The sequence below is a fragment of the Salmo trutta genome, chromosome 7 (genome assembly GCF_901001165.1).
Source record: "Salmo trutta chromosome 7, fSalTru1.1, whole genome shotgun sequence".
Classification (NCBI taxonomy): domain Eukaryota; kingdom Metazoa; phylum Chordata; class Actinopteri; order Salmoniformes; family Salmonidae; genus Salmo; species Salmo trutta.
In genome coordinates, this window is record NC_042963.1 from 19,033,358 (window position 1) to 19,177,536 (window position 144,179).

Below are 144,179 nucleotides of genomic sequence, written 5' to 3' on the forward strand. Positions count from 1 at the left end.
TCCTCTCTCTCTCCTCTCTCTCTTCCTCTCTCTCTCTTCCTCTCTCTCTTCCTCTCTCTCTCTTCCTCTCTCTCTTCCTCTCTCTCTTCCTCTCTCTCTTCCTCTCTCTCTCTTCCTCTCTCTCTTCCTCTCTCTCTCTTCCTCTCTCTCTCTTCTCTCTCTCTCTCTTCCTCTCTCTCTTCTCTCTCTCTTCCTCTCTCTCTCTTCCTCTCTCTCTCGTCCTCTCCTCTCTTCCTCTCTCTCTTCCTCTCTCTTCTCTCTCTCTTCCTCTCTCTTCTTCCTCTCTCTCTTCCTCTCTCTCTTCCCTCTCTCTCTCTTCCTCTTCCTCTCTCCTATCTGTACTCTATATTCCTCTCTCTCCTCTCTCTCTCTTCCTCTCTCTTCTCTTCTGTTCTATCTTCTCCTCCTCTCTCTCTTCCTCTCTGCTCGCTCCTCTTCTCTCTTCCTCTCCTCTCTTCCTCTCTCTCTCTTTCCTCTCTCTCTCTTCCTCTCTCTCCCCTCTCTCTCTTCCTCTTCCCTCTCTCTCTTCCTCTCTCTCTCTTCCTCTTTGCTCTCTCTCTTCCTCTCTCTCTCTTCCTCTTCCTCTTCCTCTCTCTATCTCCCTCTCTCTCTTCCCTTCTCTCTCTTCCTCTCTCTCTATTCCTCTCTCTCTCTGCCCCTCTCTCTCTCTTCTCTCTTCCTCTCTCTCTCTTCTCTCTCTTCTTCCTCTCTCTCTCTCTTCCTCTCGCTCTTTCCTTCTCTCTGCCTTCCTCTCTCTCCTCTATCTTCTCTCCTCCCCCCTCCTCTCTCCTCTCTCTTCCTCTCTCTCTTCCCTCTCTCTCTTCCTCTCTCTCTTCTCTCTCTCTCTTTCCTCTATTCTCTCTCCCTCTCTCTATCGTCACTCTCTCCTCTCTCTTCCCTCTCTCGTCTCCTCATCCCTCCTTTCCTCTCTCGCTATTTTCCTCTCTTCGACTCTCTCTCCTCTCCCTCACACTCTTCCTCTCTCCTCCTCTTCTCTCTCTCTTCATCTCTCTCTCTTACTCTCTCCTCTCTATCCTTCCGCTTCCTCTCTTCCTCTCTCTCTCTTCCTCTCTCTCTTTCCTCTCTCTTCTTCCTCTCTTCTCCCTCTCCCATCCTCTCTTACTCATCTCTCTCCTTCCTCTCTCTCCTTCCTCTCTCCTCTCTTTCCTACTCTCCTCTCTTCTTCCTCTCGTCTCTTTCTCTCTCTCTCATTCCTCTCCTCTCTCTCTCTCTCCGCCTCTACTCGACTCCTCTCTCTCTTCCTCTCTCTCTCATCTATCCTCTCTCTCTTCCTCTCTCTCCTTCCTCTCCTCTCCTCTTCCTCTCTCTCTCCCTCTCTCTCTCCCCTCCCTTCCTCTCTCTCTTCCTTCTCCTCTCTTCCTCTCTCTCTTCCTCCTCTCTTTCCTCTCTCTCTTCCTCTCTCTCTTCCCTCTCTCTTCCCCTCTCTTCTCCCTCTCTCTTCTCCCTCTCTCTTCCCTCTCTCTTCCTTCTCTCTTCCTTCTCTCTCTTCCATCTCTCTCTTCCCTCTCTCTCTCTTCCCTCTATCCCCCTCTCTCTTCCTCTCTCTCTCTTCCTCCTCTCTCTCTTCCTCTCTCTCTCTTCCTCTCTCTCTTCCTCTCTTCTCTTCCTCTCTCTCTTCCTCTCTCTCTTTCCTCTCTCTCTTCCTTCTCTCTTCTTCCCCTCTCTATCTCTTCCTCTCTCTCTCTTCCTCTCCTCTTTCCTCTCTCTCTCTATCCTCTCTTCCTCTCTCTCCTCTCTTCTCTTCTCTCTTCCTCTCTGCTTCCTCTATCTCTCTTCCTCTCTATCCTTCCTCTCTTTCTTTCCTCTTCCTTCCTATCTCTCTTCCTCTCTCTCTCCTCCTCTCTCTCTCTTTCCTCCTCTCTCTCTTCCTCATCTCTCTCTTCCTCTCTCTCTCTTCCTCTCTCTCTTCCTCCTCTCTCTTCCTCTCTCTCTTCTTCCCTCTCTCTCTTCCTCTCTCTCTCTTCCTCTCTCTCTTCCTCTCTCTCTCTTCCTCTCTCTCTTCCCTTTCAGAGGTTGATCCTTCTTAACGCGATGACATCAGAACATATCTGGGGGAAAACAACAAAACAAACAAAGAGAAAAAACACACTGGCCACTTCATCCACATCTACAGAAATAAACCCCTTCAGATATTAGGACTCCTCCTCTCAATACCATAATGTTATGAAACTTTAATTTAGCTTTTGGCAAACCAGAGAAAAAAGGGGGAGAATGACAGCAACCTCCATTATGTACATTGACAGCAGAATCCCCAAATCCCAAAGAAAATGTCCAGATTCCTTTTTTTTTATACATGAAATTCATTTAAAATGAATTGGAAAAAAGCACCAGTGCTTATTTATTATTATTTATTCTGTCTATAGAGCACATTTGTACCATGTGAACCATTCTGCCCGTCACTCATCCCTCCCTGTCCCCACCGGCACCTGTTTGCTGTGCTGTGCCCTGCAGGGATCGACATTAAAGATCAGCCTTCCCTAGGCTCCTTCACAACGGCTGTGTCTTGTGCCTTGATGTAAAACACTTTACATCACATGACTGTATAGTATGTATCAAGATTATAAGAAGACCACGAAGAGAATGTCACCGAAAAAAATATTCAAGAGATTAATATTGTAACAATTGTGAATTTCAGCAAGATTAAAATGTATTTTAGATACATTCGGGTTTGGGGTACTTGTGTTGTTCTTCAAGGTTTAATTAAGTATTTAGGTGAAGAGAGAACTGTTGTGTTGTTGATTTTCTTTCACCTTTACTGTACATGCGATGAGTAGCTTTCAGACCATGCCGATTTTCTCCTGAACTCTCCTGAACTCGTGAATGCATTGGTCTCACTGTGTGACACACGTTGGTAATTCTACAGCACAGAAATCTGTCCAAACTAGTTCAGTCCAAACCGTTCACACTGTTTTAAACATACTGTACACAACTTGTGCCAATGGTCCTGTGACACAGAAAGGTCCTGTGACACAGAAAGGTCCTGTGACACAGAAAGGTCCTGTGACACATCCATTTCCATACAAAAGACAAACCTTTCATAGTAAATCCCCAAAAATGGAAACCAATATTGTCAAAGAAACATTTTCCTATTGTAAAACTAGACTATTCCACCTCAATTGGAGAATTCAAGCATGCTTTGTCCCAGTCACTAACCTGCATTAATACTAGGTTGAAGATAACATGAACACATTCATATGAGTTTGAATAAGAAAATAAAACTATAAAATAAGAGACAATAGAAATGAATCGCACAATAAAATCAGCGAAACCTTAAGCCAGTGTTCACTTGGTCTTGCTCAGTCTTTGAAAGCGTTGTGTTGCATTGTCTACGTCAGACAATTCAAGTGTAAATGGTATGATAAATTGTTTTAGCTTAAGAGGCACAACCCTCCTCCAACCAGATGTTCCTCTGAGTCAATGAAGGTTTATAAGGATTCTATTACATTTCCATATTTCCATGATATCTATTTTTACATATACCGCTTACTGGGAACACCACTTCATTTCAACATGGATCATTTTTACATTTTTTTAACATTTTAGTCATTTAGCAGACGCTCTTATCCAGAGCGACTAACAGTAGTGAATGCATACATTTCATACATTTTTAATGTATAATAATTGGGTCATATTTGGTTGAGATGTTGATCAAAAGTTAGTTGAATTTCCAATGTGTTATCACTATGTTTTCAACAATCTAAAAGCACAACCAAATTCCAATGGAAAAACAATGTCTGATTTTTTGATTTAGTTGTCAAACATGTCTTGGGCTGTGCTTGGTTAAAACCCTGGATGGGAGACAAGGGTAGCTATAGATCAATTCTCCAGTAGGAGGTGCTGCCCAACGTATTTTTAAAAAAACTAGATATAAAATTGAAGATCTGGTGTTGTTTTAAAGGTACAAATTCAATATACACTACCGGTCAAAAGGTTTAGAACACCTTCAAGGGGTTTTCTTTATTTTTACTATTTTCAACATTGTAGAAAAATAGTGAAGACATCAAAACTATGAAATAACACATATGGAGTCATGTAGTAACCAAAAAAGTGTTAAACAAATCAAAATATATTTTACATTTGAGATTCTTCAAATAGCCACCCTTTGCCTTGATGGCAGATTTGCACAGTCTTGGCATTCTCTCAACCAGCTTCATAAGGTAGTCACCTGGAATGCATTTCGGTTAACAGGTGTGCCTTGTTAATTAACAGTTAATTTGTGGAATTTCTTTCCTTCATGCATTTGAGCCCATCAGTTGTGTTGTGACAAGGTAGGGGTGGTATACAGAAGATAGCCCTATTTGGTAAAAGACCAAGTCCATATTATGGCAAGAACAGCTCAAATAAGAAAAGAGAAACAACAGTCCATCATTACTTTAAGACATGAAGGTCTGTCAATATGGAACATTTCAAGAACTTTGAAAGTTTCTTGAAGTGCAGTTCAGAAACCATCAAGCGCTATGATGAAACTGGCTCTCATGAGGACCGCCACAGGTATGGAAGACCCAGAGTTACCTCTGCTGCAGAGGACAGGTTCATTAGAGTTACCAGCCTCAGAAATTGCAGCCCAAATATATGCTTCAGTGTTCAGAGTAACAGACACATCTCAACATCAACTGTTCAGGGGAGACTGCGTGAATCAGGCCTTTATGGTCTAATTGCTGCAAAGAAACCACTACTAAAGGACACCAATAAGAAGAAGAGACTTGCTTGGGCCAAGAAACATGAGCAATGGACATTAGACCGATGAAAATCTGTCCAAATTTGAGATCTCTGGTCCCAGTCGCAGTGTATTTGTGAGACACGGTGTGGGTGAACGGATGATCTCTGCATGTGTATTTCCCACCATTAAGCATGGAGGAGAAGGTGTTATGGTGTGGGGGTGCTTTGCTGGTGACAATGTCAGTGATTTATTTAGAATTCAAGGTACACTTAACCAGCATGGCTACCACAGCATTCTGGTATTTTATAGAAGGTTTGTCTATGTTGATATTTGGTTACCATGATAACAATCCTGTGGTGGATTTCATCCTGTATTTTTTAAATTCACGTGGAATTGTCAAGTACAACTATTCATTTAAAGCAGGGATGGGCAACTGGTGGCCAATGGGCCGCATGCCCCCTTTTGTAGGCCCGCGGATCAATTTCCTTTTTTTACGAACTTTGTCGTGGACTCAACTTACTGTTTAGAGTTAAAATAGTAGAATGCACAAGGTGCAATTTCAAAATGTGGTTGTGCATCTACAGTTCTTCCTTTGTATTGTCAGTCACTGACAGTCACTCAATTAGCCCATGTCAGCTACCATTTTTGAAATTGGTAAGTTAAAGACCGGGGGGCCCTTATGGATTTTGGTAGTCACTCTCACTCAGATATAAGTCAGGTTAAAATGTGTAGAATTTAAAGAAATTTGCTTAGAAACTGCAAACATTTCTCTGCACACTATTGAAAATGTGTAGAATTGCAGGGAATTAGCTGTAAATCTTCTCATTTTTCTCTCCGCCCCATGGCAAAATGAGCAGAATTGCATGAAATTAGTTATACAGTTGCAAAATGTTCTCTTCGTACATGGCAAAATGTGTAGAATTGCAGCAACTTAACTCTAAAACAGATTTTTGTATTTTAGAGCCCCCCAAAAGGTTAGGGCTGGCTCTGATTGCATGTGTGGGTATGGATGTGGGTAAGCAGACCTGTGAGCCACAGCGGACCCGATGATAAGTTCAGATTTTTTGTGTTCCTCACCCCATCAAAGTTGTCCATCCCTGGTTTAAAGTGATCATTCTGTATTCTGGTTCCTAATTTAGCATCGAATTGCATTGTATTTATTTTCCAGGACATGCTTCAAACCTACATCACTACAGGTGTTAGTTTATAGGGCGCTGCTAAACTACTGTAGCCTGTCACCCATGGATGTAGGGTTTTCTTCTTTTTACAACAATGTTCCAACAGGTGGCGATAAAACAGCCTTTGCATAAATGGACTACATGTCACAAATCAAATTTTATTGGTCACACACATATTATGCAGATGTTATTGTGGGGGTAGCGAAATGCTTGTGTTTCTAGATCCGACAGTGTAGTAGTATCTAACAAATCACAACAATACACACAAATCTAAAAGTAAAAGAATGGAATTAAGAAATATATAAATATTAGATTGAGCAATGTCAGAGTGGCATTGACTAAACTACAGTACAATTAAATACAGTATATACATATGAGATGAGTAAAGCAGTATGTAAACATTATTTAAACATTATTGTAGTGACCAGTGTTTCATTATTAACGTGCCCAGTGATTCCAAGTCTATGTATATAGGGCAGCAGCCTATAAGGTGCAGGGTTGTGTAACCGTGTGGAAGCGGCTAGTGATAGCTGTAATTCTACAATATCTACCAATATGAATTAAGTACTATTTACAGTAGTTTAGAAAATGCTCTTATCCAGAGCGTCTTACAGTATTGAGTGCATACTTTGTTTTCTCCGTACTGGTCCCCGGTGGGAACAATCACACAACATTACATGGTATCATCAGTATGGTGAAGCACAAATTAAGTAAGCGTGTGGCCTCTATTGTGAGTTGCTACCAGAATACCTATAGGTCAGTGCATAAGGCTTGCGTCCCAATTCTCCACTCTTTTCCAGAAGTGTGCACTTGCACACTCCCCATCATGGAGTTAAAAACATAGGATTGGTGTAAGCATTGCCTAGAGGGGACACTAAAGTCCATGGAGAATAAGAGCACCTCCTCCCAGCTGCCCACTGCACTGAGGCTAGGTAACACTGTCACCACCGATAAATCCACGATAATCGAGAATTTCAATAAGCATTTCTCTACGGCTGGCCATGCTTTCCTCCTGGCTACCCCAACACCGGCCAACAGCTCCGCGCCCCCCGCAGCTACTTGCCCAAGCCTCCTCAGCTTCTCCTTCACCCAAATCCAGATAGCAGACGTTCTGAAAGAGCTGCAAAACCTGGACCCATACAAATCAGCTGGGCTAGACAATCTGGACCCTCTCTTTCTAAAACTATCCACCGCCATTGTTGCAACCCCTATTACCAGTCTGTTCAACCTCTATTTTGTATCGTCCGAGATCCCTAAAGATTGGAATCCTGCCGCGTTCATCTCCCTCTTCAAAGGGGGTGACACTCTAGACCCAAACTGTTATAGACCTATATCCATCCTGTCCTGCCTTTCTAAAGTCTTCAAAAGCCAAGTTAATTAACAGATCACTGACCATTTCGAATCCCACCGTACCTTCTCTGCTGTGCAATCCGGTTTCCAAGCTGGTCACGGGTGCACCTCAGCCACGTTCAAGGTACTAAACGATATCATAACCGCCGTCGATAAAAGACAGTACTGTGCAGCCGGCTTCATCGACCTGGCCAAGGCTTTCGACTCTATCAATCACCGTATTCTTATCGGCAGACTCAACAGCCTTGGTTTCTCAAATGACTGCCTCGCCTGGTTCACCAACTATTTCTCAGACAGAGTTCCGTGTGTCAAATCGGAGGGCCTGTTGTCCCGACCTCTGGCAGTGTCTATGGGGTTACCACAGGGTTCAATTCTCGGGCCGACTCTTTTCTCTGTATATATCAACGATGTTGCTCTTGCTGCGGGTGATTCCCTAATCCACCTCTACGCAGACTACACCATTCTGTATACATCTGGCCATTCTTTGGACACTGTGTTAACTAACCTCCAAACGAGCTTCAATGCCATACAACATTCCTTCGGTTGCCTCCAACTGCTCTTAAATGCTAGTAAAACCAAATACATGCTTTTCAACCGTTCGCTGCCCGCACCTGCCCGCCCGACGAGCATCACTACCATGGATGGTTCTGATTTACAATATGTGGACTACAAATACCTAGGTGTCTGGCTAGACTGTAAACTCTCCTTCCTGACACATATTAAACATCTCCAATCCAAAATTAAATCTAGAATCGGCTTCCTATTTCGCAAGAAAGCCTGCTTCACTCACGCTGCCAAACATACCCTCGTAAAACTGATATTCCTACCGATCCTCGACTTCGGCGATGTCATTTACAAAATAGCTTCCAATTCTCTACTCAGCAAACTGGATGCAGTCTATCACAGTGCCATCCGTTTTGTCACCAAAGCCCCTTATACCACCCAACACTGCGACCTGTATGCTCTAGACGGCTGGCCCTCACTACATATTCGTCGCCAGACCCACTGGCTCCAGGTCATCTATAAGTCTATGCTAGGTAAAGCTCTGCCTTATCTCAGCTCACTGGTCACGATAACAACACCCACCCACAGCACGTGCTCCAGCAGGTATATCTCACTGGTCATCCCCAAAGCCAACACCTCCTTTGTCCGCCTTTCCTTCCAGTTCTCTGCTGCCAATGACTGGAACGAATTGCAAAAATCGCTGAAGCTGGAGACTTATATTTCCCTCACTAACTTTAAACATCAGCTATCTGAGCAGCTAACCAATCGCTGCAGCTGTACATAGCCCATCTGTAAATAGCCCACCCAATCTACCTACCTCATCCCCATATTGTTTTTATTTACTTTTCTGCTCTTTTGCACACCAGTATTTCTACTTGCACATCATCATCTGCTCATCTATCACTCCAGTGTTAATTTGCTAAATTGTAATTACTTCACTACTATGGCCTATTTATTGCCTTGCCTCATGCCATTCACACACTATATATAGACTTTCTTTTTTTCAGTTGTGTTATTGACTGTATGCTTGTTTATTCTATGTGTTACTCTGTGTTGTTGTTTGTGTCGCACTGCTTTGCTTTATCTTGGCCAGGTCGCAGTTGTAAATGAGAACTTGTTCTCAACTAGCTTACCTGGTTACATAAAGGTGAAATAGGAAAAATTAAAAAAGGGAGTTTCCACTATTGTCAAATCCATCTTAGTGTGCAAGTGTAGACTTCGGAGAAGAGTGGAGAATCAGGATGCAGCTTAATACTCGTACTGGATTAGTGAGTTCCAGACAGCTCCAGTTAAGATGCTGCATCAGGATCAGTGAGTTCCAGACAGCTCCAGTTAAGATGCTGCATCAGGATCAGTGAGTTCCAAACAGCTCCAGTTAAGATGCTGCATCAGGATCAGTGAGTTCCAGACAGCTCCAGTTAAGATGCTGCATCAGGATCAGTGAGTTCCAAACAGCTCCAGTTAAGATGCTGCATCAGGATCAGTAAGTTCCAGACCGTTCCAGTTAAGATGCTGCATCAGGATCAGTGAGTTCCAAACAGCTCCAGTTAAGATTCTGCATCATGATCAGTGAGTTCCAGACAGCTCCAGTTAAGATGCTGCATCAGGATCAGTGAGTTCCAGACCGTTCCAGTTAAGATGCTGCATCAGGATCAGTGAGTTCCAGACAGCTCCAGTTAAGATGCTGCATCAGGATCAGTGAGTTCCAGACAGCTCCAGTTAAGATGCTGCATCAGGATCAGTGAGTTCCAAACAGCTCCAGTTAAGATGCTGCATCAGGATCCGTGAGTTCCAGACAGCTCCAGTTAAGATGCTGCATCAGGATCAGTGAGTTCCAGACAGCTCCAGTTAAGATGCTGCATCAGGATCAGTGAGTTCCAAACAGCTCCAGTTAAGATGCTGCATCAGGATCAGTGAGTTCCAGACAGCTCCAGTTAAGATGCTGCATCAGGATCAGTGAGTTCCAGACAGCTCCAGTTAAGATGCTGCATCAGGATCAGTGAGTTCCAGACAGCTCCAGTTAAGATGTTGCATCAGGATCCGTGAGTTCCAAACAGCTCCAGTTAAGATGCTGCATCAGGATCAGTGAGTTCCAGACCGTTCCAGTTAAGATGCTGCATCAGGATCAGTGAGTTCCAAACAGCTCCAGTTAAGATGTTGCATCAGGATCCGTGAGTTCCAAACAGCTCCAGTTAAGATGCTGCATCAGGATCAGTGAGTTCCAGACCGTTCCAGTTAAGATGCTGCATCAGGATCAGTGAGTTCCAAACAGCTCCAGTTAAGATGCTGCATCAGGATCAGTGAGTTCCAGACAGCTCCAGTTAAGATGCTGCATCAGGATCAGTGAGTTCCAGACAGCTCCAGTTAAGATGCTGCATCAGGATCAGTGAGTTCCAAACAGCTCCAGTTAAGATGCTGCATCAGGATCAGTCAGTTCCAAACAGCTCCAGTTAAGATGCTGCATCAGGATCCGTGAGTTCCAGACAGCTCCAGTTAAGATGCTGCATCAGGATCCGTGAGTTCCAGACAGCTCCAGTTAAGATGATGCATCAAGAACTTAGGCCTCTTTGTGAACCTGATCTGAGATAAGTGGAAACAATGAATAACACAATCACAAGTATGTATACAAAATCTCCCAGTTGGAACAGTTTGGAGCGGACCGCTATCACACAAATCCACTGATTATACATTCCAGGGAGAGGCTTTGGCAGTGAAGACTACATTAAACTCATCCATATGTTTTAGAAGTCTAATGGCACTGAAACAATGCTACATACAATATGTGCCCCTGGAACGCTTTATTATGAATACGGCCCCTGGTGTTTGTATGTTCCTCTATGCTATTTGTCTACACAGAGACTAGACAGAACTGTGGAGCTGTACTCCATTCCCCACCAGCAGTATAGAGGCCTCATCTGTCATTTGGTTATTTTTACAGCCTTACCGCTGTCTCTCTCTGTCTGGGCTGGAATCAGCTACGGAGTAATCGGGGCCATGCTGGAATCCACATGGAAAGTTTTCTTGGATGACGGGGGAAAAAAACTCCATATTTTGATAATTGAGGGAGACTGAAGGTTGAGAGCCTGATTGGGGAGAGTTGTGCGTCTTTCTCTGCAAACCATTCCCTTTTGCCAATGAGATAAACAGACATATTGTAATAGTGAACATCTGCATTTCATTGGGTCATTTCAGTTGGAAATTAGATGGTTCGTAAGAGCTAGCAGAAAACAGCAATTTCAAGAGAGAAGGATTTACCATTGATCCAGTTCCTAGAAATATACAGTACCAGTCAAAAGTTTCGGCACACCTACTCATTCAAGGGGTTTTCTTTATTTTTACTATTTTCTACATTGTAGAATAATAGTGAAGACATCAAAACTATGAAATAACACATGGAATCATGTAGTAACCAAAAAAGTGTTAAACAAATCAAAATATATTTTACATTTGATATTCTTCAAAGTAGCCACCCTTTGCCTTGATGACAGCTTTGCACACTTTGCATTCTCTCAACCAGCTTCACCTGGAATGCTTTTCCAACAATCTTGAAGGAGTTCCCACATATGCTGAACACTTTTTGGCTGCTTTTCCTTCACTCTGAGGTCGAATTCATCCCAAACCATCTCAATTGGGTTGATGTCGGGTGATTGTGGAGGCCAGGTCATCTGATGCAGCACTCCATCACTCTCCTTCTTGGTAAAATAGCCCTTACACAGCCTGGAGGTGTGTTGGGTCATTGTACTGTTGAAAAACAAATGATAGTCCCACTAAGCCTAGACCAGATGGGATGGCGTATCGTTGCAGAATGCTTTGGTAGCCATGCTGGTTAAGTGTGCCTTAAATTCTAAATAAATCACTGACAGTGTCACCCACAAAGCACCCCCACACCATCACACCTCCTCCTCCATGCTTCATGGTGGGAACCACACATGCGGAGATCATCCGTTCACCTACTCTGTGTCTCACAAAGACATGGCGGTTGGAACCAAAAATCTGAAATATGGACTCATCAGACCAAAGGACAGATTTCCACCGGTCTAATGTCCATTGCTCGTGTTTCTTGGCCTAAGCAAGTCTCTTCTTATTATTGGTGTCCTTTAGTAGTGGTTTCTTTGCAGCATTAGACCATGAAGGCCTGATTCATGTAGGCTCCTCTGAACAATTCAAGTTGAGATGGGTCTGTTACTTGAACTCTATGAAGCATTTATTTGGGCTGCAATTTCTGAGGCTGGTAACTCTAATGATCTTATCCCCTGCAGCAGAAGTAACTCTGGGTCTTCCTTTCCTGTGGTGGTCCTCATGAGAGCTAGTTTCATCATAGCGCTTGATGGTTTTTGCGACTGCACTTGAAGTAACATTCAAAGTTCTTGAAATTTTCTGGATTGACTAACCCACATGTCTTAATAACGTAATGATGGACTCTATTTTTTCTTTGGTTATTTGAGCTGTTCTTGCCATAATATGGACTTGGTCTTTTACCAAATAGGGCTATCTTCTGTATACCACCCCTACCTCATCACAACACAACTGATGGGCTCAAACACATGAAGAAGGAAAGAAATTCCACAAACTAACCTTTAACAAGGCACGCCTGTTAATTGAAATGCATTCTAGGTGACTACCTAATGAAACTGGTTGAGAGAATGCCAAGAGTTTGCAAAGCTGTCATGAAGGAAAACGGTGGCTACTTTGAAGGATCTCAAATATAAAATATATTTTGATTTGAGCAGGTGTCCAAACTTTTGACTGGTACTGTATACAACAACCCAACTCTTGTTTCAAAACCTAGGACTTTGACGCTGTTTCAGTCAATTGAACAGTCAGGATAAGTGAGGATTACCTTCACACCTTCCAATGTGACTCTCTCTGCCACATACAGTGACTTCAAACACTTACCTGTTGCTAATGTCAGGAAATGAGCTAAAATTTATGAGGAAATTAGCACGTTTGGCACCAGATTATCTGACACGCAATACTTGTATGTGTGTTTGTGTGTGAGTGTGTGTGCGTGCGTGCACGCTCTTGCATACATACAAACATGTATGAATGCATTAGTGCACATAACAGAACCTTAGGGCTCCCGAGTGGCGCAGCTGTCTAAGGCATTGCATCTCAGTGCTAGGGGCGTCACTACAGACACCCTGGTTCAAATCCAGGCTGTATCACAACCAGCCGTGATTGGGCGGCGCACAATTGGCCCGGGTTTGGCTGGTGTAGACCGTCATTGTAAATAAGAATTTGTTCTTAATTGACTTGCCTAGTTAAATAAAGGTTAAATAAAAAATAAATAAAAAATAAAAAAATAATTCAATCAAACGTGTAATAACTATGGTTAGGAGTTTCTGCGGACCTTGAGACCAGACCGGGAAAAACTCTGGGCCCTAGCAAGAAGCAATGCAGACCCGCCAAAGACTCCATGTGTTTCCTCGTAACGCAAACCACCCGACTCTTATTTAAAGCTACCAATTTTTCCAGGAGGTAGTCATTTCCAACCCTGACGTGCAACCAGACACCCTGAAAAGCTCATGATAAAAGTCCAGAAACAACATACTCACAGCCACAACCTCTTACCTTCCCAAAACCCCTTTTTCTCCTGTGACTTCTTAGAGGAAGGTAAACACCCTTTCGCCGTGTTAGAAATGTGATTTCATTCTGCTGCGATGGCAAGTTCTGCCGTCTGGCTCTTTTTTTCACCCCTTTTCTTCTTCTTCTCCCCCTCCCTCTGTTCCCACATCTGGATCCCAGTTCCTCATTTATTTATGTGGTCTCCCTTGTTTTTGTGGGACTTTAAAAGTCCTTTACCTTGTTCACTTGGCAGTTTCTCCACAAATCTGATGAGGTCTACAATTACATTTTGCCATAACTGGTCAACTCAGCAATTACATGCTTGACCACAAATTCTCTCCAAAATACAGTGCTGCGGCTCATATGGCAGACAGAAATAGAATAGTTTTCATGTCTGTTTGGACGGCCGCCCAGCTGAAACTATGCTCCGCTGCTTGACTGACAGAGGGATGTGGGCTTTTTCTCCCCAAGAAAAACCTTAAGGTCACAAATCCTTACGAAAGACTGAGGGAGCTCCTTCCAGTTGAGCTACCAGTTCCTCAGTTAAACTGCGAGGAGAGAGGAGCTCGCAGGGCACTGGTAGAGGCTTGCTCCTCGACAATGAAAACTCCAGGGGACACTTAACCTTTACGACGCTGACCTGAGGCTGGGGTAAGTCTGGCAAACACTCCCCTTGTGTTTACTCCCTGGGAAATCACGTAAGACGGGTCTTGCGAGGTTGTCTGTACTTCTTTAAGAGATAAGTAACGTCACAATGGGATCAACTTGAGAGTTGTCTATTACAACCTGGTTTCTGACTAAGTCCTGGGTAGCATCATTTGCCTCTTGCTCACTCACCTCTAAGCTCATAGAAAGCTCAGGGCATCTTTGAGACCGTTTCTCACGGTTACCGCTGTTACTGTGTTAGTTGATTCATAGACTCTGTAAGCCACATTACAATAGCATCTCCCATGGCAGTGCTATCTTCATCTGCGGGGCGGGATATTTAACTGGAGATGGAGTTAGTGCCCGTCAGGGGCACGGTGGTAGCGCCAATACTGACATATTAATGGAGTAACTTTTTGCCTTAATCACAGACAGGTATCACAGCTGTAAATGCTACATAACAACACTGTAACATAGTGTACCGACATTTATTACTTTGTTCTTGCAACCTAATCACTTTGGTATTACAACGGTAAAAGGTCTATGCATTACAAAGCAGAACAGATTATTGTTGAAAGTGGGACTATCACTTAAATGTTGTTCTGCCATTATTACCAGGCAACCCAATAGTGAAGAAATCCCAACTATGAAATAACACATATGGAATCATGAAGTAACCAAAAAAGTGTTTTTCAAAGTAGCCACCCTTTGCCTTGATGACAGCTTTGCAAACTCTTGGCGTTCTCTCAACCAGCTTCACGAGGTATTCACCTGGAATGCATTTCAGTTAACAGGTGTGCCTTGTTAACCTCTATGGGTAGGTGGCACCAAATCGTCCCACCTACGTAACAGCCAGTGGAATCCTGTGGCGCGTTATTCAAATACCTTAGAAATGCTATTACTTCAATTTCTCAAACATATGACTATTTTACAGCATTTTAAAGACAAGACTCTCGTTAATCTAACCACACTGTCCGATTTCAAAAAGGCTTTACAACGAAAGCAAAACATTAGATTATGTCAGCAGAGTACCCAGCCAGAAATAATCAGACACCCATTTTTCAAGCTAGCATATAATGTCACAAAAACCCAGAAGACAGCTAAATGCAGCACTAACCTTTGATGATCTTCATCAGATGACACACCTAGGACATTATGTTATACAATACATGCATGTTTTGTTCAATCAAGTTCATATTTATATCAAAAACCAGCTTTTTACATTAGCATGTGACGTTCAGAACTAGCATACCCCCCGCAAACTTCCGGCGAATTTACTAACAATTTACTAAATTACTCACGATAAATGTTCACAAAAAGCATAACAATTATTTTAAGAATTATATATACAGAACTCCTCTATGCACTCGATATGTCCGATTTTAAAATAGCTTTTTGGTGAAAGCACATTTTGCAATATTCTAAGTAGATAGCCCGGCATCACAGGGCTAGCTATTTAGACACCCAGCAAGTTTAGCCTTCACCAAACTCCGATTTACTATTAGAAAAGTTTGATTACCTTTGGTGTTCTTTGTCAGAATGCACTCCCAGGACTTCTACTTCAATAACAAATGTTGGTTTGGTCCCAAATAATCCATTGTTATATCCAAACAGCGGCGTTTTGTTTGTGCGTTCAAGACACTATCCGAAAGGGTAAATAAGGGTTACGAGCACGGCACATTTCGTGACAAAAAAATTCTAAATATTCCATTACCGTACTTCGAAGCATGTCAACCGCTGTTTAAAATCAATTTTTATGCCATTTTTCTCGTAAAAAAGCGATAATATTCTGACCGGGAGTGGTGGTTTTCGTTCAAAGAGAGAGAAAGTAAACATGGAGTCGACTCGGGCACGCGCGCCCCGTCCCATTGTCCTCAGATCGACCACTATCAAAATGCGCTAATGTTTTTCAGCCATGGGCTGCAAAGCCACGATTCAGCTTTCTGGTGCCTTCTGAGAGCCTATGGGAGCGTTAGAAAATGTCACGTCATGCCAGAGATCCCCTGTTTTTGTTAGAGATGATCAATAAGGCCATGAAATGGTCAAAGAGAGTGCTTCCTGTTTGGAATCTTCTCAGGTTTTGGCCTGCCAAATGAGTTATGTTATACTCACAGACACCATTCAAACAGTTTTAGAAACTTTAGGGTGTTTTCTGTCCAAATCAAACAATTATATGCATATTCTAGTTACTGGGCAGGAGTAGTAACCGGATTAAATCGGGTACGTTTTTTATCTGGCCGTGCAAATACTGGCCCCTAGCCCCAACAGGTTAATGCATTTGAGCCAATCAATTGTGTTTTGACAAGGTAGGGGTGGTATACAGAAGATAGCCCTATTTGGTAAAAGACCAAGTCCATATTATGGCACGAACAGCTCAAATAAGCAAAGAGAAAAGACAGTCTATTATTACTTTAAGACATGAAGGTCAGTCAATCCGGAAAATGTCAAGAACTTTGAATGTTTCTTCAAATGCAGTCACAAAAACCATCAAGCGCTATGATGAAACTGGCTCTCATGAGGAACGCCACAGGAAAGGAATACCCAAAGTTACTTCTGCGGCAAAGGATAAGTTCAATAGAGTTTACCAGCCTAACAGACACATCTCAACATGAACTGTTCAGAGGAGACTGTGTGAATCAGGCCTTCATGGTTGAATTGCTGCAAAGAAACCACTACTAAAGGACACCAATTGCTTGGGCCAAGAAACACGAGCAATGGACATTAGACCAGTGGAAATCTGTCCTTTGGTCTGATGAGTCCAAATTTGACATTTTTGGTTCCAAACGCCGTGTCTTTGTGAGACGCAGAGTGGGTGAACGGATGATCTCCGCATGTGTGGTTCCCACCATGAAGCATGAAGGAGGAAGTGTGATGGTGTGGGGGTGCTTTGCTGGTGACACTGTCAGTAATTTATTTAGAATTCAAGGCACACTTAACCAACATGTCTATCACAGCATTCTGCAGAGATACGCCATTCCATCTGGTTTGTGCTTAGTGGGACTATCATTTGTTTTTCAACAAGACAATGACCCAACACATCTCCAGGCTGTGTAAGGGCTATTTGACCAAGAAGGAGAGTGATGGAGTGCTGCATCAGATTATCTGGCTTCCACAATCACCTAACCTGAACCCAATTGAGATGGTTTGGGATGAGTTGGACCGCAGATTGAAGGAAAAGCAGCCAACAAGTGCTCAGCATATGTGGAAACTACTTCAAGACTGTAGGAAAAGCCTTCCAGGTGAAGCTGGTTGAGAGAATGCCTAGAGTGTGCAAAGCTGTCGTCAAGGCAAAGGGTGGCTACTTTGAAGAATCTAAAATCTAAATTATATTTTGATTTGTTTAAGACTTTTTTGGTTACTACTTGATTCTATGTGTTATTTCTTAGTTTTGGTGTCGTCACTATTACTCTACAAAAGAATTAGTAGGTGTGTCCAAACTTTTGACTGTTACTGTATTTGAGAAGTGTTTGTGTATAGTAAGTGCTATTCTCTGCACAGTCAAACTGAGAGACAAACATTCACACCACTCTTAACAGTACAGGGAATCATGTGCCCTAACAGAGAAACTGCCAACTCACTGCGCCCCCACCTCGCCCATACATCCCCCAACTTGCCAATTGCTGCCATCAAGACAACATCATGGCCTACCCTGCCTCTCATAGAGCAATATGTGCCAGAGCAATAAACCACTGAGAGGCCACGGCTGGCTGGAGTCTGTAAATCTGTGGAGTGGGTGTGGGTGGATGTGGACGCCAGCTTTGTTTGCTGTGGAAGATGACAGTGATTATAGTGATGCTAATGATAATGATGAGTAGGCAACAATGATAGGTCTGTGTGCGTGTGCGTGTGCGTGTGTGTGTGTGTGGGTGTGTGTATGCCACGTGCATGCATACTTTCATGGTTGTGTGTTATTTGGATCTACTGACTGCTTGCCTGCCACATTAGAAGAGAGTCTCTCTCATTCTTCTCAGGCCTGTTGAACAGCTGGGAAGGGGAGTGGCCTGCCTGACTAACTAACGTGAACCAACCGTGTAGGTGTGGCCCCTAGCTCTGGCTCCTGACTCTACTACCATACTGTTTAATTAGATTCTCTCCATGGGTGGGGTAATTGGTGGCTTCAACTTTTTGAAAAAACCTCCTCTCTCTCCTCCATCATGACCCTCCACCCGTATTAACTACTCATCATAAGAGAGCTATGATGGGATAATGTGTTGTCGTCGCCTTTGTCAGATCATGGGTATAGCATGATTGTTGTGGGTGTGGCTGAGTCCAGGGACGACTACTATAGTTGGAACCCATTATGTTTCAGCTTACTTAAATGTGTTTTATTACAGCGGTGGAAAAAGTACCCAATTGTCATACTTGAGTAAAAGTAAAGATACCTTAATAGAAAATGACTCAAGTGAAAGTGAAAGTCACCCAGTAAAATACTTCTTGAGTAAAAGTCTAGAAGTATTTTGTTTGAAAATATACTTGAGTATCAAAAGTAAATGTAGTTGCTAAAATATACTTATGTATTGAAAGTAAAAGTTAAAGTATAAATCATTTCAAATTTTCTGTATTAAACAAACTAGACTGCATCATTTTATTTTTATTTTTTTATTTACGGATAGCCAGGGACACACCAACACTCAGACATCATTTACAAACAAAGCATTTGTGTTTAGTGAGTCCGCCAGATCAGAGGCAATAGGGATGACCAGGGATGTTCTCTTGATAAGTGCGTGAATTGGAGTACTTTTGGGTGTCAGGGAAAACGTATGGAGTAAAAATAACATTATTTTCTTTAGGAATGTAGTGAAGTAAAAGTAAAAGTAGTCAAAAATGTTAATAGTGAAGTAAAGATACCCCAAAACACTACTTAAGTAAAAATACTTTAAAGTACTACTTGAGTACTTTATCCCACTGTTTTATTGTAATGTCTAGCTTAGCTGGAAACATTGTGCTTCTTGTAGCTAAGCTACCAGAGTAGGTTCCTCCAGGTAATAAATGGAGAATGAAGCTCTACAGAGACATTTAAAATAATAAGAACTTTAAAATATCCTTGTAAATAAAAATATACTAAATATACCAATAAAGGACGGGTTTCTAGACACAGATTAAACCTAATACAGGACAAAAAATATTTCTCAATGGAGAATTACTATTTTTTGACCAGGAAAAGACTTAATCTGTGACTGGGTAACCGGCCAATAGAGTTAATGTTTTATGGTTATCTTCTTAGATTGGCGAGCTGTTGTTTTCTATCACCATGAATTCTGACCTTCAATGATAAGAGTTTAGCCTCCAGTTAGCATTTTGCCATGCACATGACGTTTTAGCTGTGTCTGGACGTGGCAAGTATCTTTTTCCACAAGTGGCTACTTTCCATCCTTCTCGGTTGTTATTCTCTGTCTCTCCTCTTCTGTCTGCATCTGTGTGGCCGAAGCGTGAGTCAAGGCGAGGTCAGTTCGGGTTTCGCTCCCTACTGTCTGGAGTCCCTTGGCTTAATCCATCGCTCACATGGTGTCGGCCTGCTCTCGTCTTCACATTTCCAACCCAAGCTAATATTGTGTTTTTCTCAGGGCCCGTATTCATAAAGCATCTCAGTCTTCGAGTGCAGGATCTAGGATCAGTTTTTCCTTTTAGGTCATTATAAATAAGATTATATGGACAGGAAGGGACCTGATCCTCGATCAGCACTCCTACTCTGAGGTTTCACAGATTTCACCTTCAAACCGGACTCAAAGTCAGAATACGCTCTAAAACTTTGTCAGACCTCTTTTCTCTTCTCTTGAGATGTTTTTTTATGGAAACGTCCACTGCCAAAAGAGTAAGTTAGTGCAATCCCTGATGAATTGCAAATGTTTCAAAAGTTGGCAACAACTGAAGTGGTTAGCTGTGTTTAAAGACACAGTCATGCTGCTATTAGTCATGACAATACTTTGCCAGGTTAGCAGAACGTCCCTACGTGAAAGTCCATATGCAAAAACAAACTTTGTCTTCTGTTCAGTTTCATCAAGCTTCTCGACGGACCAATTGAGAGCAGAGATGAGAGCCGGGCCCATTCCAGAACCATTCCCAATTTTAGAAACATTCCAGGCAGGCATTGCCATGACAGCAAGCCGGTTGACTCCCAGCTGTTGACTTTTAACCCCGGGAAGGAGTTCAATGTATCTCCCTCCACATGGAGCCAGATGCTTGTCTCTGTCACTAATAATAGAGTAGGCTAGCATTACACGAGCTAGCCACCGCTTACATGCTAACTGCTAACAAGCTAAAGACAAGACACCTAGTCAATTGCAGACAAACGTTACCTAATGGGCCTGCCAAGGTTAAGCACGAGCTTCTGCTGTCATTTTTATTTGCAGCACAAATATGGATGACAGGCATTAACCGTTGGACATCTCTGGGTTCTTTATTGTGGACAGTGATGCATCGGCGAGAGAAAGGGGGCTTGTGACTCAGTGGAGGCTCTACCCATTGTGGTACTCCTATTAAGAGGGTGCACGTATACTTTTTCGCGTCGTGGTGCACACACTGGTTGAATCAACATTGTTTCAATGTAATTTGTCAACGTATTGTGATGTGGAATCAACGTGGAAAATACATTGTATTTGAAAAAAATTAAAAATAAATAAATTCTACCAGCGTAGTAAACATTGAAATTCATTGGGTGGTTGAAATGATGTTAGAATGTTATACTTAATTAGACATATTTTATTTGACCTTGTTTCAATGTTGATAGTTAAATGGTATGTTTGAATCAACGTCATGCTGTCTACTTAAATAAAGAGGTATATTGAAATACAGTATATTGTGAAGCTACAGTTAAACAATTTATGCCTGAATAGGGATTCCTACTGGTATGTGAGGGGTAGTGCACTTCAGTGAGAACAAGTCTAGCATCCAGATGACTACCTCTGTCCCCTGCTTAGCTTTGGAAGCAAACTGTGTTACTTTCAGCTGAGCTGTCACGTCGACCAGTGGAGAGTGCTGAGAGGAGGACGTCTCATAATAATGTCTGGAACGGACTCAACGGAACGGGATCAAACACATCGAACACGTGGGTTTTCATGTGGTTGATACCATTCCATTGACTCCATTCCAGCCATTATTATGAGACGTCCTCCCCTCAGCAGCCCCCGCTGCTGTCAACACATTTAGACAGTGATCATCTTCCACACTCATTTGAGTAGACTACTTAAATAACAATGAATATATAGTTGAAAGTAACTCCTAACTTATCTCACACAAGCTGTATGTGAAAGTAAATTCAGAGTGAGGTTGAGTTTATTGACATCTGATTTGTCCAACAAAGGACACCGTCATTTCAACATGTAGCTTGATATACTATCATTCATCCACGGTTGATTCGTTGTTTAGAAGTTTAGAAGTAGTTACCATTAGCCCTATAAATAGGATGCCAAATGCGTAATATTAATAATACACTTTTACCTTTGCATATTGTGTATATGAAGGATGGTTGGTTGAATTTAAATGTAATCTACACGTTATTAATATGTTGGTTTCATGTCTCCATCTCAACCAAAAATCTAAGTTGAAAAATAGGACTAAATCAAATCAAACATTATTTGAAGTGCATTTAAACTTTGATAGATTTTTGGTTGAGATGGAGATGTGAATCCAACATATCAATAACTAATTTATAGACAAACAGGATATTGTGAACGCAACCAAATATCAACATTTGTTGATGTATCTTCTGCTTGGATAGTACAGTGCCTTCAGAAAGTATTCATACCCCTTGACTTATTCCATAATTTGTTGTGTTACAGCCTAAATTCATAATGGATTAAATATGTTTTATTTTCTCAACCATCTACACACAATACCCCATAATGACAAAGTGATAACATGTTTTTAGAAATGTTTGCAAATTTATTGAAATGAAATACAGAAATATCTAATTTACATAAGTATTCACACCACTTTGCTATGACACTCCAAATTGAGCTCAGGTGCATCTAATTTCCTTTGATCATCCTTCAGATGATTAGAGTCCACCTGTGGTCAATTCATGATTTAGAAAGAAACACACCTGTCTACATAAGGTCCCACAGTTGACAGTATTTGTCAGTGCAGAAACTAAACCATGAAGTCCAAAGAGCTGGTAGATCTCGGAGGTAGAAATGTGATTAGGCATATATCTGGGGAAGGATATAAAATAATTTCTAGAGTGTTGAAAGTTTCCAAGAGCACAGTGGTCTCCAAAAATATGGAACAACCCAGACTCTGCCTAGAGCTGGAGTTTGCAGAAAGACAGAGCATTAGGCAAAAGATCCTGTGGTCTGATGAGACAAAAATGTAACTATTTCACCTGAATGCGAAGGGCTATTTCTGTAGAAAACCAGGCACAGCTCATCACCCGTCTAACACCATCCCTACCATGAAGCATGGTGGTGGCAGCATCATGCTATGGGGATGCTTTTCAGCGGCAGGGAGTGGGAGACAGGTAAGAATAGAGGGAACAATAAATGGAGCCAAACGCAGGCAAATGCTTGATGAGAACCTGCTTCAGAGTACCACCGACTGTGGCAAAGATTTACGTTCCAACAGGACAACGAGCCCATGCATACAGTCCTTGAGTAGCCCAGCCAAAGCCCAGACTTGAATCCCATTGAAATTCCACATCTGACAGAGTTTGAGAAAATCTGCAAGAAAGCTTCCAATTGCCTCATTCATCCCCCCCTCCTCTCCTCTTTAACTATTTCCCGGGTTGTTGCTGTAAATGATAGTGTTCTCAGTCAACTTACCTGGTAAAATAAAGGTAAAATAAAATAAACAATGGTATAAAATCCCCAAATCCAGATGTGCAACGCTGATACAGAAATACCCAAGACAACCGAAAGCTGTAATGTGCTTCTACAAACTATTGACTCAGGGGTGTGAATACTTATGTAAATTAGATATTTATATATTTCATTTTCAATAAATGTTCCCAAAAATATAAAACCATGTTTTCACATGACCATTATGGGGTATTGTGTGTACAGTAGATGGGTGAATTGAACATTCTTTTTTTTTAATCCATTTTTAAATCAGGCTAAAACACAACTAAATGTGGAATAAGTCAAGGGTATAAATACATGAATAACATATATAAAAACAATTTCCAAATGTAAAAGTGTATTATTAATATAATGAATTTGACATTCGATTTATAGGACTAATGTTAACTACTTCCAAAGATCCAGTCAACCATGGACGAATGATAGCATAGTTAGCTTAACGTTGAAATGTTGTCCTTTGAGCAAATCAGATGTCTATTTAGCCTACAAAACCTCACTCCGAATTGACTTTCACATACAGCTTGTGTTAGAAAAGTTAGTTACTTTCAACTATTCAATGTTATTTAGGTAGTCTACCAAATGAGTATGGAAGCTGAACAACGTCTCAATGTGTTGACCTGATAGGTCAGCTGAATCGAGCACCTCTTGTTTCCAAAGCTAAGCGGCGTACGTCGAGGTTGGTATTTGAATGGTAGACTTGCTCTCACTGAAGTGCATTACCCTTCATATACCAGTAGGAGTCAATGTTCAGGCAGTAACTGTTGGACTGTGCCTTACCATTTTATTTCAATATACCTCCTTATTTAGTTTGATAGCATGACGTTGAAACAATGACATAGATTAAAACGTAACATTTTCCTATCAACATTGAAACAAGGACAAATAAAATATGTCGAATCAAATATGAAATTCAACATAATTTCAACCAATTACCCAATGAATTGTCATGACTCTCCTGTGAGGACCCAACAGATCAGGTTACAGTGGATCAGCTCTACAGAGCTCTCTCTCTCCCACAGAGGGGGAGAGGGATGGATGTGGAGAATTAATGACACCTCACATCGATAGTAAACCATAGGCAGCAGATGATTCCTTTTGGTGCCTAATTTGGGCGAATGGAATGTCTTTTTGTGTTACAGAAGAGTTTGCCGCATAAGGACTTCAACAACAAACAATGGACACCGGGACAATATATTTCAACATCCGAATATTGGGAATGATGAGAAATAGAGTATGGAAAATGAATGTCTATTTTGTGATGTCATTAAAATGATCAGAAAGACTGTATAACGTAACGGAAATACTGTAACTTAGGAAGGAAACACATTTTAGCTGTAAAGTTTCCACCCTATAGGATGTTAATACAATATGAAGAATTATTAAACCATGTTTGAAAAGATAGAAATGTGAGTTCAGACTTCTAACTAAGCCACGCCCATAATGAGGTCAGAGTTCGTGTCAACATGATGGAACTGCCTTTCAGGCCAGAGTGCTTAAAAAGGCTCACTGAGAATTTAAATACAGACCAGAGAATGTGAGGATGTGGTCCACAAGTAGAAATGGTTAAAACTACAAGATCAGAAAATGGTAAGACCCTCTGAAACTCTTGACGAGCGAAGAAGGTAAAGACTAGACCAAACATTCACAGTCTGGAGCTGGGTATGTAAAGTAGTCTAGGACAATTGACCAACGACAGGAGGGAAGACAGATCCCTCTCACCACCGTGTGGTACACCTGAAGGAACCGTTCTTAGAACACTCCAAGACAAAGAGGCCTACAACTAAGAAGGACATTGTGACCTCTGGTGGACAACCAGAGACTTACATCGAACGACTTCCCATAGAACCATCTATGCGTAAATAAACTCAGCTAAAAAATAAATGTTCTCTCCACTGTCAACTGCGTTTATTTTCAGCAAACTTAACATGTGTACATTTTTGTATGAACATAACAAGATTCAACAACTGAGACATAAACTGAACAAGTTCCACAGACATGTGACTAACATAAATGGAATAATTTGTCCCTGAACAAAGGGGGGGATCAAAATCAAAAGTAACAGTCAGTATCTGGTGTGGCCACCAGCTGCATTAAGTACTGCAGTGCATCTCCTCCTCATGGACTGCACCAGATTTGCCAGTTCTTGCTGTGAGATGTTACCCCACTCTTCCACCAAGGTACCTGTAACTTCACGGACATTTCTGGGGGGAATGGCCCTAGCTCTCACCCTCTGATCCAACAGGTTCCAGACCTGCTCAATGGGATTGAGATCTGGGCTCTTCGCTGGGCATGGTAGAACACTGACATTCCTGTCTTGCAGGAAATCACGCACAGAACGAGCAATACGGCTGGAGGCATTGTCATGCTGGAGGGTCATGTCAGGATGAGCCTGCAGGAAGGGTACCACATGAGAGGGACAATGTCTTCCCTGTAATGCACAGCATTGAGATTGCCTACAATGACAACAAGCTCAGTCCGATGATGCTGTGACACTCCGCCCCAGACCATGACGGACCCTCCACTTCCAAATTGATTCCGCCACAGAGTACAGGCCTCGGTGTAACGCTCATTCCTTCAACGATAAACTCGAATCCGATCATCACCGCTGGAGACAAAACCGCGACTCGTCAGTGAAGAGCACTTTTAGCCAGTCCTGTTTGGTCCAGCGACGGTGGGTTTGTGCCCATAGGCAAGGTTGTTGCCGGTGATGTCTGGTGAGGACCTGCCTTACAACAGGCCTACGATCCCTCAGTCCAGCCTCTCTCAGCCTATTGCGGACAGTCTGAGCACTGATGGAGGGATTGTGCGTTCCTGGGGTAACTCGGGCAGTTGTTGTTGCCATCCTGTACCTGTCCTACAGGTGTGATGTTCGGATGTACCGATCCTGTGCAGGTTTATTACAAGTGGTCTGCCACTGCGAGGATGACCAGCTGTCCGTCCTGTCTCCCTGTAGCGCTATCTTAGGCGTCTCACAATTTATTGCCCTGGCCACATCTGCAGTCCTCATGCCTCCTTGCAGCATGCCTAAGGCACATTCACGCAGATGAGCAGGAACCCTGGGAATCCTTTTTTTGTGTTTTTCAGAGTCATGAGAAAGGCCTCTTTAGTGTCATAAGTTTTCATAACTGTGACCTTAATTTCCTACCGTCTGTAAGCTGTTAGTGTCTTAACGACCGTTCCACAGGTGCAGGTTCATTAATTGTTTATGGTTCATTGAACAAGCATGGGAAACAGTGTTTAAACCCTTTACAATGAAGTTATTTGGATTTTTACAAATTATCTTTGAAAGACAGGGTCCTGAAAAAGGGATGTTTCTTTTTTTGTTGAGTTTATATATATATGCTACCATTCAAAAGTTTGGGGTCACTTAGAAATGTCCTTGTTTTTGAAAGAAAAACACCTTTTTTGTCCATTAAAATAACATCAAATTGATCAGAAATACAGTCTAGACATTGTTAATGTTGTAAATGACTATTGTTCGATTACAGGCTCAAAATGGCCAGAAACAAATACCTTTCTTCTGAAACTCGTCAGTCTATTCTTGTTCTGAGAAATGAAGGCTATTCCATGCGAGAAATTGCCAATAAACAAAAGATCTTGTACAACGCTGTATACTACTCCCTTCACAGAACAGCGCAAACTGGCTCTAACCAGAATAGAAAGAGTGGGAGGCCCCGGTGCACAACTGAGCAAGAGGAAAAGTATACTAGAGTGTCTAGTTTGAGAAACAGACGCCTCACAAGTCCTCAACTGGCAGCTTCATTAAATAGCACCCGCAAAACACCGGTCTCAATGTCAACAGTGAAGCGGCGACTCCAGGATGCTGGCCTTCTAGGCAGAGTTGCAAAGAAAAAGCCATATCTCAGACTGGCCAATAAAAAAAAAAAGTTTAAGATGGGCAAATGAATACAGGCACTGGACAGAGGAACTCGGAGTCGCCTCTTCACTGTTGACGTTGAGACTGGTGTTTTGCGGGTACTATTTAATGAAGCTGCCAGTTGAAGACTTGTGAGGCGTCTGTTTCTCAAACTAGACACTCTAATGTATTTGTCATCTTGCTCAGTTGTGCAGTTGTGTATTCATATTACGGTGAGCATAGTTTCCAAATGTATGTACGATAAGTCCACTCTGTCTTTCCCCACCTCCTTTTCATTGTGTAACAAACTGTCATACCGTGTAAGTCCACTAGGGACTTTTATCTCATGTAAGTGTGTATGGTACTCTGTGTTACAGTTTTTGACAATTGCTTATACATGATTTCTGAAACTATGGCTCCTTTTCTTTAGACTACACACAAAACGCACACACACACAACATGCAAACGTCACATCTCTTGCAACACCAAACACTTAATTAAAAACTAGTTTAACTCTTCTCAAAATGTTTTTTCATCAACTCTACACACAAACCATCAAATGATTAGCTCTTATACACGCCAACTACACAGATGTGACAAATGTAATACACTACTATCTTGTGTCTTTTGCATGTTCAGTGTACACTGGACTCCACGGCAGTTTGTCATATCTCTCACACGTACATGTGCACAAATATGTTCAGTATATATTTACACTATAAACAGAAATGTAAGGGGGGGAAATAAAATGTTTTCTATCTCAAAACATTGTATTTTCATCCAGATTTCAGGATGAACAGCTAACAAATACAGTAGAAGATAAACAAATAGGCTTGTTACTATAAAGAAGAAAACAATTAGGGTGCATTCTGTCTCCTATTTGGGTCTGGCCACAGCACCTCATCAACATCACCGGTGATGTTCTCTCTGGCTAAACAGCGGGGGAAGTAGCGTCTGGAGTGGCGTATCCAGCCCTGGCATGCCACCTCGTCTATGTCACCACAGGCCTCCTCCATCGCCTGGAGAAGGGGTATGGTGAGGTTGGCGATCGTATACCTTCCAACGCCATGCCGAAAATAACTCTTCTATTGGGTTTAGAAATGGAGAATATGGTGGCAAGTTGAGCATCAAAATTTGCGGATGGTCAATGAACCAATTGCGGACCAGAGCAGCCCAGTGGAAACTTACATTTTCCCAGATGACAACATACCAGGACTGCTCTGGCCCATTCCTCTGGTCATTGGGAATGAGGATATTATGCAGGGTGTCAAGGAAGGTAATAATGTGGGCAGTATTGTAAGGACCAAGACTGGCATGATGATGGACACCGTTCTGACTAATGGCTGCACACATTGTGATGTTGCCACCACGGTGTCAAGGGACATTGACGATGGCGCGGTGTCCTATGAGGTTTCTTCCCCTGCGTCTTGTTTTGGCTAGGTTAAAACCGACCTCATCAATGTAGACATAATCATGATGCACTGCAGCAGCATCTAGTTCCATAGCTCTCTGAAACAGACCAGACATTATTGTATGACAGTATGAATAGACAGAGCAGTCAATATGTAGCACAATACACTGGAATACAATACCAATGACAGGATAGTATAGCTTACTTGTACATATTCATAGCGCAGTTGTTTCACTCTGTCAGAATTTAGCTCAAATGGTACTTTGTAGAGCTGTTTCATACGAATCTGATGGCGTTTCAGGAGACTCACCCTATTTATGCTACTGAATGTTGTGTTGTCAGTGTTGTGGTGTTGCAGTTGTCGTAAACGTATGCCGTTGTTTGAAATGGTCATATTCACTATGTGTTGTTCCTGCTGTGAACAGCCAGTTTCTTCCTTCATTGAAGGATCGTCTAGCAATTATGCAAAAACATGATGTGAATGGTTATGGTGCAAGACTTCTTTCAGTATGAAATGAAATGAAATGTTACTGTAGTGCTGTAAGTGCTTCAGTGCTGTAAGTACAGTAGCATGGTATAGAGGGTGGGTTTACTTACCTGTTCTCATTTCGAAATGTCCGGATGACACTTGCTGCAGTGTAACGGCTCAAGTTAGGCTGGACCCTCTGCCCAGCCTCCCTAAAACTCAAACCACGGTTGAACACATGGTCAATCAAAGTGGCCCGGATCTCATCTGTGATTGTTCTCCTTCCTCTTCTTCCTCCTTGTCCTCATCCCCCTCTTACTCTCACTCCTCTTCCTTTAACCCTGTCTCCAAAATTGGCCTCCATTGTTGTCCAAACCAAGAAAGCCAACCTGAAGCCTATTTATAGTGTTCAAGCTCTGATTTCTAAGTGAAGAAATTAGCTTTAAGTGTTTTCACACGTGAGCACTGGGTGTAGGTAATCGGTAAATGAGTGTGGCATTTTGAATGGAAGTGTTTCTCAAATGAAACACAAGACCTGTTAGTTTTGAATGATGTGTCTAATGAACTGTGTTTAGTGTTTTGCAAAAAGTGTGTTTTACAATTACAAACTGAGTGTAAAGCAGATAATGTGCTTGCAGTTTTGCAGACTTGGTCTGAGGATTATGTACATGAGTTAATGGTTTCACTGAGTGTGCCTCAAGTACCACTTTTAGTGTGTAAGCGATTGTACAAATTATATTATTTAGTTAGTTAATAAATAAATACATTTGTGTAGTACTGAATATTCAAAAGGGCTAGGGTTCTTGTGGATCCAGGGATATTGCGACGTTCAGAATGAGACTGATGAGGTAATAATTAATAATTGACTGTCATTGATGTAAGAGATATTTATGAATCTTTAGAGTTTAAGTCGGGAGATGGTAACTCGGGAAATATCTTTTCCCGTGGTGCCCCAAATTCCTAATGAGTTAATTGTTACATGATCAATTGAATCGAGTAATAATTAAACGTAGTAGTTAATTATTCGATAAATAGCAGTCATCACATTAATGATAGTCACGACAGAATATCGGATGAAAAATATGAAAACGTTTTTCACATTTGTATGTGGAATTTTCAACGCACTTTCAACATATACATAGTTCTGATGATTATTTTGAAATTAAATTGATGTAACAACATATTAGTCATGTTAATTCAATATATTTAAGTTGAAGTTTTACCCTTATTTCAATGTTTACAACGCTGGTTGAAATGAGAAAAAAAACAGTAGTACTGTAGTTGGTGACTTTTTTCAAATACAATGTATTTTCCACATTGATTCCACGTCGCAATACGTTGTCAAATTAAGTTGAAACAACATTGATTCAACCAGTGTTTGCCCAGTGGGGAGTTTCCTCCTACAGTATGTTACTCCTCTTCCCACCCCCCTCACTAGCTACCTCGCCTGCCTCTCTTTGTACCTCTTGTCTTTCCCCCTCTGTCTCTACCTCATTTGTTTCCCCCTCTCTTCATTTCTACCTCCACTGCCTGTCTCTAAACCCCCCTCTCTCTCTAAGCTCTGTTTGGAAAGGTGGAAGAGGTCTATGAGCTGGAAGGTCTTTTGTATTGGACTATTGGGAGATGGACTAGGGGAACTTTTGAGTTGAGTGAGTGGGTGAACATAGAAATCCATTGTGTATGTGCAGTACATATAAGGGTCATGTCTATCCATCTCCTCCTTACAGCGAGTGTTGATGCAGTGGAGGGTTCCTCAGGGAGTCTTGAGAGGAGACTTCTCAGCTGCATCGCAAATGGAACACTATTCCCTATATAGTGCACTACTTTAGAACAGGAACCACAGGGCTCTATTCAAATGTAGTTCACTATAAAGGGAATAGGGTGACATATGGGACGCAACCCTCCTCACTCTCTCCTCTAGTTTCTGTGGCCTCTCACTTGTACTACCTCGCTACTTCCTTTACAAGCTGGTCTGTCCTTTCGCAATGCTAGCGAGTGAAGAAGTGTGTTTCCCATGATCTCCATCCATGCCTTACCTCCTGGGAATGTGCCTGTTCATATTAAATGAGACAAGACTGAGTGTGTGACCTCTACACACACACGTTTAATTTGAAACACCAGAGGTGTTTTTGAAGTGGCGTGTGTGCTTAGCGGTTATGTGCCAAGGTTTTTGTACATGCCCAGCGAATTCTCAGACTAAATTTACTTATCTCATTGACCCCATGCGCGCCCCATTTACCGTGGGCTTTTGATTGTGTGGTGGAATAACACCCCACCCCCCCAAAAAAAACAGAATTCTACCTTGGCTCTGAAGCGATGCCTGTGTTTATTGGCATGCGTGGGGACTGGGTATAGGACTTGCCCCCCTCTCCACCTACACACACAATTCGTCCCCCTCTTCTAATGTCAACCAGCTGGGCCCCGCAGAATCATTTCCGAGTTGCAAAGGATCGTACTGCCCCGCCCTTCCCCTCCCTCTCCTCCTCCCCTTCTTTCACTTTCATGCCCTCAAGCTTTCTGTGTGTCCCTTTAATGTAGGATTGATTCCCCACCCAATGAGGAACCCAACACAGTATCCACACAGTGCAAATGTATGGTTTGGGCATGGGATATGAAGGCCATTATTTACATGGCAGGTGTCAGTGGATGGGGATGGATGGATGGACAGCGGGTTGTACAGTAAATCTGGCCTATGGATTGATTGCACTTGACTCCTGTGTTTTGTAGGTCTGTCGTTCTCACAGGCAGCAAACTGTGGCAAAGCCATTGCAAAGGCACTACATCTAGCTGGGGAGCAGTATCACGGCAACTCCAAAGGCATTGGGAAGAGATTTACAGTAGAAGATTTAACCAAAATGGTGTCGTCTGCGATGGCTGAGAATTTACTTCAAAGGACCTTTTGGTTTGATCTCTTTCTTGCCATGGGAGACGAACACACCAATCTCATAAAACCTTACCAGAAATATTACGCTGTGGCGTATTAGTGCCAGATTTTCTTTGTGATGTGGTCGTTGTTTCATCAATGTCTGTCGATTCAGTCTGTCTCAAATGTTATCAGTACCATTACCTGGCTAAATGTTCAGTACAAAGCAATCTTATCTTATTCATCAGGTGATGCCTTCATGCCTAAAGGCCTTAATACCAGCATGTGTCAAGTATACTATTCACTCTTAGAAAAAAAGGGGTCATCTAGAACCTAAAAGGCTGTCCCGATAGGAGAACCTTTTGGAGAACCATTTTTGGTCCCAGGTAGAATTTGTTTGTGTTCCATGTAGAATCCTTTCAACAGAGGGTTTTACACAAAACCCAAAAAGGGTTCTCCTATGGGGACAACCGAAGAACCCTTTTGGAACCAGTGGAGGCTGCTGAGGGGAGGACGGCTGATAATAACGGCTGGAATGGAGTGAATGGAATGGTATCAAACACATGAAAACAATAACATGTTTCATACCATTCCATTTACTCCATTCCGGCCGTTATTATGAGCCGTCGTCCCCTCAGCAGCCTCCACTGTTTGGAACCCTTTTTTCTAAGAGTGCACTACCACACTACCTGGCCATGTGATAACTGGTCTCCAATAATGACCGTATTACAGGACTCTGTCACCTGTTGTGTTGTGTGGTCTCGTTCGCTCTCTCTACCCCATTCATTATTAATAAGAAGCTCCTGGTGTTTTTCCTCCCCTCCGCTACTCGGTGTCAGGTATAGCAACAATCTCCTCCATTGGCCCAAGGCTCAGGATCCATTTGCAGCTTAAGAGTGTGTCTCAAATGGCACACTATTGCCAACATAGTGCTCTACTTTTGGACAGAGCCCAATGGGCCCTGGTCAAAAGTAGTGCACTATATAGGGAATAGAGTGCCATTTGGGAAGCAGGCTTAGACTTTCGTAGTGTCCCTGCTGCTTAGAACCATTCAGGGCCTCTATGAGCTGTGTGTTAGCTGTGGCGCGGCTTCTCTCTCGCGTTATATGTATTTAGCTCACTATTTTTGATGGACGGGGATCTTAGAATGCACTTGGATATTTCTCTTGGCTTGCTGGTCATCTTTCAAAAGGTATGGCAATTACATCATCCACTATTTTTAAAGTCAATGATTTTTTATTTATTATTGACCGTTAAGGATTAAAATGACGGTGTGTTTGTTTTAGCAGGCTTGTGGTAAAGCTATTGGGATGTTTACGGGCCCGAGTTTTATTTGGAAAAAAGGGTGAATCGTTGGCTCTTGGTGTCTAAGCAGATGAGATGGTTGGGAAACACTTTGAGATTACACTCACTTTGAAGCAGAGGTTCCATAATTTGTAGCGTATCTGTCTATGCTTGTTAGCGTGATGTTTAACAGAGCAGCTGACCTCAGAGCACACTTGTGTTTATGTGCCTTTGTATGGTTGTCTGTGTGTGTGTGTGTGTGTGTGTGTGTGTGTGTGTGTGTGTGTGTGTGTGTGTGTATATGCATTTGTGTCTGTGTCTGTGTCTTTGTGTGTGCACAAGCGTGTCTATGTAACCTGACCCAGGCTGATCTCATTCTCCGAGTTACATAAAGAGAGCAGGTTGCTATGAGATCTTAGGGAGAGAGCAGACCGCTATAGGCAGCAGACCACTGGTCCTCTGATACAATGACTTCAGAAAATATTTTCCGGGGCCCAAATACTTCACACGGTTTTTGGTAGACCACTGTCGGCCTGACTTGGCCATACAAGGATGTCCTCTTATTTAGTCAAATCAATCTCTGACTGGAGTGTTGAGTCGTCCTCTCCCAAACTGGTGACTAACAAGGCTCCAGAGGGCAATTAGGAATTATTGTGGCATACAAGAGAAAACCAAATCTGCGGGACTCTCTCCAAAGCCTCATTACAGTGTGTTTTTACAGACCTTTTGTGTGTAGCCAGAAGTGGAACTAGAACTTTTATGCAGTGTGCGAAGATTGTGTTTTCTATGTGTGTGTGTGAGAGTTACAAAATTGTCACAATCGAAAGGCCAGAAAACCCTGATTTCCCTTTATTGCAAAAGAGAAAGCTATTTAGGGCAGTGAAGGAAAGTGACCTAGCTGGTCTAGCAGCATGCTGCAGCCTCCGTCACGTCTACAGTGTCGGCATAGGTTCAAATCCGGCCTACTGCCGTTTGACACAACTTCTCGCTATCTGTCAACCTCTCTACCTGTTCAATACAATCTGAAAATTCCTTAAAATACATATATTTAAAAATAAATAAATGGAAAGACAGGATTATGCAGGTAAAGAGAGACTGTTACAGAGTGAGACAAATATGAGACATCAGATGCATCCATGTAAAGTCAGACAAGGAATGCATGTATTCACTAGGAAACAATAAATGTAGCTAACTCGGATACCTCCTGCGCCTCGACCTGTTGCTCCGGCCTGTTTTTTCCTAACTTTTATTTTGTTTTATTTTGTTCATACCAACTATCCAGCTAGCTAGGTTGCAATGGAGCCCGCTTCACCTGGAATAGCTAACAAACGTTTTCAGCGCTGTAGAAGCTGTGTTTATTACGCTCTTGTCTGGGACAATATTGACAATCCGGAGTTCCAATGCAGCAAATGTTTGCTAGTGGAGAATTACAGGAATGAGGTGGATATCCTAAGCAAGCAAATCTCAATTTTGTGCGAATTTATGGGGAAAACACAAATTGGAACTCTCCCGTTCTCAACTCCCGTGGCTGGAAGCCACTCGGGCATGATGGATGTTTCCCCGCCTTGTCATCTGTCCCTATTCGAATGGCCTGTGCTACCTGGAACTTGCCTGCCAAGGAAGTCATCTCCATCTGCTTCTCCTCCTCCATCTTGTAGAGGAGTAGATTGAGAACAGCAAGAAGATTGTTCCAATCAGCACTGGTCCCATATCACAAGTCGTGGAAACCGAAGGCAGCGGCATGCTGCTAAGCGGACTGGATTGGCTGCAAGAGGTTCGGATCAGATTGACATAAGGAATAGCTTCGCTGCACTGGTGCCTGATCTACCTGTGCCTTCATCACTGAGATTGCCTGTGTCTGCGACAGCTGTGATGACTCCAGCTACACTGACTCCAGCAGTGGCTTCGTCATCGAGTTCGGCTCCTTTTCCTCTTTCTGGATCTGGTGGGGCACTGCTTGCTGTGGGAGGTCTGGACCTATCACCAGGAGCAGCTGTTGTACGCTATCCTACTTCTCGTGGGCCCGCGAAAGGTTCAGCGAATTGTGTGAGGGGTAGGAATGGGCGGATTTCTCCATCCCCTTCTTGTTGTATTGGACAGTTCTATGGTGAGAAATGTCTCAGTCCCAGGAGCAAAAAACTTTGTGCTATCCAGGAGCACAAGTACAGAACATCAATAAGCTGCACCCAAACAATTTAAACCAGCATCAGGAAATTGATATCATATTTCATGTGGGATTCAATGACATTATAAAGGGCAGCTCAGAACAGCTGAAGATGGATTTTAAAGAACTGATTGGGTCTCTGCTTGACACCTACAAATGTCGCATAATATCTGGCCCTGTGCCATCCCTAAATCGTGGCATTGAACGTTTCAGCAGACTTTTATCCCTCCATAACTGGCTACAAGACTGTTGCAGCTCTGTGGGTATAACATTTATTGACAATTTTGATACCTTCTGGAAACAAAGCGATCCACCCAAATCATTTGGGTTCCTGGATCCTTCCACAGCATTTATAAGGCTGCGTAGAGACAATTACTTATCAATGACCCAAGCCCAGCTCAGTTAATCCCTACCATTGTGTCGCTGAGTTGTCATAATGCTTCAGCAAATGTACATTATCCCAGGGGCGTTGGAAGACACAATGTAAGTAACCTAATTTATGTCCTCTGCTGATCCTACAGCTATTGTATGCAGTGGATTGATGAGGAATTGAAAAATGGTATGGTTGAGACGGATGAGGCAAAATAATGGCAAATAAGTCTGGCTGCACAACCGATTGGCAAACATACTGCAAATTGAGAAATCATTTGACTAAACTGAATAAAAACTACACTATGAAACAAAGATAAATTATATAAAGAACGATAGAGCACCCTAAATGAAATTTGGGGCAAAAAGGCAAACTCAGCTCCATCAAAAACCACTGATATTGCCAATTACTTTAATCATTTTTCCATTGGCAAGATTAGCACATTTAGGCATGACATGCCAGTAACAAACGCTGACACTGCACATCCAAGTATAAGTGAAAAAATTAAGAAAGAGAAGCTTTGTCATTTTGAATTACGTAAAGTGAGTGTGGAAGAAGTGAAACAAAATATTGTTGTCTATCAACAATGACAAGCCACCGGGGTTTGACAACTTGGATGGCAAATTACTGAGGATAATAGCGGAGGATATTGCCACTCCTATTTCTCCTATATTTCAATCTAAGCCTACTATAAAGTGTGTGACCTCAGGCCTGGAGGGAAGCAAAAGTAATGCCGCTAACCAAGAATAGTAAAGCCTCCTTTAAAGGCTCAAATAGCCGCCCAATCAGCCTGTTACCAACCTTTAGTAAACTTTTGGAAAAAATTGTGTTTGACCAGATACAATGCTATTTACTGTAAACAAATTGCCAAGAGACTTTCAGAACAGTTATAGGGAAGGACATTCAACAAGCACAGAACTTAAACAAATTACTGATGATTGGCTGAGAGAAAGTGATGATGTAAAGAAACGTCCCTTTTTCAGGACCCTGTCTTTCAAAGATAATTCGTAAAAATCCAAATAACTTCACAGATCTTCATTGTAAAGGGTTTAACCACTGTTTCCCAAACTTGTTCAATGAACCATAAACAATTAATGAACATGCACCTGTGGAACGGTTGTTAAGACACTAACAGCTTACAGACGGTAGGCAATTAAGGTCACAGTCATCGGACTGAGCTTGTTGTCATTGCAGGCAATCTCAACGCTGTGCGTTACAGGGAAGACATCCTCCTCCCTCATGTGGTACCCTTCCTTCAGGCTCATCCTGACATGACCCTCCAGCATGACAATGCCATGAGCCATGCTGCTCATTCCATGCGTGATTTCCTGCAAGACAGGAATGTTAGCATTCTGCCATGGCCAGCAAAGAGCCCGGATCTCATTGAGCACGTCTGGGACCTGTTGGATCTGAGGGTGAGGGCTAGGGCCATTCGCCCCAGAAATGTCCGGGAACTTGCAGGTGCCTTGGTGGAAGAGTGGGGTAACATCTCACAGAAAGACTTGGCAAATCTAGTGCTGTCCATGAGGAGGAGATGCACTGCAGTACTTAATGCAGCTGGTGGCCACACCAGATACTGACTGTTACTTTTGATTTTCACCGCCCTTTTGTTCAGGGACACATTATTCAATTTCTGTTAGTCACAGAACTTGCTCAGTTTATTTCTCAGTTGTTGAATCTTGTTATGTTCATACAAATATTAAGTTTGCTGAAAATAAACGCAGTTGACAGTGAGAGGAGAATTATTTTTATAGTTTATATTCTTAGACTTCAGTGGGGCTATTGACATTATTGATCATAGTCTGCTGATGGAAAAAGGTATATGTTATGGGCTTACACCCTCTGCTATATTGTGGATAAAGTTACCTGTCCAACAGAACATAAAGGGTGTTATTTAACTTTTTAAGGTATGGGGGGCAGTATTTTCATTTTTGGATGAAAAGCGTGCCCAGAGTAAACTGCCTAATACTCGGGCCTAGAGTCAAATATTTGCATATTATTAGTAGATTTGGATAGAAAACACTCTGAAGTTTCTAAAACTGTTTGAATGATGTCTGTGAGTATAACAGAACTCATATGGCAGGCAAAAACCTGAGACAAATCCAACCAGGAAGTGGGAAATCTGAGAATTGTAGTTCTTTTGAATCCCTATCGAAACTACAGTGTCTGTGGGTTCACGTTGCACTTCCTAAGGCTTCCATTGGCTGTCAACAGCCTTTAGAAATGTGTTTCATCCTTCTCCTGTTACTGGGCAGAAAATAGGAGCTCAGTCAATGAGTGGACTGCCTGGGACCAGTGAGTTGTTTACTGCGCATGCACGTTTGGCGCGCCGCTCCTTCTTTTTCCTCTATAATGAATACGCTATTGTCCGGTTGGAATATTATCGACGTTTTATGTTAAAAAGACCCTAAGGATTGATTGTAAACAACGTTTGACATGTTTCTACGAACAGTAATGGAACTATTTGACTTTTTGTGTCTGGATTTACGCTCGCGCGTTATGCCTTTGGATAGTGATCTGAACGCATGAACAAAACGGAGGTATTTGGACATAAATATGGAGTATTTCGAACAAAAAGAACATTTCTTGTGGAAGTAGGAGTCCTGGGAGTGCATTCTGACAAAGATCAGCAAAGGTAAGAGAATATTTATAATACTAATTCTGAGTTTAGTTGACCCCAGAACTTGGCGGGTATCTGTATAGCTTGCTTTGATGGCTGAGCTATGTACTCAGAATATTGAAAAATGTGCTTTCTCAGTAAAGCTATTTTAAAATCTGACACAGCGGTTGCATTAAGGAGAAGTATATCTATAATTCTTTCAATAACTGTTGTAAATTTTATGTTTATGATGAGTATTTTTGTAAATTGATGTGCTCATTCACCGGCAGTTTTGGTGGGAATACATTTTCTGAACATCACGCGCCAATGTAAAATGGGTTTTTTGGATATAAATATGAACTTTATTGAGCAAAACATACATGTATTGTGTAACATGAAGTTCTATGAGTGCCATCTGATGAAGATCATCAAAGGTTAGTGAATATTTTAGCTGTATTTTTTTAGCTGTATTTTTGTTTTTTGTGATGCATGTCCTTGCTTGGAAAATGGCTGTGTGGTTTTTCTTGTGAAGTTTATGTCCTAACATAATCAAATTTTATGCTTTCGCCACAAAGCATTTTTGAAATCAATGTGGTTAGATTAATGTGGACAATGTGGTTAGATTAATGAGAAGTTTATCTTTAAAATGGTGTAAAATAGTTGATTGTTTGAGAAAATGAAATTATGAGATTTTTGCTATTTTGTATTTCACGCCATGCTATTTCACTGGCTGTTGAATAGTGTGTCCCACGTAGCCCATAGAAGTTAATGGAAGCCACTCCAACATAATCCAGGTAGAATCAGGAATTCCCCAGGGAAGCTGTCTAGGCCCCTTACATTTTTCAATCTTTACTAACGACATGCCACTGGCCTTGAGTAAAGCCAGTGTGGCTACGTATGCGGATGACTCAACACTATAGGCGTCAGCTACTACAGCGAGTGAAATCACTGCACACTTAACAAAGAGCTACAGTTAGTTTCAGAATGGGTGGCAAGGAAAATGTTAGTCCTAAATATTTCAAAATCTCAAAGCATTGTATTTGGACAAATCATTCACTGAACCCTAAACCTCAACTACATCTTATAATACATAATATGGAAATTTAGCAAGTTGAGGTGACTAAACTGCTTGGAGTAACCCTGGATTGTAAACTGTCATGGTCAGAACATGTTGATACAACAGTAGCAAAGATGGGGAGAAGTCTGTCCATAATAAAGTGCTGATATGCCTTTTTAACAACACTATCAACAAGACAGGTCCTACAGGCTTTATTTTCTGTTCACTCGTGTGGTCAGGTGCCACAAAGAGGGACCTCGGAAAATTACAATTGGCTCAGAACAAGTCAGCACGGCTGTCCCTTAAATGTACACGGAGAGCTAACAAGAATAATATGTGTGTAAATCTCTCATGGCACAAAGTGGAGGAGAGATTGACTTCATTACTTGTTTTTGTAAGAAGTGTTGACATGCTGAATGCACCGAGCTGTCGGTTTAAACTACTAGCACACAGCTCGGACACCCATGCATTCCCCACGAGACATGCCACCAAAGGTCTCTTCACAATCCCCAAGTCAAGAACAGACTGTGGGAGGCACACAGTACTACATAGAGCTACATGGAACTCTATTCCACATCAGGTAACTGATGCAAGCAGTAGAACTGGATTTTAAAAAACAGATAAAAATACACCTTATGGAACAGCGGGTACTGTGATGAGACACACAGGCACAGACACACATGATAAGATGTAATATTTTAAACTCTACATACTGTAACTGTCTTAATGTTTGTTGCTGGACCCGAGGAAGAATGGGGATCCTTAATAAATACAAATACAAATGAGACCAAGTTGATGAAACAATCGTGATATGTACAATACATGTGAGGTGAGCGATGCATGAGAGAGGAGAGGGAAATGAAAAGAGTGATAGGAGGAAAGTTCATACTTTGTGCCACCTGTCAGCTGGGGATAACACGCACACTTAATATGTCAGACATCCATCTTTGTCTTCTCTGATAGCAGGCTCTTTTTCTCTCTTTCATTCCGTAATCGGCCACTTAAGTCAGGCAGAAAGGAGCTCATATACCTTACTTTATAATATACCTCCCAATATGCTTCATCTCTCTCTCTCCTCTGTTTCCCTCTCTTGCGCCCCTTATTCCCCTATTCACACACTTGTTTTCTTGTAGTCTCTCCAATGAAACTTGGTTTCCCTATATGGATGATTCTATAGAAGTGATGCAAATTGCTGTCCCCAATAAAAAAAAACGATATAAAAAAAGCATAAGTCTCCAAACGTAGGAAATCTATTTACATCATGATATGTTTTAATTCATTAGTCAAGTTTGATCAAACACACATCATTTAGTGCGGTGCAGGGATGAAAAAAGTAGTTCAAAAAGAAATGGAGCCTAATGAGCTCCACCACGTACCTTTATTAATAAACAAACAGAGTTTCGATCCTACAAGGATCTTTGCCAGGTTATTTCACCGGAAGTGTACCACACCCATGTTTATAGACCTAAAACAAGCACCAATTCGGCCGAGAGGCCAGTGTTTGGAGAATATATTGGCACAGGTGTTAGGCCCGAGACGAAGTCGTTGGCCGGCAAACCCTGCCAATGTGTCCTCCAAACGTCAGCTTTGATGGCATTATCACTTTTATACAACGGGTTACCAACATATTCAAATAATGATTGACATATTTTCATTAAAAACGTTACTTTGATGAATTTATTCATACTAGTTCATCTTTCCACAAGATATAGTCCTGACACAAATCTAGGGTTGCTACCCAAGCCGGCTGGTTGTTCGTCCTATCGGTTCGGTTGCCAGAGACCCGACCCAGTCGTTCAGTCTTTTTGTTCTGTATCTATGGATGCGACTCAGTCGTTTGTTCTAAATGTTCCATTGCCATACTGGTTGGCAATGTTCTTATCCCTTGCTTGATAGCTAGCCAACTACGGCTAACTTACAGTCAGACAGAATAACAGTAAAGTAGCTGCATTTGCATTTGTTTAAGCTGTTTTCTAGTGACATTTATTTAGATGCATCAATAACAATGAGCTAATGAGGCGCGATTTGTGCTCACTCGTCAGGACACTGTTGTTCAGAGGAGGTAGCCAACAAGACAGCTAACACAATCACTTCAAACAGAAGATGGAAAGACTGCAAACTAGCTGCACTTCGTTTTGTTTGACCTTTTTTCAAATGACATTTCTTTGTATATATCCATAAAAATTGCCAGCTGATTTATGATTTCGACTGGCTGAGAAATGCTGCCTGCCTGTCAGTCTCATCCCGACTCGTTCATTACTATGGGACAGTTGGAGATCGGGTTTGAATATTGAAACAATGCTGCAAATGTCTGTGAGAAAGACAACAAGGTTTATGCAAATCTCCATTGTTGAAAACTGAATGTTAGTCTAAAAGAAATGTGAAATAATGTCTAGATGCTTTTTATAGTGGAGATCAAGTTTATAAATTGCTTGGCTGGGCTGATGAAACAGTGGATTGCATAGTGAGATGGAACAGAGTAAATAGTCATTTTAACATCATAGATATAGCCTGTGGTAACTTGTGGAAAATACATGAGCTGGAATGCAGTTTTAACCAATCAGCATTTAGGATTAGACCCACCCATTGTATAAACATATTTAAGTTGAAAGGGGCAGCACAAAAACAATAATTTATACAGTGCCTTCGGAAAGTATTCAGACAACCTTGACTTTTTCCACATTTTGTTACGTTACAGCCTTATTCTAAAATGGATTAAAAAAAATATCCTCAGCAATCTACACACAATACCCCATAATGACAAAGCGAAAAACAGTATATATTTTTTTTTGAGCAAATGTATAAAAAATAAACAAAAATACCTTATTTAGATAAGTATTCAGACCCTTTTTTATTAGACTCAAAATTGAGCTCAGGTGCATCCTGTTTCCATTGATCATCCTTGAGATGTTTCTACAACTTGATTGGAGTCCACCTGTGGTAAATTCAATTGATTGAACCCGATGGAACATCAAAAATAGCTGTGCAGCAACACTCCCCATCCAACCTGACAGCGCTTGAGAGGATCTGCAGAGAAGAATGGGAGAAACTCCCCAAATACAGGAGTGCCAAGCTTGTAGCATCCTACCCAAGAAGACTCGATGCTGTAATCGCTGCCAAAGGTGCTTCAACAAAGTACTGAGTAAAGGGTCTGAATACTTATGTAAATGTGATATTTCAGTTTTTATTTGTAATACATTTGCAAAAATGTGCTTTGTCATTATGGGTTATTATGTGTAGATTGCTGGGGAGAAAAATCTATTAAGCAATTTTAGAATAAGGCTGTAACTTAACAAAATGTGGAAAAAGTCAAGGGGTCTGAATACTTTCCGTAGGCACTGTTTACCCTTCTTGAATATTATGACTGTATAACCATTCATATCAGGTAAACAAACATTTGTTACAATACCCAACAGTGGTTGTCATAATTATAAATGAATCAGATGGCGTTCACAGACAATGTCTAATGGAAAAGTCCTCCTTTAGTCCTTTTGGCAACATGGTTTCCAATTGGAATATCCAGTAGGATTGTCTTTGTAATAGAGGTCTATTGATGTCCCCCCTTTGCCTTGGGACTTTGATATGCTTGATACCCATGTACTTTAATGAGGCAACATTGTGTCTGGCAGTCAGTTAAAAAAAAAAAATATATATATATATATATATATATATATATATATATATATATATATATCAAGTCAGTTAAGAACAAATTCTTATTTTCAATGATGTCCTAGGAACAGTGGGTTAACTGCCTTGTTCAGGGGCAGAACAACAGATTTTTACCTTGTCAGCTCGGGGATTCAATCTAGCAACCTTTCGGTTACAACGCTCTAACCACTAGGCTACCTGCATAGTGACTAGACTTTTGGGATCTTGGTTTCTGATACTGCTCCTATGTTCGGATATGCGTGTCTTGAGTGCCAGGCGCATTTTGCCCACATAGGCCAGGTCTCAAGGGTGTTTAAATAGACTGCATTCTTTGTAGCACATGTTATGATAACCTTTTAAAATGTATCAAAGGTTTCCTGTCATAGGATGGTTGAATGTGTGAATGGTTGAATGTGCGGAGAAGCAGAGTGACATGGGAGAACTCATGAAGGTTGAACATCAGGCGGGCTGCAGCATTCTGGATAAATTGCAGGGGTTTGATGGCATAAGCTGGGAGCCCAGCCAACAGAGAGTTGCAGTAGTCTAGATGGGAGATGACAAGGGCCTGGATTAGGACCTGTGCTGCTTCCTGTTTATTATAGTAGACTCCAGACACCCAAGTCATGGACTGTTCTCTCTGCTACTGCACGGTAAGCGGTACCGAAGCACCAATTCTGGAACCAACAGGACCCTGCCAATGGATTGCTAAATATACTGCTCAAAAAAATAAAGGGAACACTAAAATAAGACATCCTAGATATTAATGAATTAAATAATCTTATTAAATACATTTTTCTTGACATAGTTGAATGTGCTGACAACAAAATCACACAAAAATAATCAATGGAAATCCAATTTATCAACCCATGGAGGTCTGGATTTGGAGTCACACTCAACATTAAAGTGGAAAACCACACTACAGGCTGATCCAACTTTGATGTAATGTCCTTAAAACAAGTCAAAATGAGGCTCAGTAGTGTGTGCGGCCTCCACGTGCCTGTATGACCTCCCTACAACGCCTGGGCATGCTCCTGATGAGGTGGCGGATGGTCTCCTGAGGGATCTCCTCCCAGACCTGGACTAAAGCATCCGCCAACTCCTGGACAGTCTGTGGTGCAACGTGGCGTTGGTGGATGGAGCGAGACATGATGTCCCAGATGTGCTCAATTGGATTCAGGTCTGGGGAACGGGCGGGCCAGTCCATAGCATCAATGCCTTCCTCTTGCAGGAACTGCTGACACACTCCAGCCACATAAGGTCTAGCATTGTCTTGCATTAGGAGGAACCCAGGGCCAACCGCACCAGCATATGGTCTCACAAGGGGTCTGAGGATCTCATCTCGGTACCTAATGGCAGTCAGGCTAACTCTGGCGAGCACATGGAGGGCTGTGAGGCCCCCCAAAGAAATGCCACTCCACACCATGACTGACCCACCGCCAAACCGGTCATGCTGGAGGATGTTGCAGGCAGCAGAACGTTCTCCACGGCGTCTCCAGACTCTGTCACGTCTGTCACGTGCTCAGTGTGAACCTGCTTTCATTTGTGAAGAGCACAGGGCGCCAGTGGCGAATTTGCCAATCTTGGTGTTCTCTGGCAAATGCCAAACGTCCTGCTCGGTGTTGGGCTGTAAGCACAACCCCCACCTGTGGACGTCGGGCCCTCATACCACCCTCATGGAGTCTGTTTCTGACCGTTTGAGCAGACACATGCACATTTGTGGCCTGCTGGAGGTCATTTTGCAGGGCTCTGGCAGTGCTCCTCCTTGCACAAAGGCGGAGGTAGCGGTCCTGCTGCTGGGTTGTTGCCCTCCTACGGCCTCCTCCACGTCTCCTGATGTACTGGCCTGTCTCCTGGTAGCACCTCCATGCTCTGGACACTACGCTGACAGACACAGCAAACCTTCTTGCCACAGCTCGCATTGATGTGCCATCCTGGATGAGCTGCACTACCTGAGCCACTTGTGTGGGTTGTAGACTCCGTCTCATGCTACCACTAGAGTGAAAGCACCGCCAGCATTCAAAAGTGACGAAAACATCAGCCAGGAAGCATAGGAACTGAGAAGTGGTCTGTGGTCCACCTGCAGAACCACTCCTTTATTGGGGGTGTCTTGCTAATTGCCTATAAATTCCACCTGTTGTCTATTCCATTTGCACAACAGCATGTGAAATGTATTGTCAATCAGTGTTGCTTCCTAAGTGGACAGTTTGATTTCACAGAAGTGTGATTGACTTGGAGTTACATTGTGTTGTTTAAGTGTTCCCTTTATTTTTTTGAGCAGTGTAGTTAGTTAAATAGTTAACAAATAGCTACCCGGACTATCTGCATTGACTGTTTTTGCAACAACAACAAAAATGTCTCATCACATACGCTGCTACTACCGTTTATTATCTATCCTGTTGCCTAGTCACTTTATCCCTACCTATATATACAGTGCATTCGGAAAGTATTCAGACCCCTTGACCACCTACATTTTGTTACATTACAGCTTTATTCTAAAATTGATTAAATGACCTACTGGATATTCCGATTACCATACCCAAGAAGACTCAAGGCTGTAATCGCTGCCAAAGGTGCTTCAACAAAGTACTGAGTAAAGGGTCTGAATACTTATGTAAATGTGATATTTTATTTAGTTATTTATTTTTGCAAACATTTCTAGAAACCTGTTTTTGCTTTGTAATTGTGGGGTATTGTGTGTAGATCGATGACGAAAAATAACTATTTAATCAATTTAATAATAAGGCTGTATCGTAACAAATTGTAGATAAATTCAAATGGACTGAATACTTTCCGAATGCACTGCAGGTCTAAGAGGTAGCTTAAAGGGCAACAGGGATTTTTGTGTTGTTGCTCTGCACTATTCTACTCATATAAACGTAACTTTGAGGGTGGTTCTCAAACACACCAAACAACAAATATTTAAACATCACTCGTTCCAAATAACAGGAAGTACTTTTATCTTCCTGTTCAAAGACTACCGTTAAAATTAGACAGCTGGCTAACTTTGGAACATTTACGCAAATGTTGATTAATGAGCATTGTCCCTGTCAAATAAACCTGTTAAAGAAGAGTAAAGTAAATAAAGTTGTATTTTGAAAAGTTCTGACACTTTATTTCTCAGTTTTCTATTAAAATGGTGTGCAATGTGAAATCCAGGAAGTGAACAATCCACTGTGTGCATTCTACATGTCTCCCTATTTATATTACAGTTTGTCTAAACTTGGCTTTTATTGAAATAGCAACACTGCCATGTTTTATTGATTCTCCCATCGCCCACATGAGGCCTTTAAGTTGGCCTGTCAAAATAATATAGCCTTCAAAGTGCCACTCAATCATTTCAGACAGAGCAGTCAAACAGAGTAAGGGACCTTCCACGGAAAGCACTGACAGCTCCCGCAGTCAGCCTAGCTTCACGTAATCAGAGCTTCTCCGGTGCACGAGGAGATACACTCCATTCAATTGAAAACTTTACCTGACAACTTAAGGGTTTATGATATATTTGACAATATTCAAATATGGTCTACTTGAAAAGAATTTAGAACTAGAGAAGTACATTTCCTGAAGATAAAAAGATGTGGTGTGCTTGCTAGCTTTTTAAAAAATATTTACAGTTTTGAAATAAGAAATAGCAGTGATAAGTGACTGCCATAGTAATGGTGGTGACTGATTATAGTTGAAGAAGTAGGTAGAGGGAAAGGTTGATTGATTGATTCGACAGGAACGGATAGCTTGAACATGTGAATGTTGGTTTGGTGTATCTAGCTTGAACAGTTCAAGAGTTGTTATAGTGGGCTAGTAGTGGAAGTAGTGGGGACTGTGACAGTAGTGGTGGTGGTAGTAGTGGTAGTTAATGTAATAGAAGTGGTATTAGTAGTGACTGCGGCACAGCCGCGAGGCTGCTGAGGGTGAATTTTGTTCTTCTTCTTCTAGATAAGTCAAATAATAATTATAAATATGATTTGCCTTCAGCAAGCACACCTAATTCATGTAAAGGGTTGGCGCAGCGTTCCTGGGGACCCCAAAGGGTGCACATTATGTTTTTTACCCTAGCATTAAACAGCTGACTCAAATAATTAAAGCTTAATGATGAGTTGATCATTTGAATCAGCTGTGTAGTGCTTGGGGTCCCCATGGCCAATTGGAGAAACGCTGGGTTAGAACCTTATAATCTCATGCGCACTGTATTTTTACCAAGTGCCTATTATATGGTCTTGCAAGTGCACTTTAAAAAATTCCCTTATCGCTATCAAAGAATAACTTGATACAATACCTATTATAGTTTAGGACCTATAGCACTAACCATTTCCACAGGCGGTCTTACTGTGCAGCTAATGACACAAAAAGGTGTAGAACGTTTTGACGTCTTCCTGAGAGATGCCTCTGCCTGCCTGGGGATGCTGACGGATAGAGTTCAGGAGCGTCGTAGATGTAAGAGGCTGAGACGCACGGAGCGATGCTGGGAAGGAGTGGGCGGGAGAATGCATTGGGGGAGGTGATTGGGAGGGGGGGTCCAGGTTTTTTGTTGAAGTTGCTGTTATCGAAAGTCGCTGCTTCCTGTTTTGTAGGTTGAAAGAGCTGTGGAGCTAAGGGGACAGGCGAGGGAGGAGGGGAGGGGAGTGAGGGAGGGAGGATACATCCTGTGCAAAGTGAGTCACTATACAGGAGTGTCAGGGCTAATTAGGCTCTCTGACTCTGAGAGTTCCATCTCCATGGCAGAGAAGGGAGGGGAGGAGAAGGTCGGTGAGGGGGGTCATCCAGAGCCAGGTAGAGGCCAACTCTCACTGTGCTCTCTCTCTTGTGGATAGTGGGATATGGCAAAGAGCGAAAGAGAGGGGGTGGACGATTTGAGGGAGAAGAGATAGAAGTAGGGAGGAAATAAACAGAGCAGAAGAGAAAGGGAGGACACAGAAGAGGGAAAATCAAGAGGGGGATAGAGAGAAAGAGGGGCAGGAGAGGACATGAGGAGGACGAGAATGAATGTCAGGACAGGGCACAGAATGGTAGTATATGGGTGATTCTACCGAAATGGTGCAAATTGGGGTTGAACATATTTGAAATATTTTTCATCATGCTCCATTCATCTTTCCCTCGATCCTGACTAGTCTCCCGGACCCTACCGCTGAAAAACATCCCCACATTATGATGCTGCCACCATCATGCTTCACCGTAGTCGATGGTGCCAGGTTTCCTCCAGACATGACACTTGGCATTCAGGCCAAAGAGTTCAATCTTGGTTTCATCAGACAAGAGAATCTTGTTTCTCATGGTCTGAGAGTCCTTTAGGTGCCTTTTGGCAAACTCCAAGCGGGCTGTCATGTGCCTTTTGCTGAGGAGTGGCTTCTGTCTGGCCACTCTACCATAAAGGCTTGATTGGTGGAGTGCTGCAGAGATGGTTGTCCTTCTAGAAGGTTCTCCCATCTCCACAGAGGAACTCTGGAGAGAGACCATCGGGTTCTTGGTCACCTCCCTGACCAATGCCCTTCTCCCTCGATTGCTCAGTTTTGAGAGTCTTGGTGGTTCCAAACTTCTTCCATTTCAAGAATGATGGAGACCACTGTGCTCTTGTGGACCTGCAGAAATGTTTTGGTACCCTTACCCAGATCTGTGCCTCGGCACAATCCTGTCTCGGAGTTCTACGGACAACTCCTTCGACCTCATGGCTTGGTTTTTGCTCTGACATGCACTGTCAACTGTGGGAACTTAAATAGACAGGTGTGTGCCTTTCCAAATCATGTTCAATCAACTGAATTTACCAAAGGTGGACTCCAAAAAAGTTGTAGAAACATCAAGGATGATCAATGAAAACAGGAAGCACTTGAGCTCAATTTCAAGTCTCATAGCAAAGGGTTTGAATACTTATGTAAATAAGGTATCTGAAAACCTGTTTTTGCTTTGTCATTATGGGGTATTGTGTGTAGATGAAAAATTATTTAATCCATTTTAGAATAAGGCTGTAACGTAACCAAATGTGGAAAAGGAAAGGGGTCTGAATACTTTCCGAATGCACTGTATGTTCTCTGCTTGTGTCAATGGGCTGCCACCCCAGCTCTACCTGAGTATAGCTCCAACAACATCAAAGCTTTTCTTAATATGAAGCTTCACAGTTCTCCCTTGCTCGACGAATGGAGAAGTATTTCAACAAAACAAGTGAAACTTGTCCTCAGTGAATCAGACTTCTGATATATTGTGGCACTTTCTCTTTAAAGTTAAGATGGCGGACAGGAAAAAAAGGAGAAATGTGGAACATTTTATAAGTAAATATGGAATGGGGGAATCCACAAGCCTTCCGGAAGATCTGATGAAGAAAAAGATGGTGGACAGAAAAAAAGGAGAAAAGTGGAACATGTTTTGAGTGAATATGGAGTGGTGGATGACACAGAACTTTTGGAAGAGCAACAGAAGTAAATTGAATGTAAACGAGAGTGAGGATGAATTAACTGCGGTGGCAGGTGCGGTGAAGACCGCTGAGTTTGAGCCTCTTCCTGATGATGACAAAGATGATTCTGGCCCAGTAGAAGTTAGATTTATTTGGAGAGAATGGATCCTTGTCTTCTGGTAGATCCATATGTGGTGTCAGGTTGGGTGGAAAGCAGGTTGGGGAAAGTGACTCGAAGTGGAATCGTGTAGATTCTTGGTGTTTCTGCTGTCCAGAGGGAGCGTGCGCACCACACCACGTGACTGGGGACAAGAACTGTAACTTGCTTTCCTCTCCGGAGTAGGGCGCCGTTAAAAGGAGTGATAACTAGGGTGGCGTTAAGTGTTGAGGAGGATCAACTGAAGCTGAAGAGTCCCGGTGTCTGTGACGCCCGCCAACCCAGTGGAGAGCGTGGTGAAACAGAGAAGACACTGTCTGTACTACTGAGTTTCGATGCAGAGTCTTTAACAGATAAAGTCAGTTATCCCTTGTGTGTTTGTCCTGAATCCATTACAGTGTTTTAGGTGTCAAGCTTATGGTCATGTGGCAGCAGTGTGTAGGATGGAGATCCCTAGATGTGAGAAATGTGCAGGAGACCATGAGACAAAAGAATGTGTAGTATTGGTGGAAAAAGTTGTGTGTGTTAACTGTATGGGTGGTCTCCCATGGTGCTGGAGATCAGAGGTGTCCGGTGTGAGAAAGGCAGGTTGAGGTTGCCAGGATCAGAGAAGCGCAGAAGATGGGTCCAGGGTGAGGGATTCTAAGAGGATCCCTGTGAGTAGGCCGAGGTCAATAAAGAGTGATAGGAATAACATGTGCTTCAGTAAGGTTCGTTTTTTGGCGTTCATGGTCATGGTTGTCAATTGTACTGCAGGAATGGAATGTAAATCACAGAGGATAGATGTTGTGGCGGCAGCTGCAGAGAAGTACTTGGGTGTACAAGATTTTACTGCAGAAGAGTTACAAGATGTTTTGAACGATAATGCCCCATCCTCCCAGGCTGCTGGCCTGGAATTGGATCAGATAGGGCCAAAGTAGTGGTATTGTGGTGAGGTTTTAATAGGTGCCGGGTTAGTTGGTAGGGCAATTTCTTGACAAAGTTTAATGAATTCATACTACAGTAGGTGGCGGCATGCACCTATAACATCTGTTTGCAGACCGTCATAATACGAAAGAAGAAGAAGAAGAAGAAGAAGAAGAAGAAGAAGAAGAAGAAGAAGAAGAAGAAGAAGAAGAAGAAGAAGAAGAAGAAGAAGAAGAAGAAGAAGAAGAAGAAGAAGAAGAAGAAGAAGAAGAAGAAGAAGAAGAAGAAGAAGAAGAAGAAGAAGAAGAAGAAGAAGAAGAAGAAGAAGAAGAAGAAGAAGAAGAAGAAGAAGAAGAAGAAGAAGAAGAAGAAGAAGAAGAAGAAGAAGAAGAAGAAGAAGAAGAAGAAGAAGAAGAAGAAGAAGAAGAAGAAGAAGAAGAAGAAGAAGAAGAAGAAGAAGAAGAAGAAGAAGAAGAAGAAGAAGAAGAAGAAGAAGAAGAAGAAGAAGAAGAAGAAGAAGAAGAAGAAGAAGAAGAAGAAGAAGAAGAAGAAGAAGAAGAAGAAGAAGAAGAAGAAGAAGAAGAAGAAGAAGAAGAAGAAGAAGAAGAAGAAGAAGAAGAAGAAGAAGAAGAAGCAGTAGCAGCATAGGGGAGAGCTCTTATACCCGAGTTTTGTAGAGACTTTGTGGTGTCTTGCTGTGTCTGAGAACCATTTTGAGAATTCAAAAATGGGGGGGGGGGGTCAATTGTACTAAGTACTGGATGTGTTTACTTTGATTATCAGTATTTGTTTATTCAGATTTTACAGAAATATTTGTTTAAACGTGCCTAGAACCTGTAGTTTGAATAGATGTTAGATAGCTTAATAGTTATGCTCAGTGATTTCATACACATTTGTTTAAAACTTTCTAGAAGTTACCGCAGTCCATGGGCCTAAAATAAGTAACTAGCTATTTCCCTCCTCTGTTAGCATTGGCAAGCCATAAGCTTGGGGCCCGTGACAACAATTTGATAAATAATTCTTCATGACCCCACCATGTAAAAAAAAGGTGATGTAATCAATGGCCAATGGACTATGACAGTCTATTACAAATCAGTCTGACAGTACTTTTGACAGTATTTCATTCTGAAGGAAGTATGGTTTGACGTGACTGAAATCAATCAGAAAGGTATTGGGAAGTTCAGAAGATCATCAGGCAATAATTATGTATGATCGTCTGTGAAGAAAATAAAGTTATCATTGATGATGTTCTTTTCCCCCCAGTCTGATTTAGTGCCTGGTTTTGTCCACTCTGACTCCTATGCGGCTTGTGGGCATTGTAGAGCAAAACAGTTTTATCTTTCAGTGATGGGGTTATAATATTTTGTAGCTTAAACTGTTCAAAAGGTAGAGCCACATTTGTAGGAAGAAAACAGAACTTTTCTGTTTATTACTGACATAACCCTGGTTCTATGAACCAAGCGCAATTTCTTTACATTTTATTTCAGTTTCTCTCGTGACCCCATTTTCAAATAAGGCGACCGCTAGTTCGGGAAAAAGCTAACTCAAACCAAAAATACCACTGTTATCTGGGGAATGCTCTACTTTTAGACTCACTTGAGATATCAGCTGGAGGGGATTTTTGATTCTGGAAAGAACCTGTTGATCTTTGCAATATTCTTAAACCTAGGGCAGATTTTTGATATACTGGTTTGTTTCTTTTAACACCATCTCCACCCGTGCCCACCATGCTGGTGTTTATAACACTATGTGTTTCATAGTGCTACCGTAGTCTGTTCCAGCATAGCGAGCTTTTGTTGCTAGCATGCCTATAGCTTTTGTTAGCTGCCTCAGTCGCTGTGAACAGGCACTGTTAGTGCTGCCCTGTGGGTCTGAGAGGACAGGGCCCACATTGAGACAGCCCACTGTGTGTGGGACTGGAATGCCAGAGCAGGGCAAAGTTCCGTCATGTTCCCACCACCCACCCAGCCATCCTACCCATCCTTCCCAGGCCTTCCCCTCCCGATGACAGCCCCGTAGCTGAGGTTGTGACCACAGTCTCCTCCTGTGAACCTCCTCTCATAGCTCAATTAGAGGACTGGTAGGACACTATGCCGTCTAGTCGCCCGTACTGGGCATATCAGGTCTATTTAAAGGCCAGGGAGGTCAGATGGCTGCGTTAGTTAGATACTTCCTGGGAACCCACTCTCCCAAGGGAAAACAGAGCTGTGGGATTGGTTTGAGGAATTTGTCTAGCACCACTCTGAACATAAAGCTTTTTATTAGATGGTAAGTGGGTTTCCTTATTCCTTCTTAAACTGCATAGTATCCCGTTTCTTCTTTTGTTATATGCTATTTTATTTCCTCTGGCAAACTAATGAGGAGCTCTATAGGGCTGTATTTTGCTTTGTGTTTTTGGCTTGTGGACCCAATTGCTGAATCCAGGCAGTGGTTTCATGTAGAGACTGAAAAGGGCTTCATGTTCCCCCACAAAGCATTAAAAAGTCCTGAAAATGTATTTCTAACTGTGACTCTGCAATTATTAAGACCGCAGACATTGAGGCCTGCAGACAATGACATGTTTGTCTGGAACTGTTTACAGTACCTTACACCAAATAAAGGAAAATAGCAACGACGGTGTGGTGTCTCAGTGACTCTGTCAATTGTACGGTAGCTCAGTTTTTAAATGGCCGACATTCAGGACTTTCATAGTAATCAGTATAAACCTTTTTGTGCAGTGTATGTCACATGGTTTGCTACCCCATACTGTTAAGGAATTGAATATTTTGTGGTGAATTAGCGAGATGGATCTCATGTACAATGCAGGAGCTGATAATACACACTGGAGATGGAAACTACATAAGACATCACACACGCGCACACACACACACCCACACACACAAACTGCAAACGCCAATAAATTAAAGTGCACACCTGAGTGATTTCCCTCAGCAGTCCTTAGACACACACGCCACTAGGCGGTTGTTATTCTACCCCATATGTGACACGGCTAAAACAGAAGTGTCCTTTGTTCCTGCACCTGAGCCGACCACATTCTCCATGGCACGGGCAGGAAGCCATTTGGACACAGATTTCCGTTTAGACTCGAAAATAACACTGAAACATGGTTTCCGAGGAACGTTAGGAAAACACCTCAGCAGCACTATCATTTCAAGTCAGTAAAAGACCTATATGTCAGAGCTTTGACGTGTTCTAATAGTACAATGATGTGCAAGTCACAAATCAAATCACAGTTTATTGGTCGTGTACAGTACACAGTTTTTCAGATGTTATCGCAGGTGTAGCGAAAGGCTTATGTTTCTAGCTCCGACATTGCAGCAATATCTAGCAATACAATAACAATACACACGTAATCCACAATAAAATGTCAACAACAAAAAAAAGAACAAGAAAGTAAGACATATCAGAACGAGCAATGTCAGTCCGGATCATAAATATATATTTATGTGAATGGTGTGTATAGACAGTATGGACAGTGTACGAATAGAAAAGGTGTGTACAGCAGTAGTTATGTAGGATGAGTCATGACTAAAATACAGTATGTACAGTATATAGGCCAGCAATCTCTAAGGTTCAGGGCAGGATACTGTACTACGGTGCCTTCAGAAAGTACTCACACCCCTTGTTTTACTTTTTCCTCATTTTGTTGTGTTACAGCCTGAATTTAAAATGGATTACATTGAGATTTCGTGTCACTGGTCTACACACAATACCCCATAATGTCAAAGTGGAATTATGTTTTAGAAATTTGCACAAATGAATTAGAAATGAAAAGATGAAATGTCTCGAGTCAAGTATTCAACCCCTTTGTTATGGCAAGCCTAAATAGGTTCAGGAGTAAGAATGTGCTTAAGTTACCCAAGAAGCCTGAACTGTCAGCGCCTCATGAGGCCTGAATTGTCAGAGCCCATATAGGGAATCAGAACCTGCTGCAACTCTGCTATGCGCACTGACAGTCCATAGACCTCATGGTTCCAAGAACAATACTTAACTTGCGAGCCTGACATGTCAGAACACGTACCGCAAGGAATCGCAAGTCCAAAACAGAACCCCTGTCGTGACTTGGTGAAGAACACACGCGCTGCTGCATATTATTGACCAATCGATGAACAAGGCAGGCCGAGGCTCAAACCCACAGGAACCTGCAGTAACCTGGACACTGTGTACTCAGGCACTCCCAGGCAGCCCAAGGCTCAAACCCACAGGACACTGTGGTAACCCAGATAATGCGCACTCCATGCGCTGCCGCACCACACGACAGCCCAAGGCTCAAATCCACAGGGAACTCTGGTAACCCAAATAAATGCTCAACCTGCACACTGCCTAACACCCACTTCTGGAACCAGCCATAAGAACACTAGGAGCCACACTTGGAGCAGTTACATCCAAGCAATAAAACCTCACAAAGGTATGTGAGGAACCCCAACTCGCTGCATCACAGATATCCCCAATCATCATGCCCCTGAACTATGTCGAAGAAGCAGCCACACCCCTAGTGGATTAAGGGTTACCACACACCGCTAGGCAACCCTTGTCATTTGCTGTCATATGCCAGGGAGATATACTCCACAATCCAATAAGAAAGACGCTGCTTAGAAAGCACCCTACCCCATGTGAGAACTCCAAACAGGAAGGGTGTACTGATAGCTCGTGGAGATCCCCAACGCGCTTGGCCGACGCCAAGGCCATTAGCATGGTAGTCTTGTAGGAAAGGACCTTCAGGTCCACAGACTTCAATGGTTCAAACGGAGGCTCACACAGTGTCCAGGACCAAAGCCAGGTCCCTGACGTCAGTACCATAGGCTTAGACACTGGTCTGAGCCAACGCATGCCTGTCAGGAACCGCCCCACCAGAGGATGAGACCCCAGGGTAGAGCCGTCAATCTCTTCATGACACGCCAAGGTGGCTGCCATATAAACCTTTAATGTGGAAAAAGAAAGGCCCTGCTCAAAAAGTTATTGCAAGAACATCAAAATGTCCACCAAAGAACCTTAAACATGCACCACTTATGTATATAACCTTCTCGTGGAGGGCGCACAAGCCGACTGTATTGTCGTAATCACTATCCGCCAAATTCAACCTTTTCAGGGCCCAACCCCACAGATCTGTGGTTGTGGGTGCCAAACTCTCCCGTGCGCCGATGACACGGAACCCTTCAAGGGTCCCCGCCCAACAGGTGGATAATCTCCGGGAACCAGGGTTGTCTGGGCCAACGAGGAGCCACAAGATTCCATAACAGACTCTCCTGACGGACTTTCGCCCCGGTGGCTTGAATCAGGTCCACCGGAGGAAAATCATAGCGCAGGGTCCGAGGCCACTGATACGCCAAACCACTGGTTCCCAACAGAGAGCCCAGCCAGATTGCTCATTGAGAAAAACAGACGACAATGCAAGTTTTCTCATGATACTTAAAGATCTACGTCGGCTCTGCTGAAACGGTCCTATATCTGGGCAACCACCGAGGGGTGCAGTTTCCACTCCGTAGAGATAGGATCCCCCTGGAAGGTAGATCCGCACCCACGTTGAGAGATCCGGGAAGATACGTTAGAAATAAGCACTGCTCCATATGAGCCACCACTATCCTATTGTCGTACCTTACCAACATATGCTGGCCCTCCAACATCAGAAGGAAAAGCACCAGCCCCGGGCTGGGCACCTGCAAGCTGCCTCAGTCGCCAGATCGACGGTGTTTCCTCCGACATATTGGTGCGGCTGGTTAAGCAAGCCGTGTGTCAAGAAGCAGTGTGGCTTGGCAGGGTCGTATTTTGGAGGATGCATGGCTCTCGGCCTTCACCTCTCCCGAGTCTGTAGGGGAGTTGCAGCAATGGGACAAGACTGTAACTACCATTTGAGGAGAAAAAAGGGTAAAATTGCAACCCCCGCAAAAAAAGGGAAATTGCAAGTTTGTAAAATGTTGTTGATCTCTATAACATAATTTAAGAACGATATAATTCCTAATATGTTGTTGTTTAGCAATGTTTGTAATTCTTGTAAAAATATGCTCTACCAGGCGGTTGAAGGAATTCAAGGAATGCTATTAAGTCAATGCTAGTGATAATAGACAATGGAGAAATATTGTTATGGGATTTATTTGTCTGTGCAAATACAAAAATCCTTTAAAATCCATATGATTTCCTGTCTATCTGTTATCTTTAATACAGCATGTTTCACAATATCATTCAGTACGTGTAATTGTACTGGTATTCTAAGCATATAAACACATTAACTTACATGCATTTGAATAATCATATTTTGACACAAATTTTATGAATATTATTATATCAGTCCTCATTTAACTAGGCCTATCTTCATTAAGTAAATGAAGTAGACAATGTAAATTCTTATATAATTTATGAGATCTATTAAGTCTATGCAAATTCCAATACAAAATTTGTTTACTCTAATTGCACAACTCAACCAGCTGGTTGAGAAGTTTGCGATGCATTATCCATCAAACTTTATGTAATGCAAACCCAAAATTCTTAATTTATGAAATATACTGAGTCTAAATACATGTTTTGCAGACAAACATTTTTTAAGATATTTTTTTCTTGGTGTGCCAGTTAAAGGGTAAAGGCAGGACCAGAAACTCATATGCCACACCCTCAAAATTAAACCTCAAACTTTCTGTGGGGAGGATGAATAGACACATAAAAATGCATTCTTCAGATCTATGGGTGTGAACTAATTGCTGGGATGCACCGACTGCAATAGCCGGCGAAGTGTGAGCATTTTGAAGTCCAGGATGGGACGCAACATTCCTTCGCTCTTGGGAATTAAGAAGCACTGGCTGTACCAACCGCTCTCTACTTTTGACACAGGGACCACCTGAATCTCCTCTCTCAAGACAGGCGCTATGACCTCGGGGATCATTGACGTAATGACGCCACAAAAAAGAGGAGCACAGCGATCTGCAAACTCTACCCCCTCGTCACTGTCCTCATCAGCCATGGTGAAACGCCACTGGACGGAGCACGCTGCCAGTCTCTCATACATTATCTCCTGAAGGGGCAGAATGCTGCTCTGAGGACTGGGATCGTTTGTTTTTTTCTGTCATGCTTTTTTTAATATCCACTACTATTGACAACTGTGTGTCTGAATGTGGGGAAGAAACTGTTTATTATGCCCACATCTGGACGATATCGCACTCTTGATACCCCTGAACAGAGAGGAACCTTGGGTAGAAACAATGTGTTTTGTGGTACAGCCGGTCTGATACCCGGCCCACACCGGGTTCGGCAAATCTGTAACTTGCCCCCATTGACGAGCACTGCTGTCACCCTAAATGCTTGGGGAGGAGGGCCCCAAGAACAAACCCCCAGCCTCCAGCTATGGTCGCGAGGTCTGCTTCTTCCCCTGCGCTGTGGAGGAATCTGCTTTCACCCCACTCTCCTTCGACCCAGAACGGTGTCTGTGCCAAGACGTCCGCCGCTGCCAAGACGGTAAAAAACCAACCTCTAATTCCTGGAGGAATTCCACTGCGGGGGAGAAGACAACCAATCCACCCCCAGGTGATCTGCCGTCCTACGACACAGCTCCGTCAAAGGCGTATTAACCACCCCTTATAAATACAAAGCCGGGGCTTTAGGCTGCCACGGACTGATGTCATCTGACTCACACTCTGAAAACCCTCCAGAGCCAACCAGGGATAGTATACAGTGTATCATCCCCGTAATCCGGACTCTGAACACTGCCAAAGAAAACCGGAATGAGTCTCACTTGGCTCTCCCGGCCTCAGACAACCCCATTCTCGAGGTCGCTTCACAGGAAGACTCTTTGCCAGCAGCTGCAATCTTTCGCACAATGTCCTAAATGGCAATTTTTTTATAAGGAATAAGCTCAGGAAATATTTATATATTTAACATATTTAACCCCTTATTTTTGTTGCCACAAAACTGCTTCCATGCTCCCATTCATTTGTCTGGGTTACCTTCAGGCGAGTTAGTAGGCCAAACCGTTTGGACGCTACAGACAATTTTGTGAGGAGACAAATCTCCAGGTTTGACAAACAGTGCCATAGCTATGCCACTTTCCATCACAGATGCGGAATGGCGACAAGCAGATGCGGTGGATTCGCAACCCATGCAGAAATTAACTGATGTCTAGCTTAAACTGACGGATTTTGATGGGGATTTTTTCATCATGTTCATTAGATTGACTCTTAAGGATTTGAATCTAGTAATTTTGAACCTCGATGTCGAAACCGGATAAGAAAGGTGACTTTTTCCTATCAACAAAGTCTAGCTAGCCAGCTGATTTGTTTTCTTTTGAATTCCTTCATTGAATACCTGCATTGAAGTTATTCACCTTATCTCCTGGAGGACTACAAAGGACCACGAAGTACAGGAATGGGAGACACTAACATATTTTACTAAAGTGGATTCCATCTTAGTCTCAAAAGGATTAAACAAACCCTTAGTAAGGAGCTCAAAAATGTACTTCTTCCACTTTGGAATCCTTGCGGAAAAACTCAAACATCCAAGATGACGAGGCGTTAGGAAATCCATTAATAAGCCAAAAGAGTCCACACAGAACTGTATGCCTCCCTCTGTTGCCCCTCTCGCGGCTGAATGTTGTGGTGTTGACCGCAACAATTTAAGAACATTGCCCAAAAGCCCAGCCATCCCAGCCCACTCCACTCGCCAGTCACCTGGCAATTTTGCTCTTTTTAATACTCATCCCTGAACAACAAAGCCCTACTCATCAGTGACATTATTGTGGATGAATGTGTTGATGTTCTGTGCCTAACAGAGACATGGCAACAACCTAATGACTATTACCTGCTTAACCAAGCAACACCACCTGGCTATGTTTACCTTGTCAAACCTTATGCTCTGGGTCGTGGAGGTGGGCTTGCTGTCCTTCATAGCTCTTACTTGAAGATCAAAGTCACACATGTACTGCTGGTAACCTCTTTTGAACATATAGCCTGTACAATATCTGTCCCTCATCCACTGCTTATAGTCCTCATCTACCGGCCACCTTAAACCTCTACAATCCTCTTTTCTGAGTTAGCTGAGATCTCTGTGTCTTGCCAAACTATTGTTAGGGGACTTTAACATTCATGTGGACTCTGAAGGATGTGCTTTTGCCAGAGACTTTATGGCCCTTTAGGATTGCTTCAACTTTACATAGCATGTAAACTTCGACACCCATGACAGAGGCCATGCACTTGACCTTGTGTGCACAACAAGCATGGCTCCCTCCAACCTGTCAGGTCTGGACAAACCCATATCTGACCATGAGGCCATACTGTTCAGTGTGCCTGCCCCCATGCCCAAGCCCACCAACAAGTGCACCATCACCTAGAGAAATATAAAAAGGATTAACACAGCTTGGATATGCTGCAATCACATGACACCCCTGAACCTCATGTATCCTCAGTGACTGACCTGGTGGCTCATTATAACATTGAGCTCTCCTCCCACCTGGATGCTCTGGCTCCCCTTAAAACAAGGGTGGTCTCCGTCAACATCCCAGCACCATTGTACCCTCCTGAGCTGCGTGCCATGAAAGCCATAAGACGACAACTAGAATGGCTCTACACACGGACAGGGCTTAAGGAGGCCTACCAAGACCACAAGGACTTACTTGCCACAACCAAATCTGCCTATTTCTCCAACATCATAAGGAATGAACAAGGAAACCCAAGACTGCTCTTCTCAACCATCAACAAACTTCTCCGCCCATTGGACAACCCCTCTCTCACAATCACCTCTGACCTCTGTGACAGTTTTCCTGCCTCCTTTCAAAACAAAGTGGATGCTATTTACCAACAGCTGCAACAATCTCACCCTTCATATTATTAAAATGTGCTTAAAAACAGTATGTGCATTTTCCCACCAGAGGTGTTTCCATCAAACTGACTTGTTGCGGATAAAAGGCTGTGCGTGATGACATAGTGCAGATAAAAACAACTTTGATACATTTTTTATCCGACATGTACTTTACTCGCATAAAATATTTGATAAAAACCTGGCTAGTGATGATATCAGATTTGCTCTCTCTAAGCAGAGTATTGTACTTGTGTCACGTCCTGACCAGTATAAGGGTTAATTGTTATTGTAGTTTGGTCAGGACGGGGTATTTGTTTTATGTGGTTCGAGGTGGTGGTTGTTGTAGAAGGGCATTTGAGTTATGTATTCCGGGGTTTTTGGGCACTGTGTCATATTCATGTATTTCTATGTTTAGTCTAGTAAATCTGTTTCTATGTTTAGGTAATTGGGGTTGGGACTCTCAATTGAAGGCAGGTGTTGTCTCTGCCTTTGATTGAGAGTCCTATATATTAGGGTGTGTTTGGGTTTGTATTTTGTGGGAGATTGTTTCTTGTTTAGCGTGAGTAAGCCTTACAAGACTGTTTCGTTGATCGTGAGTTCGTTCTTTTGGTGTTCACTTCGTTATTTCAATAAACGTAAAGATGAGCATCCACATTCCTGCTGCATTTTGGTCCTCCTTTCCCAACGACAACCGCGACAACTTGTGGTCCCAAGACTGCAGTGAAATAGTACTCACTTTACTCTCTCTCTCTCATAGTAGATTTGTCTAATTGACTTCTGTCGTTATTTTTCTCACTAACAATGGCGATTTTAGCATGTAAATCTTGGTGGGGCAATAAAACATTTTGTTGATGCATGCCAGCAAAGCCACTATACAACACTAAACAATACATTAATTGCACTATAACGGTGACAAACGGTGCCGCCAAACTGTTAGGGCCTACATAAAGCTATCCCAACAGCAGTCACAACAACTTACCACTGCTACACCTGGCTATCAGCAGAGCCTTGTCTGGCAGTGAAACGGTTCATTCAGCCTAATTTACTGCCTTTTAAAAAAACATAGCTGATATGGCTGACTTGTTTGAACAAATGTGGTTTCTACTGACAATTGAGATGTACAAACTATGGCATAAGGGGACAACGAGCAGATAAGAGGCAATCCGTAATTTCGATGAAGACATTAATGAGCGAGCTAGGACGGACGTAGTCAAAATAACTAGTTGTTCAGCACTTTTGAAATGTACGGCGACAGAATTCAAAACATGGGCCGTTCTTACAGTATTCTCCCTGTACACCAACTCAGAACCGTATGATAAATAAAGGGGGCATATAAGCAGACAATGAAAGCTCTTACAATATTTGATGATAACATTTCTCTAAAACAGGCTATAGGCTAAATTTGCACCACCAAGTCAGAACAGTAGGCTAAGTTATGTAGTGAAAAGGGAGGAAATTATTAGGGTGAGGCACATGGACTCCTAACAGCTTACTACACAACATACACTTAGTATTACTTTCTTAGCCACAGTATACATATATCCCTGGTATATTAAATCATTTATGCAGCAGCATACAAGACATTTTTGGACTCACCTTGTTGTGCTGTGCTCACTTGAACAGGAAGGTGGTGTGGCGGTGCTTCTTGTAGGCTCTAGAAAGAGGCCCAAATCCCGACTTGGAATTCAGAGTTGGATGACCATTCAAAATATTTTCCGTATTTTCCCAGCCAGAGCTAATTTGACCTGAGTTCCCAGTTGTATTGAACTCGCTGTTGTATTTTCTGGCCCATGGAATTACCCCCTTTTCGTGATATCCAATTGGTAGTTACGATCTTGTCTCATTGCTGCAATTCGCCTACGGACTCGGCGAAGGTCGAGAGCCAAACCACACTGCTTCTTGACACACTGCTCGCTTAACCCGGAAGCCAGCCACACCAATGTGTCGGAGGAAACACTGTCAAACTGACAACCGACCGGCCCGCCACAAGGAGTCACTAGAGCACGATGAGACAAGGACATCCCTGCCAGCCAAACCCTCCCCTAACCCGGACGACGCTAGGCCAATTGCGCGCTGTCCCATGGGTCTCTCGGTCACGGCCGGCTGTGACACAGCCTGGGATCGAACCTGGGGCTGCAGTGGCGCCCTAGCACTCATTGTTGAATTTGCGATTTCCAACTTGTTGTGTAATGTTTATGTCCAGTGGCCGATGAGCACCGATACGTTTTATTTATTATTTATCTTCATATGACAAGGATTGAAAAGGATTTTCCAGTAGATTGCTGACTTGATGCATGATGATGACTCCTTGTTTAGTTTACTAGCTAAGTCTTTGAAAGTAGGATGTTGACATAATCAGTCCAATCAAAGCTAAGGTAGATATAACGTGATTTGACGTAATTTTATCTGTGGTCAATGACCTTGAGCCTTGTTGGATGGGCACTTCTAATGTAAGTCTATGGCAGCACCATGAGTGACAAAACACTGAGCCAATCACGACACAACTAGAGAACATTACCAACCCCTACACTTCGTATTTTCCACTAGCTGCCCCACCACCACAGAAAGCACTGAGCTAGGCTGAAACGCCTGCATTTTGGAGCTGCCTTACTCAAGAAAGCAGAAAAGAGACCATGTTTGTATGCGGCTTTATTAACTCAATGATTTAAAAAATATTTTGTTTACATTGTTTGCAAACTGATATGTAGATTAAAAAACATGAGCTGGCTGTCACGTCCTGACCATAGAGAGCTCTTATTTTCTATGGTAGAGTAGGTCAGGGTGTGACTGGAGAAGCAGGGATCCTGGGCCTGGGAGGAAAGCCAGGAGTGGAGGACATCCTGGACGTGGGACGAAATCATTTCAGGAGACAGAAGCCTGCCATGGAAGCAGGCGGAGGCAGCGAAGGAACAACAGCGATGACACCGGGGTTCGCGGCCCTAGAGAAAGCCCAAAAGACAGCCCGAAAGGTTTTTTGAGGTGGGCACATGGAGTGGTCAGGAGTGAGTCAGAGACCGTCGAGGAGTTATTGGATAAATTGGAGGAGAGTGAACGGAGGGGTGAGTTAGAGACCTTCGAGGAGTTGTTGGATAAATTGGAGGAGAGTGAAGCGAGAGAGCTGTTTGTTTGGTGTAGTATGCACGGCATTCGCCCTGAGGAGCATGTTAGCCGTCCGATGCCACCTCATCCTGAGAAGTGTGTTAAAGTACCGGTACAATTGATGCCGGCTATACGCACCAGGTCTCCAGTAAGTCTCCACAGCCCGGTACGTCCTGTGCCTGCTCCTCGCACTCTCCCTCAAGTGCGCCTTCCCAGTCAGGTGTGTTCTGTGCCTGTTCCTCGCACTCTCCCTGAAGTGTGTGTTCCCAGTCCGGTACGTCCTGTGCCTGTTCCTCGCACTCTCCCTGAAGTGCGTGTTCCCAGTTCAGTACGTCCTGTGCCTGCTCCTCGCACTCTTCCTCAAGTGCGCCTTCCCAGTCCGGTACGTCCTGTGGCTGCTCCTCGCACTCTCCCTCAAGTGCGCGTCCCCAGTCAGGTACATCCTGCGCCTGCTCCCCGCACTCGCCCTGAAGTGCGTGTCACCAGTCTGGTGCCACCTGTCCCGGCTCCACGCACCAGGCCTCCAGCCTCCAGTGTGCCTTCACAATCCAGAGCTTCCGGCGACAGTACCCAGTCCAGAGCTTCCGGCGACAGTTCCCAGTCCAGAGCTTCCGGCGACAGTTCCAAGTCCAGAGCTTCTGGTGACAGTTCCCAGGCCAGAGCTTCTGGCGACAGTTCCCAGTCCAGAGCTTCCGGCGACAGTTCCCAGTCCAGAGTTTCCGGCGACAGTTCCCAGTCCATGGAACCTCCAATGACGGTCCACGGTCCAGAACCTCCTGAGACGGCCCACGGTCCGGAACCTCCAGCTTCAAGGCCAGAGTCTTCTTCTGCATTGGTGCCCAGTCCAGGCACAGCGTCCAGTCCCGCTCCAAGGCCGGAGCCTTCCCCTGCGCCGATGCCCAGTCTAAGCACAGCGTCCAGTCCAGCTCCAAGGCCAGAGTCTTCTTCTGCGTTGGTGCCCAGTCCAGGCACAGTGTTCAGCCTGGGTCCATGGCTGGACCTGCAGGATGAGCGGGTTCTTCGGCCCGCACCAGAGCCACCATCAAAGCTGGCGGATCCGTGGGATGAGCTGGTTCTTCGTCCCGCACCAGAGCCACCCCGATGGATCTGCGGGATGAGCGGGTTTTTCGTCCCACACCAGAGCTGCCACGATGCTGGCGGTTCCGCAGGATGAGCGGGTACTTCGCCCCGCACCAGAGCCGCCACCGACACTAGACACCCCCCCCCCCCCAACCCTCCCTTTTTGTTTCAGGTTCCGCACCTTTGGGGGGGGAGTACTGTCACATCCTGACCATAGAGAGCTCTTATTTTCTATGGTAGAGTAGGTCAGGGGGTAACTGGGTTTTTTCTAGTTATTATTTTCTATGTGGGGTTCTAGTTTAGTTTTTCTATGTTTAGGTGTTTGGTATGATTCCCAATTAGAGGCAGCTGGCTATCGTTGTCTCTAATTGGGGATCATACTTAAGTAGCATTTTTTCCACCTGTGGGTTATGGGATATTGTTTTCAGTTAGTGCACGTAGGATCTCTGTAGTCACGGTTCATTTATTGTTTGTTTTGTATTTTGCTAAGTTTCACTTTATGATAAATATGTGGAACGCTACTCACGCTGCGCCTTGGCCCGTCTATACACACGAACGTAACACTGGCGCACACCCAGAAAAAATTGTTTGTGTGGAGGTGCTGACTAACGGTGAATAAACCCCAAACTATCAAAATAAAGAAAGTCGCACACTCCATCTATAAACTCCCAGCAATTTAATGGGTATTTACCAACGTGCCTTCCTCACAGTGATGCCGAAACGTTGGTAAATACCCATTAAATTGCTGGGAGTTTATACATGGAGTGTGCGACTTTCTTTATTTTGATAGTTTATGCAAACTGATATGTGACACGTATTAATGCCAAAATAACATGCAAACAGGTGAGGCTCTGCCACTGAGCAGCAAAATGGCAACAATTGTTCAACAGCCCTTATTCAAATTGGACACACTTATGCACAAATTTTCTGTTTGCCATTTCACACACGTTAAAGAATACCAGGGGAGCTGTGTATGTTAATTTGTGACTGATGGGAATTAAATAAGTGGTATATAAGGGGTTATTCACATCTATTGATTCAACAACACTCACCATTTAATAAGCCAAATCACGGTGGCCAAACCTGTTCCAAGTCACAGAAGTTGACTATGAGTCTCATATGTAGCTATGTGCTAATCATAGTCTTACAGTAAACATGAACTCTGTCATCATTCCACAGCAGGATGCCATTAACTAAATGGATTATAATATGGGTCCGGCCCCCCCTCATGCCACGGCGGGTTTTAATCTATGTGGGATACATCAATAAAAATGCAGAACAAAATTTGCAGGCACTTAAGAACTTCAGCTCCTTTGCTTGGGTTCAAAGTGGAGAGTTACTGGCTGGCAGCCAGCCAATAAATTAGAAGATAAGAAATATTATTCCACTGGCACACCGGGCCTATAGATATTTAAACGGGGGCTTTATTGATAATTGAATTACTCTGGTAAAAAAAAGAATAGTAGGCTTGAATGCAGATCAATAATGAGAGATTGTAGTGGATACGGTGCCGTGGAAACTACACAGCCAAAGAGGCAGTGTGTGTATGTGTGTGCGCGTCAGCGCGTGTGTGCATCTGTCTGTGTATGATTATTTAAAGTGTTCAGGTCCTTCTTTTAAAATGTTTGATTTAGGATTCTAATAAAGTATCAAATTGTGTTCAAGTGGATACGTGATGCAATAAATTGTATATTACTTACTCTACATTACTATATGGTGAAATTGATAGAAAATAGCAATGTGTGACTTTGGTTTGTCTAATAATAATTGAATGTTGTTTATTGCAGGTGCTGTGCTGAAGTGGTATGGACACAGATAGAATGGCTAGTCCTCAGAGCTCCAGAATGGCTAGTCCTCAGAGCTCCAGAATGGCTAGTCCTCAGAGCTCCAGAATGGCTAGTCCTCAGAGCTCCAGAATGGCCACTCCTCAGAGCTCCAGAATGGCTAGTCCTCAGAGCTCCAGAATGGCTAGTCCTCAGAGCTCCAGAATGGCCACTCCTCAGAGCTCCAGACACAGTAGCTCTGTTTCATCATCTCCAATGAGGTAAGTGCACACGACTCGCATGGTGCACATATGACATAATAAGCTTTGTCTGTATCTACGGAACTGTCAGCCTCGCATCAGTCTCATGAGACACACACCAACACACACACGGCTGCGCACACATTCAAGAACGCAAGGACCTACGCATGCGTACACAAATACAAACAAACACACACACACACACACACACACACACACAATAACACACACATATAGTCTACACAATAATGTTGTGTACACTGTTGCTACTAATAGTAGTAATACTGTTAATGAAATATCCTCAGATTCAGATCTGTAAATGGGTCTAAAAATACATTGGCCATATGGGGTCATTATGCAGTCTTTGCCTGGGTTTGAGGGTGAATGCATCACCGCCCTGCCGCTGTTAGGGTGGGGTGTGTCTCTGAGCCCAAACACACACACACACACACACACACACACACACACACACACACACACACACACACAGTCTAGGAATAGACTTATCCCTCCATGCACGCAAATACATTCAAATGCACTGTGCTGTTTCGTATACTGAAGATTCCAACATATGGCACTCACATAGAGACAGTCAGGAATGCACATGAGACGTGCTCTCACACACTTACTTTTCAATCAGATTCAAATGAATCGCATACACATGAATCACATACACATAGGAATAAAAAAAGAACATACACATATGCAGATATTGCAAAAACATCTGCATCTACATAGACATACACTGAAATAAACCCTATAAGAAAACAGAGGACACTACTCCTGCATGCAAACTGTTTGGTTGGTTACCTTCTGCCTCAGGTTCAAGCCTGAAAGAGGCCATGTCATGCACTGCAGCCAGGATACCAGGAGTTTCATAATCAGCCAGATGTGCGTGTGTGCTCTTTTACAGATGATGTTATGTGTGCTTGCGTGCATAGGCCTACTGTGTGTGTGTGTGTGTGTGTGTGTGTGTGTGTGTGTGTGTGTGTGTGTGTGTGTGTGTGAAGTGAGAATATGGAGCCCATTCCTGGACTGCACTTTAGAGCTGTCAGTCTGCTTTGCGCTGATGGAAACATCTGGAAGTCAGATGTCTGCCTCATACCTCAGATACCAATCACCGTCTCTTAGTCTAGGGCAGGGCATTTTTACCCCATGTGCTACTTCAGGAGGAGTGTATGCGACAACCTCAATCATGAAAGCACAGCAGGCTAATTAATTGGTATATACAGCCTAGGGTTGCAAAGCTACCAGTAGTTTACCAAAGTTACCAAAATCTTCAGTAATTTTGGTAATTAAAGGAAAATCTATGGCAATCTATCGTAACTTTAATAATTTATACTTGAATAACTAACTTTTTTTCAAATTCATAAATAGTATTCATATTGTCCATGAGTTTATAGTAGATAGACCATATGGTTCAAGAGAAAATTGCCTAATTAATGAAAAAAAGCATCTAATGAACTATTATTTTCAATTTACTCTGCAAGTCTTCCAACTATTGACATTTTCTTTACAACTGCCACCAGTACGACGCCAAAACATTGACAACAAACAAGTAAAATAAATGAGTGTGTAAAAATGTTTTATTTCATGCTGAAACCTTCATATTAAACACCAATGGTATTCACTAAGTTGATGATTTATAATTAGGATAATGTTTTACAGCTTTGTCATTCTATTTTTTACATTATAATCATCTTATTTTATTTTTTAATATTTGACATGTGATAAGGCTCAAACAAAAGTCCTTGCAGGCAAGATTATAATAAATTGTTCCAAGTAGATGTTTGCGGTGCTAATTCTAAAAAGAGTCAATGTAAAAATATATCCAAGGGGAAAAGCACACTTTGAAAGTTTCCAGTAATACCCTCCCTTTGCAACCCTAATACAGCCTGAAACATTTGTGTGCAAAATTGTGTAAATGTTCCTTACAAGCCAGAATGTTAAGTAAAATGACCTTTGAACTTACTCTAGCGCTTGTCTGTGCGGTTTATCCTTCAGCTGCTCTAAAGTTTTGACAAAATATCCACAGGAAAGTATTGTTTACCTGACTATTTAGACAGTGGGTAGGTATATGGTTCGGCTCTGCACCGAGATAAAGTTGGTTAGTATGACCATCTGTAGAGCATCTATCAACAAACTACACTACATGATCAAAAGTATGTGGGGACCTGCTCGTCGAACATCTCATTCCAAAATCATGGGCTATGGAGTTGGTCCCCCCTTTGCTGCTTTAACAGCCTCCACTCTTCTGGGAAGGCTTTCCACTAGATGTTGAAACATTGCTGCGGGGACTTGCACTGATGTTGGGTGATTAGGCCTGGCTCGCGGTCGGCATTCCAATTCATCCCAAAGGTGTTCGATGAGTTTGAGTTCAGGGCTTTGTGCATGCCAGTCCAGTTCATCCACACCGATTTAAAAAAAAACATTTCTGTATGGACCTCGCTTTGTGCACGGGAGCATTGTCATGCTGAAACAGGAAAGGGCCTTCCCCAAACTGTTGTTACAAAGTTGGAAGCACAGAATCGTCTAGAATGTAATTGTATGCTGTAGCATTAAGATTTCCCTTCACTGGGCCTAGCCCGAACCATGAAAAACAGCCCCAGACCATTATTCCTTCTCCACCAAACTTTACAGTTGGTGCTATGCATTGGGGCAGGTAGGGTTCTCCTGCATCAAACCCAGACACCAAACCCAGATTCGTCTGTTGGACTGCCAGATGGTGAAGCATGATTCATCACTCCAAAGAAAGCATTTCCACTGCTCCAGAGTCCAATGGCGGCGAGCTTTACACCACTCCAGCCGACGCTTGGCATTGCGCATGGTGATCTTAGGCTTGTGTGCGACTGCTTTGCCATGGAAACCCATTTAATGAAGCTCCCATCAAACAATTATTATGCTGATGTTGCTTCCAGAGGCAGCTTGGAAGTCGGTAGTGAGTGTTGCAACCGAGGACAGCCAATTTGTACGCTCTTCAGCACTCGGCGGTCCCGTTCTGTGAGCTTGTGTGGCCGACCACTTCACGGCTGAGCTGTTGTTACTCCTAGGCATTTCAACTTCACAATAACAGCACTTACAGGTGACCGGGAAGCTCTAGCAGGGCAGAAATTTGACGAACTGACTTGTTGGAAAGGTGACGGTGCCACGTTGAAAGTCACTGAGCTCTTCAGTAAGGCCATTCAACTGTCAATGTTTGTCTATGGAGATTGCATGGCTGTTTGCTCGATTTTATACACCTGCCAATCATTTGAAGGGTGTCCACATACTTTTGTATATGTATCGTGTATCTGTTGATAATCAATTGTTGCTAAGGTTACGCTTAGGGTTAGGTTTAGAGAAAGGGTTAGGGTAAGGGTTTAGTTTAGGGTTAAGGTTAGGGCTAGGGTTAGTAGATAGTTAGTTGAAATGTTACTGATAGTCTGTAGAGCATCTACAGAGGGAATATCCAAATAAAGTGTTACCCAAGTGGTTTCTTCATCCCTTCCCTTATCACATTTTTACATTTTAGTCATTTAGCAGACGCTCTAATCCAGAGCGATTTACAGTGGTGAATGCATACATTTCATACAATTTTATACATTTTTTTTTTTTTTTCTGTGCTGGCCCCCCGTGGGAATCGAACCCACAACCCTGGCGTTGCAAACACCATGCTCTACCAACTGAGCTACAGGGAAGGCTATCACTCATACCTTTCTGTCAATTCCACTCTGCAATGCAATCATAAACAGGAAAGACTAGACATTTTTTGTATTCATATGGAATCTCCCAGCTCATGCACTGCTATTGTGGCAAAGGCTGTTTGCCAAATGTAATGACATTTTTCAAATTGAACCTTTATTTAACTAGGCAAGTCAGTTAAGAACAAATTCTTATTTACAATGATGGCCTACCGGGGAACAGTGGGTTAACTGCCTTGTTCGTGGGCAGAACGACAGATTTTTACCTTGTCAGCTTCGGGATTCAATCCATCAACCTTTTGATTACTGGCCCAATGCTCTAACCACTGGGCTACCTGCCAATGTAGTGCACGATTTTCCATTCATGTGTATTTAATGTTCAGAACCCAATAAGCATTCTTGCTTACTACATTTGTATACATGTTTATTTCTTTGTGTGGGACAAGAGTCTCCTTGTTTCCGTTTCCTCTGCTTCTCCAAAGCCTCAACGACCTGCTCTTCAAAATCTCACAGCTCATTCAGCCTACATTTTCCCTCAGACTGTCTGAATGTGGTTCTCTTGTGGTATCTGAATAATATTCATATGTGGTGCCAGACATTATATGGTGCCATTCATGCAAACCAGACATTGAAGCACATGTGGGTTCACAAGCTACAATAGAGCTTTTCTTATTGGAGACCTAAGTAGAAATCTTTTGCTGAGAAGTCTAAGAGCGTTTGTCTCTGGCTCCCATCAATTGTCCTTACTTGGGGTTGGAACCTTCCAATTGCCATACCTTTTCTGCCCCGGATGTGATTCAGTTGTTATGCATTCACACAGCATAGCCAAACTAGCCGCTTATGAAGTGAATTCAGTCTCCAAAAACATTTGAAGATTTACACAGCCCAATGCATCACTGAGTTACTGTAACGTACCAGGTGGAGGTTTCACAATTGGTGATTGTCTGGTGTAGTCCCATGTGGCTCCCATAGAGCATGGTGCTTGCAATGCGAGTTCCTCCTGCCCGATAACTCGCGCTGCGCTTGATCGAAGACAGGTGGCCTTCCCAACACCGCTGGGCTTTACTTGTCTGTTTACCATACAGCGCTTATCGACGAAGCACCCAAGCACCAAAATATAGTTATATACACATAGTTGTAACTATAAATAGCGTAGCATTGGCGTTGAAAGTTGAACGTGTTTTTCTCTCCGTGCCTGGATGTTTGTCTCTGTGATGCAATTGCGTGACACACAAACAGAGCGTCAAGTCACACCAGAGAGAATGCTAGCAACATGCTAATGCTATGCTAGCACTGGGCAATGCTTTATTTCGCTCTCAAAACACTGACTCGCTGTGCAATGATGATGAATTCCCTCAGCGAAAAGAGTTTAGACTCAGCCCCGGTTGGTTGGTCTCCATCACTAGAGGTTGACCTCTCTCTCTGCATCTGACCGGTTGTCCCGAGACACTGATGCATCCCGGTTACCGTATATGGGCCTCAGCGCAAGTTAAGCTTGTGACGATTGCCAAGAAGCACTGCTTTCAGCGAGGAAACTGAAAGAAGAACCCGCTTTGCCAATTTTAAGGATTACATTTTGGAGAAATCTGACACTTTATGCAGAGTGGTGAGAGATAGTTAACATCTCAAACATAAGGAGAATGGTTCAATTATTGACGTGGCTGGTGTTATACTGTATATTCCTTGTTATATGCATTGAACATTTTGTAGGTTCGCTATCAAGAGGAAGGCTAGTAGGCTACACTATCCCAAAGAGCAGCCCCATTAAGCATTTTCCGGCGGTGACGTCTTTTTTGTGTGTTTGGTTCAGATTTGGTCCAGTCTGGACTTGATTTAGCCCAAACATAAAGGTCTGTAATTGGTTCAGATTTGGTCCGGTCTGGACTTGATTTAGCCCAAACATAGAGGTCTGTAATTGGTTCAGATTTGGTCCAGTCTGGACCAAATCTGAACCTATCATACATAGACATCTATATTTCAAGTTTGGACAGCACAGTACCTCTCATTACGGTACACTGAACATTAAACAAAAGTAGAGTATAGTACAGTAGAGTACAGTGCAGTACAATACAGTAGAGCACAGTAAAGTATAGTGTACTGTACCCTACTTTACTCTAATGCACTCTACTGTACTCTACTTAACTAAACTGTACTGTACTCTACTTAATTAAACTCTACTGTACTGTAGTGTGCTCTTCTCCACTGAATTAAACTATTCTGTATAGTACCGTACTGTACTCTACTGAATAAAACTTGACTCTCCTGTACCATACTGTGCTCTACTGTGCTTTACTGTACTAATCTGTGCCGTATTGTAATGTGATGTTCAAACTTGTGAAACATGGCCTAGACATCTATCATTCGTTCAGATTTGGAGCTGGTCCGTATCGTCCAAAATGTGACTTATTTGTAACCGTTACTGAGAATGTTATTGTAGTTGATGTGGTCTGTTGGTTTATTCTGTAAATTGGAATGCATTGAACATCATCACTGACAGTTGGAAGCACATACTATGTGACTGACCGCCTTGATTCAGTCTTATGTAGCAAAATTTGAAATTCTGTTTTTTACATTGGATAAAAGCAGAGACACAAATCTACAAAATGGTATATCATACACTGGATTTGAGGAACAATGGGAAAGTAATTCTGCTTTGAAAGTTGATAAACTTGTAACCTCACTTTTGAGAAAATGGCCTTTGAATCTTTTGGTACCAACTGGAGAGCTCTTCTTTGTCTACACCCATTCAGTATTGTTCACACCCTCTTAAGCGTTAGCCCCACCCATCTCTTTAAGGGTTGATCCAATCGTTCTGTACTAACAGCAGCAGTCAAGCACCCAAGCTAACTGACTAACTTGCTAGCTACTTCCAGACACAAATGAGAGAACATCTCACTGAACATTACTCGTCCTAGCAGAGCTGGTTAGACTGTTTTTATGTTATCAAGAGCGTTGGTGACTGCAACTGTGTTGTCAGATTGTCCGTTTGTAAATTGAGAGCATTTCGCTCTCGGAGCGCACACTGGATGCTCTGGACAAGAGTAGGGTTGATCCGAGCCTTGTGAAATGGCAGTCAAGCACCCAAGCTAACTGGCTAACATTCACTAGCTTGCTAGCTACTTCCAGACACAAATGAGAGAACATCCCATTCTGACCATTTTACTCCCCCTAGCAGAGCTGGTTAGGCTGTTTTCATGTTACCCAGAGCGTTGGTGACTGTAACTGTGCTGCTGGCAACAATTTCATTAAGCTTTTTTGCCGAAGTTTACTGACACCGGCCATATTCAACGGACGTTCATACATTCATTAGTTATTCTGCACTCTGGCACACTCAGACGAGAGTGCTCTGAAATCGGAGTAGATGGCCAGACTGAATATACGAACACACTGAAATGGTTACTTGCATAGTGAAGTCTTTTGTTAAGACATGTAGCTAGCTAGCTAAACAATGAACCATAATCCCAACTCATGACATTACTACCAACCAGGTTCAATGTTAGCTAGCTAACATTAGGCTATATCTAGCCAAGCAAATGGCTCTGAGATATAAATAATAAGATCATACACGTAAAGTTAGCCTGCAAGCCAGCTAATGTTAGCTAGCTAGCTAACAGTACACTTTAACTTGAAAGGAAAAGACTACGTCAAAATTAGAAATGTGTAATATCTGTAAATGTAGCAAGCTAGACTATCTTACCCATATACATCATGGTTGGACGCTTCTTCCTGTCACGGATGCCATAGTTGCCCTTAGTTTGAAGATATAATCCGGAGACAAGTGTTTTAGCTATCATACTCTAATTTCACTGATTTTAAAACTCGGTCCTCCAGAAAGAGGAGAGCAACACTTATGCAGCTCTACTAAGCAATTTAAAAGCAGCGTTAGACAGGATTACCTACACATACTAACCAGCTCAAATAGACAGAAGTGTGCTATATGGCAGACCAATCCAAATTCCTCTCTTGGCATGTCCAGCCCACTCATTATCTCAGCCAATCAATGCTAGTGTGAAGGTTGCTCACTTTTTCTGTAGCTAAACCAACTAGGCTCATAATTTAACAATTTTATTCGTATTTACAGATGGCATACAAGTTTGTTATTAAGGCACATGAAAGTTCAGATGTTCCAGAAGGCATTTCTGCCCCCAAAAAACGCATTTTGAAAAAAAATAAAAATTAAAAATAAAAAAAAGATTACGTTTAAATGTCTCTCGTGTGAAGCAACGACCCGCAACATAAACCTCGTTTCCTGAAACGGGTTACATTTTAAGAGACTTGATTTATTTATTTTTGTTATATAATTCTTACTTCATTGAGAATGTGTGTGCTGTTGAAATCTGGCCATAGAATCAATAACCGAAAAATTCATATTTAAAGATTTTTTTTGATGTCCGGAAAATACATATTTTCACCTTTTAATTCAGCACCTAAAATGCACCTGTCGTCAACGTAATTTTGCTTACTGGGGCCCTAGATAGCATACTCCGCCTACAAACTACACTGGGAATGACTGCTGTCCTCTATTTATAACTACTAGTTCCTTTCCACCTCTGCAATTCATTGTGCGAAATATTTACTATCCTCCAATTTTCTTTTCTCTTCAGCGCATTGTGCCGAGACATGCTCTGTGTGCAGAATCAGAATTATACTCTGCTCAAAAAAATAAAGGGAACACTTAAACAACACAATGTAACTCCAAGTCAATCACACTTCTGTGAAATCAAATTGTCCACTTAGGAAGCAACACTGATTGACAAGACATTTCACATGCTGTTGTGCAAATGGAATAGACAACAGGTGGAAATTATAGGCAATTAGCAAGACACCCCCAATAAAGGAGTGGTTCTGCAGGTGGGGACCACAGACCACTTCTCAGTTCCTATGCTTCCTGGCTGATGTTTTGGTCACTTTTGAATGCTGGCGGTGCTTTCACTCTAGTGGTAGCATGAGACGGAGTCTACAACCCACACAAGTGGCTCAGGTAGTGCAGCTCATCCAGGATGGCACATCAATGCGAGCTGTGGCAAGAAGGTTTGCTGTGTCTGTCAGCGTAGTGTCCAGAGCATGGAGGCGCTACCAGGAGACAGGCCAGTACATCAGGAGACGTGGAGGAGGCCATAGGAGGGCAACAACCCAGCAGCAGGACCGCTACCTCCGCCTTTGTGCAAGGAGGAGCAGGAGGAGCACTGCCAGAGCCCTGCAAAATGACCTCCAGCAGGCCACAAATGTGCATGTGTCTGCTCAAACGGTCAGAAACAGACTCCATGAGGGTGGTATGAGGGCCCGACGTCCACAGCTGGGGGTTGTGCTTACAGCCCAACACCGTGCAGGACGTTTGGCATTTGCCAGAGAATACCAAGATTGGCAAGTTCGCCACTGGCGCCCTGTGCTCTTCACAGATGAAAGCAGGTTCACACTGAGCACGTGACAGAAGTGACAGAGTCTGGAGACGCCGTGGAGAACGTTCTGCTGCCTGCAACATCCTCCAGCATGACCGGTTTGGCGGTGGGTCAGTCATGGTGTGGGGTAGCATTTCTTTGGGGGGCCGCACAGCCCTCCATGTGCTCGCCAGAGGTAGCCTGACTGCCATTAGGTACCGAGATGAGATCCTCAGACCCCTTGTGAGACCATATGCTGGTGCGGTTGGCCCTGGGTTCCTCCTAATGCAAGACAATGCTAGACCTCATGTGGCTGGAGTGTGTCAGCAGTTCCTACAAGAGGAAGGCATTGATGCTATGGACTGGCCCGCCCGTTCCCCAGACCTGAATCCAATTGAGCACATCTGGGACATCATGTCTCGCTCCATCCACCAACGCCACGTTGCACCACAGACTGTCCAGGAGTTGGCGGATGCTTTAGTCCAGGTCTGGGAGGAGATCCCTCAGGAGACCATCCGCCACCTCATCAGGAGCATGCCCAGGCGTTGTAGTGAGGTCATACAGGCACGTGGAGGCCACACACACTACTGAGCCTCATTTTGACTTGTTTTAAGGACATTACATCAAAGTTGGATCAGCCTGTAGTGTGGTTTTCCACTTTAATTTTGAGTGTGACTCCAAATTCAGACCTCCATGGGTTGATAAATTGGATTTCCATTGATTATTTTTGTGTGATTTTGTTGTCAGCACATTCAACTATGTAAAGAAAAAAGTATTTAATAAGATTATTTCTTTCATTCAGATCTAGGATGTGTTGTTTAAGTGTTCCCTTTATTTTTTTGAGCAGTATATAATATTACACTGTAATTTGCGTCTATCACAGTCATAAAGATTTAGAATAAAGCTCACAGTCAAGGCCTATTCTACTGTGAAATGGTCTATGAGAGACTATTAATTTTTTTGGCTTTGTGTGTCTTAACGGCGCTACTCTAATGTACAGTACGTTGTGATTGTGTTGTCAGACGCAATGGACGTGTGCTTCACACATTAACATCAATTATATCGCAAATGGAACCAGGGAGGAATGATGGAGCTTATTTACTATCCACGATTCATTTGGGCCCTATTAGCCGGTACTATGCTCTGTGACATCATTCTCAGAGGCTTATAAAGGTCATTGCCACATACACACAGACAGGGCCGGTCCTATCCTTTTGAGGGCCCTAAAATGCATTTCTCATTTTAACATTTCAATTTAGCATTTAAGAATGTCATTTTCAAAGTAGCACTGATAATCCTCCATAAAATGCACATTTAAATGATTTAACTGTTAAACAATTTAATGTTTATGTACAGTGCCTTCAGAAAGTATTCATACTTCTTGACTTATTCCACATTTTGTTGTGTTACAGCCTGCATCAAAATACATTAAATTGATTTCTTTCCCACCCATCTACACACAATACCCCATAATGATAAAGTGAAAACATGTTTTTAGAAATGTTTGCACATTTATTGAAAATTAAATATAGGAATATCTCATAAATATACATAAGTATTCACACACCTGAGTCAATACATGTTGGAATCCGCATTTCTTTGCCATTTTTTTTGCAATTTTACTTTAGTGCCTCATTGCAAACAGGATGCATGTTTTGCAATATATTTATTCTGTACAGGCTTCCTTCTTTTCACTCTGTCATTTAAGTATTGTTAAAGTATTGTGGAGTAACTACAATGTTGTTGATCCATCCTCAGTTTTCTCCTATCACAGCCATTAAACTCTGTAACTGTTTTAATGTCACCATTAGCCTCATGGTGAAATCCCTGATTGGTTTCCTTCCTCTCCGGCAATTGAGTTAGGAAGGAAGCCTATATCTTTGCAGAGACTGGGTGTATTGATACCCTATCCATAGTGTAATTAATTACCTTAATTACCTCACCATGCTCATATGTTTTTTTCCATCTACCAATAGGTGCCCTTCTTTGTGAGGCATTGGAAAACCTCCCTGGTCTTTGTGGTTGAATCAGTTTTTGAAATTCACTGCTTGACTGAGGGACCTTACAGATAATTGTATGTGTGGGGTACAGAGATGAGGTAGTCATTCAAAAATCATGTTAAACACTATTATTGCACACAGAGTCCTTGCAACGTATTATGTGAGTTGTTAAGCACATCTTTACTCCTGAACTTATTTAGGCTTGCCATAACAAAGGGGTTGAATACATTTCAGCTTTTCATTTTTTTATTAACTAAAAACATAATTCCACTTTAAAATGATGGGGTATTGTGTGTAGGCCAGTGACACAAAATCTCAATTTAATCAATTTTAAATTCAGGCTGTAACATAACCCCACCTCCTCACTGCCCAAGCCCACTAACATACATCATGTCTCCATGTATCTCAGCCCATAGTTTTCCAGGCTCCGGAAGCTGGCTGACACCGGGGCCCCATCTCTCTGTCTCTGTATTTCTGTCACTGCGCCTCGAGTGTGTTTACACTCCAACCACTGTGTAAACGACTCTCCCTTGTCCCCCAGCCTCCAGAGGCGGAGAGAGACGCCTCATCTTCACAGTCCCCGGTCTGTGATAACACAGCCGCTGGCACGGCCGACCCCATCCCTGGCCCCCTATGTAAATATTTGTCATCTCCCGCAAAACTGGAGTGGGCTTTTTCACTCCCTTTTGGAAAACAAACCTATTATTACTATGATTTGCTTCAGCGGAGGTAGGGTCATTTTACTGGAGGTTTTGTGTGTATACATTCATGTAATTCTGGAACCTCTACTTTTTTAAATTCCGAAATGATCTGGACTTGTACTGTGTCTGTGTGCCCCAAGTGGGTTTTAAAAGCAAATTCCCAGACTGTGCATTTTCTGACTGAACCTTAGAATAACTCGCTTCAGATCACGATGATAATCACAATATTGTAGCAGGATTTTTTTTTTTTACAATGTTAGAAGGTGGCAATTATTTAAATGCAGATTTAAATACATCAGCTGGAAAATGTGTTGCATGTGACACAATCACCAGCTTTTCTATTTCAATCCATTTTAGATTCAGTGATTTATTTCAAATGTTATGGTCATGTTGAGAGGACCTTCTACAGATAGAAAATGTCCCTCATAGTGTTTAATGAAAACAGCCATTTCTGTCAGTAAACTTTTAAGATGATCATTGCCAGCATTAGATGTAAGCATGGCATGATATTGCGGGAGAAATCCAAACGTGGTCATTTTCCTGTTTTCATTTTTTTTTATACACCATTGAGTCATGTTCACCTGGTAAAATGTTGCTAGGGCATCTCTGCAGGGCTTGTGAAACAAATGGCAGGCAATTAAATCCCCTGACCCTTCCAATCTCCCCGTCACCCGTGACACATTACTAATTAGCGTCCACTCTGTCGAGAGGGGGGTCCAGGTGGGCTGCAGAAGTGCTGCCCGTCTGATTGCTGGGGTGACCTGGTGGGTTGCAGTTTTTAGCAACCATGGCTGTGTCGTGTCTCTGCAGCATTAAGGTGGGTGCACCATCAAACCATTAGAATGTGGACACGCACACACAGCTCTCCGGGGCTAATTGGCTAGGGACACTATCGGCATCAGCAGCTCTATCTGGGCCTTCAAAGGAAACATTTTATTTTTCACTTTTGTATGTCCGAGAGACAAGGTGCAGCCGAGGAAAAAAAGGCCCAGCTCTTGAGTTGAGAGGGTTAGAGCTGCTCCTCTTTTCCTCAAGAGCTAGGCCTATTTTCGTCATGTCGCTCCCAACTGATGAAATCAATCATATGATACCTTTTGAGAGTGTGACCTTTGACCTTGAGAGTAGCACCCCTCTTCATTAGGAAGCAAATGAGAGCATATCTCCTCTCCAAAGTGAGTGGGTTTGTGGGATAGATATTTGAACCGGTGAACCTCATCATTATGGATGATGTCGGAATTCTCTGCCTACAGCTTCCCATAATGCATCCCCACGTCACCGCACCGAGGAGACGAGTGACAGGGCGGAGGACGATGTCGATTCCCGAAGTGCAAGAGTAGAGTTAGGATTTGATTTGGTTTTGTGTGTGTGTGTGTGTGTGTGTGTGTGTGTGTGTGTGTGTGTGTGTGTGTGTGTGTGTGCGCGAGAGAGAGAGAGAGAGAAAAAGAGAGAAACATTTAGAAAAAGGGAGAATGCCTACACTTGTATTTCCAACAAAGTTGGAATTCTGTAATGATAATGAAAACATGACACTTGTTCATAGTTGAGTATAGTTATTTTAACCGTTAACTCAATCAAACTGTAGATATTCTAATAGCTATATTCCAAAAGGGGATATATTCAATTATGTGTCATTGGATGACTCATTTCAGTCTGCCTCAGACAATAGTTTGGTGAAATCAGATACCACACCACTGCTGACCTCATAAAACAAATGGATGGTTTTCTTTAGTAAACAGACACACTCAATAGTGACTGATATTGAAAATACTCTCGATTGGAAACGTGCCTTCTCAATGGCACGACAATGTTTACCCAGCTCTGTGTAAAAAGCTGAAACTCGATACGTGCGGAAAGACAGAATAAAGGCAATGTTTGTTCCTATGGGTCAATAAAATTCATGATACCAGACAATGGACATGCATCATCATCATCCATCATCACCATGGTCCTACAGGGATTCAGAGCTAAATTTGTCTCAAAGGCAGGCTTTGGCTATTCAAATTGGATGTTTGGTTTGTTTAAAGTTCGCACATAATGACGCTTCCTTTTAGCACCCAATCACCCAATGAGATTGGGGTATTATTAGAGATCTTTGTCAACACAAGATGCAAAGCTTCCGGTAGTTTACCAAAGTTACCGAATCTTCAGTAATTTTGGTAATTAAAAGAAAATCTATGGCACTCTCTTAACTTGTTTCATTAATTAGGCTATTTTGTCTTGAACCATATGGTCTATCTACTAGAAACTCATGGGCAATATGGACACAGATATAAAATACTATATGGATACATTTTTAAAACGTTATTCAAGTATAAATTATTAAAGCATCTAATCAACTATGGCATGGGTGTCAAACTCATTCTACGGAGGGCTGAGTGTATGTTGATTTTAGTTTTTTTCCCTTTCAATTAAGACCTAGACAACCTGGTGAGGGGAGTTCCTTACTAATTAGTGACCTTAATTCATCAATCAAGTACAAGGGTGGAGCGAACGCCCCGGAGACACTCGGCCCTCCGTGGAATGAGTTTGACGTGAACTATGGCATTATATATTACACCCAACATTTCGACTTGGTCTTGGGTGTTTATGTGCTGGCTCTAAATAAATCAAAAATACTAAGCATATAACTTTGATATCCTGCATGTGCTTTTCCCTGTGGATATATTTTTACCTTGACTATTTTTGGAATTAGTGTCGCAAACTTCTACTTGGAACAATTTATTATATTCTTGGCAGCGAATGACTTTTGTTTGAGCCTCATCACATATATGAATATATGAAATAATTAAATAAGATGATTTCAACATAAAAAAAAAATTGAATGACAAAGCTGTAAAACATTGTTCTAAATATAATCCATGTGATAAGGCCACAGAGGGCCAGAGATAATTAGACACTTGTGAAAATCTGAAGTACCCAAAAGGGCCACTATAGATGTGTTGTGATAGATTACATAAAATCCTTGAAATATACGTAAGCTTCGAAAGTTTCCAGTAATATACCCTCCCTTTGCAACCCTAATCCTGATGCAATATCCAGATTAACTCATTGACTCAGTATTTACCATGAATGCCAGATAGTCTGAGTTTGGTGTAGAACAGCATTTCCTAAACTCAGTCCTGAGGACCTCAAGGGCTACACGTTTTGGTTTTTGCCCTAGCACTAGACAGCTGATTCAATGAACTCATCATCAAGCTGAGGACCCGAGTTTGGGAAAGCTTGGCGTAGAATATAGATTGGTGAACCTCCACCCCTATGTTTACTCAAAGCAGAGGAGGGTGTTGTAGCGATCAACCTCTCAGCCTCCTTAACGCTGGGTTGATTTCACTCATCCGGAGAAACCCCTCTGGAAGCCTCCAGTAAGCCCACGTTCATTAGGTTCAATAAGCCTGGAGAGAAAGAACCCACTGGGCACAGACGTCAATTCAACGTCTATTCCACATTGGTTCAACGTAATTTCATCGATTCGACCAGTGTGTGCCCAGTGGGAAGTGTTTGGTCTGTTCGACCCAGTGGATAACGCAGTCTCTCCACCGAGGTCAAATAATAGGTTTGACTAACGAGTCCTAACACCACCAGTTATTGGTGGGTATTTGATCTCGCTCCCAAACTATTGATTCTGAGATCCCTGGGTATTTGATTTGAAAACTTGGCTGCTCTTAGGGATATCAACTAAAGGCTAGAGCAGCATTGATGAGATCTCATTTCATGAGCAATCAAGACTATATGTTTTGTATGGATATGGAAGAATTTGGTCTCGCAAGAAACATAAATATTGTCTGATTCCGATTCGTAACAGCCTTCTTTTCTTTTCCCGTAAATGCTAGCGCACCTGGTTAAGTTTAGGCATGTTAGGGAAAGGTTAGGTTTAGGCATGCTAGTGAGTGGTTAAGGTTATGGTTAGGCTAAAGTTTCGAAAACAAAAACACACCTAGATTTGAACCGTCTCGGCCCGTACCTGTGTGAGGATATCCGAGTATGCTTGTTTCATTGGAGTAGCAATATTGGGAGGGACAAGTTACAAATATGTGATACTATCTCTGTCATGACTACCCAAAGTAGATATGCATGCTCTAAACCACTGGTCACCAACCAAGGCATTCCAAGTCGATCACCAAACGTTTTTGTAAAAAACCCAATAAAGCCTATTTTTTTGTATTCATTTAGTGCTGTTGGAGGTAGGTGCACTTGATTCAGCAGCCCTAGCGCCGGGAAAACAAAATGTTCCCATTTCAAACCAATTCATGTGTCTGGAGGTGGAACTCCACCTACCCGGCAGGCCCAGGGAGCAAATCAAATGCACCTAAAGGCCTACCGCTGGCCAATCAGATAGCTCAGATCATTGTGTCTGCATAGTTTCCTGGAGCCATAGACTATAATAAGAAGCCTCGAACGCACAGCAAAGTTGATACTGTGAGATTTCAAAACATGTAAAGCTATGACTAGAGAGAGACTCAACGAATACTCCAAAGAGCTGCTGTTTTTTTGTGTAACTTCAAGTTCTTACTCAGCACTTTCAACACTATGTTCAACATCATTATAAACCATAAAATGTGCGTTCTCCCTACTTTCACACGCTACAACCAGCACTGCAGCTGCAATGAATGAGTACAGCAAAGTGTTCCGATAAGCTTGCGCTGTTATTATTCACGGCGTGTGCCTTTTTTAATAGCAAGGAATATTTCACTTTCTCTGGTCATAGGAGTAACAACATGACTTGGTGTGTGAGGCAGAGCAACTTCAATTTCGTTATCAGCTGGAAGACCGCGCCCCCTTTTCTCAGTGGAGGGAAGGAGGGCGGAGGGGCGGCAAGTCGGGTGAGAGGCAGCCTCAACGCTGCTCCTCCCCTCAGACTGACCATCAGATGCAGGCCATCAGTCCATAAAAAAAGCCAATTATTATGCTCACTTAGCTGTGCTACCCAAGAAATATAACAAATTATCTGTTACCAGTGTGATCATATACCTACATTTGGTAAATATCATTTCTAAATGGTCAGAGAAGAACAACATTGGCAGGGCAATTCAAGCATAGTCAATATGCAGTGATAATGTATTGGGCCTATAGACTACTACACAAACCTCATTGACACAGAACAGTTTTTAATTGGTTAATGTTGCATAGGCTTACATTTTTTTAAGTCATATAAAAAAAAAAATCAAAGAGGTAGATCTCGACTTGCATTTTGACTCAGAAAGTGATCTTGACTCAGAAAAGGTTGGTGACCACTGTGTGTGTGCCTGTACGTACGTGTGTGCGTGCAGCAGGATGCACTCGCTCCAGGTGGACTCGGTGCAGCGCTGGATGGAGGACCTGCGTCACATGACGGAGGTGGAGTGCATGTGCGTGCTGCAGGCCAAGCCCATCGGCGTGGAGGAGGACACCCAGGGCGAACTCATCGTGGCCACAGGGGACCACGTGGCCCGCAACAACCTGCAGACGCTGCTGCGGCGGGCGCTGGTGGTCAGCACCGAGCTGGGCAAGATGTTCCAGCGGCTGGAGAAGGGCCGCTGGCAGCGGGTCCACAGCACCGCCGTCCGGGCAAACTGCCACGTGCGCTCACTGGTGCATGAGTATAGCGCCGCTCGCAACACCCCCGCAGAGATGCAGAAGGTGAGGATGGAGGAAGGGTGGACTGGGCTGGTTGAGCAAGTGGAGGTTGGAGGGGTGGTCTAAAACTCTAGGGAGAAGGTTTAGTGTTGTGGCACTGCCCATTGTCTATTCCACGTTGGTTCAATTTAATTTAATTGAAATGACGTGGAAACAACATTGATTCAACCAGTGTGTGCCCAGTGGGTGGCTTTCTTCTGGGGGGGATGAGAACCGGCTTTTTTTTAAAGGAGTTTAGCTTCTTCCTACACTCACTTGTTTAACACCAAAGGAGTGCTGTTGAATCATAACTACGCGCTTCCAGTAATCTTCTGACTGTGTGATTCTACTGTATTTGCATTTGTTTGGCTCTTAGTAACACTAGAGGGACAAATTAATAAAGACTTCCGGAATACTCTCTTGTACATTTGCCACATGTAAATAGTCCCTATTATAGGTCCCATACGCTATTCATGCCCAGAGCAAAATTCAGACAAAAATGATATTAAAATGAGTCTCTGAGAGCCACCCGCCTGGTTTCATCTTGGACGGGCTTGTGAAGACACGAATTAGCCGCCACGGATGGCCCTTTCCCTAAAGCAGTTCATGCAGGTTTCCTGTCGAGTGGAATCACACTTGCACCGTATGATCCGGAGTACACTCACTTCATCCATTTTAAAATTATGTGAAGGTTCCGCTTCTGTTACATATAGCTGATCATCCGCCGCGACTGGAGAATTGCATTAGCTTCTGCTTTGTGTGTGTATGTATGTACTGTCTGTGTGTGCGTGTGGGTTTTCTACTGTCTGTGTGTGTTTGCCGGTGTGCATGTGGGTGTTTTACTGTCTGCGTGTGGGTGTTTTACTGTCCGCGTGTGGGTGTTTTACTGTTTACTGTCCGCGTGTGGGTGTTTTACTGTCCGCGTGTGGGTGTTTTACTGTCCTCGTGTGGGTGTTTTACTGTCCTCGTGTGGGTGTTTTACTGTCCGCGTGTGGGTGTTTTACTGTCAGCGTGTGGGTGTTTTACTGTCCGCGTGTGGGTGTTTTACTGTCCGCGTGTGGGTGTTTTACTGTCCGCGTGTGGGTGTTTTACTGTCTGTGTGTGGGTGTTCTACTGTCTGTGTATAATGTGTGTTTTGTCTTATTGTAACTTGAAATGTGTCTCTCCTTTTTGAGTGCAGTATGAGAAGTCTTTGCTTGAGAAGTGCATGGAGCTGACCACCATAACAGAGAGGTAAAACATTCATACAAAACTCTTAATGACCTCTGAATATTGTCAAACACATTTGAACACAGTAGCTAAATACGTGTTTATGTTCAAGGTTTATCCAAACCATTGCCCTCTCTTCTACAGATGCCTTCATACCGAGGATGAATTCTTCCTGAAGTCCATGAGGGAGGCCATTCACGAGATCCTCACTGATGTCAGCGATTCGTTCAGCCACATGATTGACATGGCCCTGGCCAATGAGATCCAGGTATGAGGCTTTGACTACACCCAGAATTCTCTTTTGACCTACTTAGGCCATTGGCACACTGGGATTTAGATTCCTAGAATTTCGAATGGAGCCAATGCTTTCTCAATAGAAGTCATCCGTTGCCTGATGAATGACAACGGATGATGACAGACCGACAAAAACCCCCAGAAACGGTCAACATTTGATGGGCAAAATCGTCAGAGAATAGTTGACTTGAGTTGTACCGTTGATGGACAGAAACGGACAATGATGTGTTCATGCCTTACTCATTCTTGATGTGGTTGATAGCCACTTACACACACACACACTCCACAATCAGACCCATTCCTGGCTAGCCCGTTAGTCTCCCTCATGTATTGTTATAGAGACTAATAAACAAATCAGAACAGTTCAGGAAGGATGAATACTAAGGTAAACATTTACCAAGTCTAATATAGCCGCCACTATAATATGGGATTACATCATTCCTGCATCGCTGGTTTAGACTTTCGCCTCTATTTCAATGATCACAATAGTGTGGAGTATGAACTGGTAATAAGGAATTGTGTACTGAGTTCAAAAGAAAATTAAACCTGTATTCAGATAATGAAATGACGCTGAGTTTGTTGTATATAATATTGCATATAAACTTAACCACAGTGCTATCCACAATACAGTCATTAATTAGTGCTAATATTGATCTTCCAAAACTTGAAATCCTCCTTTCATTGAAATTTCACTTGCTGCTTCCCTTGCTGAAAAGAGATGTCAATCTCAGTGACTTTCGTGTGTGTGTGTGTGTGTGTGGTCCTCTCCAGATCCTGATCAGGCAGATTGAGTCATCAGACAGTGTGTACACCATCGGCAGTGCCATCAGCAACCTGCTTTCCCTCACCCAGGATGGCCCGCAGCTCTGCAGAATCATCGCCAAGGTGAGACACACCCCTCAGACAGACCCACCCTTGTGTCTGCATACACACAGGAGGACCATTATGTGAGGGGATGATGGTCTAGGTCATTTTCATTAGGACACGCAACAGATCCCCCCCCCCCCCCCAAAACATTATGCAACAGAAATTGAGCGTTTCTTATTGGACAAGTGCAAGTAGTTCCTCCCTGCCTCAGTCTGTTTTCTTCTGTTTGGTGCCAAATGAACATGGCCCTGCTACATCCCCATGTTAACACAGTCCCACCTCTCTCTGCCATCAACTTCCCCATCCTTCCGCATGAACCCTTGGCCCAATCCCAAACAGATCCCTGGGCCTGTTCACTCTTCCTTGCAGATAGTAAAGGGGCTAGGGATTGATTGGGCACCCACCCACCATAATAAGCTCTATAGCTAAAGAGTAATTTGCTCCAGGAGATAAGAGGGGACAGGCCAGACACTATGTCCATGTGGCCATTAGCCAACCAGACGCTTCCAGGATGCTCTTGATAAGAATTTTCCGGGTGGGAGACTGAGCCCCCCCCCCCCCACACTCATACACACACCTCCCTTGTTGCCAGATGAGATCAATACTGTCAGTTACCATTAGGACTGGGCATTGATCACACAGCCTCCCCGCCTCTGTATTACCCATCACTCCACTCTACCTTCCCCCATGCAGCATCTCTCTCTCCATTCTGAGAACCCTCAGAGGGCTGGTTAAGAAATCATGGCTGCCAATGGGGCTAATGAATACAGAGCACAAAACATCTGTTGGCATCTGAATTTATTACTCTGCTTTCTTTCTTAAGCCTTTGTCTCTCGGGTGGATAGCCAAGCTCCTCTGTCATCTTTGTGCTTTGGTAGCGCTGACATCCCCCTTCTTTTTTGCTGTTGAATATCTGCCATTTGCCATCTATTTCCACCCCCCTCCGTGCCCCTACTTTCCTGGAACTGTTGATAGATGTGCTTTTAGTCTACGATGTGCTGCATAACGGACTGCGATAAAGTCTGGCAGTGGCGAGATGAGAAGCTCGATGCAGCAGGTCCGATGAATGTACTGGAACCCAATCAGGTGTCAGTGTGCTAACTTGACTCCATGAGATGAGGGTGTGTGCGAAGCCTAGCCTGTTTGTTGGAGAGGCTGTTTTTAGCCTGGAGTATGTTACTGTATAATGAGTTGTCTGTTGGTGTTTCAATCACCGGTGTTTAAATCCTCCCACCAACCACTATGTATTCTAGGTCTGCTCATTCTGCATAGTATATACAGGCAGTGCTCACTCATGTTCAATGCACACCCTGCTTCCTTGCCAGACTCACGCATGAGTATTGTCCATAACCTAAATATGAATTGAGCCATGAAAGAAAGACATTTGATTTAGCATGAAAAGAATAGACAGAGCTACGTTTTGGTGCATATACAGTACCAGTCAAAGGTTTGGACACATCTAGTCATTCCAGGGTTTTTCTTTATTTTTACTTTTTTCTACATTGAAGAATAATAGTGAAGACATCAAGCCTATGAAATAACACAAATGGAATCATGTAGTAACCAGAAAAGTGTTAAACAAATCGAAATATATTTTATATTTGCGTTTCTTCAAAGTAGATACTCTTGGCCTTGATGACAGCTTTGCACCCTCTTGGCATTCTCTTAACCAACTTCATGAGGTAGTCACCTGGAATTCATTTCAATTAACAGGTGTGACTTGTTAAAAGTTAGTTTGTGGAATTTCTTTCCTTCTTCATACGTTTGAGCCAATCAGTTGTGTTGTGACAAGGTGGGGGTGGTATACAGAAGATAGCCCTATTTCGTAAAATACAGCTTAAATAAGCAAAGAAAAATGACAGTCCATCATTACTTAAAGACATGAAGGTCAGTCAATCCTGAACATTTCAAGAACTTTGAAAGTTTCTTCAAGTGCAGTCGCAAAAATCATCAAGCGCTATGATGAAACTGGGTCTCATGAGGAACGCACAGGAAAGGAAGACCCAGAGTTACCTCTGCTGCAGAGGATATGTTCATTAGTTGCCAGCCAAATAACAGACATAGCTCAACATCAACTGTTCAGAGGAGACTGCGTGAATCAGGCCTTCATGGTCAAATTGCTGTGTCTTGGTGAGACGCAGTGTAGGTGAACAGATGATCTCCACATGTTTGGTTCCCACCGTGAAGCATGGAGGAGGAGGTGTGATGTGGGGGTGATTTGCTGGTGACACTGTCTGATTTATTTAGAATTCAAGGCACACTTAACCAGCATGGCTACCGCAACATTCTACAGTGATACGCCATCCCATCTGGTTTGGGCTTAGTGGGACTATCATTTGTTTTTCAACAGGACAATGACCCAACACAACTCTAGGCTGTGTAAGGGCTATTTGACCAAGAAGAAGAGTGATGGAGTGAGATGGTTTGGGATGAGTTGGACTGCAGAGTGAAGGAAAAGCAGCCAACAAGTGCTCAGCATATGTGGGAACTCCTTCAAGACTATTGGAACATTATTCCAGGTGAAGCTGGTTGAGAGAATGCCAAGAGTGTGCAAAGCTGTCATCAAGGCAAAGGGTGGCTACTTTGAAAAATCTCAAATATAAAATATATTTTGATTACTACATGATTCCATATGTGTTATTTCATAGTCTTGATGTCTTCACTATTATTCTACAATGTAGAACATTTAAAAAATAAAGAAAAACCCTTAAATGAATAGCTGTGTCCAAAATTTTGACTGGTACTGTACATTGGAGGGCTACAGGAAGAAGTAAGACCACGTCATGATTTAATGGGAGTTCACTGGCTTGCTGTTCACCTTCTGTGATTATGTACAGTATATGGATCTAAATGTCGGCCATGTCTGCAGATTCCACAAATCTACATCTTGGCTCTCCTGCAGCCGTTTGAAACAAAGAAAAAGCTGGGGTGTAAAAGCATAATCTAGTTATAATTGTAGCACGCAATCGTCACGTGAGTCCTGTTCAAACCATGCGGGAGTTCCCACGGAGTTCAGAAACATTTAACATGGGGAGTTTTCAGATCCATTACTAAGATTACACCATGTAAGGACAGAGGCCGTGTTCTCTCTCTCGCTTTCTGACTCTCTTTGTCTCTCTCGCTCTGTCTCTATTCGCTAAAATGAATAATTAGGCTTCCCAGAGACAAACCATATGTTAACATGTCAAAGACAGCTTCATGGATAAATCGTGGATGAATCATGGATTCATTCAAACCTTGTGTTGGAGAGGCACCATTTACTTGATTGATTTAGATAGAGTTCAGTCTTTTTGAACTCCATCAAAGGCGACGGCCATGCAGGCATTACATCATAAATGTAGATCAGCTCTTTCATGAGTTAGTCTCGTGCTATACTTCATACACTTGCATGTGTGGTAAGTCTACTGAATCCACACTCAAACACACGTCAAAACACCATTGAGTTGTATGATGTGATATGAAAAATATTTAAATATACACATATAGCAATGGGTAAACCTCTTTCCTCAAAACATTTCTTATTTATCACATGGGACATCCAGGTCAAATAAAGGTTCAATTAAATTGAAAAAATGCATTAAACCTGTGAGGGCTAACATCAACAAATGCGTCACAGAAAAGTAATGAAATGATTACAGGACTCCTCCATTAGATTGAAAATAATAACTTGTTTTGGAGTTTCGCTCTTTAGAATGGGTGGAAGATTGAATGAAGAATGCTGCTCGGGGATTGGCTAAAATGTTTGGTGCTTTGGTTTTCTAGGGAATGTATTGCATGGGCAGAGAAGGTAAGAGTGTTTAGGCTGTAGGGGGAGGACGATTAGCCACTCCAGGCTTGGCTGTGTGGCCCTATCTGTGCATGAGACATACCACCACCTCCTATAATGGGCCTTATTAGGATAATGGTGGTAGTTACAAGACCTTGTCTTGCAGGTAATTCTATCAATCTCCATGGTGAATAGAATTCTGCCAGCAAGTGTTTTTGTGAGAGGAAATGGCAGAATGTGGAAATGACGGACTGCTTACGTTTGCTTACCCTAATCTACAATGCAAAAGACAAACAACCATTATAGGAAGCATATCAAAATCTTGTGCTCAGACCCTTGAACATATCAAACCCTTGTGCTCAAAACTTAATAATGATTAAATAGTCATTTGGATAGCTTGTCAGGTTGGCAAGCCCACTGATAACTGTCGGCTTGAATACTCAGCCTTGTTGAGTAATAAATTGTTAGCCAAAAGTGTCCAATAGACTAGCCATCTTGTTTTATACTGTTGGCTAGCCTATTGGAAGGTTTGACCTAGCACAATGTGTTCTGTTTCTTAGTTTGTCTGTTTGGTTTGAGGGACTATCAATTTGACATAAGCTCAGGCTAACTTGTTTAGCACTGAGCATTGTTTGCGATGCTAATGGGCTTGTTTTTGTCTGTCCACAGGAGGGCGCTGTGGTGGCACTGTTTAAGATCTGCCGGCAGGACTGCTTCAGCGACCTCTACGCACATGCCCTGAGGACAGTGGCCTCCATATGTTGCGTGGAGGAGGGCATCAACCAGCTAGAGAAGGTACTGTAGTGCAGAGTTTAAACATGTAGACACTAGCGCACACACATTCAGAGGTTGGTACTCACCGATGTGGGCAGTGGAATATGTCCTGCATGCACTCCAGAAAGATGCCCAGGTGCTGGGTGGAGGTGTGGTTGGACACCACTACTGGTGTCTGATAAACAAAAGGATTTACACAGAAACATATGAATGCAGATACAAACTGACACAAATACAGTACCAGTTAGAGGTAGACCGATTCATCGGAATGGCCAATTAATTAGGGCCGATTTCAAGTTTTTATAACAATTGATAAAATCGGTATTTTTGGACACCGATTTGCCGATGACATTTTTTTTTATACACCTTTATTTAACTAGGCAAGTCAGAGTAAAAACACATTCTTATTTTCAATGACGGCCTAGGAACGGGGGTTAACTGCCTTGTTCAGGGGCAGAACAACAGATTTTTACCTTGTCACCTCGGGGATTCGTTTTTGCAACCTTCCGGTTACTAGTCCAATGCTCTAACCACCTGCCTTACATTGCACTCCACGAGGAGCCTGCGTGGCAGGCTGACTACCTGTTACGCGAGGGCAGCAAGAAGCCAAGGTAAGTTGCTAGCTAGCATTAAACTTATAAAAAAACTATCAATCTTAACATAATCATTAGTTAAACTAGTAATATCATCAACCATGTGTAGTTATCTAACGTGTCCTGCGTTGCATATAATCGATGCGGTGCCTGTTAATTTCTCATCGAATCACAGCCTACTTCGACAAACGGGTGATGATTTAACAAGCGCATTTGCAAAAAAGCACTGTCGTTGCACCAATGTACCTAACCATAAACATCAATGCCTTTCTTTAAAATCAATACACAAGTATATATTTTTAAACCTGCATATTTAGTTAATATTGCCTGCTAACATGAATTTCTTATAACTAGGGATATGACGTTGTGTTACTTCTCTTGCGTTCTGTACAAGCAGTCAGGGTATATACAGCAGTTTGGGCCGCCTGGCTCATTGCGAACTGTGTGAAGTCCATTTATTCCTAACAAAGGCCATAATTAATTTGCCAGAATTGTACATAATTATGACATAACATTGAAGATTGTGCAATGTAACAGGAATATTTAGACTTAGTGATGCCACCCGTTAGATAAAATATAGAATGGTTCCGTATTTCACTGAAATAATAAATGTTTCATTTTCGAAATGATCGTTTCCGGATTCAACCATATTAATGACCCAAGGCTCATTTATGTGTGTTATGTTATAATTAAGTCGATGATTTAATATAGCAGTCTGACTGAGCGATGGTAGGCAGCAGCAGGCTCGTAAGCATTCATTCAAACATTCATTTGCCCGCAGCTCTTCGCAATTCTTCAAGCATTGCGCTGTTTATGACTTCAACCCCCGAGATTAGGCTGGTGTAACCGATGTGAAATGGCTAGCTAGTTAGCGGGTGCACGCTAATAGCATTTCAAACGTCACTCGCTCAGAGACTTGGAGTAGTTGTTCCCCTTGCTCTACATGTGTAACGCTGCTTCGAGGGTGGCTGTTGTCGATGTGTTCCTGGTTTGAGCCCAGGTAGGAGCGAGGAGAGGGACGGAAGCTATACTGTTACACTGGCAATACTAAAGTGCCTATAAGAACATCCAATAGTCAAAAGGTATATGAAATACAAATCGTATAGAGAGAAATAGTCCTATAATAACTACAACCTAAAACTTCTTACCTGGGAATATTGAAGACTCATGTTAAAAGGAACCACCAGCTTTCATATGTTCTCATGTTCTGAGCAAGGAACTTAAACATTTTACTCAAAAACAATAATCCAACTTCTCCCACAGCAATAAAACATGGTTGGGAGAAACACCTCCAACAATTACAAAACAGGAAAGCCAGAGGGTTAAATAATGAACATAATCAGGGAATATGAAACAGGTGTGTAAAATTAAGACAAAACCAAACGAACAGGGAAACATAGATCGGTGGTAACTAGTAAGCCGGTGACGTCGATCGCCGAACGCTGCCCGAACAAGGAGAGGGGCCGACTTCGGCGGAAGTCGTGACAATTGTTGTAATTGTCATTATTACAAATAAATAAATGTAAAAAAATAAATAAAATAAATCGGCCGATTAATCGGTATCAGCCCTTTTTGGCCCTCCAATAATCGGTATCGGTGTTGAAAAATCATAATCGCTCGACCTCTAGTACCAGTCATAAGTTTGGACACACCTAGGCCTCCCGAGTGGCACAGTGGTCTAAGGCAATGCTGGCTGTGCCACTAGAGTTTCTGGGTTCGAGTCCAGGCTCTGTTGTAGATGGCCGCGCCCGGGAGACCCATGGGGCGGCATACAATTGGCCCAGCGTTGTCCGGGTTAGGGGAGGGTTTGGCCGGCAGGGATATCCTTGTCCCTTCGCACACTAGCTGACACGGTTGCCATGTGCATGGTGTTTCCTCCAACACATTGGTGCGGCTGGCTTCTGGGTTAAATGGGCATTGTGTCAAGAAGCAGTGCGGCTTGTTTGGGTTGTGTTTCGGAGGATGCACGGCTCTTGACCTTTGCTTCTCCCGAGTCCGTACAGGAGTTGCAGCGATGAGACAAGACTGTAACTACGAAAAAGGGGTAAAAGTAACAAAATAAATAAACAAATATAAAAAAATGTATAGTTTGGACACACATACTCATTACAGGGTTTTTCTTTATTTTTACTTTTTTCTACATTGTAGATAATAGTGAAATAATAGTGAAATAATACATATGGAATCATGTAGTAATCTAAAAAGCTTTCAACAAATCAAAATATATTTTATATTTGAGATTCTTCAAAGTAGCCACCCATTGCCTTGATGACAGCTTTGCACGCTCTTGGCATTCTCTCAACCAGCTTCATGAGGTAGTCACCTGGAATGAATTTCAGATGTGCCTTGGAATTTATTTCCTTCTTAATGCGTTTGAGTCAAACAGTTCTGTTGTGACAAGGTAGGGGTGGTATACAGAAAATAGTCCTATTTGGTAAAATAGCGAAATAAGCGAAAATGACAGTCTATCATTACTTTTAAGACATTTCAAGAACTTTGAAAGTTTCTTCAAGTGCAGTCGCAAAAACCATCAAGCGCTATGATGAAACTGGCCCTCATGAGGACCGCCACAGGAAAGGAAGACCCAGAGTTACCTCTGCTGCAGAGGATAAGTTCATTAGAGTTACCAGCCTCAGATATTGCAGCCCTGCTTCACAGAGTTCAGGTAACAAACACATCCCAATATCAACTGTATAGAGGAGATTGCGTGAATCAGGCCTTGGCCATAGCAAGAAGAGACTTGCTTGGGCCAAGAAACAGGAAATCTGTTCTTTGGTCTGATGAGTCCAAATTTGAGATTTTTGGTTCCAACTGCTGTGTCGTTGTGAGACGCAGAGTAGGTGAATGGATGTTCTCCGCTTGATGGATGTTCTCCGCTTGATGTCTTCAGTATTATTCTACAATGTAGAAAATAGTAAAAATAAAGAAAAACCCTTGGTGTGTTCAAACTTTTGACTGGTACTGTACATCCATACACTAAAACGTTTGTACTAATAAGCAGCAGAGGATAGGCAGACAGTCAGACCAGACAGTCAGACCAGACAGACAGGCTGAGAGACAGACAGACACAGACTTCTTTCCATTGGTCTGCTGGAGTGAGAGCTTCGGTGGGAGATGTTTAGTCTCCCTGTGGGCAGGTATAATGCTCCACTAATACACACTGGGACTGTAGGCCTCACACATGCATGGCATATTTTCACAGGGGCGCAAGTTTATTTTCACAGGTGAAAACATGCTAACAATGAGAGTAGCGGGAGACTTGGCCACGTGATCAGGAGCTCACAGATACCGTACAAAGGAGCATTTATTTCACTGCTCACCATGGGCTCTTTGCAGGTTGATTTATGTGGCGCTGCGTTTCAATTTGCTCTGCAAGCAAGAATTTTAGGTTGGTAAGAGACCACTGGACCTAGACACAGTTGACGGATAAATGTGTGCGTGTGTGTGTGTGTTTGAGTGCGTAGCGTGCACGCCTGCAAGTTCTCGCGCTTTTCGACCTATATAAACAGTCTTTTCTGTGTTTTTTCCCTTCTTTTGAGAATAAACAAAAAACACAAAGTATTTAAACCCAATGGCAGCCATGAAAGACAAATACAATCCCATTCACTGATTAATGATGCCACACCGGCGTCTGTGTTTGCTCAAAGAGCAGCTTGGAGAACAGAGGCAGTCAAGTGTAGAAACGCCAGACAGAACAAGAACAACAATGGGCCCCAGATTAGATCCAATGCCTCCGGGGGGGAACTGTTGCTGAAGTTGATGCTACGAACCGAACGCAAGCCATCGCTCAGCCGCGACAACCACACCTGTCGCAGTTGCCGGGTGATGGAGAAAAGGGACTGATTCCCACCTTTTATCTCATTGGTTGGAAACTGTTTGTTTACGTCTGTTGGGGCATGTGGTTAAAACAGTAAGGGCTCTATTCAATACGTATCGTGGAAGTTCAACGTTACAGCTTGATTGAAATTTAAAGGCAATGTTTCCGCGTTAGCGGAGACTGCATTCACGGTAAACACTGCATATGTCGGCTCAATCGGAAATGACTTCATAATTTCTGTTGCGCAATCTGTAATGTTTCAGCGATACAGATTAAATAGAGCCCTAAAATATCACAAATGATCACGATGAAGTTTAACATCCATGGTCGTGGAGCTTGGTTGAGTGTCTACTGCACTAGGAGACAAAATTCACACTGACAAAAAGTACATAATATTTGGGCAGCTTAACTTCAGTACAAAGTTATTATATATGCCCCTTTCAAAAAGTAGGTAGTAGACATTTGTTATTAGGCTACAAAACTGTCATAAATCAAGCCATGTGAGTGTCTTCTTCCATACGATGAGGAACAATTTTAGGAAGAGACCCGGAGTAGACCGGGGGCAAAATGTGAATGAGAAGTTCATCTCAGTGCAGAATATTGCTCAGAAAGACAGGAGTTTGAGGTGGATTGTTCTGCATCAATGGGCACACTGGTGACGGATTAGGAGCCAGAAATATGGAGTTGTCCTATCATGAAGCTAATAGTGATGGTCTTCAGGAAATGACTCTGACAGGTGAATCTGTGATGGATAGTTTGTATGAGCTCACTCAAACAATTCTACTCAAGCTGAGATAGAAAAGCAAAAAGTGGCAATTATTTCAATGTTTTTCTGTTTGCGTGCTCTGTATTGTAATTTGCTCGCTACTCTTACAGACTAGACCGTCAAATTCTTCAAAAGGCAGAGTTATACAGGTTATTTGTTTTAAGGTAATATCTGTGCTAATATTAATAAAAATACACGTTTTCTTCCACAGTATATTTGGGCACTAGTATATGCTAGGTCACTGGCACCACTGCTCAAAGACGCAAGGTCAAAAAAGTTTAGTGTAGCAATGGGAAGTGTACCAGGGTTTTGTCTGTACAACATTGCCACCATGTGGATAAAGATTTTATTTCCAAACCTGGATGAAAAAGTTCACTGTATAGACAGACTCCTCATTCGACTCAACTTCCTTGGGTTGACTTGCACTCTCTCTCTCTCTCTCTCTCTCTCTCTCTCACACACACACACACACACACACACACACACACACACACACACACACACACACACACACACACACACACACACACACACACACACACACACACACACACACACACATACACACACACAAACATGCTATGTATGTCTCTTAGTTTGCCTACCCCCACCACACAACACACACACATACATACACATACCCACCCACAACCCTCGGCCATCTTAAACAATGTCCAATCAGAATTAAGATAAAAGCAGGGCAAAAACATCCAGAAATTTTGGGGAGGATCTTACAGCACCTGGTATTCCCAGGCAGTCTCCTTCCAGCAGTGGTGGAAAAAGTAACACATTTACATACTTGAGTAAAAGTAAAGATACCTTTATAGAAAATGACTCAAGTAAAAGTCATCCAGTAAAATACTACTTGAGTAAAAGTCTAGAAGTATTTGGTTTTAAATATACTTAAGTATCAAAAGTAAATGTAATTGATCAAACATACTTAAGTATCAAAAGTAAAAGTATAAATCCTTTCAAATTGCTTATATTAAGCAAACTAGACGGCACCGTTTTATTTATTTTTTATTACAGTTAGCCGGGGGCACACTCCAACACTTTGGCACCATTTACAAATGAAGCATTTGTATTTAGTGAGTCCGCCAGATCAGAGGCAGTAGGTATGGCCATGGGTTTTCCCTTGATAAGTTTATGAATTTGACAATTTTTCTGTCCTGCTAAGCATTCAAAATGTATCAAGTACTTTCAGGTGTCAGGAATGTAGTGAAGTAAAACGTTTTTTTTATTGCAATTCCCCTTTTCACCCTACATTGGTATCAGAAGTCTGATGGCACTATGTTGTGATAAGATTGTCAGCCAAATGACCAAAATGTAAACATTAATACTTTCAAAGTATGCTGGATATTATTCTAATGACCTCCGTTGTCGAAACAAGGCCAAATGCATGTACAGTGCATTCAGAAAGTATTCAGACCCCTTGAGTTTTTCCAAATTTTGTTATGTTACAGCCTTATTCAAAAAAAAATAATATTGTTTTTTTCCTCATCAATCTACACACAATACCCCATCATTGCAAAGAAAAACAGGTTTTTAAGCATTTTTGCAAATGTATATAAAACAAAAAACGTAACTATCACATTTACATAAGTATTCAGAACCTTTAATTAGTACTTCCTTGAAGCACCTTTGTCAGCGATTACAGCCTTGAGTCTTCTTGGATATGATGCTATAAGCTTGGCACACCTGAATTTGGGGAGTTTCGCCCGTTCTTCTCTGCAAATCCTCTCAAGCTCTGTCAGGTTGGATGGGGAGCGTCGCTGCACAGCTATTTTCCAGTCTCTCCAGAGGTGTTTGATCTGGTTCAAAACTCTGGCTGACACACTCAAGGACATTCAGAGACTTGTCTCGAAACAACTCCTGCGTTGTCTTGGCTGTGTGCTTAGGGTCATTGTCCTGTTGAAAGGTGAACCTTCGCCCCAGTCTGAGGTCCTGAGCGCTCTGGAGCAGGTTTTCATGAAGGATCTCCCTGTACTTTGCTTCGTTCATCTTTCCCTCGATTATGACTAGTCTACCAGTCCTTAACGCTGAAAAACATCCCCACAGCATGAAGCTGCCACCACCATGTTTCACCGTAGGGATGGTGCCAGGTTTCATCCAGACGTGACGCTTTGCATTCAAGCCAAAGAGTTCAATCTTGGTTTCATCAGACCAGAGTCCTTTAGGTGCCTTTTAGCAAACTCCAAGCAGGCTGTCATGTGCCTTTTACTGAGGAGTGGCTTCAGTCTGGCCAATCTACCATAAAGACCTGATTGGTGGAGTGCTGCAGAGGTTATTGTCCTTCTGGAAGATTCTCAGAGGAAGAGGAACTCTGGAGCTCTGCCAGAATGACAATTCGGGTTCGTGGTCACCTCCCTGACCAACACCCTTCTCCCCCGATTGCTCAGTTTGGCTGGGCGGCCAGCTCTAGGAAGAGTCTTGGTGGTTCCAACTTCTTCCATATAAGAATGATGATGTGCACTGTGTTCTTGGAGATCTTCAATGCTGCAGACATTTTTTGGTACCCTTTCCCAGATCTGGGCCTCGACACAATCCTGTCTCTGAGCTCTATGGACAATTCCTTCAACCTCATGGCTTCGTTTTTGGTCTGACATGCTCTGTCAACTGTGGAAACAGGATGCACCTGAGCTCAATTTTGAGTCACATAGCAAAGGGTCTGAATACTTATGTAAATAAGGTATTTCTGTTTTTTATAAATTTGCAAACATTTCTAAAAAACCTTTGTCATTATGGGGTATTGTGTGTACATTTTTTAAATACATTTTAGAATAAGGCTGTAACGTAACAAAATGTGGAAAACGTCAAAGGGTCTGAATACTTTCCGAATGCATTGTATGTAGGGCTTAAACATGATAGAAGAGTTGACCATGGCAAATACAATATGTGGGTATGGGGCTAGGCTAATGTGTGTGTGTGGAATGTGTTATGTACTGAATTCCCTCAGATAAAGTTTGATGCAGTGTAGTAAAGTACTTAAGTAAAAATACTTTAAATCACTACATAAGTAGTTTTTTGGAGTATCTGTACTTTACAATTTATATTTTTGTCAACTTTAACTTTTACTTCACTAAATTCCTAAAGAAAATCATATACTTTTTACTCCATACATTTTCCTTGACTCCCACAAATGTTGAATGCTTAGCAGGAACGGAAAATGGTGCAATTCACACGCTTATCAAGAGAACATCCCTGGTCATCCCTACTGCCATCTGGCGGACTCACTAAACACACGTGCTTCATTTGTAAATTATGTCTGAGTGTTGGAGTGTGCCTCTGTCTATCCATAAAAAAAACAATAAACTAAAACAATGGTGCTGCCTGGTTTGCTTAATAAGGAATTAGAAATAATTTATACTTGTACTTTTGATACTTAAGTATATTTGAGGAATTACATGTAATTTGATACTTAAGTAGTATTTTACTGGGTGACTTTCACTTTTACGCGAGTTCTTTTCTATTACTTTTACTCAAGTATGACAATTGGGTACTTTTTCCACCACTGGTTTGATGCCACTGAACCAGTTGCTACGTTGTCGTGTTATCCTTATGTTTAGCATGAGATGATTTGACATAACAGAATGTGCTTGTCGTTGCGTGTAATGTGTCAGTCCTTCTATACTCTAGGTGGATGGGATCCTGTGCCTGGCTGACATCCTGACCGATGAGAACAGTGCTGAGGCGGCGAGGGCAGAGGCAGCGGCGGTGGTGGCCCAGATCACCTCGCCTCACCACACCTCCACCCAGCACTTGGGAAGCTTCTTAGAGAGCATGCAGGACATCGTCACCGCCCTCATCAGTGAGTGCATGGTTGCTGTACTTCAGGGATTTGATATGGCCACAGGTCCTTGAGCTAGATCATTATTCATTCTTAAACACTTTAAAGGCCCACGCTTTAATACGAAAAACAAGAGAACGGCAGCTAACTTTGTTCTGGGATGGGGCTGCGGAAATGTGACCACTCTCAAATTCATAGACGAAGCTATGAATGTAAGGTCAAGATGAGGTTGAGATTATTTCCGGAGATAAACGTGTGCATGTGTTTCTTCCAGAGTTGTGCGAGAGTGCCTCCTGTGGTGAGGTCTTCCTCCTGGCGTCTGCTGCCCTTGCCAACATCACTTTCTTTGACAGCATGGCCTGTGAGATCCTCCTCCAGCTCAACGCCATCCACATCCTCCTCCAGTCCTGCAAAGACCGCCAAAGAGTGGATACTCCCTACTCTAAAGACCAGGTAGAGGACACACTGATCCAGAGCTAAAATGTGTTGAGCGTGGTCAAATCTCTTGGTGTAACATGCCCTATTGACTGTGGTCCTTTTTAGGTGGTGACCATCTTGGCAAACCTCTCTGTTTTGGAGCAGTCTTCATCTGAAGTCCTGCAAGAGAAGGGTATGCAAAAAAACTCTGTTTTTACCAGTATTTGATATCTCAAGTTTCAAGTTTTATTAGTAATGTGTCCAGGATACACATGGTATATACAGTTCAATGGAATGTTTACTTGCAGGTTCCTTCTCAACAATGCTACAACAATAAGAAATAATAAAATATAAGAATATGAACATAAAGTAAATGGCTCAGTAGAACAGAATAAACGTTTTAGCATAAGTATAATACAGGAAGGCACTGAATGAGGATGACTTCCCAATTGACATCTCCACACGTGTGTTCACTGGTCATGATGGAGAAATGGATTAATATCAAAGAATGCTATCAAAATTATTGCAGATAAATGACAGAATCACACAGGACAGCTAAAGGGAAAAACCCATCCATTGTATTGCAGTTAAAATCCTCAAGATGGCAACGTAAACCCACATTTTTGTCATGTTGCCTGCTTCTTCAACCCTATTAGTTTGTCGTCTGACCTGTTGTTGTTTATGTTTTGTATTGAGCCCCTGCCTCTGTGTTTACCTATTTTTTTCATATTCTGTGTGTTTTGTGTCTACGTCCTCTTACGGCAGGGCCAGCCCGCCCATGAGGCAGGATTAGGCCGCCGCCTATTGTGGCAAATTGACAAGGGCGGTATTTTCCAAGTTCATTGACAAAGACACACCTCTAACAACACATAAAACCTCACATAATTCTGCCCCAAAACAATTTCTCTCAACCAGTGGCATTTGGGTTTTTGGTGAGCGCTGATGCTGATGCTGCCCTGTGATAAGCAAGGCACACTTTTTATTTCATGCACGTTTCTCCGATCAAATAACCTAAATAGTGCATAAACAGGTCAAAGTAAAATGGACAATATGGAATGGACAATAAAGATACTCACAACTGCTGTCTAGGAGTTTCAACTCATGGGCTAAATTGTCATGAATCAGTGGTTTCAAGTTTGTATCCATCATTTTTTTACGATCATAGCGAAAAAGAAAATACTTCTGCATTTCCCTCTGTGTAAACATTGCAAATAAGCTCAGGATAACTCCTGATAAAGTTGGGTAGCTTATATTCAGAGCTTAAATAGCCAAATTGATTAGTCACAGAAATCAGGAATAATAAAGCCAATGCAACTGCCTGTTTTACAAATGGTGGGCCTACCACATGGATGGGCATTCATAAAGTTCCATTGTGGGCTGATACTGTAGGATACACCCCAGTAAGCACAGACTGATGTCTTTCTTTGGTCCTGTCTGGACATCTTTTTTTTGTGTTTTACAAACGGTAAGCCTACCATATGTATGGGCATTTATAAAATTCCATTGTAGTGGAATTTTTTCTTCTTCTCCATTGTACTGTAGGCTACACCCCAGTAAACACAGGCTGACGCCGACATCTTTTTTTTGGTCCTGTCCAGACCTCTTTTTTTGGCCCAAACATACACTTCAATGTTTGGTTCAGATTTGGTCCAGTCTGGACCGGCCTTGAATTGGTCCAAAAAAGACATCTATCAATTACATATTTTCAACTTTCCTTCAGAACTGAAAAATGATCCTGTTTTCAACATCCGGAAAATACGTATTTTCAATGTCTGGAAAATATACTGCTCAAAAAAATAAAAGGGAACACTTAAACAACACATCCTAGATCTGAATGAAAGAAATAATCCTATTAAATACTTTTTTCTTTACATAGTTGAATGTGCTGACAACAAAATCACACAAAAATAATAAATGGAAATCCAATTTATCAACCCATGGAGGTCTGGATTTGGAGTCACACTCAAAATTAAAGTGGAAAACCACACTACAGGCTGATCCAACTTTGATGTAATGTCCTTAAAACAAGTCAAAATGTGGCTCAGTAGTGCGTGTGGCCTCCACGTGCCTGTATGACCTCCCTACAACGCCTGGGCATGCTCCTGATGAGGTGGCGGATGGTCTCCTGAGGGATCTCCTCCCAGACCTGGACTAAAGCATCCGCCAACTCCTGGACAGTCTGTGGTGCAACGTGGCGTTGGTGGATGGAGCGAGACATGATGTCCCAGATGTGCTCAATTGGATTCAGGTCTGGGGAACGGCGGGCCAGTCCATAGCATCAATGCCTTCCTCTTGCAGGAGCTGACACACACTGACACACTCCAGCCACATAAGGTCTAGCATTGTCTTGCATTAGGAGGAACCCAGGGCCAACCGCACCAGCATATGGTCTCACAAGGGGTCTGAGGATCTCATCTCGGTACCTAATGGAAGTCAGGCTACCTCTGGCGAGCACATGGAGGGCTGTGCGGCCCCCCAAAGAAATGCCACCCCACACCATGACTGACCCACCGCCAAACCGGTCATGCTGGAGGATGTTGCAGGCAGCAGAACGTTCTCCACGGCGTCTCCAGACTCTGTCACGTCTGTCACATGTGCTCAGTGTGAACCTGCTTTCATCTGTGAAGAGCACAGGGCGCCAGTGGCGAATTTGCCAATCTTGGTGTTCTCTGGCAAATGCCAAACGTCCTGCACGGTGTTGGGCTGTAAGCACAACCCCCACCTGTGGACGTCGGGCCCTCATACCACCCTCATGGAGTCTGTTTCTGACCGTTTGAGCAGACACATGCACATTTGTGGCCTGCTGGAGGTCATTTTGCAGGGCTCTGGCAGTGCTTCTCCTGCTCCTCCTTACACAAAGGCGGAGGTAGCGGTCCTGCTGCTGGGTTGTTGCCCTCCTACGGCCTCCTCCACGTCTCCTGATGTACTGGCCTGTCTCCTGGTAGCGCCTCCATGCTCTGGACACTACGCGGACAGACACAGCAAACCTTCTTGCCACAGCTCGCATTGATGTGCCATCCTGGATGAGCTGCACTACCTGAGCCACTTGTGTGGGTTGTAGACTCCGTCTCATGCTACCACTAGAGTGAAAACACCGCCAGCATTCAAAGTGACCAAAACATCAGCCAGGAAGCATAGGAACTGAGAAGTGGTCTGTGGTCCCCACCTGCAGAACCACTCCTTTATTGGGGGTGTCTTGCTTATTGCCTATAATTTCCACCTGTTATCTTTTCCATTTGCACAACAGCATGTGAAATGTATTGTCAATCAGTGTTGCTTCCTAAGTGGACAGTTTGATTTCACAGAAGTGTGATTGACTTGGGGTTACATTGTGTTGTTTAAGTGTTCCCTTTATTTTTTTGAGCAGTGTACGTATTTTCACCTTTTGTTTAGAACCTAAAATGAACCTAACTTCAACGTCTGGAAAATATACTGAACAAAAATATGAACGCAACATGTAAAGTGTTGGTCCCTTGTTTCATGAGCTGAAATAAAAGATCCCAGAAATGTTCTATATGCACAAAAATTGTATTTCTCTCACATTTTGTGCACAAATTTGTTTACATCCCTATTAGTGAGCATTTCTCATTTGCCAAGATAATCCATCCACCTGACAGGTGTGGCATATCAAGAAGCTGATTAAACAGCATGATCATTACACAGGTGCACATTGTGCTGGGGACAAAAGGCCACTCTAAAATGTGAAGTTTTAAATGTCTTTTCAACATACTTTTGCTTACTGGGACTATTCTAGATTTGCAGGGTATAGGAGGGCTACAATTTTTTTGGCCTTGTCTACGGCGGGAGAACGGCCAGTAGCGGGCATGGTCTATGGCAGGGCCCCCAAGTTTTCTGAGCCAAAAACAATGTATACACTTTTTTTATTTTATTGTTGGACATAAAATACTGTAAAAACCCCAGGAAATCAGCTCCAAGTGATTTTCATTTAAGAAATCTGTTCCCAAGTATTACCACTCATAATAGAGACATGGGATCGTATACAAATGTAAACAAGGTTTGAAATGATTATGTTTTAGTCAAACATATCTGTTTGGTCTTCTTGCGGTGAATTTGCAGTCTACAAATTATTTGTAATTATGTTCATGCCCCCCGACCATCCGCTCAAGGAAAGAATCTGCCCGCGGTTGAATTTAGTTGATGATCCCTGGTCTACTGCCTCTGACTGTCTGTGTTGTGTGTCTACATACTCTGACTGTGTGTCTGTTGTTTGCTAGGTATTGAGAGACTGCTCCAGCTGCTGGGCGAGAAGCCATCCTCCTCCAGTCCATCGGAGGGTGCGGCGTGCGAGCGGGTCCAGCAGAAAGCCGCTGTCACACTGGCCCGTCTGAGCAGAGACCCGGACGTGGCCCAAACAGCCATCCAGCTGCGAGGTATAGGCCATTGCTCTGGGGTCAAGTTTCCCCTATGTACAGATCTAGGATTAGCTTCCCTCCCCCAATCCTACATTTCACACTTAGTGGGGAAAATGCTAAACTGATTCAAGATTAGTGTTTAGAGGCAACTTCCCTCTACTTCATAGGCCATCGGCTTCTCTGCTACTTAAGCGTATAGCATTTAGACCACTCTTTTGGCCTTTTACTTTTTAGTTGCATTCAAGATCTCGACTGGGATGACCCCACTTTTGAGACATTTTGATGTGATGAACGCATATGTGTCCAACTCGTAACAGAAGTTCCCTCTAGGGGGATATCTATTTATAGGAACTGATTTTACTAAAGGAAATTCTTACCTTTGAAGCCTTTTTTGGCTCTCTTAGGGCTCGATTCGGTATAGCGTGATTGAAATTTAAAATCAAAGCAAATCAAATCACATTTTATTGGTCACATACACATGGTTAGCAGATGTTAATGCAAGTGTAGCGAAATGGTTGTGCTTCTGGTTCCGGTAGTACAGTAATATCTAACAAGTAATCTAACAATTCCACAACAACTACCTAATACACACAAATCTAAAGAGATGAAATAAGAATATGTACATATAAATATATGGATGAGCGATGGTCGAGCGGCATAGGCAAGATGCAATAGATGTTATAAGATACAGTATATACATATGAGTAATGTAAGATATTGTGGCAGACGGCAGGGAGATGTGAGGGGAGTAGTGATTGAAGGAGATACCTTGCAGCCCGCTGGCTGTGGTAGATGGACTTCCTGCCCCAATGAGGAGAGCCTGTGGATCATTAAGCCAGGGAGTGCTTGGGGATAAAAGAGGAAGCGGCCTGCACAAAGGGGCAGAGAATGGAGAGGGAAGCGTATGTTATGAAGAGTGTGAGAAGTGTGTGATTACCTGTTGTGACCTGGACTGTCTGATTACCTCCACTGTGTACCGAACCGGTTTGGCTGAGGACCTGAGATTTAGGATTACCCCTGGAGAACGGAACGGACAATGAAAATGGATTGTGGACTGTGAAATGGTTGGTGAATTCCCCCCTTTTCCCCAGTGTGCAAAACTCCCTAATAAACTCCACATTTGTATTCTAGTTGTGCTCCTTGTGCGTGTTTGGTTATTGAACTTGGTGATGTGGAAACCCCACATCGTTGAACCTGCTATATGTGGTGGAGAATGCAGGCAACCCAAACCAAGCCCAATAACTAAACAGACACAGAGCACAATGGAAGCATTGGTGAAACAGCTGGTGGAGGTGAACATAGCCCTTTGAGGCTTACCTCGAAAGGCTTGGAGAGGATGGCGGAGAGAAATGGCCCCATGAGCAATGGGCCAGCCGGCTAGCACCCTTCCAGTCAGGCGTGGCACAGAAGACCTCTCAGGATCTGACGGCTGACCAGGAGACGCATTGCGAGGGGCTGAAAAAGGAAATTATGCGCCGGTATGGTTACACCCTGATTAGCAGGGTACAAAGATTCTATAATTGGGCGTATGATCCTACAGCATTCCCCCGATCATAAATGCATGATCTAATTAGACTGGCCAAGAGCTGGCTAACTGCTGAACCACTAACGCTCACGCCCATTGAGAAAGTGGTCATAGATACATTTCTATGCTCTCTCCTGTTCAAAGCTAAAAAGTTAGCAAGCCAAGCTAACCCGCAGAGCACAGATCAGCTGGTGGAACTGTTGAAGGGACAACAGGTGGCTTTGGAGTTCCTGCACTGTGGACAATGAAGGAAGGCGGAACCCTCCACTCGCCTGAAGGAGTGGAGGACCACGCCGGGACCCCGGCCAAGGATGGAGGGGACAACAACAGCCAGCTCCCCGAGACAACGCCCTTACTGGACAGCAGGAAATGTCCTTCGGCCTCAGGGACAACGGCAAAGGGACAACACACGGGCCAGTGGGAGTCGTCCCGAACCTGCCTGTGCCGGTCCTTATTGGGAGGGATTTCCAGATGTTCCACCAACCGTGGACCAGTATGTCCGAAGACGTGAGGAACTGAGGGAACCAGAAGCCCGGAGAGGTGGGAGGGACGCCAGAAGGAGGGATGCCCAGATGTGTGGATTCCAGGAAGTGGAGGGGGTAATTCAAATCACCTACCCCCATTTTTCTATAAAGAAGTTGCTATATCAGGTTGTGAAGAATGACGAATGTATGTTGTTGTTGGTGCCCCATCCCTTTGTACAATCTGTCCTGCAGTTGGCGCACTCCCACCTTCTTGGGGCTCACCTAGGGGTGGAGAAAACCTTAGACAGGATCAAGGCACGATTTTACTGGCCGGGGGTGAAGAGAGCAGTGGAAGATTACTGCCGCAGTTGCCCAGAGTGCCAGCAGGTGGCGCCTAAACCCCACTTTCGATGCTCCTTAATTCCCCCACCTATTATTTCAGTCCGTTTTCAGCAGGATCGCAATGGATCTCGTGGGACCTCTACCCAAGAGCAACCGAAGGCACCAATACATCCTAGTGATTCTGGAATATGCCACCAGGAACCCGAAAGACATTCCCCTGCGCACCATGGCCACCAAGGGAATCGCACGTGAGTTGGTTATGCTGTTCTCCCGAGTAGGCATCCCCAACAAGATATTGACCGACCAGGGCACCCCGTTCATGTCGCGAATCATGAAGGATCTATGCAAACTAATGAAAATAATCCAGTTGCACACCTCAGTGTATCACCAGCAGACCGATGGGTTGGTGGAACAATTCAATCAAACCATGAAGCAGATGCAAAAGAAGGTGATGGAGGCAGACAGAAAGAATTGGGACCAGCTGCTACCCTACCTGATGTTCTCGATCCAAGAAGTGCCCCTAGCTTCAACAGGATTCTCTCCCTTCGAACTGCTGTACGGGAGACAAGCCCGAAGACTGCTGGATGTGGCTAAAGAAGCCTGGGAACAGCAACCTTCGCCACACCAAACCATTGTGGAGCACGTGGAGGACATGAGAGATGGGATTGGCAACCCTGTTGCCCCTGGTACAGGAACACATGCTGGAGAGCCCAGGAGGCCCAAGTGCGGGTGTACAACAGAGGTACACAACGAAGGGACTTTCAGCCAGGAGACAAAGTCTTGATGTTGGTCCCCACCTTAGAATGTAAGTTTTTGGCCCAATGGAACAGGCCATACGAAGTCCTTGAGAAGGTGGGTGAAGTTAACTATAGGGTCAGACAGCGGGGATCGTAGACCAAGCCGGGGAGGTGCCACTGGGGGAGCAGCTGAACCAAGTACAGAAGCAGGAGCTGAGGGAGTTGGTCGGCCGGAACCAGGATGTGTTCTCCAGTGAACCAGGACACACCGATCTGGTAAAGCACAGCATCATCCCCGAACCCGGGAAAAAGGTGAAGTTGCGACCCTACCGCATACCGGAAGCAAGGAGAGAGGCTGTCAAGACCGAGGTAAAAACAATGTTAAAAGCTGATATAATCGAATAGTGAGTGGTGCAGCCCCATAGTGTTGGTGCCGAAACCAGACGGCACCATTTGCTTCTGTAATGATTTTAGAAAGGTAAATGAACTCTCAAAGTTCGACGCCTACCCCATACTCCGAATTTATGAATTCATCGAATGGCTAGCGACCGCCGGCTTTATCAGCATGCTCGACCTGACGAAGGGTTATTGGTAGGTGCCCTTAGCTCTCGAGGCATGGGAGAAAACTGCTTTCGCCACCCCTGATGGACTGTTCCACTACAAGAAGCTGCCCTTTGGGCTGCACGGGGCCCCAGCCACCTTCCAGAGGTTGATGGACAGGATTCTCCGTCCCCATCGTAAGTACGCGGCAGCCTACATCGATGATATTGTGATCCATGGGAGCAAGTGGGAGACACATCTAAACCAGACGAGCGCGGTACTGCAGGCCTTACGGGAGGTGGGGCTAACAGCAAACCCAAAGAAATGTCGGCTTGGCCTGCGGGAGGCTGAGTACTTGGGGTCCACAAAATCGGGAGGGGATGTCAAACCCCAGGTGAAGAAAGTAGAGGCGATTCAGGACTGGCCCCGACCCCTCACCAAGAAGCAGGTACGCACGTTTGTGGGGTTAACTAGTTACTACCGGAGATTTATTTCCCACTTTGCCTCCCTAGCCAGCCCCCTGACAGATCTGACCAGGAGCCGTCTGCCCGCCCAGGTGACGTGGACAGAAGAGACGGAAAAAGCCTTCAAGGACCTAAAGGGAGCACTGTGTTCTGGACCTGTGCTGGTGACCCCGGACTTCCCCAAACCACAGGAGGTACAGACTGATGCATCCAAAACAGGGGTGGGTGCCATCCTATCACAGCTACAAGAAGGTGAGGAACACCCAGTCATGTACATTAGCCGGAAGCTGTTGCCGTGGGAACAAAGATATTCCACTGTGGAGAAAGAATGTCTAGCCATCAAGTGGGCACCTGGTGATGCTGAAATATTACTTATTGGGACGGCACTTCACCCTCGTAACGGACCATGCACCACTAGTTTGGATGTTACAGAATAAGAACACCCCCTGGTTCCTATCCTTACAGACCTTTGCTTTCTCTGTCGTACACTGATCAGCCGCAGCCCATGGAAATGCCGATGCCCTCTCCAGAAGGGATGCTCTAGGGAGCTGGAAGGAGATACCTTGCTTGCTGGCTCCACCACCCGAGCCATATATGGACTTCCTGCCCCAACGAGGTGAGCCTGGGGTTCATTAAGCCAGGGAGTGCTTGGGGATAAAGAACGGAGTGGCCTGCACAACGGGGCAGAGAATGGGAGAGGGTGTGAGGAGAGACAACTAGCTGTCTGATTACCCCTACTGTGTACCGAACCGGTTTGGCTGAGGACCCGAGTTTTAAGATTACCCCTGGAGAATGGAACGGACAACGAGAACGGACTGTGAAATGGTTGGTGAATTCCCCCCTTTTTCCCAAGGTGCCAAACTCCCCATATGCATTTTAGTTGTGCTCCTTGTGCGTGTTTGGTTATTGAACTTGTTGACGTGGACACCCTTGAACCTGCTACAATATGTAAACATTGTTCAAGTGTCATTATTTAAAGTGACTAGTGATCTATTTATTAAATTGGCCAATGATTTGAGTTTGTATGTAGGCAGCAGCCACTCAATGTTAGTAATTGCTGTTTTAACAGTCTGATGACCTTAAGATTAAAGCTGTTTTTCCAGTCTCTCGGTCCCAGCTTTGATGCACCTGTACTGATCTAGCCTTCTGGATGGTAGTGGGGTGAACAGGCAGTGGCACGGGTGGTTGTTGTCCTTGATGATCTTTTTGGCCTTCCTGTGACATCGGGCGCTGTAGGTGTCCTGGAGGGCAGGTAGTTTGCCCCCGGTGATGCGTTGTGCAGACCGCACCGCCCTCTGGAGAGCCTTGCGGTTGAGGGCGGTGCAGTTGCCGTACCAGGCGGTGATACAGCCCAACAGGATGCTCGCAATTGTGCATCTGTAAAAGTTTCAGGGTTTTAGATGACAAGCCAAATTTCTTCAGCCTCCTGAGGTTGAAGAAGCGCTATTGCGCCTTCTTCACCACACTCTCTGTGTGGGTGGACCATTTCAGTTTGTCTGATGTGTATGCCGAGAAACCTGAAGCTTTTCACCTTCTCCACTACTGTCCCGTCGATGTGGATAGGAGGGTGCTCCCTCTGCTGTTTCCTGAAGTCCACAATTATCTCCTTTGTTTTGTTGAGTGAGCGGTTGCTTTCCTGACACCACACTCCGAGTGCCCTCACCACCTCCCTGTAGGGTGTCTCGTCGTTGTTGGTAATCAAGCCCACTACTGTTGTGTGTGTGTGTGGTCTGCAAATTTGATGATTGAGTTGGAGGCGTGCATGGCCACACAGTCATGGGTGAACAGGGAGTACAGGAGGGGGCTGAGCACGCACCCTTGTGGGGCCCCAAGTAATGTTTATGGAGACTGCATTAAGGATAAACGCTCAATCGGAAATGACCTTAAATTTGAATCCCGCTATACCGTGGATCTCCGGTGATATGGATTGAATCCAGCCCTAAATCACAGTAATCAAAGGAACTTTATGTAGAACAATCTGCAACACAATTGCTAAACTAACCATGGTCTTCCATTTCTCCAGCTGTTCCTCGACTAATCGAACTGTGTCGCTCACCAGCAGAGAGGAACAACAGCGACTCTGTTCTGGTTGCATGTCTGGTATGTACTAGATCTTTGAGTATGTGTTAGTATGATTGTCTGTGTACAATATTTATATTCCTGAGAATGTGTTTGAACGTGTATTGTATGTACATTTTTAAAGCCTCTGCTATGTATATTTCCCATACACCTGTACTGCACTCTGAAGTAATATCTTTCCAGGGCATAGTGCATAAGTGTACCTAATTACTTAGACGTAAGTAATGAGAGGTTGATGTCCATGGGGCAAAGTAGAAAGACACTTTAGTCCTTGCATCTGAATCAGTCTTCTCATTATAAGGAGATCTCGCTATGTAGCCGGGTATGCTTAAATAGGCACATATCATACATATTCCTGTTCATCCTTTATCATTCAGTCAGCCTGCTCATAATTGATAAGGCCAGATCACAGGCTAGATAAAGAACTCTTTAGATCTGTGTGTAAGAGTAATAGGCTTAATTAAGACTGCTGGATGGCTCTTGCACATAAGGGCTCTCTCCTTCCCTGTTTTACAGTGTTTGCTATAATCAAGTCAATTTAACAGGACTTTTTTTTTTATCGCTATCGTCAGGGGTAAAATTGAGATATTGTAGGACTTAAACCAGCCTTCAAAGAGGGTTGGCATTCAGAGATAATGTTGTTAACTGATATGTAAATATGTGGTATTCCCCTGCTGCAGAACTGTAATTTTGTTTCATACTGCCATGCTCCCTCTGTTTTAATACAGAATACTGAAGCAGTCAAGCACTGCAGTCAGTCAATCCTCAGCCCATCAGCAAATAGCTGAAGTATTTACAGTGTCTTCGGAAAGTATTCAGACCCCTTGACATTTTCCACATTTTGTTAGGTTACAGCCTTTTCCCTCATCAATCTACACACAATACCCCATAATGACAAAGCAAAAACGGGTTTTAGAAATGTTTGCTAATATCACATTTACATAGGTATTCAGACCCTTTACTCTGTATGACGGTACAAGCTTGGCACACCTGTATTTGGGGAGTTTCTCCCATTCTTCTCTGCAGATGCTCTCAAGCTCTGTCAGCTATTTTCAGGTCTGTCCAGAGATGATAGATCGGGGACAAGTCCGGGCTCTGGCTGGGCCACTCAAGGACATTCAGAGACTTATCTTGAAGCCACTCCTGCGTTGTCTTGGCTGTGTGCTTACGGTCGTTGACCTGTTGGAAGGTGAATCTTCGCCCCAGTCTGAGGTCCTGAGTGCTCTGGAGCAGATTTTCATCAAGGATATCTCTGTACTTTGCTCCGTTCATTTTTGCCTCGATCCTGACTAGTCTCCCAGTCCCTGCTGCTGAAAAACATCCCCACAGCATGATGCAGGGATGGTGCCTGGTTTCCTCCAGACGTGACACTTGGCATTCAGGCCAAAGAGTTCAATCTTGGTTTTATCAGAGAATCTTGTTTCTCATGGTCTGAGAGTCTTTACACGGAACCCAAACCGGCTGCGCACGTGCGCCATCGTGCATAAATGTATTTTGTCCCCCCACACCAAACGCGATCACGACATGCAGGTTAAAATATCAAAACAAACTCTGAACCAATTACATACATTTTGGGACAGGTCGAAAAGCATTAAACATGTATGGCAATTTAGCTAGCTAGCTTGCACTTGCTAGCTAATTTGTCCTGGGATATAAACATTTACTTGTTATTTTACCTGAAATGCCCAAGGTCCTCTACTCCTACAATTAGTCCACACATAAAACTGTCAACCGAATCGTTTCTAATCATCTCTCTTCCTTCCAGGCTTTTTCTTCTCTTGACTTTATATTGCGATTGGAAACTTTCAGAAATTAGGTGCATTACCGCCACTGACCTCGTTCGTCTTCAGTCACCCATGTGGGTATAACCAATGAGGAGATGGCACGTGGGTACCTGCTTCTACAAACCAGCGAGATGGGAGAGGCAGGACTTGCAGTGCGATCTGCGTCAGAAATAGAACCAATTTCTATTTTAGCCCTTGGCAACGCAGATGCTCGTTGGTGTGCGCGAGCAGCGTGGATGCAATAATTGAATAACATGGATTTCTAAATTTATTTTTCAACACTCGCGGTGTGGTCAGCCTATTAGGTGCCTTTTGACAAACTCCAACCAGGCTGTCATGTGCCTTTTTACTAAGGAGTGGCTTCCGTTTGGCCACTCTAACATAAAGACCTGATTGGTGGAGTGCTCCCATCTCAACAGAGGAACTCTAGAGCTCTGTCAGAATGACCATCTGTCACGCCCTGACCTTAGAGAAACGTTTTATTTCCTCTAGTTTGGTTAGGTCAGGGTGTGATATGGGGTGGGCATTCTAGGTTGTGGTATTTCTATGTTCCATTCTATGTTTTCTATTTCTTTGTGTTGAGCCGAGTATGGTTCCCAATCAGAGGCAGCTGTCTGTCGTTGTCTCTGATTAGGAATCATACTTAGGCAGCCCTTTTTCCCTCCTTCCGTGTGGGATCTTGTTTTTGGTACAGCTCAGTAAAGCCTGCAGAACATGACGTTCGGTTTCCGTTGTTTTGTTATTTTGATTTAGTGTTCTGAGTTACAATAAATATGAGCACTTTCCACGCTGCACCTTGGTCTACTCCTTTCGACGATCGTTACACCTTCGGGTTCTTGGTCACCTCCCTGACCAAGGCCCTTCTTCCCTGATTGCTCAGATTTGGTACCCTCCCCCAGATCTGTGCCTCGACACAATCCTGTCTCGGAGCACTAAGGACAATTCCTTTGACCTCTTGGCTTGGTTTTTGCTCTGACATGACTTTATATAGACAGGTGTGTGTGTGCCTTTCCAAATAATGTCCAATCAATTGAATTTACCACAGGTGGACTCCAATCAAGTTGTAGAAACATCTCAAGGATGATCAATAGAAACGGGATGCACCTGAGCTCAATTTCGAGTCTCATAGCAAAGGGTCTGAATACTTATGTAAATACGTGTTTTTTTTTATTGATATATATTTGCCAAAAATTCTGAACCTGTTTTTGCTTCGTCATTATGGGGTATTGTGTAGATTGCTGATGTTTTTTCTTTTATTTAGTCCATTTTAGAATAAGGCTGTAACATAACAAAATGTGGAAAAAGTCAAGGGGTCTGAATACCTTCAGAAGGCACTGTATATCTGCGAATCAGCAATATCTAGCTCTATAGTCTATTGCTCTACAGGTAACTGCCAAAATAAAGGAAACACTTGAGTAAATGATGGATACAAAGTATATTGAAAGCAGGTGCTTCCACACAGGTGTGGTTCCTGAGTTAATTGAGCAATTAAAACATCCCATCATGCTTAGGGCCATGTATAAATATGGCCATTATTTTGGCTACCATGGATAGAAGAAGAGATCTGGGACTTTGAAAGAGGGGTCTTAAAAGAGCACAGCGGGTTTAAAGGGTGTGTGTCTCAGTCACCAGATCTCAACCCAATTGAACACTTACGGGAGGTTCTGGAGCGGTGCCTGAGACAGTGTTTTCTACCACCATCAACAAAACAACAAATTATGGAATTTCTCATGGAAGAATGGTGTCGCATCCCTCCAATAGAGTTCCAGACACTTGTAAAATCTATGCCAAGGCGCATTGAAGCTGTTCTGGCGGCTCTTGGTGGCCCAACGCTCATTGTCAGTTACCTGTATATTGATTAATGTTATTTTATGCTATGTCATGTGCTATAGTGCAGTCATTGGAATAGATGTTGAGTGTCTTCACTGATCCATTCCCCTCCTTGTGCTTTGCAGGCTGCCCTGAGGAGGCTGGCGGCGGGGTGTCCAGACAGCATCGAGGCCGCCGACCACCAGCAGTTGATCAAGCCCAGACTGGTGGACTCTTTCTTGCTGTGCTCCAACATGGAAGAGAGCTTTGTATGAGAAGATCCAGAGCAGAGGGGTTGGGTGCTCAGCAGTGGAGGCTGCTGAGGGGTGGTCGCCTCATAATAATGTCTGGAATGGAGAAAAATGGAATGGTATCAACCACGTGTTTGACTCCGTTCCGCACATTATTATGAGTCGTCATCCCTTCAGCAGCCTCCACTGGTGCACAGGTACTGGGGGAGTCGCAGTGAGCTTTTGTTTCAGCTTGAGACTTAAACACAGAGAAAGGAAGGGTTGATGAAATCAGTCCCTATATCCCAACGCACGCCTTGACTGTTTACCAAAAAAATCTGAGCATGAACGGAATTGCCGTTAGTCATTTCAGAACTTCCATTCTCAGAGTACAAAACACCAAAATTCGAGGACAAGCTGGTAAGCAAAAATAATGTACATGATGGAAGCATTCATGAATTAGTACCAAAATCTCCTTAGTGTTTTTAACACCCACAGTGTACATATGGGACCATCATTAAACCAAGTGTTAAAAAGTCAGTGGGTGTTAGAAATGTACAAAGTTACCCATAATGAATCAAGAGCTGTTTTTAAAGTGTTAGGCTCCTAACACTGTGGGTGCTAGAAATGAAATTCAAAGTGACAGATAATGAACCACGAACACTTTAAAAGGTAGACTCAGCGATATGACGTAGAAGCAGAAAGTAAACAGCGGTGGGTCAATTTCCGCAACAACAGCGTTGAAGCGCAAGGCTCAACTTCTCCACTGTTTTGGTGCCCTGGCAACCACACTATGAACAACCTGAAGTGAGCCTGTGCACACGTGCAGAAACTGTGTGACTGTATAGTCCTGTATCTTGCTCATCTCAATATCTGAGGTGCTGCTCGTCGCAACATTTCACTGAGTCTGCCTTTTAAAGTGTCAGGCTCCCAACACAGTGTAGGTGTTGGAAATTAACAGCTTGTTGGTCAGTTCCTGCATCATTTTAAATCAGTCAGTTTGTCAAAGATTTCACTGACTGTCTATTTTACATCTTGTCAGCTGCCAATTTAATGGGTTGTTAATATATTAGAAATTACTATTGTGCTCTGTTACTTTCAGATAAGAATTTGTAAAATGAGTTTGTGGCACAAACAGTATCTTGTCAAGGTATTTGATTACATGATCTAATTAAACCTCCCTAGTTCAGAGGAGTTAATAAAATAGGTTACTGTTTGGAGCGGAAGACGACTCCTGAAGTAGGTTTATCTGGCAACAAAGTTATTTGAAATTGATCATATTGTATTTTACAATCTCGCCTTAGATCTCAAACATTGTATTTGCTACTAAGAAACATAAATGGATCGTAAAACACAATATCTGCAGTGAAACTGTTTTAAAAAAGATATATATTTAAAAATAAATGACATTGTATAGCATGCATATACTGTAATAAAGGGAGCATATCTTATAACGGAATGTTGTGTTTGTTTGTCACTGTCAAGACAAGTATCCATTCAGAAACTGACTCCATTGAAACTCGGCTTCACTACTGTGCTAATGTGATCAGAAAAAGCTATGAAGAACAAGAGTAACACGGCACGCCAAAGGTAGAACTTGGCTCATCAAAGCGAGACCGTGTCACAGGAGATGACTGTTCAATTATCAATGATGCCTTATATCCCTTCATAAGGCCTAATGAGGACCCATGGTCCGTAGCCACGCCTCTCTCACGAGAGCTGCTACACTGCCAGACATACATCTCCAAGGAACAATGCTCAAATTTGTTTCTTTATCACTAACAAAGATGACGTCGTCCCCACAGTGACCGTACGTACATACCCCAATCAGAAGCCATGGATTACAGGCTTCATCCGCACTGAGCTAAAGGCTAGAGCTGCCGATTTCAAGGAGCAGGACTCTAACCTGGAAGCTTATAAGAAATCCCGCTATGCCCGCCGACGAACCATCAAACAGGCACAGCATCAATACAGGACTAAGATCAAATCGTACTACAGCGGCTCTGACGCTTGTCAGATGTGGCAGGGCTTGCGAACTATTACAGACTACAAAGGGAAGCACAGCTGAGAGCTGCCCAGTGACACAAGCCTACCAGACGAGCTAAATTACTTCTATGCTCGCTTCAAGGCAAATAACACTGAAACATGGCATGAGAGCACCAGCTGTTCCAGAAGACTGTGTGATTATGCTCTCCACAGCCGATGTGAGTAAGACCTTAAAACTGGTCAACATTCACAAGGCTGCCGGGCCAGACGGATTACCAGGATGTGTACTGCGAGCATGCGCTGACCAACTGGCAAGTGTCTTCACTGATATTTTCAACGTCTCCCTGTCCGAGTCTGTAATGCCAACATGTTTTAAGCAGACCACCACAGTCCCTGTGCCCAAGAACGCTAAGGTAACCGGCCTAAATGACTACCGACCCGCAGCACTCACGTCTGTAGCCATGAAGTGCTTTGAAAGGCTGGTCATGGCTCACATCAACACCATCATCCCAGAAACCCTAGACCCACTCCAATTTGCATACTGCCCCACAGATGGTGCAATCTCTATTGCACTCCACACTACCCTTTCCTACCTGGAAGGAACACCTATGTAAGAACGCTATTCATTGACTACAGCTCAACGTTCAACACCATAGTGCCCTCAAAGCTCATCAATAAGCTAAGGACCATGGGACTAAACACCTCCCTCTGCAACTGGATCCTGGACTTCCTGACGGGCTGCCCCCAGGTGGTAAGGGTAGGTAACAACACATCCGCCATGCTGATCCTCAACACAGGGGCCCCTCAGGGGTGCGTGGTCAGTCCCCTCCTGTACTCCCTGTTCACTCATGACTGCACCGCCAGACACGGCTCCAACACCATCATTACATTTGCCGATGACGACAACGACGAGACAGCCTATAGGGAGGAGGTCAGATACCTGGCCGTGTTGTGCCAGGACAACAACCTCTCTCTGAATGTGATCAAGACTAATTAGATGATTGTGGACTACAGGTAAAGGAGGACCGAGCATGTCCCCATTCTCATCGACAGGGCTGCAGTGGAGCAGGTTGAGAGCTTCAAGTTCCTTGGTGTCCACATCACCAACAAACTAACATGGTCCAAGCACACCAAGACAGTCGTGAAGAGGGCACGACCATATTCATTCCCCCTCAGGAGACTGAAAAGATTTGGCACGGGTCCTCAGATTCTCAAAAGATTCTACAGCTGCACCATCAAGAGCATCCTGACTGGTTGCATCACTGCCTGGTATGGCAACTGCTCAGCCTCCGGCTGCAAGGCACTACAGTGGGTAGTGCGAACAGCCCAGTACATCACTGGGGGCCAAGCTTCCTGCCATCCAGGATCTCTATACCAGGCGGTGTCAGAGGAAGGCCCTAAAAATTGTCAAAGACTCCAGCCACCCTAGTCATAAACTGTTCTCTCTGCTACCGCACGGCAAGCGGTACCGGAGCGCCAAGTCTAGGTCCAAGAGGCTTCTAAACAGCTTCTACCCCCAAGCCATAAGACTCCTGAACATCTAGTCAAATGGCTACCCAGACTATTTGCAGTGCCCCCCCCCATCTTTACACCACTGCTACTCTCTGTTGTCATCTATGCATATTCACTTTAATAACTCTACCTGCATATACATACTACCTCGACTAACCGGTGCCCCCGCACATTGACTCTGTATCGGTACCCCCCTGTATATTGTCTCACTATTGTTATTTTACTGCTGCTCTTTAATTACTTGTTACTTTTATCTCTTATTCTTATCTGTATTTTTTTGAAACTGCATTGTTGGTTAGGGGCTCGTAAGTAAGCATTTCACTGTATTCGGCGCATGTGACTAATAACATTTGATTTGATTACATGTCTCTAAAACAGCAGTTAGCCACTGATTCCTACCAAACCACTCATTGTTGAATTTGCGATTTCCAACTCGTTGTGTAATGTCCAATGGCCGATGAGCACCGTTTTATCTATAATTTCTCTTCATATGACACATTTTGAAAAGGATTTGCCAGTAGATTGATGACTTCATTCATGATGATGACTGCTTGTCTAGCTTGCTAGCTAAGATTTTGAAAGTATGATCTTGACATGATTAGTCCAATCAAAGATACAGCAGATATAACGTGATTTGATGTAATTTTTTCCGTGGCCAATGACCTTGAGCCTTCTTTGATCGGCACTACTAATGTAACTCTAGGGCAGCAGCCAAGAGGCTTGAATTTTCGAGCTCTCCCCATAGAATTTGCGGTGACGTAGTGTCCCCATGACTGACAGAACACTGAGCCAATCACGGCACAATTAGAGAACATTATCAACCCCTACGCTCTGTGTTTTCCACTAGCTGCCCCACCACCACAGAAAGCACTGAGCTAGGCTGAAACACCTGCATTTTGGAGCTGCCTTACTCAAGAAAGCAAACGAGTGACCGTATTTGTATGCGGCTTTATTAACTCAATTATACATTTTTTGTAATTCTGATGAAGAATCTGTGTATGAGAGTGAGTGACAAGGAATATCTGCCCCCCAACCTTCTGGACTGTGAGCGTGAGATGTCTGAGGACAGTTGTGCCCACCCAAACCGTGCAGGCAATGAGCATCCCTCACTCGCTGCTGGAGAGGAGTCCAGGTGTAGGAAGAACAACAAACCAAATAACTTCTTTGGCATGGAGGACTGTGTTATGGTCACCCAAAGGTCATCAGATCCATTGACGAGCTGGAACAATGTAGGGTGCATTATGAAAACCAACAGGGTCTGTGAGAACCAGACACACAATCAACTGGGTCTGTGAGAACCAGACGCACAATCAACTGGGTCTGTGAGAACCAGACGCACAATCAACTGGGTCACGATGCCAGGACAGCGGAGTCAATCACCACCTTCCGGAGACACCTGAAACCCCACCTCTTTAAGGAATACCTAGGATAGGATAAAGTAATCCTTCTAACCCCCCCCCCCCTTAAAAGATTTAGATGCACTATTGTAAAGTGGTTGTTCCACTGGATATCATAAGGTGAATGCACCAATTTGTAAGTCGCTCTGGATAAGAGCGTCTGCTAAATGACTTAAATGTAAATGTAATGTAAATGGAGATCCTGTCACTTCCCACCATTAGAGATAGACTTCAATGACACGCTGTCTGAGGTAAAAAGCACCCTGCCTAACCTCCACCCCATTCATGTGGCGGCAGGTAGCTTAGGGGTTAAAGCAGGTTGCAAGATCAAATCCCCGAGCTGACAAGGTAAAAATCTGTCATTATGCCCCTGAACAAGGCAGTTAACCCACTGTTCCTAGGCCATCATTGAAAATAAGAATTTGTTCTTAACTGACTTGCCTAGTTAAATAAAGGTAAAAAAAGAGGCATAGTATTTTAAACTGTTTCTTGATGAGGAATTGATGATGAGTGTGATGCAGGAAACCAACAGGTATGCCCATTATCATATTACAGAAAATGCTCTCTTCAAATGTATCAAAATTCAGAATGCCTTTAGCCTACTAAATATACATATTTGTTTGTAGGTATTCTCATGAACTGAAAGAGAAGACTGCCCCTGGCGTAAAAGGGAAGCTCTCAAAATGAGTGAACACTAACATCAGTGAAATGTATACCTTCCTGGTCACCGTGCTGCTGATGGGGCTAGTGAAGAAGGGCTCTGTGAGGGAATTTGGCCCGCAAGTGGTTTTATTTGGACCCCAAGTTTTATGAGCAATATTTTTTTAATGTTGGATATAAGACTGTAACAGTAAATCAATTTAAGAAATCTGTTCCCAAGTATTCCCACGCAAATAGAGACACAGGATCATATACAAATGTAAGCAAGGTTTGAAATTATGATGTTTTAGACATCTTGCAGTCTAGAAATTATTTGTAATTATGTTCCCCGATCATCCGCTCAAGAAAAAAATCGGCCCGCGGCTGAATCTAGTTGATGATCCCTGGTCTAACATCTACCAGACGACAGAAACAAAGGAATATGACCATGTGTGAGACGTACCACATCCTGAAGTACTATCAAGTGGAAAGTAGGGTTATACAGTGGGGCAAAAAAAGTATTTAGTCAGCCACCAATTGTGCAAGTTCTCCCACTTAAAAAGATGAGAGAGGCCTGTAATTTTCACCATAGGTACACGTCAACTATGACAGACAAAATGAGAAAAAAATCCAGAAAATCACATTGTAGGATTTCTAATGAATTTATTTGCAAATTATGGTGGAAAATAAGTATTTGGTCACCTACAAACAAGCAAGATTTCTGGCTCTCACAGACCTGTAACTTCTCCTTTAAGAGGCTCCTCTGTCCTCCACTCGTTACCTGTATTAATGGCACCTGTTTGAACTTGTTATCAGTATAAAAGACAGCTGTCCACAACCTCAAACAGTCACACTCCAAACTCCACTATGGCCAAGACCAAAGAGCTGTCAAAGGACACCAGAAACTAAATTGTAGACCTGCACCAGGCTGGGAAGACTGAATCTGCAATAGGTAAGCAGCTTGGTTTGAAGAAATCAACTGTGGGAGCAATTATTAGGAAATGGAAGACATACAAGACCACTGATAATCTCCCTCGATCTGGGGCTCCACACAAGATCTCACCCCGTGGGGTCAAAATGATCACAAGAACGGTGAGCAAAAATCCCAGAACCACACGGGGGGACCTAGTGAATGACCTGCAGAGAGCTGGGACCAAAGTAACAAAGCCTACCATATGTAACACACTACGCCGCCAGGGACTCAAATCCTGCAGTGTCCCCCTGCTTAAGCCAGTACACGTCCAGGCCCGTCTGAAGTTTGCTAGAGAGCATTTGGATGATCCAGAAGAGAATTGGGAGAATGTCATATGGTCAGATGAAACCAAAATATAACTTTTTGGTAAAAACTCAACTCGTCGTGTTTGGAGGACAAAGAATGCTGAGTTGCATCCAAAGAACACCATACCTACTGTGAAGGATGGGGGTGGAAACATCATGCTTTGGGGCTGTTTTTCTGCAAAGGGACCAGGACGACTGATCCGTGTAAAGGAAAGAATGAATGGGGCCATGTATCGTGAGATTTTGAGTGAAAACCTCCTTCCATCAGCAAGGGCATTGAAGATGAAACGTGGCTGGGTCTTTCAGCATGACAATGATCCCAAACACACCGCCCGGGCAATGAAGGAGTGGCTTCGTAAGAAGCATTTCAAGGTCCTGGAGTGGCCTAGCCAGTCTCCAGATCTCAACCCCAAAGAAAATCTTTGGAGGGAGTTAAAAATCCATGTTGCCCAGCGACAGCCCCAAAACATCACTGCTCTAGAGGAGATCTGCATGGAGGAATGGGCCAAAATACCAGCAACAGTGTGTGAAAACCTTGTGAAGACTTACAGAAAACGTTTGACCTGTGTCATTGCCAACAAAGGGTATATAACAAAGTATTGAGATACATTTTTGTTATTGACCAAATACTTATTTTCCACCATAATTTGCAAATAAATTAACCTTTGAAACGGTCCGGTGGACTTTCAACCTCATCGTCAACCATCTCCTCGACATCGTCACCCTCATCATCAACGTTCTCCTCAGCATCATCAACCTCACCCTGACCTCCACCTTCTACACCTGCAGTGTCCATCAACGCATCCACAAACAGTTCATCCTCAAAATCCTGACCACTGAACAAAGTTTCCTCAGCGGCCTCATTGGACATATAAAATGTCTGAGGAACAGCATTATTTTCAACATTAAGTGTAGACTGCTCTTGTTGGATAGAGGTCAGAAATCTTGATACGTTTGCAGTATACCTTCACCGGATGTTTGAAGTCTCACTATACTCTGAATACTTCTCAGTCATTTCTGACAAACGTCAGCTCTGAAACACACATTGATGAACTGAATTACTAAAGGAAAGTGGCTTGCATTAATTCTTAGGAACCTTAATCAACTTCGTTGGCTGAATAGCTGGCTGGCTGCAGGAAGAAGAGCTGGGGCTACTGCTGGAATTAGCTGGCAGGTTAGAGAGACAGAGCAGAGATTTTTAGGTGTCAAAGTGACTGCATTAACATTCAAAAACTTCTATCATTTTCAGGGAACACTCACCTTGATTAATCAGAAGTGGTTTGTTAGCAGTTTGCTGTAAGTTAACAACACAATCTGATTGATTATGAAACTGGCCCAAACACAATCTGATTGCTGATTATGAAACTGGCCTAAACTTCCGTTGGAAGTTTAACGTTATATTGTAAACACAATCACACAACCACAGAAACACATAACATGAACGTACCCTGATTTCACAATCATTTTACCAGACCATTTAGCAAACAATACCACAAACAAAATATCATAAATAGATTACCTTTAACGTTAGAACTGTCACAAAATAACAATAATTAGATGGCCTGCTATTTTGTTTCCATCTTAACAAAAGGGGCGTCTAATTATTGTTATTTTGTGACAGTTCTAACGTCACAATACATCCGCACATACCCGCATACTGTGCTTTCTATGTTCTCTGTTTGCTGTGTTTTTATCTCTATCATGTTAATTCTGAGTACTTTTGTGTTCCAGTTCCTTATATTTGAAGATGTATTATTTTCCTTTATTCTAATGCTTTCTTATCTATTTATAAAATACTATAAATAGGAAGTTGAATACTCATTATTTTACAACATTCCCTATCTTGAATAGTATAGTGTTGTTGTAGTTTATTTCATTAGTTTATTGTTTTCCTATGTATTTTTTCTATTACAATTCCTACCATGGATGGTATTCCATTATTCAATTCCTCTATGGAAACTTAGTAATATTTAGAATAGCCATGGAGTAGTCTTGGTGTCTTCAAACATTTGGTTCTTAATATATAGTTTATCGACTACAAGAACTACACGTTTCACTTTTAATCTATTCTCCATGAAGAGTGGGTACAAAACTTTGCACGGTACTGCAATTTCCTTCGGGAAATGATCACTCATGCCAGCGAGTCTTTGACCCAGGCTTTTAACCATTATTTTATCTTTAAAGAATGCAAATTTGGCAACGATTGGATGCTCATCTCTGTCCTATACGTTCAAATTGGATTTTGTTGAAAACATCGCCTGGGATCTGTTTATCTTGAGGCGATCTGCTCCGCTGTGTTCAGTCCGCCATCTGGCCTACTTTGCAATACTTCCTATTATGCAATTGTTTCTAGTCACCACCAGATGGCAGTATATCGCCACAACCTCCTGAAAAAAAACAACTAACTTACTATGAATCACTACCTTACAAGTTCTACTCAATAATACGTGTTTCACTACTTATTTAATACATGAGTGGCAAGTCATTACTGATGATTCATTACTGATGATGTTGGCTGATTTCCTTACATGAACTGTAACTCAATAAAATCTTTTAAATTGTTGCGTTTACATTTTTGTTCAGTATACATGATAATATTAAATTGTCTTTATATTTCACAAAAATGTAGGTCCCAACACATAATTACATGAAAGTTAATTCTGACAGTGTAAAAGGCCCTTAGTTGACTCTAAAATGTTGTATTCTACACCCATTTCAAGAGAAACAAGTTATTAATGTGTTTGATAAGATGAAAGATTCTCTCAGGGTACCCTATTTACATTTTAGGGGACCACACATGGGTCCCAGACCCCTGTACTACTAACCTATCTCCCTGCTTGCAACAATGCTTCCTCTCTCTGTATCTCCTTTGTCTCCCTCATTGCAGCTTGACTCACTACTCACTGTAAAGAAAAGGTATTTTGTTTGAGAACTTATAGTAGCCCATCTTTTGATTATCGCTAGCTTAATTTAAGTAAACTGCTCCTGCTGAGGTCGGGCTCCGTTCAACGCTAGCTTATAACCTCATCCTTCTAGCCAGATAACTAGCTACCTGGCTAACAAGTTACATTTTTTTTCTTCCATTGGACAAGAGTGGCGAGTGAATGCGCTGTTAACAAGGCAAATCCGGGGGAGCAGGCGAACATAACGAGCATATGTGAATAATTTATGATTCCACTCATTCGCAGAGGTAGGCGCGATTACAACTCAGATCAAGAAGCCTTCTGACCATTAATCAACGCTGGGAACGCAATAAGTGGGTAAACAATAAATAAAAAAGGCGAGTAAACGCTATTTCACAAATAAAAAGGTGAGTAAACAGCATTTACCCTCTACTACATCCCTGGATAGGTCTGGCAAAACCATTCATAAACATTAATATCCTGCCAGGCAGGCTAGAATCTACATTTGCCTTGTATTTTAGCTATCAGTCAGTTCTGTACCTGCCTGGCTGAGTGGCAGTGTGGGTGGAATGAGCGAGCTTGCCTGACAACCAGAGCGCAAACCATGTGAGGAAATAAAACTCTGTAGTCTGCCTGGATAGGATCCGCTCATGCAAGTGAACTAGCAACAATGCTTAATCTCCTTTTATGCACTTTGGACATGCCTTGGTAGTACCCAACTCGCTAAAAACAGTCAAAGGTCATGTGATGGAAAATATTATGTTGGTGGTTTTCTATTTACCAATTTCTATGTTCTAAGTTTGTGCTTTTCTATAAAGCAATTTCTGGGTTCATGCAAGTGACTGATTGAACGAATCCTCACGCCAAGAACCTTGTTTAGAGAAAGGGATATCTCAGTTTCAAGGTCTCAGCTTAGAGAGAAGCCTCTTGAGGTATTGGTCTATAACATGCATGACCCAGTATTGGTTGGTCACATGAATGAAGCAAACGTTAATGATTAATCAATTATGAATAAGCTATATCATGTAAATATGATTTGTCTGCAGTATATAAGAGAACTAACGGGACTGCCCCGTTAGAGCATCTGACAGACGTTCACTATAGTGCATTAAGGCTTCTTCTTTGGACTTTATATGACGGTTGGCAACCAAATTTAAGGTGCATTACCACCACCAACTGGACTGGAGTGTGGACCTCAGTTCAAAAGAGGCCTTTCTACTGACTCTGAAAAACACCAAAAGAAAGATGCCCGGGTCCCTGCTCATCTGCGTGAACGTGCCTTAGGCATGCTGCAGAAGGAGCATGATAACTGCAGATGTGGCCAGGGCAATAAATTGCAATGTCCGTACTGTGAGACGCCTAAGACAGCACTACAGGGAGACAGGACGGACACCTGATTGTCCTTGCAGTGGCAGACCACGTGTAACAACACATGCACAGGATCGGTACATCCGAACATCACAAGTACAGAATGGCAACACAACTGCCCGAGTTAAACCAGGAATGAACAATCCCTCCATCATTGTCCAGACTGTCCGCAATAGGCTGAGAGAAGCTGGACTGAGGGATCGTAGGCCTGTTGTAAGGCAGGTTCTCACCAGACATCACCGTTAACAATGTCGCCTATGGGCACAAACTCACCGTCGCTGGACCAGACAGGACTGGCAAAAAGTGCTCTTCACTAACGAGTTGCGGTTTTGTCTCACCAGGGGTGACGGTCGGATTTGCGTTTATCGTCGAAGGAATGAGAGTTACACCGAGGCCTGTACTCTGGAGCGGGATCGATTTGGAGGTGGAGGGTCCGTCATGGTCTGGGGCGGTGTGTCACAGCATCATCAGACTGAGCTTGTTGTCATTGCAGGCAATCTCAACGCTGTGCGTTACAGGGAAGACATCCTCCTCCCTCATGTAGTACCCTTCCTGCAGGCTCATCCTGACATGACCCTCCAGCATAACAATGCCACCAGCCACACTGCTCGTACTGTGCGTGATTTCCTGCAAGACAGGAATGTCAGTGTTCTGCCATGGCCAGCGAAGAGCCCGGATCTCAATCCCATTGAGCACATCTGGGACCTGTTGGATCGGAGGGTGAGGGCTAGCGCCATTCCCCCCAGAAATGTCTGGGAACTTGCAGGTGTCTTGGTGGAAAAGTGGGGTAACATCTCACAGCAAGAACTGGCAAATCTGGTGCAGTCCATGAGGAGGAGATGCACTGCAGTACTTAATGCAGCTGGTAGCCACACCAGATACTGACTGTTACTTTTGATTTTGACCCCCCCCCCCCTTTGTTCAGGGACACATTATTCCATTTCTGTTAGTCATATGTCTGTGGAACTTGTTCAGTTTGTCTCAGTTGTTGAATCTTGTTATGTTCATACAAATATTTACACATGTTAAGTTTGCTGAAAATAAATGCAGTTGACAGTGAGAGGACGTTTCTTTTTTACATCTTGGATGGACTAGTTTCATTATGCTACGCTCCAAAAGTTCTATCCAAGAGTTTGGGAAACACTTTATAGGCCTAGGCAATGCTGTTGGTGCATTGATTGTGCTTACAGAGTTACAATTATAGTGAATTTTTATGAATTTTTATTTGATTTTGAATAGCCAAGTAATAGGGCATTTTTACCTTTTCATAATTAATAGGCTGACAAATTACCTAGAATATCTCACCACCGTGCGTTTTCATCTCCTCGCTCTCCTCTGGAGTGTGCAGAGAGAAGGGCTGTCAACAGTTTGATGATATATGTTTCGTTGTTAAAACATGCTACTATCGATGTTCCCTAACAGATTTCACTTGGTGTCACAAATTAAGCACTGGGTTGCGCAGGACCAGGGTTGGAGAGCCCATGCCATACAGAATTTGGGTGGAATATCACCTGTACGGAATATCACCTGTCGCGCAGCTAGAGGCTGCATGATCCTCAAATAGTGGTTGATGCATGGTGTGAAATAAGTGTGTTCTTATAAGCCCAGACATTTCTATATGCCAGACATTTCTTTATGCCGTGTAAAAGCAGAGTTTTGATGGCTGCAATTAAAAAGAGGATGCCAGCTGCTACTATATTTATTTCTCAGCTGCTAACATTAAGCACATGCTCTGCTATAAAACCGTATTAAAAAATTAACCACAGAAAGGGGCCTCGAGTGCATACGGATGCCATCATTTTTCCCCAGCTCCTGTTCCTGCCTATTTAATAATTGTACTTGTAAAAATAATGGCATGAGATTTATAATCATATCTTGTCTGCTAAATTAACTAGCATACATCCTATGGCATGGCGCATAGCCAGTATATATTCTCTTCTTCTGAAATACATTTTCTTAATTCTTCATATGTGACCCCTTACAGGAAACTAGGCGTATACCACTACTTCACAGATGAGCCGTTTCTTTGATCAAATTAATTTTTGGGGCAGAAATGCCTTCACGAACATGTGAACTTTCATGTGCCTTGATAACAAACATGTATGTCATCTGAAAATACGAATAAAATTGTTAAATTACGAGCCTAGTTGGTTTAGCCACAGAAAAAGTCAGCAACCTTAACGCTAGCAATGATTGTCTGAGATAATGAGTGGGCTGGACATGCTGAGAGATGAGTTTGGATTGGTCTGCCATACACCACGCTTCTGTCTCTTTGAGATGGTCAGTATGTATAGGTAATATTGTCTAACGCAGCTATAAAAATGTTTTATCACGTAGTAAAACTACATAAGTGTTGCTCTCCACTTTCTGGAGGACCAAGTCTTGAAATCAGTGGAATTTGAGTATGACAGCTAAAGAGATGGAGAAAACACCTGTCTCTGGATTACATCTTCAAACTAAGGGCAACCATGCATCTGACAGGAGACGCGTCCATCCATGCTGTATATGGTTAAGATAGTCTAGCTAGCTACATTTTCAGATATTACACATTTCTAATTTTGACATTTCTAGCTAACGTTACGTGTATTATCTTATTATTCATATCTCAGAGCCATTTGAGATACCCCAAATTAACCTGGTTGGTTATCTACCTTCAGATTCATGCAGGGTAGTCACGTCATGAGTTGGGATTATGGTTCATTGTTTACCTAGCTAGCTAGCTACAGTCTTCTTAACAAAAGACTCTCGTCTGAGTGTGCCAGAGCGCAGAATAACTGATGAATTTACGAACATTCAACTCCTGTTGAATATGGCCGGTGACAATAAACATTGGCAAAAATACGTAATTAAATTGTTGCCAGCAGCAGTTACAGTCACCAACGCTCTGGATAACATGAAAATAGCCTAACCAGCTCTGCTAGGGCGAGTAAAATGGTCAGAGTGGGTTGTTCTCTCATCTGTGTCTGGAAGTAAGCTAGCCAATGTTAGCCAGTTCGCTTGGGTGCTTGACTGCCGTTGTAAGGTCAGAACGTTCAGTTCAACCCTACTCATCAGCCAGAGTGTCCCAGTGTGTGAAACGCTCTGAATTTACACTACCGGTCAAAAGTTTTAGAACACCATCTCATTCTAGGGTTTTTCTTTATTTTTACTATTTTCTACATTGTAGAATAATAGTGAAGACATCAAAACTATGAAATAACACATGTAGTAACCAAAAAAGTGTTAAACAAATCAAAATATATTTTATATTTGAGATTCTTCAAATAGCCACCCTTTCACTTTTTTGGTTACTACATGATTCCATATGTGTATTTCATAGTTGTGATGTCTTCACTATTATTCTACAATGCAGGAAATAGTATAAATAAATAAAAGCCCTGGAATGAGTAGGAGTTCTAAACCTTTTGACCGGTAGTGTACAAACGGACAATCTGACAGCACAGTTACAGTCACCAATGCTATGGATAACATAACAGCCGAACCAGCTCTGTTAGGGCGAGTAATGTTCAGTGAGCTGTTCTCTCATTTCTGTCTGGCAGTAGCTAGCAAGTTAGCTTGGGTGCTTGACTGCTGTTGCAGGAACAGAATGCTCGGATCAACCCTTAACCCCACCCATCTCTTTAACGCTTAAGAGGGTGTGAACGATGCTGAATGGGTGTAGACAAAGAAGGGCTCTCCAGTAGTAGTACCAAAACATAAAAAGGCAATTTTCTCAAACGTGAGTTTACAAATTATCAACTTTCAAAGCAGAATTATTTTCCCATTGTTCCTCAACTGCAGTGTATGATATACCATTTTGTAGATCTGTCTCTACTTTTATCCAATGTAAAAAACACAATTTCAAAATGTTGCTACATAAGACCGATTTGAGCCGGTCAGTCACATATCATGTTTCTTTAGACTTGCCTAAAATAAATAATGGATTTATTGTGATGGTGTATATTAAATGGATTTATTATACTTAAAACATTTTTAGATGTTCCAAAGGCGCACATCCGTGGCTTGTATGCATGGGTCTGGAGATGTTAAACATGTTTATGTTAGAGGTCAATAACCATTTTAACCTCAGATTAGTGAAGTTTATATATACGTTTATACCTTTACAAAAGAGATTGCAGTTCTGAAACTGCATTAAAAGTGCAGTAACTCCAGTCGACTGTGGTATTTTGGACGCAGTAATTGCAGAATAACTGCACTGTAGCTGCAGTAAAAATAAACATGTTATTCTCTAACTGCAGTTATACTGCAGAGTACTGCTGTCTGACTGTAATCTTTTTTTGTACGGGTAATTGATTGCTTTGGTAGGAAGCATGAGTTTTTAGTTACCAATGTAACAATACAGTGTGGTCAAATACTTAGTGATTTACCTGTAGATTATCCTCTAAGAAAACCAATGGTCCAAACCTCATGTCTCTATTATATCCCGTTCAAAAGTTATTGGGAGTTTTTACCCTTGTAGGATGGCCAGAATTAGGGTGACTAAATGAATGGAGGCCAGACAAAAAAAGTGGTCACACATCAGGAAAATTGCATCTTGTCAGCTAGGCTAGATTATGTGCAAGAACTAAGGCTACTGGCTACCTGACAGGCTCACTTTAATGTTTAAGTCGTTATCTTTTTTCTCAAATCCGCAAGACATAAAACAATATATAGGTAAGAGGGATATTGATTTTGAGACATGACATGTAGTATTTTCATATTTTATTACACCCATTTCATATTCAACATTCCTGTTCTTTTTTGAAGATTTGTCATAAAAACAAGCGTATCTGTGAGATGTCAATAGAGCACTGAGCATAAACCAAGCTTTTCATTTTCGAAGCCTTTTACATTTAATTCAGCCGGTGTCATGATGATTTTGCATTTTACAACCAGCGGAAACAACTTTGAAGACAACAAACTCAAAATGTAAAATGCTCAAAAGTTGTTATGAGAAACCTGCAGTGCTATGTCAACAGAGCTTGGTGTTTATTATCGGATGTATTGAATACCACAGTAGTCATAATACCCATAAAACCTGTCAGTAAACCCCAGAAATGGTTCCAATAATTTTTTCAGCAATACTTTTTGCGTCAGGGATTTTGGAACTACTTCATATTAGGTCTGTGCTTCGTGTAGGCATACCCTGGCGTGATGTTTTGCTAACCACGCAAAACTCTCTCGGACAAGGTCACTTTTGTCAATATTCACCTGTATGCCTACACTATTTTTGTCTGTATTTACCCCCCAAAAATTGAATACTAATTAGCTGCTAATGTGGCTATCATACAAACTATACATCTTGTCGCAAGCTTTTACATCATCACTCAAGCACATAACTCAACGCAAACTCATCGACAACTAGCATGTAACCATGCAAGTAGATATTATAGCCTTTTTTTTAGTTTCTTGAGTAAATAATTGATACAGTTGAAGTCGGAAGTTTACATACACTTAGGTTGGAGTCATTAAAACTCGTTTTCAACCACTCCACAAATTTCGTGTTACCAAACTATAGTTTTGGCAAGTCGGTTAGGATATCTACTTTGTACATGACACAAGTAATTTTTCCAACAATTGTTTACAGACAGATTATTTCTCTTATAATTCACTGTATCACAATTCCAGTGGGTCAGTAAATGTAAATGTTTACATACACTAAGTTGACTGTGCTTTTAAACAGCTTGGAAAATTCCAGAAAATGATGTCATGGCTTTAGAAGCTTCTGATAGGCTAATTGACATAATTTGAGTCAATAGGAGGTGTACCTGTGGATGTATTTCAAGGCCTACCTTCAAACTCAGTGCCTCTTTGCTTGGCATCATGGGAAAATCAAAAGAAATCAGCAAAGACCTCAGAAAAAATTTGTAGACCTCCACATGTCTGGTTCATCCTTGGGAGCAATTTCCAAATGCCTGAAGGTAGTACCACGTTCATCTGTACAAACAATAGTACGCAAGTATAAACACCATGGGACCACGCAGCCGTCATGCCGCTCAGGAAGGAGAAGCGTTCAGTTTCCTAGAGATGAACGTACTATGGTGCGAGAAGTGCAAATCAATCCCAGAACATCAGCAAAGGACCATGTGAAGATGCTGGAGGAAACAGGTACAAACGTATCTATATCCACATTAAAACGAGTCCTATATCGACATAACCTGAAAGGCCACTCAGCAAGGAAGAAGCCACTGCTCCAAAACCGGCATAAAAAAGCCAGACTACGGTTTGCAACTGCACATGGGGACAAAGACGTACTTTTTGTAGAAATGTCATCTGGTCTGATGAAACAAAAATAATAATGACCATCGTTATGTTTGGAGGAAAAAGGGAGAGGCTTGCCATCCGAAGAACACCATCCTAACCGTGACGCACGGCGTTGGCAGCATCATGTTGTGGGGGTGCTTTGCTGCAGGAGGGACAGGTGCACTTCACAAAATAGATGGCATCATGAGGAGGAAAATTACGTGGATATATTGAAGCAACATCTCAAGACATCAGTCAGGAAGTTAAAGCTTGGTCGCAAACAGGTCTTCCAAATGGACAATGACCCCAAGCATACTTCCAAAGTTGTGGGCAAATGGCTTAAGGACAACAAAGTCAAGGTATTGGAGTGGCCATCACAAAGCCCTGACCTCAATCCTATAGAACATTTGTGGGCAGAACTGAAAAAGTGTGTGCGAGCAAGGAGGCCTACAAACCTGACTCAGTTACACCAGCTCTGTCAGGAGGAATGGGCCAAAAGTCCCCCAACTTATTGTGGGAAGCTTGTGGAAGGCTACCCGAAACGTTTGACCCAAGATAAACAATTTAAAGGCAATGCTATCAAATACTAATTGAGTGTATGTACACTTCTGACCCACTGGGAATGTGATGAAAAAAATAAAAGCTGAAAATAAATCATTCTCTCTATTATTATTCTGACATTTCACATTCTTAAAATAAAGGGGTGATCTTAACTGACCTAAAACAGGGAATTTTTACTAGGATTAAATGTCATGAATTGTGAAAAACTGAGTTTAAATGTATTTGGCTAAGGTTTATGTCAACTTCCGACTTCAACTGTATGTGTACATTTATTTTGCAACTGTATCGTGTTTCTCAAATGTATTCTTGTTTCGCATTTTTCTAATTACCTAGCTAGCTATTTTAGCATTTTTAAAAACATTTATTACCCTCTGCCTGGTCTTTGTAGATCTCTCCGTCAATCAGAAGCAAGGATGGTTCTGTGCCATGTACCGGATTATAACTTCTTCTCCAATAAGCACACAGGTGCATTTGATCATTTTCCGACCTCTAATCGAGAGGCATCGTTGGAGTCGTGTGATAAGGTAAGCCCTGTTTGCTAGTTGCTAACAAGAAATGTTGCTTAGGTCAAAGATCTGTGGCTAGCTACTGTAGGTGCTTATGAAAATTACAGTGGTTCCTCCTTTAAAAGTTGCGTCATACTGCAGCACATCTTGCGGGCTGCTGCATCATTCTATGGCACGTTATTTAATTGTCAGCCATTTTTTACGTTCATGCAAGTTAGTGCTAGTTTGACCGCCAGAGGGCAACTTTGAGAAGCATTTGATAATCTCCCATATTGGCAGTACTAGAGAATTTAAAACCTTTTTTGTAATAATTTAGTGCATGGGATTGATTTTAAGTAATTTGGCTTAATTAATTTGATTAATATTATGGTGATTCTTTTCCCAGAAAAACGAAACCCTCAGGGTTGCCGTTAGGATGGAATGGAAAATATTGCGCTGTACAACATCAAGGTCGAGACTAGAATACAGCATAAGAGGATTCTAAATGAATATCTAAGGGGTTTATGCCACACCCTAATTGTAGTGTAACCAATACTCATTTTGCCTATGGTAGGCCGACAGTATATCTATAAATATTTTTTTCAACGACGTGACTCTCTGCCAATAATTACATTTAGAGGATTGGAGGATTCTAAATGAATATCTAAGGGGCATTTTCCGTTAGGATCTGTGAGAATATCTAAGGGGCTTTTATATAGTTCTAAATGAATTAATAATAATCGCTTTGTTACGATGTTTTGAGATTTCATTTTCATTTAACCTAGAGTGAGTGAGAAAAAGGCAATTCTTGAACATGGGGTAAGATATTCTCACTAATTTGTGAATGAAGCCAGTTTGTTATTTAGAATGATTTATTTCTGGAAAAACCTAACTTGATTATTTAGCAGACATCACTTGCTTATATTCAGTCAACACATATATTTTAAGAATTTCATGGAATATACTTGAACATTTTAGGTTCTCCATGCTTGTCTCAGAGCAGCGCGAAACGGCGCTGAAATAGACATCCACAGTGGGAAGGCTATATATAACGATATTTTGGAGATTATTTAGTTTTTTTTAAACGACAGTAAGCGATTGTAATCTGAATAAAGGCCAAAATATATCCCTGCTAATAGCCATAATGGCGCTGTACAATGTGACCATGTGTTTGAAGAAGTATTTTCCAGTAAGCAACAATTTGTTTACCTTCATTAGACAACTTTGTTCCAATATTTCTGTAATTCACTGATATTTATTCCCATAGTAATTCGTTATGGATCCATAACTAAATAAACATCAGCATTTTGAAAGTGTATTTTTATCATTATTTTATTAATGAAAGCATAACGATGCCATTATTAGTTACATTGTTTTAGTTTGAACGTGCAGACTGGCACAAAGAACAGAACAGCGGGAATGTTTCCCTAGTCAGCGCCAATGTAAGGGAAGACCCCCTGAAATGGACAAAACTCAATGGGAACTTATTGGCACCGTACGAAACATATACACGATGTACAATACCACTCCAATGGATGGCATTTCATTCAAAACTTATTGCAAATGTCACATGGCAAATGCCAAGTGTCACACAGCAAAAATCCAATAGATGGCGAGCGCGCTCCACAGTAAATTTTGCAAATGCACATCAAGTCAAGACCCAAGGGTCAAATTTTGAAAATGTGAAAAATTTTTCAAAAACGTATCACCCTCTTAAAAAGTTCTTTCTGGACCTTTTTTCGAAATTCTTTCAATTTGTTTTTGTCAATTATACATGTATAAGAACTGTATGAACGTACTTTTGTCATATTTTATTGTCATATGTTTTTTACTTGTCCATAAGGCATATGTTTTGTCCATTTGCAATATGATTTCATAGGAAGTCAAAAGTCTAAGTCAAAAATCAGTGAACCATTGCCAAATACCATAAGAAATGTCCAAATGCAATATGAAAGTATTGAAAGTGCCAAATCAGGATGTTATGTCCATTATCCATATGATCATAGGAAGTCGGCTTCCAAACCCAAAAGTCAGTGAACCATGTCCAAATGGCATTTATACTGCCCAAATGATATATAGCACTATGTTAAGCCATGAATCAATCTAGATGGCCTATTAGTCATGTATGATGAGGGAGAAGTGGGACTCTGTTGTTTTTTAACGATTTTTAGAAAAACGTCCAAAATGACCAGGGGTGCCCCCTATTGGATGGGCACGGGTGGGGGTGCTCCCTACCCAACCGTAGACCCCTTGCTCCCCCCTAAAGGCACGGTAACCCATTCCAATCACCAGGTGCACGGCTGTCCATTTGCATCATGTTTCAATGGGCATTTACATCACGAATTTGGCATGCTCAAAAAAACTGCAGAAATGCAAAATTGACTGGCCCGATGAACTCGGGATGGCCGGGCAGTGATAGTGGTTCCTCTCCATCGCTCGTTGTGTTGATTTCATCATGTCCATTTGGTGATGTTTTTTCACTGTTGAATCTTATTACAAATGTACTGTCCATTTGCAATATGTTTCAATGGGCATTTACCATCACGAATTTGACATCCTCAAAAATACTGCAGAAATGCAAAATTGACTGGCCCGATGAACTCAGGATGGCCGGGCAGTGATAGTGGTTCCTCTCCATCACTCGATGGCGACATGAGAGAAGTGGGACTCTGTCGTTTTTGAAAGATTTTTTGAAAAACATCCAAAATGATTCTGGTTCCTCTCCATCGCTCGTTGGTGTTGATTTCAGATTGTCAATTTCGTGATGGTCTATCACTGTCACATTCTGACCAGTAAAGGGGTTATTCGTTATTGTAGTTTGGTCAGGACGTGGCAGGGGGTGTTTGTTTTATGTGGTTCGGGGTTTGTTGGGATATGTAATTATGTAAGAGGGGTGTTTGTTTTATGTGTTCCAGGGTTTTTGGGTTTTCTTGTTTTGTTATTTAAGTGTTCAATAAAAGTTAAAATGAGCACTCAACCCGCTGCGCCTTGGTCTACTACATACGACGACCGTTACAGAACTTCCCACCACCAACGGACCAAGCAGCGGACCCAGGAGGAGCAAGGATCCTGGGCTAGGGAGAGAAGGGAGTGGAGGACATCTTGGACATGGGAGGAGGTAATGCCAGGGGACAAGACCCTGCCATGGAAACAGGTGGAGACAGCGAGGGAGGAAGCACGAGAGGCACCCCCAATAATTTTTTGGGGGGGTACACGGGTAGTTTGGCTGGGCCAAGGGTGAGCCCTAAGCCAACTCCCCGTGTTTATTATGGGGAGCATATGGAGTGGAGAGTGCCGGAGTATGCGGAAGTGCGCACGAACTCGCCCATGCGCACGCACAGTCTTGTGCGAGCGATCCCAGCTCCTCGCAAGTGCCGTGCTAGAGTGGACATCCAGCTTGGAAGGAGGATGCCTGCGCAGCACATCTGGCCACCAGTGCGCCTCCTAGGCCCAGGTTACCCTACGCCTGCTCTACGCACGGCAACCATCAGGCCTCTGCACAGCCCAGTTCGCCCTGTGCCAGCACTCCGCTCGTGCAGGGCTGCTATTACCATCCAGCCAGGACGGGTTGTGCAGGAGGTGCGCTCCAGACCTCCAGTGCTTACCCATGGCCCGGTGTACCCTGTTCCCGATCCTTGCACTAGCCCTGAGGACCGTGTCTCCAGTTTGGCGTGTCCAAAGCCAGCACCACGCACCAGGCCTCCAGTGCATCAGCCCAGTCTAGTACGTCCTGTTCCCGCTCCTCGCACTAGCCTTGGGGTGTGTGTCACCAGTCTGGTACCTCCACTACCAGCCCCACGCACCAGGCCTCCAGTGCATCAGCCCAGTCCAGCTCGTCCTGCTCCTCCTCCTCGCACTAGCCCTGTGGTGCGTGTCCTTAGTCTGGCGCGTCCTAAGCCAGCCCCACGCATCAGGCCTTCAGTACGCAGTCCCCGTCCAGAGCTTCCAACGACAGTGCCTCGTCCAGAGCTTCCGGCAACAGTGCCTCGTCCAGAGCTTCCGGCAACATTGCCCCGTCCAGAGCATCCGGCAACAGTGCCCCGTCCAGAGCGTCCGGCGACAGTGCCCCGTCCAGAGCGTCCGACGACAGTGCCCCGTCCAGAGCGTCCAACGACAGTGCCCCGTCCAGAGTGTCCGGCGACAGTGCCCCGTCCAGAGCTTCCGGCGACAGTGCCCCGTAGAGAGACAGCCCACAGTCCGGAGCCAGCAGAGACGGCCCACAGTCCGGAACCGAGAGAGACGGCCCACAGTCCGGAACCGAGAAAGACGGCCCACAGTCTGGAGCCGAGAGAGATGGCCCACAGTCCGGAGCCGAGAGAGACGGCCCACAGTCCGGAGCCGAGAGAGTCGCCCGCGATTATACTTTGCCAAGTGGAGGGTCGTGATGCTATCATTTGAGGATCACGTGTTTATGGCGCTTATGAAGTTCCGTCACAGCTACACCAATTTGCACCTGGTTCAACTATTCCATTGTAGTGCAAGCACTATCAGCAATGTTACCATCACTTTAATTCACATGATCCACAAACTTACTTTTTCATTAGTGTCATGAAGAATGTTCCAAGTCTGGAGAAGAACCAAACGTGCTTGCCTGCGTCTTGACTGCTTGCCTGCGTCTTGACTGTACTGACATAGAAGTTGCTACTCTAAGTCTGATGGATCTGCAGAAGCAAGCCTATTCTGTGTACCATTCAATGCACTCCTACAAGCCAGTTTATTAGGTACACCCATCTAGTACTGGGTCGGACCGCCCTTTGCCTTCAGAAACATTGCTGATATGGTATCAACAGACCTAATGTGTGCCAGGAAAACATTCCCAGGCATGGACTCATGCTGCTTACTCCCAATCCTGACTGCTATCAGCATAACGCAACAGGAAACGAGGTTTGTCAGCCCACTCCTCAATTGTCCAGTGTTGGTGATTGCATGTCCACTGGAGCAGCTTCTTGTTGTTGTTTATTGAAACATGGTGGCAGCGGTACTCAAAAGAACCTGGATCTCATTGATGTAAATGAAGAATACATCCCAGGCGGCAGTTTTAAAAAGGGCCGCGTTTACATGCTAGTCATCACATTGAACGTCTACGTTAGCTGGCTATCGTGAGTGACTCTATGCTAAAAGCTAGCTGGCTATTGGATACAAGCAGATTCGTGAGTAGCTAACGTTTCCATTCTACAACTAAATCGCCATGGAAAATGCACTGAAACCTCCGGGAAAAATAGACTGATGATTGTAATTTAGCACTGACCTGGAAAAGATGGCAAGAGGAATTCAATTCGTACATGGCTCTTACAATGAGAGAAAAACCTGATGACTACAAAGTGAAGCTACTGTATTATCTCATTGGGGAAAAAGGCAGAGAGATTTGTGAGACCTTATGTGTGGGCAGTACAAAAGACAATCTCTCTGTTGAGGAAGTAATTGCAACACTGGATGCATTTTGTGATCCCAAGAAAAATGAAACATTTTTTATTAATGCGAAGTCAGGGCCACGATGAGAGTTTTGACAAATATCTCACTGAATTGAGGACTCTAGTGGCCACCTGCAACTTTGGAGTAATCACAGACTCTCTTATCAGGGACAGGATTGTGTGTGGCACGTGTGACCCACACTTAAGAGAGCGCTTACTCAGAGAGACTAATCTCAGTTTAGAGAAATGCATACAGATTGGAAGAGTTGCAGAACTGTCCAGACAGAGAGCTAAAGTCATAAATGTGCAGGGCCCTGTAGCAGTGCATGCAGTAACACAGAGAGACCGAGAGGGAGAGGAGACCCTACAGAGGGACAGAGCATTATACAATGCAGATACTGTGGACAGACACATGAGAGAAAAAAGGAAAAATGCCCTGCATATGGACAAAAATGTAAATCCTGTGGAAAAAAACAATCCCTTCTCTACGGTTTGCAAAAGTGCAGGGACCAGCAAGAGATACAGAGTCCTGGCAAAGGAAAATGCGTCAGCTGACTCAGAGAGGGGTGAGGATGTTCTGTGCATCACACTAGGGCCAAAGTCAGAGAGCATCAATGTGGTGCAGGAGAAAACCACAGACCCCAATGCAGCTCTCTTTGCAACCATGCTGGTCAGTCAGATTTCAGCTAGATTGTGGTACTAGTTGTAATGTTATCCCTGCAAACCTCACAAAAGCCAGTCACCTAGAGCCCTGCAGTCAGGTATTGGTGATGTATAACAAGAGTACTCTGACGCCACTGGGGAAGTGCACACTTAAAGTGATCAAATAAGAAAACCTACGGAGTTGAGTTCGTCGTAGTCAACAAGAATGTGCACAGGCCCATTCTAGGCAGTAAGGCTATCCAGGCAATGGAGTTGATTACTGTGCAGCATCACAACATCCTGACCATCGAGAAAACAACAGGATCCTGGACTAAAGAGCAAATTAAACAGGAGTACTCTGATGTATTCCAGGGAGATGGATGCTTACCTGGCAAACTGAAGCTGGAAGTGGATGAGCGAGTGGAGCCCGTCCAGCTGCCAAAGAGAAGAGTGCCAGTAGCACTATATAAACCACTCAAAGAGGAGCTCAGTGGTCTAGAGAAAAGAAGGATGATAAAAGCAGTTGAAAAAAGTACAGATTGGATTAGCAGCCTGATCGCAGTGAAGAAACCGTCTGGAAAACTAAGAGTGTGCATTGATCCGAAACCTCTCAACAAGGCGCTCAAGAGGAGCCATTTTAACCGCTTCCCACTATTGAAGACGTGCTGCCAGATCTGAACAGAGCACGCGTGTTCTCTGTTTGTGATATAAAAAACTGATTTTGGCATGTGGAACTGGAGAAGGAATCCAGCTATCCAATGGGAATCAGTCCAGCCCCATAGATCTTTCAGAGGAAGTTGAACCAGGCAATGGAAGGTCTTCCAGGAGTCAAAATCATTGCAGATGACATCCTGATTGTGGGAGAAGGAGCCAATAATGAAGTGGCGACTCTGGACCATGACAAAAACCTGAAAATGCTCCTGGACAAAATGCTCCCGGAGAAGCTGCAGCTCAGGCTGAAGGAAGTGCCCTACATTGGCCACCTGCTAACATCAGAGGGGTTGAAAGTGGACCCAGGAAAAGTGACGGCCATCAAACAGATGCCTAGGCCTACAGATGTGCAGGGAGTGCAGCGCTTCCTGGGCATGGTAAATTACCTAGCCAAGTTCTGCAGCCCCGCCACGGAGCTCTGCGAGCCACTGCGACAGCTAACACACAAGGACTCACTGTGGGAGTGGTCAGAGAGACATGAGCAGGCTTTCAATAAAATCAGGGATACCATTGCACAGACCCCTGTGCTGAAATACTACAACCCAACAGAGCAGCTTGTACTACAGTGTGATGCTTCAGCAGAGCCCTGACAGAGACTGAAAAAGGGTATGCACAGATAGAGAAGGAGCTGGTTGCAGTCGTGTTTTGCATATAGAGGTTTTACCAATTCACATATGGACAAATTGTGGAAGTACAGTCAGATCACAAGCCTCTAGAGAGCATCATGACAAAGCCTCTCCTCAGCACACCAAAAAGACTACAACACATGCTCATGAGACTCCAAAACCACGAGGTCAGTCTCCGATACGTTACGGGAAAACATGTGGTGACACCCTGAGTGACACCCTGAATAGGGCGTACCTCACAGAACAAGACAACAGAGGTCCTGTGGGGGTCGAAGTGGAATCAATCAATATGATACACTACCTCCCTCTGCCAAGCGAGAGACTAAAGCACATCCAGAGAGCCAGTGGAATTGGCAGTGAAAACAGCCAAAAGACTGATGGCAAAAGCAAAGAGAGCAGGTGCTGACCCATACCTGGCCATGCTGGATCACAGAAATACCCTTTCACAAGGAGCAGACAGCAGTCCTGCAATGGTGCTCATGGGAAGACGTACAAAGACACTACTTATAATGAGTGAACATCTTCTGAGACCGGGGATGGCAAACTGTCAGCTGGAGAAGTTCAAAGAAAGACAACAAAAACAGGCAAAGTACTACGACACCTCTGCTAAGGATCTCACAGAGCTGCAATGAGATGACAGGGTGAGAGTTCAGCCACTCACAGGACAGAAACAGTGGTGGCAGAGGGCCACAGGAGTCAGACCTGTGGAGCAAAGATCCTACGAGGTGAAGACAGAACAGAGACAAGTCTTCAGGAGGAACAGGCCACACCTGAGGAAGAGCAGAGAAATAGAGGAGGATTTCCCCACTGTTGAGGAGCCTGGCACAGAGCCAGTAAACAGAGCACCAGCTGACGCCCAGCAGGGTGCTGAACACAACCTAGAGGTGGACGCTGCACCTCAACAAGAAGATCCAAACAGCTCAGGTCAAGCACCTCCTGATGTATTCAACACTCCCCACACAAGGTCTGGTAGGGCCATCCGAAGACCTATACACCTAAAAGAATTTGTGTGACGGTAAAAAATAATAATAATTAATGGACAGTCAGAGACAGTAAACAAACATTCAGTTCACATTCCAGTTTATTGCAGACATGGACTACAAGCCAAAGTTAGGTGGAGTCTGCCTTTGTTGTTAAAAAAAAGAAAAAAAGAGAACATGTAGCAATATTGATGTTACTCATGTTGATGTTACACAGGAAACGGAAATCAGTTGTTACTTACGTTATTAATGTGCTGGTTGACAACATGCCTAGTAAAGTTTGCTTAACTATATGTCTTTGTCTGTCGTGATTGAAACAAGTTGAACATGCTATGGTGAAAACTAACAGGTAGACTGTTGTTGTTGCCCATGGAATCATAGCTAACTAGCTGGCTCCTGAAGCCTATGTGACATGTCTATGTGCCCATGAGGTCCAGAGTCTAAACACAGTCTAGCTAACATTAGCTAGCGTTGCTAGCCGAGCTGATCTATAACTCAAAGTGTTACAACTGTTTTTCAGTGAGAATCCCTATTGGCTCCTTGATTTGTCGTTAGATGATGTTTTGCTGCTGCCATGATGACGTCGCAGTGCTGCACATCTGTGGTCCCCAACATAATGTTTTCGCCCCCTCCCATTGTGCTTCTCTGCCTGTGAGTGTGCGGTTGATGTGACTTCTTTTGCACATACATCTTTTCCCACTGGTGTTTGTGGGAAACGTCGCTAAATATTATCAAAACCATAGAAAGCTTGGGTGGCAAAACTCCCAAAGGGCACCCTCAATTTGTTGCTAGCATCTTTTAACAATAAAACTCGCTGGAGAGATCTGAAAACTCACTAAATATAGCGATAAAGTTTCATAATGAAAAGTTATTGCATGCTGCCATGGATCAAGGTAATTCATGACTTGTCTGGGACATTTCTTCTATAACCCAAAACAAATTAATTTAAACACAAATCAGACTTATTTGACTAATTTGAATACTGTATTGTATAGCATCTGTATCCACCTTGTTCCAAGTGTGTCCTAAAGATAAGCCAATCAGGCTGTAGAAAACCTTTCCAGTGGAAAGAGCCCAGTGCCCGGGGAAGCAGGAAAACAACTTATAAACACACTAGGCTACATAAATGCCCAAGACCAGCTGATTGTAAATTAAGACTTTTCCTTCCCCCTCGCACCAGTACAATCTAGACCCTTATTGTCCCCAAGTAACTGTTCTTCTCTAGGAAGTAACGATAGAATTAGCCGATACCAATGAGATACATGGACACCGAAAAGACAATATAAAAGAGGAAATATAGCATGTAAGTCAATAATTGTTCTATGGATGTGTGTGGGCGAGAGGGTGTAAGTGGGTGTATGTGTCTGTTCATATGAATGGGAGAGTGCAGGGTGAAGATGAATATGTATAGGAGGGTGGGAGAGAATGGGTGTGCGGAGACATAGGGTATAAGTTGTGTGTGAATGGATGAGTAAGTAGATGTATCAAGGGGTGTAAATGTGTTTGAGAATAATGGGGGGGAAGACAGAGGTTGGGATAAACTGGGTAAGGGAGGGTAAGGATGGGAGGTGGGAATAAGCTTGGCTTGGGTGGGGTAGAGGGAAGAACATGGATGGTATGGTAGAGAAGGATGGATTTGGTTTGAGAGAAAGAAGGAAGGACTCAATTACACTACAATGTAATTGTGTTTTTTTATGACTTGTAAACTCATTGTAAAATGAAAAAAAGAGTTCTGGACAGATTAGGAAAGGACGTCTAATCACTATTATTCCTTGTTTGTCATTACAACTAAGATTTAATGGTGATTATTGGTGGGAATGGAGAGGGGCTATATCCAGGGGATTGGGATGAGGTGATTAGGAATGACTAGAAGTGTATCAGACACTTCTTTGAGGCGTGCGTGTGGTCTCCGCTCATCTCATATCAGTCTCCCGGGAGGACCCACTCATCCCAAGTAGACCCCCACCAGCCACTATACTTTAATTAATAGGTAATACAAACCAACCACAGCACTTCAGTGGCAGTCTTTCTTAAAAGGTATGGTACATTAGGAGATGAGTCAGAGCTAAAAAGCCCTAAAAAGGCATACATACTTACAGTCGTGGACAAAGGTTTTGAGAATGACACAAATATTAATTTTCACAAAGTCTGCTGCCTCAGTTGGTATGATGGCAATTTGCATATACTCCAGAATGTTATGAAGAGTGATCAGATGAATTTCAATTAATTGCAAAGTCCCTCTTTGCCATGCAAATGAACTGAATACCAAAAAAAACATTTCCATTGCATTTCAGCCCTGCCACAAAAGGACCAGCTGACATCATGTCAGTGATTCTCTCGTTAACACAGGTGTGAGTGTTGACGAGGACAAGGCTGGAGATCACTCTGTCATGCTGATTGAGTTCGTATAACAGACTGGAAGCTTCAAAAGGAGAGTGGTGCTTGGAATCATTGTTCTTCCTCTGTCAACCATGGTTACCTGCAAGGAAACATGTGCCATCATCATTGCTTTGCACAAAAAGGGCTTCACAGGCAAGGATATTGCTGCCAGTAAGATTGCACCTAAATCAAACATTTATCGAATCATCAAGAACTTCAAGGAGAGCGGTTCAATTGTTGTGAAGAACGCGTCAGGGCGCCCAAGAAAGTCCAGCAAGCGCCAGGACCGTCTCCTAAAGTTGATTCAGCTGTGGGATCGGGGCACCAACAGTACAGAGTTTGCTCAGGAATGGCAGCAGGCAGGTGTGAGTGCATCTGCACGCACAGTGAGGCGAAGACTTTTGGAGGATGGCCTGGTGTCAAGAAGGGCAGCAAAGAAGCCACTTCTCTCCAGGAAAAACATCAGGGACAGACTGATATTCTGCAAAAGGTACATGGATTGGACTGCTGAGGACTGGGGTAAAGTCATTTTCTCTGATGGATCCTCTTTCCGATTGTTTGGGGCATCCGGAAAAAAGCTTGTCCGGAGAAGACAGGGTGAGCGCTACCATCAGTCCTGTGTCATGCCAACAGTAAAGCATCCTGAGACCATTCATGTGTGGGGTTGCTTCTCAACCAAGGGAGTGGGCTCACTCACAATTTTGCCTAAGAACACAGCCATGAATAAAGAATGGTACCAACACATCCTCCGAGAGAAACTTCTCCCAACCATCCAGGAACAGTTTGGTGACAAACAATGCCTTTTCCAGAATGATGGAGCACCTTGCCATAAGTCAAAAGTGATAACTAAGTGGCTCGGGAAACAAAACATTGATATTTTAGGTCCATGGCCAGGAAACTCCCCAAACCTTAATCCCATTGAGAACTTGTGGTCAATCCTCAAGAGGCGGATGGACAAACAAAAACCCACAAATTCTGACAAACTACAAGCATTGATTATGCAAGAATGGGCTGCCATCAGTCAGGATGTGGCCCAGAAGTTAATTGACAGCATGCCAGGGCGGATTGCAGAGGTCTTGAAAAAGAAGGGTCAACACTGCAAATATTGACTCTTTGCATCAACTTCATGTAACTGTCAATAAAAGCCTTTGACTCAAATGCTTGTAATTATACTTCAGTATTCCATAGTAACATCTGACCAAAATATCTAAAGACACTGAAGCAGCAAACTTTGTGGAAA

At 43.1% G+C, this 144,179-nt stretch overlaps 2 protein-coding genes across 4 annotated transcripts in view; both read left to right on the plus strand.

Moving 5' to 3' along the window:
• The window catches only part of LOC115197081 (calcitonin gene-related peptide), a 7,401-nt gene extending 4,714 nt beyond the window's left edge, over positions 1–2,687 (plus strand). The window contains exon 4 of the mRNA XM_029758264.1: positions 2,032–2,687. The gene's annotated coding sequence lies outside the window, so the exon portion shown is untranslated. The remainder of the gene's footprint in view (positions 1–2,031) is intronic.
• Positions 2,688–13,363: 10,676 nt separating this feature from the next.
• Positions 13,364–115,298, plus strand: LOC115197065 (protein inscuteable homolog). Of its 3 annotated transcripts, XM_029758239.1 has the most exons (13): positions 13,369–13,929; positions 65,619–65,875; positions 82,878–83,226; positions 84,383–84,435; positions 84,556–84,679; positions 85,477–85,590; positions 90,008–90,133; positions 98,925–99,096; positions 99,350–99,528; positions 99,619–99,685; positions 103,728–103,883; positions 109,961–110,037; positions 113,756–113,962. In XM_029758239.1, exons 2-13 carry the CDS (start codon positions 65,637–65,639, stop codon positions 113,882–113,884), a joined length of 1,785 nt encoding a protein of 594 aa, XP_029614099.1. In that variant the 5' UTR covers positions 13,369–13,929; positions 65,619–65,636; the 3' UTR covers positions 113,885–113,962. The 3 variants fall into 3 exon arrangements, with proteins under 3 accessions (XP_029614098.1, XP_029614097.1, XP_029614099.1); XM_029758238.1 differs by lacking the exon at positions 109,961–110,037 and having other exon boundaries at positions 13,364–13,929; positions 82,881–83,226; positions 113,756–115,298; XM_029758237.1 differs by lacking the exon at positions 109,961–110,037 and having other exon boundaries at positions 13,365–13,929; positions 113,756–115,298.
• The last annotated feature ends 28,881 nt before the right edge of the window (positions 115,299–144,179 follow it).

What these genes read in the sequence shown, in the direction of transcription:
- LOC115197065 (XM_029758237.1), top strand. Translation starts at nt 65,637, where the DNA reads ATGGACACAGATAGAATGGCTAGTCCTCAGAGCTCCAGAATGGCTAGT. An exon ending in GTTTCATCATCTCCAATGAG is followed by an intron (nt 65,876 to 82,877) that starts GTAAGTGCACAC and finishes GTGTGCGTGCAG; the next exon opens with CAGGATGCACTCGCTCCAGG. An exon ending in AACAGCCATCCAGCTGCGAG is followed by an intron (nt 103,884 to 113,755) that starts GTATAGGCCATT and finishes TGTGCTTTGCAG; the next exon opens with GCTGCCCTGAGGAGGCTGGC.